The sequence below is a fragment of the Megalobrama amblycephala genome, linkage group LG10 (assembly GCF_018812025.1).
Source record: "Megalobrama amblycephala isolate DHTTF-2021 linkage group LG10, ASM1881202v1, whole genome shotgun sequence".
In the NCBI taxonomy this organism is placed as follows: Eukaryota; Metazoa; Chordata; class Actinopteri; order Cypriniformes; family Xenocyprididae; genus Megalobrama; species Megalobrama amblycephala.
In genome coordinates this window covers 24482400-24626578 of record NC_063053.1, presented here as the reverse complement: position 1 = coordinate 24626578, position 144179 = coordinate 24482400, and the positions used below count along the sequence as shown (strand labels likewise).

The 144179-nt window shown below is 37.8% G+C and overlaps 4 protein-coding genes across 22 annotated transcripts; 2 read left to right on the top strand and 2 right to left on the bottom strand.

Annotated features, from left to right (window-relative positions):
- Positions 1-13482: 13482 nt before the first annotated feature.
- On the top strand, positions 13483-54769 carry dlk2 (delta-like 2 homolog (Drosophila)). 2 transcript variants are annotated; one of them, XM_048205546.1, is made up of 6 exons: positions 13483-13664; positions 35811-35893; positions 44994-45090; positions 45259-45389; positions 45465-45609; positions 53164-54769. In XM_048205546.1, the coding sequence occupies exons 2-6, from the start codon at positions 35824-35826 to the stop codon at positions 53936-53938; spliced, it is 1218 nt and encodes a 405-aa protein (XP_048061503.1). In that variant the 5' UTR covers positions 13483-13664; positions 35811-35823; the 3' UTR covers positions 53939-54769. The 2 variants fall into 2 exon arrangements, with proteins under 2 accessions (XP_048061503.1, XP_048061502.1); XM_048205545.1 differs by lacking the exon at positions 13483-13664 and adding an exon at positions 26692-27205.
- A 2828-nt stretch (positions 54770-57597) lies between these two features.
- dnph1 (2'-deoxynucleoside 5'-phosphate N-hydrolase 1) lies at positions 57598-64325 on the bottom strand. The gene is made up of 4 exons (XM_048205544.1): positions 64032-64325; positions 63794-63865; positions 58022-58132; positions 57598-57917 (listed from the first exon to the last, which is right to left on the bottom strand). Exons 1-4 carry the CDS (start codon positions 64165-64167, stop codon positions 57799-57801), a joined length of 438 nt encoding a protein of 145 aa, XP_048061501.1. The 5' UTR covers positions 64168-64325; the 3' UTR covers positions 57598-57798.
- Positions 64326-65731: 1406 nt separating this feature from the next.
- mea1 (male-enhanced antigen 1) lies at positions 65732-70461 on the top strand. 5 transcript variants are annotated; one of them, XM_048205538.1, is made up of 4 exons: positions 65732-65870; positions 66097-66394; positions 66512-66617; positions 69670-70461. In XM_048205538.1, exons 2-4 carry the CDS (start codon positions 66107-66109, stop codon positions 69831-69833), a joined length of 558 nt encoding a protein of 185 aa, XP_048061495.1. In that variant the 5' UTR covers positions 65732-65870; positions 66097-66106; the 3' UTR covers positions 69834-70461. The 5 variants fall into 5 exon arrangements, with proteins under 5 accessions (XP_048061495.1, XP_048061496.1, XP_048061499.1 ...); XM_048205539.1 differs by having other exon boundaries at positions 65733-65870; positions 66100-66394; XM_048205542.1 differs by having other exon boundaries at positions 65783-65870; positions 66046-66394.
- A 2323-nt stretch (positions 70462-72784) lies between these two features.
- On the bottom strand, positions 72785-142609 carry LOC125277200 (serine/threonine-protein phosphatase 2A 56 kDa regulatory subunit delta isoform). 14 transcript variants are annotated; one of them, XM_048205534.1, is made up of 19 exons: positions 131719-131955; positions 123751-123823; positions 121498-121581; positions 114308-114479; positions 92960-93159; positions 88435-88545; positions 85292-85384; positions 83828-83958; positions 83577-83636; positions 83354-83462; positions 81476-81529; positions 81144-81314; positions 80273-80400; positions 80000-80101; positions 79809-79868; positions 79558-79630; positions 78308-78349; positions 74478-74588; positions 72785-73609 (listed from the first exon to the last, which is right to left on the bottom strand). In XM_048205534.1, exons 1-19 carry the CDS (start codon positions 131802-131804, stop codon positions 73472-73474), a joined length of 1998 nt encoding a protein of 665 aa, XP_048061491.1. In that variant the 5' UTR covers positions 131805-131955; the 3' UTR covers positions 72785-73471. The 14 variants fall into 14 exon arrangements, 7 of the variants coding, with proteins under 7 accessions (XP_048061491.1, XP_048061492.1, XP_048061493.1 ...); XM_048205535.1 differs by lacking the exon at positions 79809-79868; XM_048205536.1 differs by lacking the exons at positions 123751-123823; positions 131719-131955 and adding an exon at positions 122320-122510.
- Between the last annotated feature and the right edge of the window lie 1570 nt (positions 142610-144179).

The following is a 144179-nucleotide window of genomic DNA, read 5'->3' as shown; positions in this document are numbered from 1 at the left end:
GTTTATAATCAGAAGTAATGATGCCAGATTCACAAATGAATCACTCCTTTGATCTATTTGGTCAAACGAGATTGCGAAAAGGTCTGAAATTGCTTGATTCGGTTTGAATTGTTTTGATTCAAAGTTCACAGTTGCAGCAGTTCCTCTCTCCTAAGTAACTGGATACTTTATACAGAAAACAAAAATAATGCTGGATGACGTATACATTTACCTACAATACACTTAGGAAACAATACTAGCAAATGTCTTGGTTTGATAAGGTAAAGACAATTTCAATCCATATAGACCTTACATAGCTCCAGCCCTTTTCAGCGCTGCACTCGTTGTGTTCTGTCTTCCTGTTTGTATTTCCATAGCATGAAGGTAAGATCTTATGGATTTATAAAAGAACGGCTCATTTTAAAATCTTTCTTGTCTACTTACATTTCTATGACATTCACTTCAAACATTACAATGCTCATGATTACTTTCATTAACTTTACATTAAGAAAATCTTCTTAACCAGCTAATTACTCTTCGACAGCAATGACATAGAAATATACAGAGCTACCACAAATAACGGAAGTTCAAAGACAAATTTTAAGATGGCTGTGCATTCAGAAATTTGTGCTGCATCCCAATTCGCCTACTTATACTATTCCCTAAAAGTACTGTTTTTGTGAAGGAAAACTACATACTTGTGTGTAGCAGAAGAGTATGCATTAATACATTAATGAAATATAATGTGGATAACATTTAATAAATATCTTTTCATCAGGTTAGATACTGATTATTAACCACTCAAACCCATTTATCTTAACCACTCTGCTTAACCGTCGGTCTTGCACATGTGTCATGTTTGTAGCAGTTAGAGTGTGCACGGATATGCACTTCGGATTCTAACCGGAAAAAGTAGACTATCCGGGTATCTCTGGAATACTCATTTCAACATACTACGATTTGGGACACACTAATTCTAATTTCAAATACTATTTAGGATGGATAATATGCAAATTGGGACGCAGCACGTCTTAGACTTGGTACAGAATTTACTAGGGATTCAGATATTGGATTTGACATTGTATAGTTTCTTCAAAGAATACCATTGTATTGCCATGTATAACCGATCAGGCATAACATTATGACCACCTTCCTAATATTGTGTTGGTCCCCCTTTTACTGCCAAAACAGCCCTGACCCGTCGAGGCATGGACTCCACTAGACCCCTGAAGGTGTGCTGTGGTATCTGACACCAAGATGTCAAGCAGATCCTTCAAGTCCTGTAAGTTGAGAGGTGGAGCCTCCATGGATTGGACTTGTTTGTTCAGCACATCCCACAGATACTCGATTGGATTGAGATCTGGGGAATTTGGAGGCTAAGTCAACACCTCAAACTTGTTGTTGTGCTCCTCAAACCATTCCTGAACCATTTTTGCTTTTTTTGGCAGGACGCATTATCCTGCTGAAAGAGGCCACAGCCACCAGGGAATACCGTTTCCATGAAGGGGTGTACATGGTCTGCAAAAATGGTTAGGTAGGTGGTACGTGTCAAAGTAACATCCACATGGATGGCAGGACCCAAGGTTTCCCAGCAGAACATTGCCCAAAGCATCACACTGCTTCCACCGGCGTGACTTCTTCCCATAGGGCATCCTGGTGCCATGTGTTCCCCAGGTAAGCGACGCACACGCACACGGCCATCCACGTGATGTAAAAGAAAACATGGTTCATCAGACCAGGCCACCTTCTTCCTTTGCTCTGTGATCCAGTTCTGATGCTCACGTGTCCACTGTTGGCGCTTTCGGCGGTGGACAGGCGTCAGCATGGACACCCTGACTGGTCTGTGCCTATGCAGCGCCATATGCAACAAACTGTGATGCACTGTGTATTCTGACACCTTTCTATCAGAACCAGCATTAACTTCTTGAGCAGTTTGAGCTACAGTAGCTCATCTGTTGGATCGGACCACACAGGCCAGTCTTTGCTCCCCACATGCATCAATGATCTTGGCCACCCATGACCCTGTCGCCAGTTCACCACTGTTCCTTCCTTGGAGCACTTTTGATAGATACTGACCACTGCAGACTGGGAACATCCCACAAGAGCTGCAGTTTTGTAGATGCTCTGACCCAGTCGTCTAGCCATCACAATTTGGCCCTTGTCAAACTCATTCAAATCTTTGCGCTTGCCCATTTTTCCTGCTTCTAACACATCAACTTTGAGGACAAAATGTTCACTTGCTGCCTAATATATCCCATTCACTAACAGGTGCTGTGATGAAGAGATGATCAGTGTTATTCACTTCAGCTGTCAGTGGTCATAATGTTATGCCTGATCAGTGTATTATGTCAAAATATATGGTATTATTGTGGTACTTTTTTAGGGAAACAGAAGCAAAGAAGTCTTTAGAAGCTTAATTTCTCTTGAATAATTACTCCGCTTATTATCAGTGTTTCCTCTTATAACGCCCCATTTTGCCATACAAATAATCAGTGCAATGGCTCTTCGTAGTACTTACACAGGGGCTATTGATTATGCTACAAGATGGCAGACACTCATTAACTCTCATTACGCAAAACTGCCTGATATCAGACAGCAGCCATCAGTAATCAGGGAGCTGCTCCATTTTGTTCCTCCTTGTGCTGGTTGATCGCTACCCTGCAGTCGTGTAGGCAGCTGCTTTCTGAGGAATGATGTGGTTATTTTTACAAGCAACAATGACAGACAGGTCGATCTCGATAGGGACCTTAGAGACGGCCCCTCAGCATCAGCGTTCTCGCATTCCAACGGGTTGTAGCACAAGTGCAGCTTAATTCGTCATAGGGAAAGACAATACCCACATGAGCCATTTTGTTCAGAACAATGTATTGAAGAACGTCAATGGCGAGCATGACCATCACTTGCAGGGGACTTGCAGCTGCCATTCTCGCTCTGACCCTGGTCCCTCTGTTGCAGCCATCGGTGTTATTTTAGAAGGCCTGTGATATTGGTCTGTCCAAAGGTCCCATCTCTAATGGAACTCTCAGTTAGATTGTGCAGGTCAGCAGGACTGAGAGATAGGCTGCTCATCTTTCAATATATGGTTGTTGACAGATGACAGCATCGGTATAAAAGTAATCTTCTTGTACTTCAGACTTCAAAGGCCAAGAGCCCCATGTCAATCTTGAAATAGGACCTCATTTCATCACCTTCACTGCCACTGAGCAGCACACAAAGACCAGTTGCATTATGGGAACTCCATAAGGAGCAAAACAGGTGCTCAGGTGCAGCTGAATGAAGAAATAAACTTGCCTATAATGTTCAGTGTAAATGCTGAATTTTCCAGACACCAGTGGTGGCTAGACATTATCGTAGAATGTCACAAATGTGTACCTTTCATGTGCTCCCTCATTATATGCAGTTAAATTATGAGCAACTTTGTAATATTGTACATCACAAAAAAATTATACATTTGAAATATGGCAAAAATTGCCTTAGATGCTGGAGCAGGGCTATTCATTTCCGTTCCTGGAGGGCGACGACCAGCAGAGTTTAGTTCTAACTGCAGTCAAACACACCTGCCTGTAATTCTGAAGACCTTGATTAGCTTGTTATGAAGTTTAAACTGAACTTACACTGTACAGGTAGAGGCTATCCAGGAACTCCAGAAGTAGATGAAATTACAAAGGATAACTTAGAGGGTTAGTTCACCTATTAAAATAAAAATTCTGTCATTATTTATGACTTTTGCTGATCTTCGAAACACAAATCAAGATATTTTGAATGAAACCTGAGATACTTTTGTCCCTCCTTTGAAAGTCAATTCCACAAAAGCTTTGACACTTCAAAAAGTTAAAAAAAAAAAAAAAAAAGACATCATCTTTGCTTGACGAGCAAGAACCGGTTTGCGTGTCATGCAAGCACGTTTGAGCCTCCATAAGAACCAATGAGGTTTACGCATCAAGTAGAATTGAGCTTCGTTTACCATTTTTGATGTGCCCCATATGTACTGTATGTGCAGTGATCAATATTTATATGTGAATAAAAGCCTAAATTAATGTGATCGTGTCTCTTCAGAAGAATGGATTAAACTGTTCAGTTCATTTGGATTACTTTTTACAATGTCTTTCTAAACTTTTTGAAGACATCTTTCAGGACTTATTAAAAATATCTTCATTTTTGTTTTGAAGATGAATGAAAGTCTTACTGGTTTGGAATGACTTAAGTATGAGTAAAAGAGGACAGAATTTAAATTTAAATAATATTTGGGTAGGTAATCACTTCCATGGCTCAGTGGGAAGCACTGTTGCCTCACAGCAAGAAGATCCCTAGTTCGAGCCCCAGAGTTAGCAGGTTCTCCCCGTGTCAGCATGGGTTTCCTCTTGGTGCTCCAGTTTCCCCCACACAGTCCAAAGACATGCAGGTTCGGTGGATTGGACATGCCACATTGGCTGTAGGTGTGAATGCGTGTTTGTGTGAGTGAGTCCCAAGCTATGTAATGGGGACGTTTGGGGAAAAACCTAGCAACCTACCCCGGAAAAACAAAATTCATGGACAGTCTTTCGCAAATGGCAAGAGATGGCCATAGAATCACCAAGAGTCAAATCCGACTGAAATGGTAATGTATAGATCGAATCATTTCCATGCTGAAATATGGCCATAACGCCTTCTTGTGAGTTTAACTTGACATTATCATAGAATGTCAAGTTGCCAGCCAGCGCCAGCATTTTGATTATTTTCACAAAACTTTCATGACCCCCAGAAAATTTTCTCAGAAATCGCGTCCATCAACAACCCCAAAGCTTCACAGTCCTGTATCTCTTTATGGGTTCGATATTTCATTTGGTAACCTTAGGTTAGTTTTGATTTATATGCTGTTCAATGTTTGATGTTATCTTACATGAGCATAAGCAATGGTTCTATCAATTTTTTTCTGCTTCTTCTTTGTCTGTGTTTTGATCCAGAGATTCTGCACTCTTTCAGAAGATGTGTAACGGCGCCCCCTACCGTATAACTACCATATAACGGTGAAAACATGGATTGCTGGAAAAATCTATCAATGGTGTGGAAGCATTGTGTCATAAATGATGGAAAATAGTTAATATTAAAGGTGCAGTGTGTAAACTTTAGTGGCATCTAGCGAACTGCAACCAACGGCAGCTCACCCCTTCCTTTTGCAAAAGAGAGGAGCTACGGTGGCCGTCTGGCCGACACAAGTCAAAGATGTCGTCATCTGAGACAGCAGCCAGTCAATCAGTGAGGTTTCTTCCTACTTCTAACAAAGAAGGGTCTCTGCTTCTAATAAACCAGACGACTGCTACTTCTTCTACTACTACTTTGTGCGTATTCAACGTAGTGACGATGCAAGCTGCCTCTAAAAACATGAACGATTTAGAAGAAGAACAGCATAGTGATGAAACGCGCTCTGTAGAGTGTTTGTCCGTTTAGGGCTGCTGTAGAAACATACCGGCGCATGGAGGGGGGATCTGCGGTGTATGAGATAGAAATGATTCATTCTAAAGTAATAAAAACATAATGGTTCATTATGTAAGGTCTTTATACACCACTGAAAACATAGTTATGTATATTATATTGCATTTCTGTCAATAGATCCTCTCAAATTTTACACATTGCACCATGTTAGAACCAATATTGTCTGTTCATTTGTTCGAATCGGTTGAATAAATGATTCAGTGACTTATGTCACTTGGGCTGCATCTGAAATCACAGTCTCTGATTAATTACTTCTTTTGAGTACTTACTTTACGACTCTATATATGAATGTGTGTAGTCAGTCACTTCAGGATTTCATGATTTTGTGATCACAGAATTTAATGCAAAATCTATCAAACTGCACATTATTTGTGGCAGCTTGCATTTTTTATTTCCACATTTTTTTTCCACAAGAAAACCTGAGAGGGCAGGAAACAATGTTAGCTAACTAATAAAAATCCATAATTTACAGTCCAATCTAATTAATCAATACATGTTCAAGTGTCCTGCCTCTCTTTGCATTGCAGTAAATTCCAATGTAAAGTCAGCTGAGATGGACTGACCATACTGAGCACTGGGAAAGCTGGATATATTTATATTTAAAGGAAAGACATGAGGCCTATTTGAATGACAGATAGGGTAATATTTAATATTTCCAAGTGATCTCTCCCAATCATTATCTTTTCTTGTTGCATACCAAAAGGCGTGAGAGGCAGCACAAGCTGTCCAACACTTTGTTTATATTTATGAGAAGCATGTGGGATGATAGTGATACTTTTAAGATACTGTATGTAGTACTAACCCTAATGTATACTGGGGCAAATATCTGCTAGTCACCATAATGCCTGATTTCACCAGTAGTCTAAATTAGATTTAAATAAGTACATAATGTTACTGGATATGCTTTTTTTTTTTTAAATATTTCTAGTCAATGAAATCACTGATAATACTGTTATAAATTGGAAAAAATCAGAAAAAAATATTACAACAATAAATTATATCATTGTTAAATTGTAAAAACATGAAAAAATAATTTATAACATTTAAAATATATAGTATAAATCAGTGTCATTATATACTGATTTAGCAACAAAGTGCAAGGTATTGTGTGTCTAACACAATTCTGTATTTTCAGCAAAACAGAATTATGAGTATTTCTATGGTAGTGTCACAATTGCCATGTGTGTGGGGGAGAAGGCAATTTCAGTAATTATGCTCAAAAGTATTGCAAATGCTGCAAATAACACAACAATTTTTGAGAAAAACCGCAGCAAATTTAGTTATTTTAGGCTGCAAAAATCAGAAAAAGAAAAAACAGTGAAATCCCGGTGGGAATGTGTAATATGAATGTAATCTGGGCATCCTTTTAAGTAGATTCATACTGTCTTCGTTACGTTAAGTACTGTATTATAGTTTCTTTTAGATTGACAGGAACGTTTTGTTTACCTGCTTGACTAGTTTCGGGTACTTCCTGTAGCCTTCGTCAGAAGCGTCACGTGATGTTGCTGTGACGTGTCTTGTAGGCTGCTTGCGCCCCCTACTGTCTGACGCCTTCTCCAGGACCACATCCCAGGTGTGGGATAAGGTGTAGGCTCCCTCGTCCCGGTTCATGGTCCCACCAGACAAACGAGAGCAACAAAAGAGCAAGCAGAACAGGTAAATCTCAAATCGGCCATATCAGATCATTGCAAGAGGGAAAATCATATCATGGACTGGGATAATGCCAGGGTCATCCGGGCTGAAAGTAACAAGTATCACCGCTGGATTAGGGAGGCCATTGAAATTAGGAAACATGCACCACGGACCATGAACCGGGACGAGGGAGCCTACACCTTATCCCACACCTGGGATGTGGTCCTGGAGAAGGCGTCAGACAGTAGGGAGAGCTTGCGCAAAACAACATAAGCAGCCTACAGGCAAAACAACATAAGCAGCCTACAAGACACGTCACAGCAACATCACGTGACGCTTCTGACGAAGGTTACAGGAAGTAGCCGAAACTAGTCAAGCCAGTAAACAAAACATTCTTGTCTATCTAAAAGAAACTATAATACAGTAATCTGGACATACTACATTCGTCATGTTGTTACTCACATGATTCACTGCCATTCACAACCCCTCTCCCGTGGCCTCGTGGGATAGTAAAGTGTCCATTGGATGTACACTTACATAAGAAACTCGCCGGAAGTAGTAGGTCATCCAGGTAATTTTTGTCTACTTTTTTATGAATACTGTGAATTTGAACATACTACTCTTTTTTCACATACTGTTTTTCACATACTGTATACAGTGCAGGGGAAGTAACTGATTACATGTAATCTGGATTACGTGATCAGATTCCAAAAATTAAGTACTTGTAATTGGATTATATTACATTTTAAAATACTCATAATCAGACTACATATTTAATCAGCTCCTGACAAACACATTAATTATTATTTGAATTATCACTCAGTGAGTCTCTTAGCCATGTACAGTATATTGTCTTTGGAAGGCTTTTGTCTTTCAAACACATTAAAATTCAAACAAATTCATGTCATTTCATTTTTACATGCAATGCAGGAATTCCCCAACTTTTTTGTCAGCTGAACCTCTCTTAACCTAATACATTTACTTTAAGTACCCCCTGAGATTTAAGTTATTAAGTTAGGTCAATAATCAAATTACTACTAATAATAATAAATAATCAAATTATGTTCACGTTTCTGTTATGTCGGGTAAACAATGCAGGTAAACAATTTTATCTTTTATTATTATTTAATTACTGAATAGCTTTTCATTAAACTCATGAACCCCCTGCAGTTCCTTCACGAACCCCAGTCTGGGAAACCTGACATAATATAATATTTAATGCACTTCATGTTGTTGATAACAAAGAATGGAATATTTTTTCTTTATCTTTGTATTTTATATCAATATAGTACAAGGTTAACCTATTCAAATCAATGTGGTAAATGAGTTAATCAAAACGTAGTCAGATTTTATTACATTAAATGTGTAATGTAATGAATTACGTTACTAACTACAATTTTTGTCACGTAATTTGGAATCAGTAACCAACTACAATTAGTAAGTAATCTATCCAGTAGTTAGATTACTAACTATCCATTAGTAATCTAATCTATCCACTGACTATATAGTTGGCATGTTTAGATACAGTCTTTTGTTCCTCAATGAATCAGTGTTTTTGAACAAATTGGTTGAGTGAATGATTCAAATAGTTCACTTATAAAGACAGACACTTGTTGTCATAACAATGTAACATGCAGAAAGAGTAAGGAATGCTACTGGGAATGCAGCACTCGGACTAACTGTTGTGTAAATATTTATATATAATGCACTGGGACATAATGGCAATTGACCCTTCGCAAAGACCCCCTTCCCTTAGTTACTGTTGCTTTGTCCGGCAAGCCATAGTGCTGTCACGCCACACAGAGTGAAAAATACATAACGGAGCAAAGAGGACACTGACAACATGTCGACAGACAAGACAGAGCAGGTTACTTATGATATTAAACAAAGTCCCAGCTTTCAAATTCGAAAAGGAAAAAGTTTTGTGGCTCTTTAATGTGTCGTGACAGATCGCAGTAGTGCCTCAGCTTAAGCAGCTCGTGAACCGATCATCTCTTCCTACTAGTTCATTTATAGCATCAAATAAACATGAATGAACATGAGAAGGAATGTTGTTTAAAATATGGAAAGACGTCAGTGCACAACATTTTTCAAGTTCAAGCCCACTGAGGTTAATCTTCTAACTCCTGACTGCTTTGTCGGACAAAATGGCGGATTCAGTGTTATGATTGGTTAGATCGCTTGTAAATCAAACTCCTGGCGAAGGGTCAATTACGCAGATCTCCATTACAGCAAAATTGACTACATTATGGTAATGAGAATTGTTACAGTAACGAGCATATTGTTTACTATAGCTTGTTTTCCAATAACCTTATATTGGTAATCTTGGTAGGGAAATATATTAAACTGAATGTTTTCTGAAATTTATAGATGGTTTAGAGTCCTTTTGTGTTCACACTTTCTCAGCCGCATCTGTCTTCACATGACAAGCTCCCTCCCATCGCCCTGCCCTTAGTTGTCACCTTTTCTGTCTGTATGATTGATTCACAATGTCTTACGAGGCATCTTCACCCCCATCTTCAGTAGTCAGGGATCAGGTGTCTAGTTATTATAAGCGTCTAATGGTGACGCAGACTGCTCTGGGCGTCACAGGGGGAAACACACATGTGAGACTTTCTTCTCTCCTTTGAGTCCAAATCTTGCACTTTTCCAAAATAGCCTGAGGGCGTATTTATACGGGTGTACATCAGAGGCCTGGACGTGTGAACTTGCTGACAACTGCATCTCTGTGAGAAATGGTCTGAGACAGAGGTATGAGGTAATAGCCAGGGCTTGAACATGATGGTGGTGCTCAGTATCTAGTCCTCTATGCTGAAGACTCCTTCTTGGAATCAGACTTCAAATGATTTAAAGCAGACAGATGGTGTGTGCATACATTATCTGTACTTATATCAACAGTTTCATTTAACACTATAACACTAAATCAATCTAAGCTATCTCTATTCACTGCCAAACATGGAAAATAAACTGTGGGAAACAGTCAGTGGGGAGTCAAAAATGGGTCAAACAGACCCAATAGAAAGTTGCAAACTTTTTATTCTCCTGTTCACATAATGTAGTTTTCTCAAAGAGTTGCCTTAAAGGATTAGTTCACTTTTAAATAAACTTTTCCTGATAATTTACTCACCCCCATGTCATCCAAGATGTTCATGTCTTTCTTTCTTCAGTCGAAAAGAAATTAAAGTTTTTGATGAAAACATTCCAGGATTATTCTCCTTATAGTAGACTTGAATGGGCACCAGACAGTTGAGGGTCAAAATTAGTTTCACTGCAGCTTCAAATTGTTCAAAACAATCCCAGATGAGAGGTAAGGGTCTTATCTAGTGAAACCATCGCTCATTTTCTGAAAAAAATTGGAAAAAATTATATAAGTTTTAACCAGAAATGCTCATCTTGAACTAGCTCTTCTTCTTCTTCTTCTTCTTCTCTATTTGAATTCCAGCAGTGTAGACACTGCTAAGCGTATTACTGACCTCCACAGGCCAAAGTTTGAAAATAATTTTCAATTTTTTTCAGAAAATGAGCACTGGTTGCACTAGATAAGACCCTTATTTCTCATCTGGGATCGTGTTGAACAATTTGAAGCTGCGGTGAAACTAATTATGACCTTCAACTGTTTGGTGCCCATTCAAGTCTACTATAAGGAGAAAAATCCTGGAATGTTTTCATCAAAAACTTTAATTTCTTTTCGACTGAAGAAAGAAAGACATGGACATCTTGGATGACATGGGGGTGAGTAAATTATCAGGAAAAATTTATTTAAAAGTGGACTAATCCTTTAACCATTAAAACTATATTTTTCAAGTATAATTTGTGATTATAGTATTATATATATATTAGGGGTGTAATGGTACACTTGCATGACAGTTCGGTACCACAAACCTCTGTATTGCAGTCACAGCTCGGTACGGGTTCGGTACAGCAAGGGGGAGAAAACTAAACGTAAAATTGCTTTTTTGTTTTATTAATCTGTGTTTTTTTTTTTTTTTAAACAAATGTGCCTCTGTGTTTAAATAAATTAAATTATAATTAAAATTGTCTTAAGGACAAAAAAAATCTATCTCTGCTAATGCTGGGAGCCCTTTCTTGCACATTACTATAATATTAAAGGTTACAATTAACAACAGAGCCCAAACTATTAAATTCAGTTGTTATTTATTTTTTTATATATAATAATAATCAACACTCAAATAAAAAAAACAAGTAAATTGCAAATAATGCATAATCAAATTATAAAGTTGATTTTCTACTCCAATTAATTTTTGAAATATTATCATTTATACAGTTACTGTCATAACTTGTTTTCATGACAAATTTATTTAAGCATACATTAAAGGTGCCCTAGAACCAGTTTTTACAAGATGTGTAAAAACTGGTTCTAGGGTTCTAAATGTGTCTGTGAAGTTTCAGCTCAAAATACCCCATAGATTTTTTTTTTTATTAATTTTTTTAACTGCCGATTTTGGGGCATCATTAACTATGCACCGATTCAGGCTGCGGCCCCTTTAAATTTCAATTTTTTATTCTAGGGCACCTTTAAATAATCAAGACATTAATAACAGGTAAAGTAAATATAAAATAAATATTTAAGCTAATATAGTGCATATATTTAGTGAAATGTTCATTTCTCTAGTGAACTAACATGCTGTGGACACTAAATGACTTGCCTGAGGTAAATGTAATTCTACGTGAGATATTATTCTCAAGGAGTTTTATCAATGTCTTTCCACAGTTGAAAGACTGGTAAACATATGCTGCGTCCCAATTCGCCTACTTATACTACGCCCTAAAAGTATGTACTCTTTCTGTGAACAAAAAGTACATACTTTTGAGTGTGTAGCAAAAGAGTAGACAAGCTTTGGGATATACTATCACATCATACAATCGCGTCTTTTCTCTCTGTCGCATCCTGTCACCGTAAACTGGCATGTCAATCATCTTACATCCTCCACATTTCATTTAGCTAATTTCCTACCGTATCGGAGAGAAATGCAGCACATTGATCTGCAGTGGAGATCAGATTGCAGTTCAGTTTCCATGTTATTGTTTTGGTCCGTTTACACAAAAATGCGAAAAACGGAGACTTTCGAAAATGCTGCAGAACCCATTTTGGTTTGAAAACTCTGTGGGGAGTAAACCGGAGTAGAGTAAATTACAGGTGTAACCGTTGCAAAAGTTATGCGTTTTAAAACGAAAGCGCACTACTATAAACACAGCCTAATATACATCGCTATGCTACATAAATAATGGAGAATATTAAGGGTAACCCATTACAAGAAACATGAGTTATGTAATCAGATTACTTTTTTAAAGTAACGAATAAAGTAATGTATTGCTTTTAAATGTACAACAAAGTATCTGAGTTTGTTTGAGCTGCGCCCTCTACTGTACAGGCGTGAATTCGCATTTCCTTCAGCCTGAGGCTTATTCACTTCACTTTTGATGTGAAAGGGCCTATGCATTTGTCAAAAATAGCTATAACTTGTTTAGTTATTAAACAACAAACAAGCAACACAGCCCAGATGAGAAAAGCAATGCAAAAGTAACTTAACGCATTACTTTCCATAAAAAGTAACTGAGCAACGCAATTAGACACGTTTTAGGGAGTAATGCAATAATGTAATACATTACTTCTAAAAGTAACTTTCCCCAACACTGAGAATGGATCCTTTTTGCCTGTGAAATTTCGTTAATGTGAACACACCTTAAGGCAAATTACGACTGGAACTTCACTTTTGTATGGCAAGAAATGGCTTGAATTTAACAGATCCCAAGATCATCAGAAGGAATAGTTATAGTAATAGTTAAAGAATAGTTAGTTAAATTCATAGATAAATTACTAGAATTATAAATAGATTAACTTTAGGGCATACATTGTAATGGCAAATTGATTACAATATTAGCAAAATAATAGTTTGAGATTACTGAGAGCAGTGTAACATTTAAATTGAATTCAAACTGTATTTAAACAGCTCTGGTCATGTGATCATTTACATCATCCATGTAAAATACGGTAGATCAACAACCACATTTGACTGGTGGGATTATTAACTCTAGCCTGGTTTTATCACTACCTGATTTCATTCACAGACGCATTTCAGATCCATAACTCCACCTTCATTTTCAGTGGCTGTCACTCAATAGTGTGTGAAATCAGAGATCTGATAGCCTATATATCTCCTTACACGTTCCCTTATATGACGATGAACTGCCTAAATCATGACTGCGTTCAGTGCGTGACTATAAGACTAATATTGTTCAGCTCTAAGCACATTTATCAGGCACACTGAGATCTATAAATGTTGGCCTTTACGTGTCTCACACATTGGCAATGTCACATCTGCATTATCATTTAATATCAGTGTGACGTTTGGAAGAGGATCGGCCAACAGACAGGTGGTTCTGAGCATACAGTTGCACTCGAGAGCAAGCTGAAGAAGCTGATATATTGCAGCAGGCAATAAACAGCCTCAGAGAGTTTTTGTTGCTGTCATAGAGGAGTGTGATGGTGATCTGGAGGACAAAGAGGATCTTTTGGGACTGCCGGGTTAAGGTTTCCCTCAATTTACACTCGAGTGCAGGTAAATGTTTTCGCTTTTTGAGCTTGTGGCATTTAAACATAATTGAACGCTTTAAAGCAAGCACAGACACGTGTGCTAAAGCAAAACTGTTTGGCGTATGATGAGAAGAAAGTAAAAAAGGCTTTCTTCATCACACTATTTTAGAAATGGATTCACCAGATATTTATTTATAAATCATTAAATGCTATGAAATGTTACTAATTGTTTGATCTCTTGAAAAAAAAAAAAATAATAATAATGACAGTGTTTAACATAAGCTAAAAGACAGGATACCAAACTCTGAGATGCAGATAAATGGTCTGAACATTACAGAGCTCACTTTAACCTGTGACAGTCTGGTCTAGTTTGGAAAACTAACCCATGTGACATTAAAAAACAATCAATTATAGTTTGTTTTGATGTGCTGTTTAAGGGTGAGTTTATCTGGAATAGTTGATAGTGTCAAAGTTTGACTTTTTATCATGTTAGTTGTGAATGAAAATAATGAAAAAGCATCTTTTTTGTGTGTGTACTTCTGGGGCTGTATGCGTCAGCCTAGCAACTGCTATTAAGATTGCTGTGGTCATGTGATTTGAGACTAAGCTGACCCTTTAACAAACCAGGAGTGTGTTTCCCAAAGCCAGCTATGGTCGCAAGTTCGGTTGAGTTATGTTGGTAATGATGGAACTTGCTGAGATATCATAATCAAAATGACTATTAAAGTAATACTGGGTTAAAAACAACATAAGTTGGGTTGAAAATGGACAAACCCAGAAATTGGGTTGTTTTAACCCAGCGAATGGGTTAAATGTTTGTCCAACCTGCTGGGTAGTTTTATTTAACGCAACTATTGTTTAAAAATGACTGTATTGCTCGCTTAAAATGAACCCAAAGTGTGTTGGAAATTAACATTTATTAATATATTTAATGCGTAATAATTAAACATTTATTAAATTGCTTATTAATAAATGTTTACCTCTTGATTATTATTGTTGCCTCTAGTAATTATGTGTCTGATTTTTAATTTTCAACCTATTTTAGGCCAGCCATACAGTATTTTTTAAACAATAGTTGGGTTAAATAAAACTACCCAGCAGACTGGGTGAACATTCAACCCAATCACTGGTTTAAAACAACCCAAATGCCGGGTTTGTCCATTTTCAACACAACTTGGGTTGTTTTTAACCCAACATTTTTTAGAGTGAAAGTTTTTAAGTTATATATATATATATATATATATATATATATATATATATTTATGTGTGTGTGTGTGTGTGTGTGTGTGTGTGTATACAGTCAAACCAAAAATTATTCAGACATTTTTGATATTTTTAATATATTTTTACTAGTGGGTGCAGGACAATATATTTCATTTATGTAAGTGAGGATAGCTAAATAAAGTAAACTGTGACATATTATAACCAAAAATTCTTCATACAGTGGACTGCCAGTAAAATTGATAAAAAATTTGGAAACAAAAATTATTCAGACACTTTGACCTGACCATGTTTTGCTTAAGTGTTATCTGACATAATTAAGACTATTTTTTTCTGACACAGTTTAACTCTGAGATCGTGTCATATTTTATGATCTTTTTTTAAGTGAATAAACTGTATTAATGAATGAAATGTTCAAAGTGTCTGAATAATATATATATATATATATATATATATACACATACGCCATATGTTCCTGCTGTACAAGAATGAATAATGTAGTCCATCTCACTGTGGAGGGAAAGATCAAATGTCAAAGGCTCCATAGATGTCGTGTATGCAGTACTTAGTACACACAGCATTCAGTCATATTTGATCAAGACAAGCTTTGAAAGTCTGTCTTATTCACTCTTCAGCATCGTTTAGCCTCAGAAGGGAAGAGGACATCGGTCAATACACTTAAATGTTCACATGGTTAGTAAGTATTGGTCAATGTCTCCTCACTGAATTGCTTCTGAAAGGGTTGAATTGATCTTTTAAAGAGCACTCTTAATGATTACATTAAAACTGATTTGTAGGCTTTAAGCGCACAGCACTATCCTGGGAAAATGAGTTTCAAGGGTACTCATAAAAAATTAAACCCTACCAAAAACAGTTTATTTTTCTCTATACAGTTTTGTTTTAGTCCTCAATTGAATCTGAACTGTCTAAGACTAGTACAGGCAGTCTGAGACACACAGTGGTGCTTGAATTGTAGCGCTGCCTAATGTCAACATTATTATACCCTCGCTTAAGGTTTGTTAGTTCAACTGTCGAAGTTCATGCACCGCATCACGCAACTGTCCTCGGAGACACTACAAGCTGGTTGGGGTGGAAAGGTCAAGTACATAGTAATCATAAATCAAAAACTCTGATGTTTCCAAGGAAAGGAAGCTCAAGTTACAGAGTAGGCTGTTTTGCTTGACACTCAGCTGTATCCAAGTGCACACATTATCACACGACCCAGTCAATGTCATTTAGTTGTCAATATTGAGCAATATTGCAAAGTGATGCAATTGCAATGACATATGAATTACATTTTGAATCCTACATCTTGAATTTTTTAAACGGTTCAATAACCATAAATTCATAAAATTTTGCTCATAAGCAGCGTAACATGGGTTCGTCCATTCAGTCATACATGTGTGCAGCGTTTGACATTTTCCTGCTAAAGTGAATGATGTAGAGTGTGTGACGACATAAAGTCCAAAGTATTCTTCAGTATTTTTTTTTTTTTTTTTTTTCTAGAGATTTTGGATTATTGCCATCACATTGTAAGAAAGCTCACCAAAACAAGCAAATCAAACTTTGTTGTGTTATACCAAAATACACAGAATATGTACAAAATTGCTTTCTCATACGCTTACTTTCCTGCTTGGTTCTTACTTTTTCATTGAAAAACGGTAACGTTTCGAGGCTGACCTTGTGATCTTGTGATATAAATATTTCACGATTATCGATATTACGCAAAAACTAATACTAGGTTAACTAATGTAAGAAAAAGGTCCTCAAAGACAAGTAAACAGTCAGCAATACATGACAAAAAATGACTGAGCTACACCTGTTTGAAGTCGATACAGTCAGCAAAGTCAATTTTGAGAAAAATCGAGTTAAAGTTTTCTGAAGATTCCAAAACAAAATCACCTAGCAACCATACCTTAAAATCCCTGGAAATACCATCAAATTTGGCACAAACCAAGTCAAAACCCATATCTATAGGAAAAAAATATTAATTCAACTTTTTTTTCTATGATTCCACAATTGTTTGATTAACATTAATGAAACAGACAGCCTATAGCCTATAGTTAAGACCTATTACACAGATCTTGTGATGTTACACATCAGATGTTTTTCCCCAACAATTAACCAAATGTTCACTTAAGACATAACATTTGCGTAAATACTCTCCAAGAATACTCTTCTGTGTATATATGTATATCGGTATCGCTCGCTGTCTGAGGCGTCTTTGTGTGCGCGCTTCGGATCTGTCAGTCAGCATGAGAAAGATCGTTTTGTTTACATCAGCATGAGTTTGAAAATCACATTTCATTGGTTCAGACTCATGTCAGCAAGAATGCATTGGAATGCTGCGCTTTAAAACGATACCAAACTTGTGCTGAGGGATGCAACAGTCGTCGAGAAGCGAGCAGAGAAAAACAGCATTTTTCATGATCAAAGGAAAGGTACTCCTCTCAGAAAACATACAAATAAAGATACTTTTAGATGTTTAATTGCTATTTGGAGCATTGGGATTGCTAGATGAGGGCTTAATGAACTCATTTTTGTGAAACCTCAATTTCGACTAAAACTGACATTTTTCACTTGTTTTGCCTGTAGCTCGAAATTAGCCAGTGCGCATTCTGACTCATTTTGCCAGCACGGGTCACAAATATAGATTAATCCTTATTAAAGCTACTTAAGTTATTCAGTCAAGATCAGTGAGTGATTTTCCTTTGTCATTTGTCGTTTGACTATATCATTAGTGACAGACTGCAGCAGGTTTATTAGGCTGCTGTCACTTTAAGAGCTAATGCACTGATCCAGTATACCATTACACACACGTTTTCTTTCTCAACTGTGTACATTTACTTGAGACATAACCCACTGTGTTTACATGAATACTCTCCAAAAAGGCATTTTGATATTGTGTGTACACATTTAGGCACGTATGTATCTCAAGCCCATCCGCGTTCGGTTCCGACTTGGAGCACGTGCGCAGAAAGCTGCCTGGGGGACAGTGTCTCTTTTGCGGCTTAATGCGCTTTTAATAACACCATTCAATATCAAACACATCCCGCGGTTTAGCAACAGTAGACTGCATTTTACAGCACTCACTTATTTGGCTGATTTGGATGTTAAGTTTGGGCTTTTAGGGAGGAACGAAAGTGCACCACTGTGAAGGAAGGTTTCCTTCACAATAGTCATTTTACCTTGATTATCTTGTTTTCATAATCATTGGAAACCAAAACCAAAGTTTGAAAATCAATTCCGATTAATCACACAGCCCTATACCAGGTGTAAACAGGTTCTGTTTTTGTCTTGCTCTTCATTTACCAATGGTTAAATAAGAAAAAACGCCTTTTAGAAAAGCAACAAATGCTGAACTACAATACTTTGAATGTTAGGAGGCCATCTGAATTCAGGACAAACAGATTACGAGGGCTGGGCTCATACATAACAGGCCACAAAAAAAGGGTGTGTGTATTCTTGTCATCCACGGACTTCAAGGTTTCAAATGCCCACTGGCCTTTGTATTCTTCTCTAGCCTCAGCTGCTCAAGGGTCAAGGCTGCCGCTAGTGTGGAATGTGTGTTGTTCTCTGTGCATCTCCATTCTCATCCCAGCATAAACAGGCATGCATTTTGTACCAGGTGGTTGGAGAAGCACCTCAGTACCACATTTCTAAGAGTCATTCAATACTAAAGCCATCAAGGTCTTAGCCTCCTGATGGATTGCTCTCAACCGTGCATTGTGTACAGATTACTAGCAGTTAGAGAAGAAGGCATCCCGCAGCTGCACTATACATCTAAATGTGCAACCTCTCAACCCCTCAACCGCCAGCTATTTCAGAGTCACCACCCATCCTGGTCAAAATTAGCTCAAGCCACCCTCTTTCCAGACGACACAATCTCCCAATATGCCTCTCCGCCTCCAGTTAATGTAACAATGAGCTCTAAGATTAGGTTACAACAATGGGGCCACATCCCTTGGGCCATGGACCAATCACAATGCAGACACGAGAAGAAGAAGTCCGAGGGCATTGACCATGGTGCAATAGGTGCTCCAATCACTATCCAGAAATGCGTGAGAGGAGCAGGGCATCCCAACTATGGAACGTTAATTCTCACCGCAAGAGTGTTGCACAGTGGAGGAAGGGTGCTAATGACCTGAGTGGGATCTTCTTACAAAACAAATATCTTTAAAGTGCGAAGAAAAACTTTAAACCTTTCATTGCTTTAGCACGGGGAGTGTCCAGTCCTGTTTCCAACAGTAATTAGCACTAGAGCAGGGGTGGCTAACGTCTGTCCTGGAGAGCCACAGTCCTGCAGAATTTTACCCCATCCCTAATCAAACACACCTGAACAAGCTTTTCTTAAGGGTTACTAGCCAGCTACTACAGGCAGGTGATATTTTATCAGGGTTGGAGCTAAACTCTGAAGGACTGTGGCTCTCCAGGACCGCCGTTGGCCACCCCTGTGCTAGAGTTAAAGCTGCATTCACGCCATGTCATAATTGCCGTAATTTCCCAATGACAACATTTAACATTCTATTTGGAGCTTTTCACATACTAGGACTGCAAATTATGCGTTTCTATGGCAATACTTTCAACACCTAAATAAATCTGCAGCAGTCACACTCCACACCTGTAAGACCTTCATTAATCTTTGGAACACAAATTAAGATATTTTTGACGAAATCCGAGAGGTTTCTGACTCCTCCATAGACAGCAATTTAATTACCACAGTCAAGGTCCAGAAAGGTACTAAAGACATCGTTAAAATCGTTCAACCTTAATTTTGTGAAGTGCTAAGAATACTTTTTGTGCGTAAAAACAAAAATAACAACTTCATTCAACAATATCTTCTCTTCTGCGTCATTCTCCTACGCTGTTTGGGTTCAGTGCTTCCAGGTTCTACATCAGAACGTCAGCTCAGTATTGGCTGGCATCTGCATCAGCATCACACACATGCCTCATGCTGATCATGTGACCAGCATCGGCCAATACTGAGTCGGCGTTCGGATGTAAACATGGAAGCCTTTCCTGTCTATTCAATGTAAACAGCGTAGGAGACTGACGGGAGAGATGAAATTGTTGAATAAAGTAGTTATTTTTGTTTTGTTTTTGCGCACAAAAAGTATTCTCGTCATTTCATAACATTAGGGTTGAACCACTGTAGTCAAGTGGACTATTTTAACGATGTCTTTACTACTTTTCTGTACCTTGAAAGTGGTGGCTAAATTGCTGTCTATGGAGGAGTCAGAGAGCTCTCGGATTGCATCAAAAATATCTTCATTTGTGTTCCGAAGATGAACGAAGGTCTTACGGGTTTGGAACAACATGAGGGTGAGTAATTAATGACAGAAATTTCCTTTTTGGGTGAATTCAACCTTTAAGGTTGAACCACTGCAGTGACGTCGACTTGGCTCGGCTCGAGCCGAGCCGAGTCAACATCGGTGGTTCAACCTTAAAGGGTTAGTTCACCCAAAAAGGATCTGTACCATACAGTGGAAAAGTGCCATATGTTGCATTCTATGGGGGATAAAAAACCTCTCGGATTTAACAAAAATGTTGTGTTCCAAAGATGAACAAAGGTCTTATGGGTTTGGAACAACATGACAGATTTAATGAATTAATGACAGAAATTTCATTTTTGGGTGAACTAACCCTTTAAATTCTGTTAGAGCTAAACTTTAGCATCTCTAACTTCCAAGATCTAGGACGCTTTATGTCACTGTGCTTTCCTTTAAGTCTTTTTGATGATTGCACTTTATTTTACAATATGTACATTTACAGTGTACTCAGTAAAAGAAATTACTGAGTTATGTCAGGAATCAACATGGATTTAACATGGGTTAAAATTAGGTTTAGGGTTAGTACCTAGTTTTAACAGTTATTGTAATTACTATGTGCATATGTACATGCAAACATGACTGTAAAATGAAGTGCTACTTTTTCAGACTACTTCTATACCTGAGTGTTTGAGTCAACTGGGTGTCCAGTTGCCCAGGTCCAGTTGCTCTAACATTCTGTGTCGGGTTTCGGTCAGTGTAGCTTTATTGCTTCCACCTATCAAGGAGAGCTTACAAGGGATTGGGGCTCAGCACACAGTCAGATGTCAAGCGGATTAGGAGGGCTCTGAGACCTCGGGTCTTCATCATAAAAAAATGATCCTGTATGTCAAGACAAGGGAACCAGTTTACCTCTCACAGTGGACTGCTCTCGCCTCACAAAGGAGCCTTAGAGATTGAAATGAATTGCCAAGCTCGCTTCCATTTAATAAATTGAGTCTTTGAACACTTTGCCTTGAAGCCGGTGCTGGAAATACCTTGCAGCCTCAAGGGACTGTAGAAGATTAAGTTGGACTCTGGCTGCTATAAGACAACTACAGCACCCCTAGAGCGGAAAATCAATTTTTCAACTTATGGACTTCAGGAATAACATTAAATTGGTCAGGAAACAACCTGGATAGATTGAATTTGACCTGTGCAGGATGGCAAGTAAGGATGTGCACAAGGTTCTCAACATCTACAACAGGGATTAGGAACTTTATCTTTCAAATTCTTGTGTAACTCTCAGAGCAAAAATAGCCTTCTAGTTTGCCTGAGTGGAGAAAGGGCTATTTTATCAAGGGGTTCATTTAACACTGCTTCAATCTGACAACCGGACAACGTGCCTGGTGACAGAGTATACGAACGTGTGCCTCGGCTTTAAGTGAAGTCCTCTGGGGTGTGAGCTGCCCCGTGAGTCAGAGCCACAGGGCAGGGCGAGAGGCTGTGAAGTGCGTGGACGCGTGCGCCGCCTTGTTCTCCATCTGAGAGGGAGGTTTAGGGTGAAGGGAAGGTCAAGCAGCCCCTTCTTCATGCTGTCTGCAACTTAGACACATGCCGAAATAACTTCAAAGACAGACGCCCAGCATACACTAGATGAAGACAGGGGGACAAGCCTCACAGGCAGAAAAGATCAACACAGAGAGCCGTTCAGTGGATCTTAGCTCAGCCTGATACTCACATAAGAAGAAGCACCAGGCTCAGGCTATAAGAAAGGGTAGGTGAAAAAACATTTATTTGGGAATGTGTTTCTAATTATTTTTTCTCAATTGCTGTGGCTCAATTCTCAAATGAGACTTTTTTTACTCAAAACAATAAGTTCAGGTCTCTGAGCAATTAGTTTCTTGTTCACCTCAGATTTGAATTTTTTATTGATTTAAGCAATTTGCACATCTACAATTTCCACAATGACTAAACGCAAATGGCTTGTTGATCAAAACTAATGAGTTGATTCTCACACTCAAAAAAATGAATTGTTGGATTTACTTAAAAAAGCAGCGTCAAGTGGTTCCACGCAACTATATTGAATAATTTGTACAAATAACAATTTAGTTGTATGAACAAAAAAATTTCAAGTAAAATTTCTTTGAGTAAATACAAATCATTTGAATTTGTCACTGTTAAATAACATTTATATGTGCAATATGTGCAATATATATTTATATGTCAATACAATATGAATACAATAAGTATTATTTGATGAAGGTACATAATAGAAAAGAACACCTATTATAAAGTGTGACCAAAAGTGTACTACAGTTTTGACTTTTCCTAGTAATTTATTTTTATTTTTTTATTATTTTTACTGATGCTTGTTTAAAATCTTAAAAGTGCTTGATTCGATTCTTATTTTGTTTGAGTAATTGTGATGTTACTTGCCCTTGGTTAGTTTCTAAAAGAATTAGTTTAGCCAACCAGAATAAAAGTCCAATGTCAGTCCCAATGAAAGTTTTCATTTTGGTGGTTTTAATTTGTTTTTCACATGTGGCCTTGTATTGCTCACTAGCAACTCACTGTAAGCCTCTAATTCATAGGCAGATATATTACTGGTCCATATGGCGTGGGAAACATCACTGGGTTGTAAATAGAGTTCATAAATACCATCACTTCCTAATAAAACACTGACTCCATAATCTACTTTCTCTGGCACTCGCTGAGCTGTCTAGCATTAGAGCAGAGCCTGATAAAACACAAGTACAGAGTAGTAAGAGCAATTCTGAGATAGATAGATAGATAGATAGATAGATAGATAGATAGATAGATAGATAGATAGATAGATAGATAGATAGATAGATAGATAGATAGATAGATAGATAGATAGTTGTCACAACCCATTCTTGCTTCTTACACTGAAACTGCCATCTGAATCACGCCATATGCAGAGCGCTAAACCCATATGTTGGAAATAATAGGAAGGAAGCTCCAGCAGGCAATCTATCGCTGCTGTCTACATACAGAAGGCATCCTCTCTCTGTTGCTATAGTAACAGTGACCACCACGGACACACAAACCAGGATTATACTGTGATATTCATCCACTTTGCTTGAAATGTGAGTGGTCACTGATAGATGCTGTGTAAAAGGGATGCGTTGTATTTAAAGCCCATCTAACATGGTCCTTTGAAGATGCTTTTATCCCCCACTTCATGCTAGTATTTTAAAGTGGATCCAATCTTCATACGAAAAGCCCAGATATCAAAGGTGTAGCATTTACATTGGCTCAGTGTGTGAGTCCATGTTCTCGGAAGGACAAATGTATTTATCATCCAAGCTGCTCTGCTTTAAGCTCTGACTGTTAAACACCCACTTAGCTTCTCTATTCATGCCTTCCGAGTGTATGAGTCAGAGGACGGGATTCAGTACAGTTGTTTGTTGGCACAAACACATTGAAATACAGATTTCCAGGGCACAGTTTTACAAACTGGCGTTTCGTGTAATGCTGCCATCGTAATGACATATTACTGTTATTATGAGAAACGAATTAACTATAAAATGCGGATGTGAATTGTTGAGCAACTGTAGATATTGACGTTCTCAGTTCTTTTGTGAAACAAATACCGTGACTATCAAAGTTCCCATCTAAGCAGTGATGGGATTACCTTGGAAAAACTAGGAAAAAGTTCATCTTGTATTTCTGGAGTAATTTATTTTGGGGGAGGGGGAGGGAGAGGAGGCGTGTTTCTTGCTTGTAAATGGATGTTTTACAGTAAGATGATAATGTGACATATGAAATGGAAAATTCAGAACAACAACGAGAAAACATTTAAGGGAAGCAGTTGGGAAAAAATTCTAGGAAATGCAGATGCCTGAAACCTTGACCTATGATTCTATTCTAAATGGTATTACTGTATATATATGGATATATATATATATATTCATATTTTCATATTTAGAAAATAACATGGTCAAAGCTAAATAATTAAAAAAGAATTGTCGGTTTAGCTTAAAAAAATTAAGTTACCTGGTTGCCTTAAAATTTTAAGTTCAATGAAATTAAAAATTCGAGTTAATACAATGAAGGCGATTTATTTAATCAACAGAAACTCAAAATATTATGTTATCTGAACCACATTAATTAGGCCTATCTAAGTTGATTTGACAAAAGAAAAAAATGTGATAAATCATGAAAATATTTTCATGAATATTTTTTACAGTGTGTAAAGACCCTTTTCTGCAATGAAAATGTTCATTGAATGTTAAAGGTTCACTTTAAAAAATCTTCGGTTATTTTTTGGGACATTTTTGGGGGTTATTTTGCCAGTGTTTGGGTAGTTTTTGTTTTACCCAGATCAGTGTTGCCAAGTCAGTTTCCCCGCCAAACACAAGCCATCTCCGGAGATTCAGCGTCGTTATGGTGGAAACAGCACAACAGAGACTGGTCGATTACTCTTTAATTTCTTCTAAATGTTAAATTTTTACTCCTAATATTTGTTAAATGAGCTTAAATGTAGGTAATATGTTTTAAAAACTATATAAAATATGTAAATAACTATACAAAAATAAAGGAATTATCATGCAAACTAGTGGTTGTGTGGAGTATTTAAAAAAAGTTTAGTAGAGGATTAGATCAGCGTTGCCAAGTCTGCGTTTTTCCCGCGGATTGGGCTACTTTTACTCTGTTGCCACAGGTTGTTTTTCATGTCCGCGGGTTGAATTGGCCCCAAATAACGTGATATTTAGCCCTTGAATGCGAATTTTACCAGGGAAGCCCTGCCAAAAATGGATTTTACCCCCCAGAATGCGATTTTTACCGTCGGACCCCCCTGAAATGCGATTGGGCTAGTTTTGGGAGGAGCAATTTGTTGTGAAAACCTGGCAACCCTGACCCAAATCCTGGGTCAGACATAACAACCCAAGGGTTGAGTTATTTATAGCGGGCTTTTTGCAACATCTTCAGGAGAGAGCAGCACAGCTCTGTCAAATTCATGCATGTCTAAAATACAGTGTTGTGTACATTTTGTTTTATCTAAAATTCGTTATTCTGTATATCGATCAATTTTATGCAAAGAAACATACAAGGGCGCGATGTGAGTCACCTAAACGAGCATCGCATATAGGTCTTTCCGCGTGATGCCTTGCATAAAATGTTATTATTTCATTCAAAAAGATACAAAATATAAATACTTAGGATGTTAAAATATGTTCTCAGAATTGTACACTGATTATTTATGGACGGGTTATGGAGCCACTCACAGCATTTTTTCGGCTACGACTCAGTTATCAGTTTCCCCGCCATACGCGAGCCAATTATTACTCTTTAATTTCTTCTAAATGTTACATTTGTACTCCTAATATTTGTTAAATGAGCTTAAATGTAGGTAATATGTTTTAAAAACTATATAAAATATGCTATACTACTATAAAATATGATCGAAAATAAAGGAATTATCATGCAAACTAGTGGTTGTGTGGAGTATTATAAAAAAGTTTGGAGGATTTAAGTTAATCTGTAAAAAAATAAGCTGTATTATAGTAAAAATGAATCAACCCATTATGCTAGGTTAAATAAACAGCCCAATTTTCTGGGTAAAATTAACCCAACATGTGTTCTGTGCTATATTTACCCAGCCCTTGAGCTGATGACAACCCAAATTGGGTTGTTTTTAACCCAGTGTTTTTTAGAGTGTTTCATGCAACCACAGATGCCAGTAAAGAACCTTTACTTTTATTTCTTTTCCATTTTACAGAAGGTTCTTCATAGTGGTGTAAAAAAAAGTTCTTTCGATTATTAAAATGTTCTTCACACTAAGAAAAAAGGGTTATTTTTTCTGTTCACTGAAATGTTCTTCTATGGCGTCGCAGCAAAAAAAAAACTTTTGGAACCTTTATTTTTAAGAGTGTAAGCTAAAACTGCATGTGAAATCACCCTAATTATTGTAGTGCCATTTTCAGTACAAACATGATAATGAGGCCACAGCAGGACAGACATACAAATGTGTGCTTAAAATCGAGAAGCTGAATGGCTGTAATCACGGGCACGCCATTATCTCAATATAAACACGAGGCGAACAACCAAAACAAATGAGCTTTGAGTGCTTTCCTATTCATCTGTTCCTCGCAGACAATCAGGATAAGCCCTCAGGAGCCCGATAAACGCGTCTACCTGTTCTGCTTTCGATAGTAGTGATTCAGCTTTCTAAAAAGAAAACACCAGCGGAGAGACAGTCGCTACATGTCTGCCTTTACAAACGCCCTCATTTATAGTAATATATTTGTACGGCACTAAGTGTGTGCAAATATACAGTAGGTGCGTGCGTGTGTCTCCCATCACGGTGGTGTGGACATGTAGATGCCTGTTTTCAAATGCTCCACAGGCCTGATATTGTTGAGATAATCTGCTGAAAACCGATCCTCTCCACACTATCGCCTGCAGAGGAACGTGTGGGCACATCAGCCCCCAACATCAGGAGTCTTGTCTGTCGCTACAGCAACAGCAAAAAGCCTCCCATTACCGCTACAGCAATCGCAAGAGTTTCTGCCAGACTGCGTTTCTAAACAAGCCGGAAAAATGTGCACAATGCCTTCTCTATCAGCGTCCATCTGCGCAAAAGAATGTTTACATGGAGGGTATGAAACAACAAGACTTGCCATGCGTTTGTGAAACTTAAAATACCAAAAAGAGGCTGAGGGTTTGAAAATGAAAATACAAAGCAAAAAAAACACATGGTGTCTATAGTGTACATCTTTTAATCACTCGACCGTGATGTAGTGTTCTTTGAGCTGTGTGAGAGTATTGAGGGAAGCCTGTCTCTTTAAGAGCCAGTCCTTAGGCAGGTTGGCTTGTTGAGTGGGGAGGTGGAACCTTGTCTGCTTCTAAACAAGCATTTCTATCAACAAAACGTGTCTCACTTGCGGCTGATCTCGTAGGGTGTGCATATATATACGAGACTGAATAGTGAAGTTGTGCTTTATTTTATTTTTTTCATGACTTCCTCAAGGTGTATGTATGATATGTGAGTCCTGTTTCATCAGCACCTGAGGTTTGCAACACTCTGCTGGAGGGGCCACCAACAGCTCAGGTGTGGAACATCTATTTGCGAGTAAGTGTGTTTATCTTTTTTTTGTCATTAAACAGAGTTGAATTGTTATGCAGCATTTAAAATGATGGCATTTTTGAAAGAGCTGGGTTATGCAGGATCTTTTGAACTCTATAACTTTTTATAAACGAATATCCTTGTGTTGTAATTTAAGGAGGTATTTCTGTAAAAGACTATACTCAGACTTCAAGAAATATGCTCTGGTTGAGCTCAGGCACTTTTTACACAATGGCAAGAAAGTGTTTGCGTTCACACATCATTGGAGATGGAAATGGTGTAGGAATTGGTTATAGCTTCACTGTTATTCTGAGGTTGATGCTGGTTAAAGGAACCACGTGTCTATTAAGTTTCCATGGCAGCTTCCTAGTAAATAATATGTTTTAAAGTATTTATGCACAGAAAATCACAAAAATCGAAAGAAAAAAAAAATAGATTTTGTATGTATTGGTGTAACTTTGTATGTATTTTGTGCTCCACACTGTAAAAAAAGAATTGTTGGTTTAACTTAAAATTTTGAGTTCATTAAAATTAAAAATTTGAGTTAATACAATGAAGGCGATTGGTTTAATCAACAGAAACTCAAAATATTATGTTATCTGAACCACATTAATTAATTTGATTGGACAAAAGAAATCATGTTGTGATAACAAATCATGAAAATGCTTTATTACAGTGCAGGGTACATCCAAATAACCTTTAATAAATCTGTCACTAATTCTTCATTGCTTAAAACTTTTTCAAAAAAGTGTGGTTCATACAGTACAGGCACAAAATCTGGAAGGGCACATATATATACCTCTCTACAATGTGCTTTATTAAAGGGTTAGTTCACCCAAAAATGAAAATAATGTCATTTATTACTCACCCTCATGTCGTTCTATACCCGTAAGACCTTGGTTCATCTTCAGAACACAAATTAAGATATTTTTGATTAAATCCGATGGCTCAGCGAGGCCTGCATAGACTGCATAGAAAGGTACTAAAAACATATTTAAATCAGTTCATGTGAGTTCAGTGGTTCTACCTTAATATTATAATGCGATGAGAATATTTTTTAACACCTTTTTATACATTTTAACATTTTACTTTTATACATTTTATACTTTTTAACATTTTATAACACTGCTTCTTGAAGCTTCGGAGCTTTACGAATCAAATCAGTGGATCGGAGCGCCAAAGTCACGTGATTTCAGCAGTTTGGTGGTTTGACACGTGATCTGAAAAGATTCATAGCGCTCTGAAGCAGTGTTTTGAAATCGGCCATCACTAGATATTGTTAAAAAGTCGTTTTTGTTTTTTTGCCACACAAAAAATATTCCCGTCGCTTTATAATATTAAGATTGAAACACTGTACTCACATGAACTGATTTAAATATGTTTTTAGTACCTTGAGAGATCTTGAGAGAGGAAATGTCATTGCTGGCTATGAAGGCCTCACGGAGCCATCGGATTTAGTAATAAATGACATTATTTTCATTTTTGGGTGAACTAACCCTTTAATGTACAGTATCTGAGAACCTCACATTTCTAAGTAGCATTCACTCTTTAAAATAACAGTTCCAAAGGTGTGTTTTCGCAGCGATGCCATAGATAAACCATTTTTGAACCTTTCAGTGAACACTTAAATAACCATTTTTTTCTAGGAGTAATGCACATTTTAATAATCTAAAGAACCCTTTCCTACTAAAAGAACCTTTTTCATGGATGTTAAAGTTTCTTCATTGAATCACAGATGGCACACAGAAAGAACATTTGTTTTTTAATAGTGTATAGTTTTCCTCCGGGTAAATGTGTGTGTGTTCCTAGGAGGAAAAGGCCTGTTGGATAGATCTGACACTAAATTCTGATTTGATGAGCCACAGTATAAAATCTTGTTAGATTCACACCTGTGAGCGCACAATCTTTATTAAACTAATTTATTATGTTGCTTGCCAACAGAAAACAGCCTACAGTTGAAGTACTTGGAAGAAGAATAGTTCATTCTGCTTATTATCGGTAATACATTTAAAGGGGTCCTATAATGCGCCTTTTACAAGATGTCTCTTGTGTCCCCAGAATGTGTCTGTGAAGTTTCAGCTCAAAATCCCTCACAGATCATTTATTATAGCTTGTCAAATTTGCCCCTATTTGGGTTTGAGCAAAAACACAGTTTTTGTGTGTGTCCCTTTAAATGCAAATGAGCTGCTGCTCCCGTCCCCCTTTCCAGAAGAGGGCGGAGCTTTAACAGCTCGCGCTTCGGGTGCTCAACAACAACAAAGCTGGAGAATCTCACGCAGCCAAAATGAGGATTGTCAGTAACGGTGTTCAGCCTTACATTGTTCAAACCGGAGTCGACACTGATGGAGAGACTCAGGAAGAAGTTACAACTTTTAGAATGAAACTGGACATTTCTTAGTGGATAAATTTATGTAGTTGCTGTGGAGTTGATTCAACTCATTGACTAGTATGTGTCGTCATGTTAATCTTTTGTGCAAATCCAGTGTTGAATTGACCCTCGTTTGTGAATCAGTCCAGTGTAAAATGACGGCATTGTAACAACACTCTACTACAACAACTCTTCCTCTTCTCTAAAGCAGCCCAACATGACCTCACCCCCTTTGTTGTGTGTTCTCGGGGGGAAGGTTTATGTAAATTTTAGGGTTAGTGATGTCACTAACCTGGGAAGAAGCTTGTTGTAGTCCCTACCAGCTGTTTGTTGTAGGCCTTAAACAGAGAATTCTTTAAAACAAAATATCTCTCTTTGCATTGAACTTTGAGCATTGTAACTTTGCAGATGTTGTTTATGCTTAAACAGCAACATTACACACTAACTAAAGTTAAAAAAGTGAAATCATAATTAATGACCCCTTTAAAGGTTGAGTTAGTTGACTCAAAATAAATTTCTGCAATTATTTACTCACCCCATGTCATTACAAACTTGTTGCTGTTATTATTTCCATCAAACACTAAAGGAGAAATTCTGAAGAATCTTTATGCAGTTTCTTTTTATTCAACGAACATTTATTGTGACTATGTCTGTCAAGCTCCAAAATGACACCATAAAACAGGCCAAAATTTAGACCAGATCAGACCCTACCTGCAGATCTCTAGTCTCATTCTCCACATATTCCCAATATGATGCCATTTACTTAAAATTTTATGTTGTGTTAGACTACGAAACACATGAAAACAAATTTTGGGATCAATGATGTCAAATTTGGCCGTTTTTGTAGTCTAAAATTTAAAAGCTGTGTTGGGGTGGAAGTGAATAATGTTCCTCACACAAATCTGTCATTTGACCTCAGAAGACTTGGAATATTACAAGTAGTATGGATTACTCTTTGTGATATTTGTTTTTATTATTATTACAGTTTTTGGAATGTTTGGAGCTTGACAAAGTGCCACTAAAAGATGAAGAAAGTCATGAGGATGAGTAAATAATGACAGATTTTACATATTTCTGTTGCTGCCATTTTAAAAACAGTTTTGCATTTTGCATCATGCTGCAGAAAACCAATTACCTTAATCATGGTATGCAAGGCCACATGTGGCTTATTGCTTTAATTATTAATCAGAAGGAGAAAACACCTTCTTATCTGACGAACACAGGGGTCACACCTCAGTTGTTGTCTGGTGCCTTTCTTTATTTAGTAGATGTTATTTTAGTAGATGTTAATGTTAATAACACATGCTGACAAAATATGTAAATACCAGCTTTGCCTTAAAAACATATTAAATATTCCTCAAAATTATTACATTTAAACACTAAATATGCAATTATACTATTATACTAAATAATACAAATGCGCTTTATGCATTTAACCTCACTTTATTTAACAGCGTCATTGTTGCTGACTTTGGTGATCAAATACCTACAAATTACATCCTTGTACCATTTTTGTTGCCGCAATTCAGATGCTGAACATCTGAATGTTAAAATATGTTCTTATTACGAGGACATAATAATTTGTCTTGCTTTTTCACATCGTGTTCAGTGTGAAAGGGCCTTCAGTTGTAGGCTACATCTAAATCTATATCATTTATAATAAATTGCACTGGATGATTCATTACATTTTGATAATTTGTGAAAGATGGACCACAAAATTGATGACAACGTCCCTGGATAATGGCCAATGTGTCAAATGGCATAAAAGGCTTCTGACTGTATTTTTCACATCTGATGTGACACATATTAATTAAACACCGCTGGAAATAGCACCTTCCACAATCACAGAGTGAGCTGCTCAGGAAATAAAGTCATGTTCAAATATAGCTTGCTTGCTTTCACTGCCAGGTGTGTGCACATGAGACCGGCCAGAAAGCATAAGCGATAATTGACATGGAATCCCCAGCATCAAGGACTATGGATGGAGGCTTCCTATTGTGACATGCTAGAGAGCCTCCTATCATGGAAACTGGCCTATTCTGAGCTTTCACTTTCAAAGCATTTCCCAAATTCATTCCCATTAGTGGTTGTGAGAGCACTCCATTAGTTTACAATGGGAAGCAACAAAAACTGTGCAGAGAGACGGATGAAGCAGTTAGTTGCACCATCTACAAATGGAGAAAATGGAGAAGAATCCAGCCACGGCTATTGGCTTTCTAAGAGCTTAAGTGACACTTAAAGTGAAACATACCCAATTTTTAATCCACTTTGTATGCTTACAATGTTGGTAGTATATGTAAATGAACAAAGTTTGCTCTTTCTCTGTGTTACCTGGACTGAGAAATTCAAAACAAATCATTCAGCGGCCTTTTGACAGCTCCAGAGCCTAAAACTAATAGGCCTACCAAAGGCCGGTGACTTAAGAAAATGTACCAGCCATAAATGTTTTTTACCAGCCATGAAACATACATTAATACTTATTAAAGTTACAAAAGTTATTCAGTCGAGAGCAATTAGTGATTGTTCTTAGTCTTTTGTTGTTTTACATTAAAAACACAGACAGCAGCAGGTATATTAGGCTGCTGTCACTTTAAGAGCGAATGCACTGATCCAATATACTGATACACGTGCGTTTTCTTTCTCAACTGTTTACGTTCAGTTAAGACATACCTGACTATGTTTACAAGGATACTGGCAAAGACAGGCATTCTGACATAATTTTGTTTGAATATGTCTTTTTAAGCCCAAGAAGATGTGAAAGGGAGCTCAATTCAGTATTTGCAAGCTGTCTGCGACGTGGATTTCAAAGTGCAAACTTCGGATGTTTGCACACAGAAAACGTCCACACAGTGCACAAGTAACAAATTGAGTTCCCTTTCACGTCTTCTTGAGTTTAAATATTTGAATTGGCAAAGCTTAAAATTTTGTGACGAACATGCAACACTGATCCCTTTCAACTGTCCCGAGTGTCATTCACGTTTGTTCACGTTTATGTTCTCACAATTTTGCATGGTTAGAATTAAAAAAAAAAAAATTACCAGCCAACTAGCGATTGACACTGTTTCATATACAAACCAAAACACAGATTTTTACTCGCATTTGGCACTTGGCAAGTGTTAATTTTAGGCCCTGCTTCCACATGTTTGTATACGAGCCCACTGACAGTGGGATCGACAGAGGGTTATTAACAGAACAATTATTGTTCAGGTACATTTATCGCTGAAAATAGTCTCATACTGTGTCTACTCTTTAAACAGCATTATGGTAAAAATGGAACAATATGGCAACAGCTGTCTTACCTGTATGTGACAGTGTTTTGTGTTGAAGGCTGGGCAGAACTGAAGGAATGGGATTTTTTCAGTTTTTCCACTACGTTTGGCCTAAAACACAGAGACATTCTCTCTGGATTTATGATTTTTTTACTCTTTGAATTCTTGTACCCGGGAACAATACAAGTCGACACTATAATGACTAAAAGTTTGCTAAGAAGTATTTCCTACTAAAGCAAGTGCTATTTGACTCTGGTAAGCGTATTCAGAGCAGACTGGTGGGAATGGCCTTGGACAGCAACAAGCCCAGTGCATTATGGGAGGTACAGTATGCCCAGTGCATTATAGGTGTTGAACTAACCCTTTAATATTCAGTAATATTATCAATTTGACTGCAATGACACCACCAGATGAGAACAAAACTTGAACTGAATTGAGCAATATTGACAGTTATTGAACTGATTTGAATCAACATTGAACTGACTCAGGTTAAATAATGACACTATTGTCTATATTTGAATTGAACTAGTTTCATAATTCATTAAACTTTACACAATTATTGAACTGAATTGAGCTGAATAATGACACTGTATTGACTTATTTAGAGCTTTTACAGCAGATTTAGAATTTTTCTCATATTTGATGGTTTGCATCATTGATTCTGTTATTTCCGTTTATTACTGTGAAGCTGCTTTGAAACAATCTGTGTAAAGCGCTATAGAAATAAAGGTGACTTGACTTTACTTAAGAGCTGTAAAGGACATCATGCTGTTTCGCAGAGTTTTGAAAACAATAACGTAATATAGATGAGTGGGAACTGAACCCACTGAGGTTGTTTGCAAATCAGATATTACGAAACTGATCTCAATAATACATTACATGCTTGTTAATCTTAAACAGCACTGCTTAAGGAGGTGTGGAACATAGTGTAGGCCCAAGAGCAACAAATAGATGCAACATAGCGCTTTCTGTCAGCGCTCGTCTCAGCGAAGTTGTGTGTAAATAGACAAAGGAGTGGTGTGGTATTGTTGTAAATGTCCACTATAAAAGATTCACAATGTGGTTTTAATAATTAAGTATTAAGATGAATTATTTAGGGTGTCTGTTAGCTGGTCCATGGTCAGGTGTTGCTCTGATGTTTGGAGAGTGAAAGCGCTCTGAGCTCTTCATTCTGGGCTGTTGGGCCTCATGTTTTTGGTTTTGGGTGTTAAAGTTGGCCAACACCCAAGCATCCCTTGTTTTTAGTGCTTCATCTCTTTCTTTTTATATTTAGTAGGTATATATTCATAATATACAGGTGCTGGTCATATAATTAGAATAGCATCAAAAAGTTGATTTATTTCACTAATTCCATACAAAAAGTTAAACTTGTTTATTATATTCATTCATTACACACAGACTGGTATATTTCAAATGTTTATTTCTTTTAATTTTGATGATTATAACTAACAACTAAGGAAAATCCCAAATTCAGTATCTCAGAAAATTAGAATATTGTGAAAAGGTTCAATATTGAAGACATCTGGTGCCACACTCTAATCAGCTAATTAACTCAAAACATCTGCAAAGGCCTTTAAATGGTCTCTCAGTCTAGTTCTGTAGGCTACACAATCATGGGGAAGACTGCTGACTTGACAGTTGTCCAAAAGACGACCACTGACACCTTGCACAAGGAAGGCAAGACACAAAAGCTCATTGCAAAAGAGGCTGGCTGTTCACAGAGCTCTGTGTCCAAGCACATTAATAGAGAGGCGAAGGGAAGGAAAAGATGTGGTAGAAAAAAAGTGTACAAGCAATAGGGATAACCGCACCCTGGAGAGGATTGTGAAACAAAACCCATTCAAAAATGTGGGGGAGATGGACTGCAGCTGGAGTCAGTGCTTCAAGAACCACTACGCACAGACGTATGCAAGACATGGGTTTCAGCTGTCGCATTCCTTGTGTCAAGCCACTCTTGAAAAACAGACAGCGTCAGAAGCGTCTCGCCTGGGCTAAAGACAAAAAGGACAGGACTGCTGCTGAGTGGTCCAAAGATATGTTCTCTGATGAAAGTAAATTTTGCATTTCCTTTGGAAATCAGGGTCCCAGAGTCTGGAGGAAGAGAGGAAAGGCACACAATCCACGTTGCTTGAGGTCCAGTGTAAAGTTTCCACAGTCAGTGATGGTTTGGGGTGCCATGTCATCTGCTGGTGTTGGTCCACTGTGTTTTCTGAGGTCCAAGGTCAACACAGCCGTATACCAGGAAGTTTTAGAGCACTTCATGCTTCCTGCTGCTGACCAACTTTATGGAGATGCAGATTTCATTTTCCAACAGGACTTGGCACCTGCACACAGTGCCAAAGCTACCAGTACCTGGTTTAAGGACCATGTTATCCCTGTTCTTAATTGGCCAGCAAACTCGCCTGACCTTAACCCCATAGAAAATCTATGGGGTATTGTGAAGAGGAAGATGCGATATGCCAGACCCAACAATGCAGAAGAGCTGAAGGCCACTATCAGAGCAACCTGTGCTCTCATAACACCTGAGCAGTGCCACAGACTGATCGACTCCATGCCACGCCGCATTGCTGCAGTAATTCAGGCAAAAGGAGCCCCAACTAAGTATTGAGTGTTGTACATGCTCATACTTTTCATGTTCATACTTTTCAGTTGGCCAAGATTTCTAAAAATCCTTTCTTTGTATTGGTCTTAAGTAATATTCAAATTTTCTGAGATACTGAATTTGGGATTTTCCTTAGTTGTCAGATATAATCATCAAAATTAAAAGAAATAAACATTTGAAATATATCAGTCTGTGTGTAATGAATGAATATACAAGTTTCACTTTTTGAATGGAATTAGTGAAATAAATCAACTTTTTGATGATATTCTAATTATATGACCAGCACCTGTACTGTATGTACAGCAAAGTTAGTTATTAAATGAATGCATGCTAATTTCATGAATGTTAATGTGCTGATTCTCATCGTTTCAGATTGCCCTGCACCATGAAACTCACTGTAGTTCTTCTGCTCTCTGTCTGCTGTGTGCTATTTAAACACAACTGTGAAGCTCAAGGTAAATATATTTATTCCACCCCCAAAATACATTACACACAATGTCATTTTACTGTATATCCTTGTTTCCTTTAAATTTCAGCATGATTGTTAACAACTATTTTGCTGTCATTGAACTGTAATATGTATGCTATAGATATTGAAATCAGCAATGGCCACAATGTAGCTTGTTTGCCAAGTTAAAGTCAATTTTATTTATAAAGTGTGTTTCACAATACACAATGTTTGAAATTAGCTTTATAGAAAATCCTAATGTTAATGTTTATAATATCTTAATATATATATTTTTGCCTTACAGTCACATTTAGCAGACTAACTTTATGCATTTAGCTGGGTGATAATATAATTTAAGTTGTGCGACAATAAAAACAATCAAGCAGTTGAGATTTGTTATATGTACAATATTTTATAGTGGAATTATACATCCACTATATATAATATAATAATTCTTTAAAATATCACATATCTTTAGTATATACAAAAAGGAAAGTGGTTATATGACACTGGCAAAATATATGACAAGTTAAGACTAAAGCACACATCCAGCACAAGCAATTACAAAATATAATGTCAGAGCAAGTTAATTATGCATTTTTCCAAATGCAAATAAAAAATTGGCCATATAGGCTGTTCATTTCCTCAGTCAGTTCCTGCCAACTGTGCTGCAACAGGATCCTGTCGAGTAGATTACATAAAACTCAGTGTCAGAGGCCTTTGATGGTTCCTCTGTGGCCGATCCGTCTCTTGAGTATTCAGCTGTGAAATTCCAGTCTGGTTAGAGAATGTGACAAATCTGTGTCTCAGTTGTTGGGCACAAGATTTTGTGTCACACGCGTGTCGGGGTCAAAGGGCAATGCCCAGAGTCCTTCCTCTATGAGTCTAACCGAGCCAGAGTCAGTTGTACCCATTGGCCTGCAGTTGAAGATGGGGGAAAACCTGATCTGTTCATGTCTGCAAAGACGGATTACAGAACAGGCCAATGGGGCCAATGGGACCCCGGAGCCTCTGACTGTCAGGGGCTTCCAGTGAGGCTCAAACCTGGAAACAAGCCACTGCAATGCAAAACTGATACAGACAGACGGAAAAGCGCTTGAATGTGTGCCAGTGACTATTGCCATGACGTGAAATAAGAAATGGGAAATCATATCAGTTCCTGGAACCTGCTCAACAATATCAGTGCCTGCTGAACATTTTATAGCAGCTTTGATGTTTTATATTATGGGACCGTGGTTTTAAAGGGATAGTTCACCCATAAATGAAAATGATCATCACTTACTCACCCTCAAGTTGCTCCAAAAGAAAATATTTGAAGAATGTTGGTAATCAAACAGTTGACAGTAGCCATTGACTTCCATAGTAGGAAAAAAAAAAAAAAAAAACTATGGAAGTCAATGGCTACTGTCAACTGTTTGATTACCAACACTGAGGGTGAGTAAATGATGACAGAATTTTCTATCAATTTTTTGGAAACCCTAAACTTGGTTATTATCATTAGTGAAAAATCTATTAAAGGGGTGGTTCACCGAGCATGTGGGTAAACAACATAAAAGCCGTAATGAAACAATGCTGTACACAGATAACAAAAACGGCAACAAACACCAACAGAAGTTGGCTGGTGTGATTACATAGAAGTTTGTTGGTGTTTTTTGGCGTTTGTTGGAGAAGTATGAAATAGAATTTAGCTAACTGGCTAGTGAAGCCAAACCGCGTTGGTCTTTGTTTACGTCCCAGAAACTATATAACTTTATAAAAAAATAAAACATACTTACAGGTTGGGGCCCATAAACTTAAGCTTCTGCTTTTAAAGTGGGAACTGCTCCATCTTTCAGTAATAGCCTTTGTGCAAATCCAGCATTGAACTCGTGTAAATACTGGAATCTGTCTTCCATAAAATGTGCAGCACAGACAGCTAAATTAGCATTATAATCGTCAGGAACAGAATTAAACAAATTTTAAACATTGTTCCCGAAGTCCAGTGTCCTTATGAAGACAACTTGTATGGCCTCGCCCACTTTGTTGCGTGCTCCCGTGGGCAGTGTCTATGTTAACTGCAGGGTTTATGAGGTCACCAACCCGGGAAGAAGCTTGTTGTAGTCCAAACCGGTCGTTTTTGTAGCCATTAAACTGCCATAACTTTAAAAGACAATATCTCTGTTTGAGATATTTGAACTTTCAGCGCCATAACTTTGCAAATGTTGTTTATGCACAAGCAGCAACATTACACACTAACTAAAGTTAAAAAAGTGAAATTGCAATGAACCACCCCTTTAAAATATTTTTGCTATTTGAAATACAGCTGAAATAACATAAAATATGAATATTAGATGAAAAACATAACAATGAGAAATGTTGCCTTGGCAACTAACAACAAACAAAAACTACACTCTAAAAAATGCTGGGTTAAAAACAACCCAAGTTGGGTTAAAACTGGACAAACAACAACACTGGACTTCCAGATTTGGAATGACATTAAACTGAGAAAATGATGACAGCATTTTCTAACTATTTTCTATTCTAAACTATTCCTTTTAAGTGCATAGCACTAGCAGAGAATTCACCGAGAATGACTTTAGCCCAGCATTTATTATTTCTTCAAAATCAGATAACCAGACGCAAACATGGTTACTGGACATTACACCTCACAACAAAAACGTGCCTGTGGCAACATTTCTGCAAAATTATACTATGTTGCTTCTTGCACGTTTCGTGGCGGCCAGGTTAATCTCGTTTGAAAATAACCTACCACCTACACTAAACCCAACCATAAATCTAACTGTTAACACAAGCAAATGTTAGATAAAAATGCATTTTCTGAAGCAACCATGACATTGTTTCTTGCTTCTTTGAGCACCTGTACCAGGTGAGCTACCGAACAAACTTTACTAAATCAGAAAAGCCAAACATTTGGAGCTGATTATGTGATGCAAAACTTCAAAAGGTATTAGTTTACAAATTATGCAATACGCACAAAAACAAGTCTTTATTAATCAATCATCTGCCATTATTTTCACACAAATTATTACACATAATTTGTGTGAAGACAAATAAAAGTTGTCTTGTGTTTTACTGCCAATAGTGTTAATGACAGTTTTTTCTTTTTTGCAGTTTTTTTCTTCTTCTTTTTAGCTAGAAACTGCAATGAATTGTATGTATTAGGCACGTTTTTCCAATGAGCCTGACACCAACCCACGCTGGTGCTCCAGAGCCTCACTGGATCATAATCCGTCCTCGCTTGTCTGTCCTGGCAAAATGTTTTTCTAGCAGTGCAAACGGCTGAGTGGATACTGAGGCTGAATGATCCTTGGGTTCACATGGATCTAGTTACCTATTTCTCAGCTCCGTCCGGCCAGCCTTCTATTTCACTCCACCTGCTCCCCAATAAGATCTTAGACACACATGCGTACACTTGGCCCATCTGGGGTTTAAAACCAAAGGGAAACCCATACCTGCATGTTTCACTGGCACCAAGGCGCTGAGCATAGCCACAGGGGTTCTGGAGAGGTATATAGGGTTTCATGGTAGGAATAAATTTAGATCTCTCTGGTTTTCACATGCAGCAAGCCCACTCACTGTGGTGTCTTTTTGAGGACCCCCATGAGGTGAGCCACAGAGACCAGAGGATGGAGACAGTCACAACACCTGTCGCTCTCCGATCATAAAGCACTCAACCCCAGGAAGCGCAGCCATTGTTAACAACTGAAATGATCACTATGGCCCATTGGCAGATCATACATCCTTCTTTAGTATGAATCAATCAACAGTGAATCAGAACAAGACAGATCAAATCAGCAGGTGTCTGATGAAACCTGTCAAGAACATGTCCAGGTCATATTTCACCCCAATATTTAGATTAAAATTGTTTTTGCATTGTGATATTATTTTCATGACAGTTAAGCAGTTAGATTGAATTAGATTGACTTTTTACTGTATACTTTAGAATACTCTATTGATTTTGGGGTAAATTTCACCTCTTTTTTTTCCCCTAACCATTACAGAAGAAGCAAAACAAAGGAACCGTATAATTCAGCTGATCTTAATTACTCTAATAAAATTAAAAGTATTATGCATTAATTTCTTATGCAAAACGCAAATCTTGACCTAATGTCAATGGTGAAAACCCAAAAGATCCACACGTCTAAAAAGGTCTTGTAAGTAGAACTAAATTATTGATTTTTTGGTTTTGGTTCTGCACTTGTACCTATCTGATATGTGTGTCTCTGTCTTTTCTTTCTTTTTTTTGGATAGTTGTTAAAATTCACTAAATCAATTTACTAAAATGTGTCAGATTTTCCAATAAGAGAGGATATTTTAGGAGATGGTGTTTGTTTATCAGTTTTCTTAGCTGTACAGCTGCACATATAATGCGTGTGCGACAGTGATGCAGCATCTTGTCACACTGCACCACTACTCAATGGAGAAAAATTATAAAACAGATGAGCTGCTGTCACAATTCTGAATAATGTAATAAAGTTGGTAGCATGGCTTCTTTCAGAACTCCTGGAGTTTGTACAAGAGAAGGTTATCTGCACCACATCTGTCTGTCAGCACTCGAGATCATCTGATCTCTGTTTGCTGTCACACCAGCACTCGTTCTCTCTTTAAAACTCTTTAGTGTTTACTGTGTATGACGTATTCAGTATTCACTGTCCATCCTGGATTCAAACAACTCCCCAGTCCTTGTCATCCTTTGCATGTTTTGAACGTACTATCCAGCTAACAAATATATGTTCTATATTCATTGTGGGACCAGTGATTTGCAATGTTTCTAAAACATTAAAATGTCAATTTTTCTTGTCATAATTGGAATATTATTTAAAAAGGTTATGATAATGTTTGTACAACATTCTCCTAACCTTACTTGTCAATATTTTTTTGAACGTTTTTTTGGAATATTCCAAGAAGGTTAATGTTAAAATAACATCATAAAGATGTTCCAAGAACATGAGAACGCATATTAGTTATTAATAATGTTATTAGAATGTGTTTTATCTTAACATTTACATAAACTTTACATAATATTATTGAAAGTTGTGGGAATGTTCCCTGTTAACTGGGTAGTAAATGCAGAGAGCAAATGCACAACATACAGGAAGGAAAGAAAAAAGAAAATTACTTTAAATGTTAATACTGAACTATGCACAGCAAACGTTCCACTTCTCATGTTGCATATGTTGCGTATCTCCCATTTCTAAGCTTACCGCTCCTCACTTGGTCCCTTGCTCACTAGTGAGAGAAATTGTCTTAGGGTTACATACGTATCGGCACATCTGTTACTGACACTATGGGGACACGTCCTCGTGGAATCCAGTGTCTGAGGCAAGTGTAACTTCACACCAATATCATTGGTCGACACAGTACGATGACGTCACACGGAGCCCCCGAGCTTATAAATACGCAAACACCTCATCAGATTCATTTTGTCTGAAGGAAGACACACAAACATGTCTGAAGCATGGCATCGCAGCACAGCGTCTCGTTCCCCTTCTCAGGAAACCGGGTTACTTATGTAACCCTAAGACGTTCCCTTTCGAGAGGGCTCTACGGCGCGTCACTTACTGACACTATGAGGACGTTAATACCCACTATGCCATGCTGATCAATGTCTGGTTGTGTGCTGAAAAAGTTCTTACACAAGCACAATCCTGTTGTTTTCCTGGCCAATGAATGGCTCAACAGGCTCTGACCCAGAGCACACGTGCATCAGCAACCAAGCAGGCATATCCCGTAACATCACGTTGCTGCTCGCAACTAGCTCGGTGCTACAGGTGTTAAATAAAATTCCAGTCTCCATGTTCAACCGTTTCTGAAACAGGGACTCCTACACTAGATCTGCCTGAGCCTAGCCACCGGACAGCCCGAAGCCCCTAAGAACAGAGAAAACAGGGGATTTTCCATAGCACCACATCCACCAGCCTATTTTATTTATTTCTCCAGACAAGATGAAATATGCTGCCAGCAACTCTGCATATGATTTCCAGACCTAAGCACAAGAGAGCAGTGTACCGAAGGGAGCATGCAGAGGGAGAATTCCCAATTTCCAGACTAGTGATCTGGGGAGGCAACAGAGAATGGGTCTCCATTCTTACCGCGATCCAATCATTGCAACTGTCAAGCCCTGCTCCAACCTTCGAGTAGTCTGTTAGGATTGGGCCAATCTGTACACAAGGAGCATAATCCTGCTTCACTACCCAGATTGATAACTGGGGAGGATGAGTCCCACTCAATCTTAACCACCAAGCTTCAATTTATGCCAGCCCCTGCCAGGGAGCTCCACACTACTTCAATTCCCAGTCGATGAACTGGGGAGGGCAACAGATTATCTGTCAAGCACAACCTAAGGTGGATGTCTCTATCTTTGGTTAATGACCCCACCAAAGAGGATGGGGAAGGTGAGATAAGAAACTGGGCCACCACGGAGCTACACCCTACTTCAACACCCAGTTATGAAATGGGGAAGGTGACAGATTCCATCTGTCATACTTAATCCAGGGAGGATTAGGCCCTGGATGGAATTGGAAGAAATTGGGTCGCCAGGGAGCACAATTATATCTCGACTCCTAGAATAAATCTAGACAGGGCAACAACTTTTGATTTATTTATTTTTATATATATATATATATATATATATATATATATATATATATATATATATATATATATACACATCTGCTTAGCTCAACCTCGCAGCCAACTTTGGGAGTGCAGCCTTGCTTAAAACCCTCAGTCACAAAACTAGGGAAGGCGACAAATGGAAATAATTTTCAGTTCACCCAGGTTCCATCTGTCAGCTCTACCATTTCCTATTCAACCAAAGGACATAATCATTCTTTCCTGCCAAGCTCTACCTTACAGATCTAAAAAGAAGCATAGCTTTCTTCAACATCCATTCTGAAGAAGGCGACAGATTAGGGAGTTGCTTGCTTCACGACTCAACCACCTCAACCTTCATCCGTACAGCTCTACTTTTTTTTTTTTTTTTTACTTTTATTCTACCCATTGGGAAGGGAGCATAAGCCCTAACATAGCCCCTATACCACGAAATAGGAGGAGGGCAACAGGTGACAAAATCTATTTGACAATATCAACTGACAGTTCCACTCACTGGATATCTGTCGGAGAGCACAGCCCTGCCTATATCTTTTTACAATACAATGGGTGAGGGCGAGAGACTCCTCAGGCCTAATAAAGCAGTCTATTTCTTTTTACTCTGCTTTGATACCTGATGAAGGGCTAACATGGTGGAAAAATGGGCCAAACCGCAGTCTGGACCACATCAACATGCCTTGTCTATAATAAAGACCTAATAAAGACTGGAGAGGAAAGGCCTTGAGTGTCAAGCTTAACCCAACAAATATTCATGAGGAGCATATCCCTTCTTAGAATGGATCGATTGAACTGGCTGCTGACTGAACGGGCCTGCCTGTTTAATGGCTCGGAAGGCCAGATCTTTGTCCCTCATTCTGGGCAAGGTCTTTAAGTAGGCCTGCAGCACCACCATCGTTTGCAGGGCACCACCAGATTGACCTGCCGCAGCATATGACCAGCCTAGATGTTGTCAGGCACAGTTTGGATGGCAAAACGGGAGCCTTCAATGACGAAGATGTCATAAGCTCTCATAGCTCATCATAACTGAGGCTTTTATATGAGGGCAGTGTGTCAGACTTGGCTGTTATTTCTGACACTGATTCAATTTCTAGTTCCACTGAACCAGAAGCAAGCAAACTGCCCTCTTCCAACCGGGAAGAAGCCGCTACGTGGGCTTCCAGGCCAGCGAGAGCTGCGGAGCTAGCCGGAGAAGCGAGGGAGAGCATTTCAAGCTCCTCAGCTAGCTCCACCTTTTTCTAAAAATCATTCGTTTTTGAGGATTGAATTTGATTCAAAATCAAGCAAATCTTTCCACACTGATTAAATTACCAAATTACCATTAAATTACTAAAATTACCAGCAAGCAAAAGGGACAAAATTTCCATTCACTTCATATTGAGCTGTAGAACAGGAATTATTAAGGGAACACATTCTTTTGGTTTTAAATGTTAAACTAATCCTTCAGCTGTCTATGTTTAAGAGATTATGCTTCATATTGTTGTTTGGGCTGCTCTCTGTTATCAGTTTGTACTTTTCAGCTGTTGCACTGATAGCACAGGAAAGCCAGGCATGCATTGTTCAAAGCTCTGTGTTTCCAGGAATATAGGTCTTGGCCAGATTACATGGAAAATGCTTCCCATTCCAGTGGCAGTGAATGAATATGAGCTTACACATATATTATATCTCACATACCAGCTCTTATCCGAAATAGTTACACGATTAAGTGAGCATGTCAGATGGGGGGAAATGAAGTCCTCATAAGTGTACACGATTTGCATATTTATAATTGTTCAAAACTTCCTGGCTGTAGGGAATAACTTAGCATGTTTAGTGAAAAGGCACTATCCCTCTCTTCACAGGACATGTGATGTCAGAGGTGGTTTGAAGGCATGTAGGGGTTGGGCTCTGGGCGATGGTGAATTCTTGTGATGTTCGGGCAAAGCTCATACGGGCGGAGACATGAGCACATTCCTCTCCTCCCACCGCACACGCTCCCCTCGTGCCCATCACCACAGACACACGCGCTTGCTGGCCGTCCCCCAACACACACACACACACACACACACACCCTGCATTAACATCCATTCCACCGTAGTGCAAAACCCAATACTGGATAAGCACAGCCAAGAATGCTAAATCACTCAGTCGAGATGGTGATGATGGAGTTCAGGGGTGAATCATTTCCTGTACCATATTAAAAATCTTTTTATATAAAATGAAGTCTATTAACCATATAAAGCCTCCTGTATCATAATTGATACACACGTCTAAACTTTAGTTTTAAATTAATTTTTATTTCAGGTTTAGTTTGGCACTTCAATTTACACTTATTATACAGTATTTTAATTAGCTGCCAAGGAAACATTTCTAATTTCGAAGTTTTTTTAAATCTAATATTTCAGCATAATTTCAGTAAACAAAAAACATTTTTAATAGTTTTAGCTAACAATAAAAACACTGCTGCATAGTAAAAACAATAAAATATATGTAACAAACATGTATGCTTCTCTTCACAGTTTCATTTTCCTCGGTAGAAACATCTCCAACGCCCTCAGCCAGTAACTGCACATGTGAACTTGGCCACGGAAAATGTGCTGAAAACGGTGACTGCAGGTGAGTCGAATCATGAGGGTGAAATGTATGTGACTTTCAGGTGTCGTGTTGGTAAAGTATATTTGACCTGTGCAAGCTTGTGCCTGCTCACAACAGAAGAAGACTGTAAACAGATTAACGGTACAATGAACATGGTATGTAGGGTTAACTCTTGGCTCCGTGCGGCAGGTGTGATCCAGGGTGGGGTGGGCCGCGATGTGAAGACTGTGTGCGGATGCCCGGATGTGTCCATGGCACCTGCCATCAGCCCTGGCAGTGCACCTGCATGGACGGGTGGGCGGGGCGATTCTGCGACAAAGGTGATTAATTATTCATGACAGTAAGTGGCAAATGCTTTAACAGACTGACATGACAGCGGAGTCTTGTTTCCACAGATATTTATGTGTGCTCTAGAGAGGAGCCGTGTCAGAACGGGGCTACTTGCGTCTTGAATGATTCGGGGGATTATAGCTGCTTATGTCCTGAAGGCTTTCATGGGCGGGACTGTGAACTAAAAACCGGGCCTTGCCAAAAGACCAAGTGAGTGTTTTTTTTTTTTAAATATAAAATAAATGCATGCTCATGTTTTCAGATTCTCACCTGTTTTACATCACAAAGTTATGGAAGCTTGTTTCCACCACTGAATAACAATAAAAAAGGAATTTGAAACTTTTTATCTGACTTTTTTCCTTGCAATTGTGAGTTATAACTCGCAATTTGGACTTTTTTCTCAGAATTATAAGTTATAAAAAAATTATAAGTCCCCCTTTTTCCTCTCAGAATTGTCCTTTATAACTCGCAATTGACCATATGCACGGAACGTTCTTAAGAACTCCGCAATCAGAGGTGTAAAGTACTTGAGTAAATGTAATTAGTTACTGTACTTAAGTATCTTTTTGGCTACTTTGTAGTTGTACTGAGAATCAGAGATATTGGCAACTTTTACTCTCTATTTGATTACATTTTTGATTAAGTAAATGTACTTTTTACTCCAACACATTTGTGATGAGTAATGCAATTACACATTACATTTTGTATGGCACCTAACTTTTTCTGCAGCAGTTTATTTCTGCTATAAAGAAGCGATATCGCCATCTAAGGGCACTGAAGGTACTATATCTTGTGCATTTTGACTTTACTCACCCAAAACTTACGTGATACTTTACGTGAATGTGAGTGCATTAGCAGGTAGTTGCTGAATCACAGATGTTTTATTTATTAGATGAGGAAATGACTGCAGCTGGTGATGAGGCTCAAATAAGCACATACAGTAGACTTTGACTTTTTAATTTTACTTAACATTGTTTTATTTATCCGCTATATTGACAAGACCATTTTGAAGGATATTGGTTTACTTATGGCCTTTCTGTGCACTTGAGCTTTAGACGTTTAAAAGGTTGTTGTGTCGACCTTGATTTATTGCAACATTGAGGTGTTCAGCTTTATTTTGAATTTAGAAAATAATCTTGATTTCTCATCTTATAAATCAATTGTTTCTTATTTTCACTGGCATGTTTCTCAGGACTAGTGGATCTCTGAGCCTACATTCAGCATGAGTAAAATATTTAAGTACTGTTAAAATCAGATACTCTAAGACTTTTACTCAAGTCTTATTGGACTTGGTTACTTGTAACTTGTAGTGGAGTCATTTTCGATGTAAGGTATCAGTACTTTTACTCAAGTATGGTTTTCAGGGACTCTTTACACCTCTGTCCGCAATAATATAAGCCAGCTGTAAAACTTCCGGTGAAATGTCACTTGTTGGTGTGTCGATATCATCAATGTCCTGAGGTAGCTTTAACAGCATCAGTAGTGTAATACTTAGTTTATTGAGTCACTTAAACAGGCCTAGCGTTAATTTAGTTATTCAAACGTAAGATGACATAAAAAATGATGTGTCTCAGTGTTCTTCCTTGGCAAAATTCAATTTGACTATCAGTTTTCACACTTTCATGTGAAAAAAAGCATCAACACACTGTAAATTAAAGATTTATTATGCACTTTAGTTAGATTCATTGAATAAAATATGAGTTTTCACAAGTGTGCCAAAATCATTGAGCTTGCACTGCACTGACCCCTTGTTTATACTGCACACATTTGCGGCGCATTATAGCTCCGACGAGGTTTTGTTCAATCCTCTACGCGGTGTCAACTCACACCAGGAGCATTTCAGAAGCGAAGCGGCTGGATTCTTTAGACCACAAAATGTGCCTGTCCGACACGGTTTTCCTTGATTATTTTTTGTTTTTAATGGCTAAACGCTTATATTTTGTCCTGTTTAATTGTGTTTACCCTACTTTGTTTTGCTGTAGCCTAAAGACAAAGTTAATACACTTAAATGTCCAGTTATGGACGACAAGGATAAAAGATAGAAGTTTTTCAACTTTCTTTTTTTTCGTTGTCAATTTCTGGCCTCCAAGTGATGTGAAATATGAGCAGGAGTCTACACAGGGGGATTATTTTAACTATTTTGTATTTGAGCGGCGTCCGTCAAAAATAGACTTCGTGCCGATCTTTAGCCAAGCAGCAAGCCGCTTCTGAAACGTGCCGCAGCGTGGCTGGTGTTAACACAAGCAGTGTGGCAGCGATCAATTCTGGTGGCTGCGTCGGAGCCGTAATGTGCCTTAGGACCGGTCCCAAATGGCACCCTAAACCATCAGTCTTCCTCTGAGTCCGCACTTTTGTGACGTAATGCCCCTTTTACTGCTGGGTGGAAGTCTTCTGCGTAGCTCGCAGACTTGCGGGCTCAGCTGAAGTGTGCATCGAGGGCGCATAGCTCCTCTGCCACCATCTGCTGGTTATAGTGGCACTCTTTAAAAGAGTTTTAAAGGTCCCGTTTTTCGTGGTTTTGTGAAGCTTTGATTGTGTTTATAGTGTGCAATATAACATGTGTTCATGTTTCGCGTGTAAAAAAACATATTCACATAATTTACTTATCTGTATACCGCTGTTTCCACTGTCATAAAAACGGGCTGATGACTTCCTTGTTCTATGAAGTCCCTCCTTCAGAAATTCGTAACGAGTTCTGATTGTGCCAGCGGTTCCTGTGTTGTGATTCGACAGCAGCTTAGCGAACCTTGCCTGGAAAGGTCACGCCTCTTACCATAACGTGGAGATGCATGCGCTCAGTGTTATTGTAAACATGTCTTTAATTTTACCCTATCAATTTGAGCCGGAATCAGACCCGGTGATTGGACTGCGGGATGAAAATAACAGCGTTTCGACGACATGGCGACAAACACACTCTACAAACGCAACTCTTGTGTATTCCTGTGGGCGGAGGTTAGTCAAAAAACTGTTTTAGTGACGTCATTAAAGAAGGAAGTAGAGGGATGTAGTCCAAACTGGCTGTTCGATGTAGGCGACTTCTGTTAAATAAAATATCTCGCTTGGCATTGAACTTTGAGCTTTAAAAATTTACAGATTTTATTTATACTCTAACAACAACATTACACATTAACTAAAGTTTGAAACATGGGATCACGAAGAACGGGACCTTTAATATTGGATATATTGGATTTCCTACATCTTGAAATGTTCAGTTTTACAAATGGGGACAATCTCAGAAGGAGATCACATGAACAAATAATGTTTTTGGTCATCACAGTAAAAATAAGATTTGAATTGCTGGAAAAAGTGTTGCTTGTGCGTGTCTAATTATTGACACTGCGTTTCTTATTCAAACATTCCCATTAGCTTTGTCAATAAAACTGGTTTAATGGCAAATTTGACACATGTGACAACTGCATTAAAATATAAATACAACATTAAAAAGCTAGTACAGAATGACAGATAACAGTTCAACGGAAATGCCCAAGCTGGCTTAACGAAAACCAGGACGTAACCGTGCATATGGTCAATTGCCAGTTTATATCCCGCAATTCTGATTTTATAACTCACAATTCTGACTTTTTTTCTCGCAATTGCAAGTTTAGTTATATCTCGCAATTCTGACTTATCTCAGAAATGCATTATGTAAACTCGCAATTGCGAGAAAATAAGTAGGAATTGGGAGATAAAAAGTTGCAATTATCTTTTAAATAGTTTTTTCTGTGACGGAAACAAGCTTCCATATAAAGCTGCAGAAGTAGTTTTTAGTAGGACTTTCTGTTACAATGAACTCTTTTATGTGAGATCAGTGAATAGTGGACTGCTCATGATATAACCCCTTTGAATAAACATTTCGTTAAGCTGTGATCCTTAATCTATTAGCGCACAAGCCCAGACACACTGGCACAGGCAGCACAACAGCCTGGTCAATTTGCAGCCTCCAGAGTGCAATCATGTAATTCAATGGGCTCATTACTGGCCCTGTAAGAGACTGCTAACTCTGACACACTGCAGCTCGGCCCCTACTGTTCTTCCATGACGAACAAAACAAACTGACTGAGTGGTTTCCAGGGAAACGATGCTGCAGGACTGGACCAGTTGCTGTTCTAGAGACACCAATTACTATTTAAAAAGACATGTTTGATGGTTTAGATTGTGCACATGAATGATGTAGTAGGGACATGTGTAATATTTTTGATGGTACCTTCTCCTGTCAGAGTTTAATATGAAGAGTTTATTTGCAAAAACAGTTAACTCCATATTTATTAATTCTCACAAATCATGTTTTTTTATTGTGCATTCCAAGTAATATCAATCAAACTGCAGTTGGGTTGTTTTGATTAAGTAATAATAACTCTAAAAAATGCAGGTAAATTAAAAAATTAAAGTTAATTGAAAGTATGTTTTTTTTATATGAAAAGTTTTTTTTTTTTTTTGAAAAAGCAGATAACTCCAACAGTTGTTTTTTGGCAAAAGCAGATAACTCCACATTTCATGTTTCAGAGTTAAACAAAACCCAAGTAATTGCTTTGGAATTGCATTTAAAACACACTCAAACACATGTGCGCGCGCGCGCACACACACACACACACACACACACACACACACATCCACTCATTGTGCGCGCGCGCACACACACATATACATATATAGGCCTATATATCTATCTATATCTATATATATATATATATATATATATCTATATATCTATCTATATATCTATCTATATATATATATATATATATATATATATATATATCTCTCTCTCTCTCTCTCTCTATATATATATATATATATATATATATATATATATATATATATATATATATATATATATATATATATATATATCTATATATCTATCTATATATCTATCTATATATATATATATATATATATATATATATATCTCTCTCTCTCTCTCTCTCTCTATATATATATATATATATATATATATATATATATATATATATATATATATATATATATATATATATATATATATATATATATATATATATATATATATATATATATATATATATATATATATATATATATATATATATATATATATATATACATACATATATACATATACACACACACACACACACACACACACACACACACACGCACGCACGCAAAAGGACAACCAAGGTTTCAGCATGTAAAGTCGTGTATGGAGTACAAGGACTTACAGGAGTCGAAATTATAAATCCTCGATCACTTTTAGTCAGCTTTGACAAAACTTCCCTCAGCTAGCGCGTCGTTTTGAAGTGACTAGAAGGCTTGTCACCTGACCTTAATACTGTGCGCTGATTCGCTAAAACGGACTTATCGGTTTCTGTATACAAACAACAAGGGCGCTTGTCAGCTTCTGGTGTAAAACGTGAACTTGCGATGCCTGACTTTGGACAATAACGACTTTTCTGACAAAACGGATTTAGGGTACAGAACGTGCTATATGTGGAGAATAATGCACAACACTTAGTTCATTTTTTTTTAAAAAGTGGCGTTTATCGGTTTTTGCAAATTAACTCTTCATATGCAGAGATAACTATAAGTAATGCATGCATTGGCCAATTCCCCTCAAAAGTGTAAATCCTGTGACTCTTAAGCAGTCTTAAAGGGTTAGTTCACCCAAAAATGAAAATTCTGTCATTTATCACTTAACGTTACCCTCATGCCGTTCCAGACCCGTAAGACCTTCATTACTCTTCGGAACAAAAATTAAGATATTTTAGTTGAAATCCGATGGCTCAGTGAGGCCTTCATAGGGAGCAATGACACTTCCTCTCTCAAGATCCATAAAGATACTAAAAACATATTTAAATCAGTTCATGTGAGTACAGTGGTTCAATATTAATATTATAAAGCGCTGAGAATATTTTTGATGCGCCAAAAAAAACAAAATAACGACTTATTTAGTGATGGCCGATTTCAAAACACTGCTTCAGGAAGCATCGGAGCAAAAATGAATCAGTGTATCGAATCAGTGTATCGAATCATGATTCAGATCGGGTGTCAAACTGCCAACGGCTGAAATCACGTGACTTTGGCGCTCCGAACAGCAGATCCGATATACTGATTCATTTATGATCCGATGCTTCCTGAAGCAGTGTTTTGAAATCGGCCATCACTAAATAAGTTGTTATTTTGTTTTTTTGGCGCACCAAAAATATTCTCGTCGCTTTATAATATTAATATTGAACCACTGTACTCACATGAACTGATTTAAATATGTTTTTAGTACCTTTATGGATCTTGAGAGAGGAAATGTCATTGCTCCCTATGGAGGCCTCACTGAGCCATCTGATTTAATCAAAAATATCTTAATTTGTGTTCCGAAGATTAACGAAGGTCTTACGGGTGTGGAACGGCATGAGGGTGAGTAATAAATGACAGAATTTTCATTTTTGGGTGAACTAACCCTTTAAGGAATCAACACTGGTGCTGCAAGTGCTATGGTTCATTCTTTCAAGAATCAGACTACATTGGTCATGCATGTTTTTGATTCACTAAAAAGAACTGGCTCATCATTTATATTTACATTATTTGACAAAAGTAACTTACATTGCATTAATGGTGTCCATTTGATCAAATCATGCATTGCCTGGAAATCGACACGAGTGCTGCTATGCTCTACTGTGTGATCATCAGGAAGGTTAATTCATCCAGAAATCTGACTACACTGGTCATGCTACATTTTTGATTCACTAAAAAGAATGGACACATCATTTATATTTACATTATTTGGCCGAAGCAGCTTACATTGAATTCAAAGTGCCTATTTGATCAATTCATGTGCTGCCTGGGAATCGAACCTAAGACAGGAAGGTTTAAAATCTCAGGAATCAGACTGGTCATGTGGTATGTTTTGGATCCACTAAAAATATAACTGGCTTACAAGAATCATTTATTTGGGAATCTGACTACACTGGTTATGCTGATTTTATTTTAAGTGCAGTAAATGGTAAAACTATTTACGCTGTAAACCAATACATTTATTATGGAAGATTGTTTTCGCCACAGAATAAAACAATTTAAAAGATAATATAATTTTTTCTTACAATGGCAAGATTATCTTGCAATTCTGAATTTTTTCTTGCAATTGCGAATTTATATCAATTCTAACTTCTTTCTCGCAGTTCTTCTCGCAATTCTGACTTTTTTCTTTCAATTGCAAGTTTATATCTTGCAAATTCTGAATTTATAACTCGCAATTCTGAGAAATGTCAGAAATGCAAGATATAAACTCACAATTGCGAGAAAAAAGTCAGAATTGTGATACAAACTCAATTGCAAGAAAAGTCAGAATGGCGAGATATAAACTCACAATTCTGAATTATTTTCTCGCAATTTTCTCAGTTTTTTTTTACAATTGAAACTTTTTTCTCATAAATTGCAAGTTTATCAGAAGAATTATGAGATATAAACTCACAATTGTGTGAAAAAAAAGTCAGAATTGTGAAATAAAAATAAGTTTCCATAGTTTATTAATTATGATAATACATTAAAATAATATGGTAAGAAATACCAGTTTGTAAAATGAAGCTGAAAATAATGGCTGCATTGCTTGTACGGTTTTAATATATTTATTTTATAAGTTGTGAATGTAAATCGGTTCTCAGTTTTCAGAAAACAGCTATAACAATATGAATTCAGAAATCCCACACTTCACCTTTAAAAGATTGTGACAATAGCACAAAGGTTGTCACAAGCATAAGTGGCATATATTTTCAATTATGTTTCTTACTTCAGGTCTCCCTGCAAGAATGGCGGTCTATGTGAGGATCTGGGTGGTTACGCTCCAGAATTGTCTTGTCGATGCCTGGCTGGCTTCACGGGGCCCCGCTGCGAGACCAACATGGATGACTGCCTGATGCGCCCCTGTGCCAATGGCGCCACCTGTTTGGATGGCGTGAACCGTTTTTCCTGCCTGTGCCCTGTGGGTTTCACCGGCCGTTTCTGCACCATCAACCTGGATGACTGCGCCAGCCAGCCCTGCCTCAACGGAGGACGCTGCATAGATCGAGTCTCGACGTTCCAGTGCGTCTGCCCTCCAGGTTACACCGGAAGAACTTGTGAGATTCCCGCCTGGGAGTCGGGATCTCAAGCAGTGTCTCCGTTCAGGGGCGAAGGAGACAGAGTTACTCAGAGCAAGTCTGCTCCGGGCAATCACTCCCATTGGACCACTCCTAATGGGGATGAGAGACGTTCATTCAAAATTTCAGTGGTGACTCAGCATGGGGCGGAAGGGCTGTCAGAGTTGCAGCTCATCATCCTGCTGGTGTTGGGGGGCATGACTTTGGCCGTGGTGGCAGTAACAGCTGGTCTGGTGCTGCGTGGACATTGCCAGGACCGATCGGCTCGCTGCCAGTGTAGACCAGCCCCCACTCACCATCGCCCATTCCACCGATGTCGGACGCAGCGGCAGCACTCTGTGCCTGCGCAACAGGAATGCAAGATCAGTTTCCTCCAGTCTCCGGCTCCAGCCGAGCTTGAGAAGAAGAGGCTGAACACTGACATCATTTAGCCATAGAGATCGTGCAGCTGCTCTTGTTGAAGTAAACGGCCACTTCTGACCACTCAAAGGTACTGAATGCAGGTGGTCATTATCCAGAGTGATTACACGGAAATAAAGAACCAATTAGTAGTTTTATTTTAATAATCAATGCCACAAGTGGGGCATGTACTGCTGAGGGAACATTAGGTCAGTTAGAGTCAACATGAAATCAATTATGCTCAAACATGTCTTGGAACATTATTCCGAAGATAAGAAATGTTTGTTTATGTAATATTTTGTCAAAAATTTAACAACATGTTCTGCCTCTGAAAAACGTTTTGGCTGATCTCACCAAGCACTATTTTTGATGGAACCAAGAGGTGACTTAGTGCCTTTCTTAGTCCATTTCTTCCCCCAAAATGATCTTTTCTCTGAATTTTTTTTTTTTTTTTTTTTTACACAGAAAAAAATTGGTAACATTTTACATTAAGGTCAGTTAACATGAAAACTCTTTTATTTAATTAAAACAAGCATTTATTATTTAAAAGCATTTATTAATCTTAACATACATTCCAACATTTACTAATACATTATTAAAATAAAAAGTTGTATGTGTTGATATTATTTGGGGTAATACTTTATTTTAAGGTGACGTAGTTACACATTACTACATGTACTTACTATAGTAATAACAGTAAATTATGCATAGTTACAAGTAACTAACACTAAACCAAGCCCTAACCCTAACTGTAACTTTACAGTAAGTACATGTAGTTCATTACTCAGTACTTATTTGAGTAAGTACAATGTGACTACAATGTCTCCTTAAAATAAAGTAATCTTATTTGGTAACTTACAATAAGGTTTCATTCGTTAACATTAGTTAACTACTTTAACATGAAGAATGAACAATACTTCTACAGCATTTATTAATCTTAATTTCAACATTTACTAATGCACTGTGAACTAACATGAACAATGAACAGTTGTATTTGTATTAACTAACATTAACAAAGATTAATAAATACTGTAACAAATGTATTGCTTATTGTTAGTTAAAGGGTTTTGTTCACCCAAAAATGAAAATTCTGTCATTTATTACTCACCCTCATGTCGTTCCACACCCGTAAGACCTTCGTTCATGTTCAGAACATAAATTAAGATATTTTTGATAAAATCCGATGGGCTCAGCATTGCCAGCAAGATAATTTACACTTTCAATGCCCAGAAAGCGACTAAAAACATATTTAAAACAGTTCACGTGACTACAGTGGTTCAACCTTAATGTTATGAAGTGACGAGAATACTTTTTGTGTGCCAAAAATATAAAAATAACGACTTTATTCAACAATATCTAGTGATGGGCGATTTCGAAACACTGCTTCATGAAGCTTCGAAGCTTTACGAATCATTTGTTTCGAATCAGTGGTTCAGAGCGTGTATCAAACTAACAAAAAAACGTGAACTATTGAAGTTTCAAAACACTTATGACGTAACGAAGCCTCGTTTACTGAAATCAAATGATTTTGGCGCTCTGAACCACTGATTCGAAACAAAATATTCGTAAAGCTTCGAAGCTTCATGAAGCAGCTTTGAAATCGGCCATCACTAGATATTAATATATAATATTAAAGTTGAACCACTGTAGTCACATGAACTGTTTTAAATATGTTTTTAGTTGCTTTCTGTGCATTGAAAAAAGGAGTGTTATTGCTGTCAATAGAGGCCTCACTGAGCCATCGGATTTTATCAAAAATATCTTAATTTGTATTCTGAAGATGAACGTCTTACGGGTGTGAAACGACATGAGGGTGAGTAATAAATTACCGAATTTTCATTTTTGAGTGAGCTAACCCTTTAATACATTAACATATGAGACCTTATTCTAAAGTTTTACCTATTATTTAATGGGTCTGAGCTAACATGAACTAACAATGAACAGTTGTATTTTTTATCAACTAACATTAGCAAAGATTAATAAATATTGCAACAAATGTATTTCTCATTGTTTATGTTAGTTACTGCATTAACTAATGGGACCTTATTGTTAAGTGTTAGCAAAATAAAAATTAATTATTTAAGAGGAAGTAAAAAATGTTCACCTTTCGTAATTTGCAGAGACCATTTTCATGATCCAATCAGTTAAAAAATGATCAAAATGGATCACACCTTGCCCTTTTCTCCTTTTATATACTGTATCACCTGGTAATATGTCACATTATGAAGGTAAGGTGGATGCAGAAGCTGTTTCATGTTGACTTTAAGGTACACACATCCTGGAAATCTTGTTGATATGAGGTCTGTACTCGAAGAGTGTATGGGCTGCATGTAAAATAAAGGGAAGCACTGAACAACTCAAATATATCACAACATCCATCACGTGTTAAATTAGTGCTGTATGTGTACAATCTAGCTAGACAGATGTATGTGTACCCATTTTTGCCAAGTGTTCAAATCGTAAAATATGAGTGAGTATATGCTAAATTTTATTTTTTGAGAATATGGTTTGTTTTATGAACATACTTTTTTTGTAAATTAATATGTAACGTTCCCTTTAACATTATTGTGATGTTATTTTAAGCGGTTTAGATAGTAATATCAGTTTTATGGGAATGATTTTTGTGATATAAAATGATGCATAAACAGTATTAAGTGCAAATATTATTTATGTAATTTATTGGTGAAATGTATATTTGTTTTTTATTGTAATGTGCATTTTTATACAGAACTGTGTGTATTAAAGTTTTTAACTGTGTAATAGTTGAACTCCTTGTCTAAATCATTCAGACTCAAGTTCAACTACAAAAATGCCTTTAAATACCAGGAGCCAATCTTATCTATGCAATTATCTCATTTATATCTATGCTAAAAATTATTATTTTAATAATAGTCATTATAGTTAATAATTAGGTAATAATTAGAAATTAGTTGTATTAGCAACACTTCAGAGTTATGTTAAAATAACTTCCAACAGATATTCATTAATTTTTAATTCATTTTACTGATCACACTGCAAAAAAGTGATGTTCTTCCTCAGTATTTTTGTCTTGTTTTCTAAAGATTCTTAAATCAAAATGCATTATACTGGAGATACAAAATGATAGAATGTTTTATTTAAAAAACAAATATCTGCCAACTTAATTCAAAAGGAAACTCTTAGACAGATATTTATTCTTGTTTTAAGCATAAACTCACTTCATTTTGTTTTTCAAGACTTGATTTTAAATTTGCATACTAACTAAATATATCAAAGATGTTTCTATATTAGTAATGAAAAACAGGCCAATTACTGAGGAAGATATACACTTTTTTTGCAGTTCATGCTACATTTAATGCCAAAACTTCATGAATTTAAGACTTTCTGCTCTGATTTAAGACCTTCATTTGTGTAAGGGCGAAAGACTTTTTAAGGGTTAGGCCTGAAGCCTGAAAAATGATTAATTTATTCATCTTCTTTCTAATGTCCTAAAAAAGGCAACAAGTGACCCCTGGTGGACAATTTCAAAACATCTGCAAAACTGGTAAATGCATTACAGGATATGACCAAAGGTAAGTGGAAATCACCTTCTAATTGATCTGTCTGGTTATCTCAGTTATTTCTGAGGACAAACCCTAATGTTGCAGCAAACAATGATACCCTAGAGCTGTGGTTCTCATCCCTGTTCCTGGACACATCCAAGAGTATGATATTTATGTACCACCATTTATTTATATGATCCCAAGTAACAGATTTATTCACATGTACTAACAATACACTGCTTAATTTACATTTTCACTAAAAATGTGAAATGCTAAAATGCTTATGGCCACCAAAGGAAGACCGTCCTACCGAAATGAGAAGAGCAGCATAGAGTTGTGCTTATCTCTTATGATTCACTGAAATGTGTTCATCACTTCTTGGTGATACTATCAAAGTATTTCTCCAAGAAACTCTCGACTTCATCCTCTGTGTAGTCCTGTACATGGAAGAGGGAGTTTGTCGATGCTCCTCTGATCATGGCAGACAGCACTGGAGGGTGAGAGATGATACAAACGCACATATACAGTATACATATACATACGTAATAACCATGTAAACTGTTTCTGAGGAGAACTGGGAGAATGTCTTAATACCTTTTCCAGAAGAAGGTCTGAAGAGACAGAGAATCCTCTTGTTCATTGCCACAGCTCGACCAAGTTCATAACCAACTCCTAATGACGGCTGTGTCACCTCAGCTACTATCACTGATACAGAGACAGAAAACTGCACTGTAAAGAGAGTCCTGAATAACTGAGACTGAGCTACTGATACAGCATCACAGATGAATCAACACAGAGAACGTGGTTCTTGGAAGAGTTTAGTATGGTACTGGATGTGACAAGGTTAATGTATTTGCTCTTGGAATAGATCTGCTATGATGCTGCTGCTGCTGAAATTGATTATAGCTGCTGATGCTGCACAGACACACAGTACAGACACTTGCTACTGCCAATACGTAAATTATGGTCTGTTTCTCACACAATGTTTTTAGATGACCTACAACATAAGGGGCTCTCACACCGGAGCAACCTTTCCTTAGTTCCTTCCTAGAACTATTGGCTGAAGTATCCGGATTTTGCTGTGTTCACACCGCAGGAACTAGGAACGATTTTAGTTCTACAAACTAAATTAGCTCCTACTTCAGAGTCGGGTCTAAACCAGCACTCTATGAACTATCGGTGATGTAAGTGTACGTTGATTGGCCAAACGCACGTGAAACACTGGCACTCTGCTTTTTTAAAAAGCGGTGTAAACATATTTAGTTCACGAACATGGCAAACAGCAATAACAGCATTTACCTGTTATCTGCAGGGTTATGTTCTTTTCTCAGCCTCGATGAAATAACCATGCAAGTTGTCATATGACATTTCGTCTCTTAGCCCCTCTTTTTGCTCTTTCAGTCGGGTAATTTATGTGCTTACATTCCATCTCCATTATCACAAAACCCACGACACACAACAAACACACAGTGTCCTCCATTCAAGGTTTTTAACCTTTGCAAATGCCGTGATTAAAGACGCCACTGCCGGAGTTCCTATTAGGGATGGGCATTTTTTGCAATTTTTCATTTCGATCATCGATAGGTTTCAAAACAAGTAATCGAGTACTAGGGGGTGGGGCGTGTGTGGGGGGCGGGGCATGGCCGTCATGGATATAATGAAAATATCTGAAGACTGTTATGAAAATGAATGTTAAAGGTGCTACAGAGGATCTTTTCGTCGACTGAGAAACCAAAGACTGTTAGTGAGTTTTTGAAATGAGCGCATGCGTAAGAACAGCCCCCCTCCTTCACAGCTCGTTTCGAGGGAACGCCTCCCAAAACTCGTAAACACTCGTATTGGAACACGAGTGTTTACCACCGGCATTCGCTGTGTCTGTTAGTGGATTCATTATGTCGGACTCACCGCAGGTAACTCATAATCTGCAGTTGTTACTCCTGTCTCCTGACAAAAACATTGCATGCGGCGCCTGTGGAGTGTGGAAAGTTACTGGAGCGTGCAGCCGCGCTCGTCTCTCACAAGGAACGTCACGGCAGTGATTGACAAGCCAGAGGGCCAATCGTTTACGTGATGATCGCGTAAACGATTGGTTGATGTTTTTAAGGCCCTACCTCGTGCACAGATGATGTATATTAATATTATTCCTTTCAGTGCACCTAATAAATAGTCTTTTATCAGTTAGTAAAGACAGTTTCAAGTAATATTGCAAAAATGTATAAAACAAAACATCCTCTGTAGCACCTTTAAAAATAAAAATATGACATGAAAGCATGAAACATGTCTACGAAAACATGAACACGTGATTAGAACACTGTTAGTTTATGATTATGATGCAGCAATGTTGTTAAGAACGCAAATGTGACCTTGACGAAAGTGTAACTATTGCGTTTTAAAACGAAAGCCAACGAAACGAAGCACAACAAATTCACATTCTATTAGGCTACATTAGTGTCACCATTGTAATTTATTTATTCTAATATTTCAGCAATATTTTTTGATTCAATTTGATCTTTCTGATCAACCAAAATGTTATTTTACAGTATGAAAATCACTGATGATCATAGGCACCGATGTATGTTTCTGCAGGTGGGTGCCCGCTCTCCATGAGTATAAGCACATTGAGATTCGTGACAGGACAAAGTCTGAGTGTGTACAAAAAGAAATCCGCGTCCCAGCAGAGATTTGTGCTCGTGAATTACATGGATGAGCTCTCGCGTGCGTTACAAATGTGCTCTCAGCGTTAACGAAATAGAAACTGCCTCAAATGGACTATATATATATATATATTTAAAAAAAGCTGTGTCTGAAGGCTTCAATCGATTTTTATTGGTTGAAATGAAATGAGAATATCTTGTTTTCCGTGGGTGCTCAGGGGCTCAGTGCCTATTCTGATGATTATTGTTAAATTAATTATGAATATAATTTAAAGGATATTTTCAGCACAAGATAAAAGCTTAGCACTGCACAGCTTGCACTGAACTGTATTTTCATCTAGTCTTGTCAAAGTGAAGCCAGACATTTTCTCTCACATCTTTTGATGCATGCAATGCCAAGCTAAACAATCAGAGCTCAGGGCGCCGCCCAAAGTGCTGCTAACTAATCAGGAGAAGAAAAAAAAAAAAAAAAAACATTTCGGTCATCGTTTACATGATCGATCGTCGCTGTCACAGTAGAGTACTCAATCTCTGTTGCACATCCCTACTTCCGGCGTGATTCTGAAGTGCGTGTTCAATAAACATTTTACCATCCCGATATCTGTTTTGCATCGGATGATTCTTTGCCTCTACATCATGAATTAAAATCATTTAATGCACAGCTAGCCGTGGATTATCTCTTACATAAAGCCTACTGTATCTTTTTTTCTCATCTGTACATGGAACAAAAAAAAGGAAATTTCTGACTGTTCATACTTTTTAAGTAAATAAAAGGTCTTTAAGTATAATGGTAAAAGTGTCCATCTGTAAAATCTTTACTGATTTAAGTAAACGTAAGAATAGTGTTTCTGCCACTACAGGCACTTTTGACACTCCCAATTAAAAAAAAAAAAAAAAAAAAAAAATCAATCTCTATGAATTTCAATTTACACAAAATTGAATGTAGACGTTAAGATTTTAATCTGGAACATGTTTTTTTTTTTTTACGGTTTTCATCTCTTTTTCTTACAAAATGTCCTTACCACAACATTACAATAACGGTAATTTTATACACTTTTCTTTCTTAGTTTCTATTAAAATTTAATACAACAATACAATAATTTAAGATTAGGCGATTTTATGATGTTCTTTATGCTATGGAAAATTTTGACATTAACCTTAGATACCAATTGTTTTAATACACGCCAAAGATAAAATATTTCACTTTTTATGACAAATATTGTCATTTTAATGTGTAAATCATCTCTAGTGAAGGGTTAAAATAATTTTTGCAAACAACAGTCTGATTAATAATACTGGTCCGGAGATACGAAAAATTTTGGCTAATAACGTCTAAATGGTTTGTCCAAAAATCATAAATGTGGTCACGTCAGATTCGGGGCATCATGACGAGTCAAATGATAACCATTATTACCATATCAGCCATTTTGGTCGTCGACCATTTTGAATTTTGTGCTGAAATGCTGTATTTTATGAACGCATTAGCGTATCATCACAAAACTCAGCACAATGCCCTGAAGGTGCCTGAGAAGTTTCGGACCAGCGCCACCTAGTGGTAAAATCAAATATTCAAATGCTTATCACTTTGACTGTGGTCGACTTATTTTCAAAAGAGTCAAGTACTTAGCCTCCTGAATCCCTGCTGAGTCCAACAATACCAAACATGCTAGGTTTCGACTTATGGTTTGTCCGCCATGTCGAATTTTGCGAAAAACCTGCTTATTCGAACTCGTCCTAGACGCTTCATTTGATTGTCATGAAAATCAGATCAGATCATCTTCAGTCCATGCTGACAAAAAGTTATCAAAAGCTTTCTGATAAACTCAACCATTATCAAATAACACGCAAATTAATTTAACGTAGAGCACCCAATTTGGACTCATGGCTGTATCTCTGCAATGATTTATCACATTTAGACCAAACTTCATACATATCATCCCAAGCAAGACCAGAGCCTACATGCTGAGTTTCAGCACAGCGCCACCTACTAGTTAGATTATACAAAAAATGGCTATTTTTGCTTGTAGCTTCGGATAGGTTTGTCCAAAAATCAACTTTGGTCTTGTTAGATTCGGGGCATCATGCCGAGTCGAATGATATCCAGTTTTCCCATATCAGCCATTGTGGCAGTCGACCATTTTGAATTTTGTGCAAAAATGCTGTATTTTACGAACGCATTAGCGTATCGTTACGAAACTCGGTATGGGTCATCAGCACAATGCCCTGAAGGTACCTGAGAAGTTTCGAACCAGCGCCACCTAGTGTTTTTTTTCATATGCTTATAACTTTTGATCTAGTTGACTTATTTCCACGGGAGTCATATACTTAGCGAGTATCATTGTTACCTCACTCTGACCATATCACATTAATTTGGTCACAGCGCCACCTATTGGTCAAAAGTGATAAACCAGTATATCTTTATAATTGACTGTATGTATCATTTTTCAGCTCTTTTGCCTAAAATGATCTTAATAGGTCTTTAATTGCTCACTGTTGCAGCTGGTCTAATGCTCCCAGCCATGTTGGCTGGCTTGTTGTGCCGCTTTTTGCTTGGCCCCATAATTGCTGCTTGCAGCTATATTTATAAGATGTATTTGTGATAAAATCAACATTTTCCTATTAATCAGATGTTCCTCACACTAATTCAGTAATTGCAAATATAAAAGTTACAAAAAAATCTCACACTTTGCTATACTAAAGCCTGAAATGGGTGCTTTTTGTGACAGCAACCTCATCATTTTTGATCAAACTGCTAAAAGCAGTATTCTTATGATTGCTCTGAACATTTCAGACAGAGTTCAACAAACTTTAAATTACTTTTTCATAAACTTAACAAAAAATAAATAAATAAATAATAAAAATGTAGGTGTGACGTGGTTGTGATTTTTTTGGCCACTGCTCTAAACCTGGTGAATCAATGGAGAGCACATGGCATGCATGATATTAAGAAATCATGAATAATGTTGAAATAACAAAGATCATTTTCTCAAGTAATAGTTTTCTATCTTTAATTGATGTAACGGGGTTGAGTCGTTAAGCTTGACCAACACAATTTCACAACATAATTTAGTTATAATTATTAAAGAAGGTGGTAACTTGCCTGTGTCTGCTCACAATGTTGTTCAGAAGACTTCTATGATGTCACTTCCTATTAATGATGTCACATAAGTATCAGTTCATTATTTTTAATGGGGGAGAATGGTTTGTGTAACGGGGTTGAGGGGTTACCGAGGTACGGAACTAAATAATGTGATTTTAATCAATAATCATGAATTTAATTAGAAAAAAAACATTGCAGTAAAAAAGCATAGATGGATATTTATGGGAATGGCAACATGAATGGACTTTTTTTCTCATTTTATTATTCTTATCCCAGGTACACTTTCACAGAAGGCCTTGAGGGACATGACAAAATAGGTGGTGTCAACTGAAAAAAAACTAAATTTCTAATATGAAGATAAAATGTATGTCATGTTTTTAAACATTATTAAAGGAGACATTTCAATTAATACAAAAAGCTTTTAAAAATATATTTTGGTGACCCAATAGATAAAATACACTGAAAAAGGTCAGAGGGACTCAAATCGTACCGGTTTCGTGGAATAACTCATAAACAAATGGCACTTGGTTAGATTTTTTCGGGTCACTGTTGACTACACGTTTGAAGTACAATGATTAATGTCAAAATTACGAGCATGTCACTGTCTCTCACCATCAGACATCATCAGCCACTCCAGATCTCGATCATGAATCGCTTTATCTCCTTCCAAAGCTGCATCTTCACCTGGATCATGGACACATGTTTAGTGCTGCTGACCTGCAATCATCTCTGACTATGTGATTATCTGCAGCTGTTCACACACATAGGATTATCCTAATACAAAATGAAATGGATAAATAGATAAAGGCGGTTGTGCAACTATGAGAGAAAGAGAGTAAAAGTGAATCACCCTTTTCAGACAGACTGTCATAGCTGACATGCTCTGTTAAAACCTTGCCATGCTGCTGCAATTTCTTCACTATTCTCTGGTAGATATTCACGTCCTGTCTCCCTCCTCGGATGCTTCCACAAAAGTATATGTTCATACTTTGCAAATGTCCTCGTCCGTCGACAATAACAGAAGTGTGATTTTCTCGATAACAGCTCGCAGCGTTTTACAGCTTCACGGGAAGTTCAGGTCAATTATTTCCCGCTCGAACTCACGGAGAAGCGCCGCCCTGTGGCGACATTCACACATGCAGTCCGCGCGACGCTTCATGAGGCTTAATGAGGCAAGGGTTGTTCCTTCACCCAAAAATGAAAAAAAATATGTCATATAATATGATATGTCAGATATTTTTGTTGAAATCCGATGGCTCAGTGAAGCCTGCATAGCAATGACATTTCCTCTCTCAAGATCCATTAATGTACTAAAAACATTTGATCAGTTCATGTGAGTACAGTGGTTCAATAATATTATAAAGCGACGAGAATATTTTTGGTGCTCCAAAAAACAAAACAAAATAGCGACTTATTTAGTGATGGCCGATTTCAAAACAATGCTTCATGAAGCTTCGGAGCACAAATGAATCAGTGTGTCGAATCAGCGGTTCGGAGCGCCAGAGTCACGTGATTTCAGCAGTTTGGCGGTTTGACACGCGATCCGAATCATGATTCGACACAAAAGATTCATTATGCTCTGAAGCTTCCTGAAGCAGTGTTTTGAAATCAGCCATCACTAAATAAGTCGTTATTTTGTTTTTTTGGCGCACCAAAAATATTCTCGTCACTCTATAATATTAATATTGAACCACTGTACTCACATGAACTGATTTAAATATGTTTTTAGTACATTAATGGATCTTGAAAGAGGAAATGTCGCTGGCTATGCAGGCCTCACGGAGCCATCGGATTTCAACAAAAATATCTTAATTTGTTTTCCGAAGATTAACAAAGGTCTTACAGGTGTGGAACGCCATGAGGGTGAGTAATAAATGACAGAATTTTCATTTTTGGGTGAACTAACCCTTTCATTTTTTTCCTCATAGATGTATTTATTTACTTATTTATTAAACCATAAGAAACGTATACACCAAGAAATATAGGTTACATAATTATAATAATTTTTATAAAGAAATGAATAATAAACAAAGAAATAAATTCTTAATCTTTAGGATTTATAATTTTCCATATTTGTCAAAATAGTCTTATATAAAAAACCTAACAAAATAAGGTTTAAAAAAAATTCAAAAAACGACTTATAAACTTGAATTAAAAGGAATAACTACATATCTGCAATTAAATGTATTTAATTATTTAATCGAGATGCAAGCATATTAAAGAAACAGCACTAGATGGCAACAATATACAAAAGAGAGAGAGAGAGAAAAAAACATTAAAAGCAACGTAAGACAGTAATTCTTCATACAACTGAGTCTGGCAGGGTTTTCGTACTTAAATGATTTAATATATTTCTGTTATACATTTACATATTTATTTTTTATTTCAGAACATATACGGCAACAGAGAAAACATTCACATCTCGAATATGAAACACAACAACATTAGAACAAAGTATAATAAACATGGATTCACGTACACAAATATGAAGCATCAAAATAATAACAAAAACACAAAAATTTGGTATTTTAATGTACACTTTTATTTATTTTTAGTTACACATTTAACCGATGTATCGTGACGCAATCAATGCGCAGTTCTGCTTCTGCGCAGGACCGGAAGCAAATAATATCTCTCCAGATACATCTGCTCAAAACATTTGGATAAAAGAGTTCGTCAGAAGAAACAGGTAACAGAAAATGACCAGAGATCATTCGCTGCATATGCTGAACAGTCGCATTCATTAGTTAATACTCTGGAATTGTAAGTGTAAATGACCTAGCGCGATTTTATAGCCTAAGCTTACATTGGCAAGTGGATGTTTACTCCACACAACAATCATTTTCACTAACAAACGTGTCAAGGGACGGGCTGTGTGAAATGAACCCGTCTCGCATGCTTGCTGTGTCTGTTAGCAGCCAGTGAATGGAAGTGGCGAGGGCCCGAGAGATGGGTCCAGAGAGAATCTTACCGAACTCCGAGGAGGATGTGGTGCAGGACCGGCCTTTAGACACCGCTGTGCCGGAGGAGTGGAGCGGAGAGGACATGGAGGAGGAGGAGGAGGATGAAGGAGGCGCTGGAGACGAGGACAGTGCTGGATATTATTATCAGCCTCTGAATCAAGACCCAGACGGGATGAACAACTCACACACAGAGCCAGCGGATGAGGGAACCATCGCAGAGCAGCTCCAGGACGTCCAGGAGAGAATAGAGGTACAGGAAGTCTTTGGGGTGCCTGTTGCATCCTCAGCTTTCTGGTTAGCAAGTGTGTACTGGTGTGGTTTTATATCAACTAAATCTGATGCTGTCATCTTCATCAACATTTTGCAGGCCATGGGTCTGTTCCTGCCCCAGCCTCCACCTGACAGCGATGAAGAGGAGGATCCTGAAGGAGCTGCTGCCTGTAGAAGTCATGCGTCCATTCCCATGGATGCAGGTAAGCAAGAGAACAGACTTTACATTTGGGTCACAACACTGATATACTGTCATGACATTCATTGCTTCTCTGTCAGTGTGTTGGACTAAAATTTCATCACCCAAATCAATGCAATTGGCCTTAAAAATAAAGGAATGAAGTCATCCATAACGGTTATTATATTATGCATACATACAGTACACTCACATAACGCAGTATATACCAAGTACATTATCGCACAACTCTAATCTGCTAAATGTGACTAAGACAAGAATCCAAAGACTAAGAATTATAAACATTAACATTATGATTTTCTGTAAAGCTGCTTTGAAACAATGTAAATTGTTATAAATAATACAGTTTAATACTAGTAAATAAGAAAGTACACAAAACTGTTGAGTTTAACTTGAGGAATATTAGTAATGTTTAAAAAAAGAAAATGTGCACAATTGCAATTTTGGAATTAGCAGGTGGAATGATGATTAAACTTTGGTATGTGTTATTAGTAGTGGTGTAACAATATATCTTGTCAATATATCGCAATACAAAAATGCAACATTATGTATCATGGATAGTGCCAATTTGTCTTGTGTATAGTTCATCAAAAATGAAAATTACTGTGTGAGGAAAAATTTTTAGTTTTAATGTCAGTTCTACATTAAACTACTATATATATATATAATGTTGAATATAATGTATAATAATGCATATTTGTGGGTCCTGATAATGCCAAATGTCTTATGTTACCAGTAAAATGTGGCCTGCTTTATTTTAAATATATCTAGTAGGGCTGGGTAAAAAAATATTGATTTCTCGATTTTAATCGATTATCATTTTTACGAACCGATATCGATTCTTAAATCCCAAGAATCGATTAGTCTAGTCTGTTTTCAGTTGATGAATGAGCAGAATATGTAGCGCCTCCCATCCAATAAATCGCAATAATCTTTGTGCTTTGTTACTTTTGAAATGAAGCAAAGTCTCAGATTTCAAATGACGTCCATCTTATTATGAGATTCAAAACATAAATACCGTTTTGGTGCTGTTTAATGTGACGTGACAGATCGCTTTAGCGCCTCAGTTAAAGAGAAGCGGCAGCATGAAGCGCATGTGAACATGAAGTCATCCATAATGGTTATTATATTATGCACACATACAGTACACTCACATAACACAGTATACCATATAGTAAATCTCAACTGCATGATTACTTGTTTAATTACAAAATGTAATTACAATAATACAGTTCAATACTAGTAAATAAAGTACACAAAACTGTTGAGTTTAACTCAAGGAATATTAGTAATATTTTTAAAAAAGAAAATGTGCACAATTGCAAATTTTGGAATTGGCAGGTGGAATGATGATTAAACTTTGTATGATATATATATATATATATATATATATATATATATATATATATATATATATATATAAAAATATAGCAATTCAAAAATGAAATGAAAATTACTGAGAAAAAAATCTAGTTTACAGAGTTTTATTATCAGTTCTACATTAAACTTCTATATATTGTTGAATATAATGTACAATAATGCAGGGGGAATATTTGTGGGTCCTGATAATGCCAAATGTTTTATGTTACCAGAAAAAAGTGGCCTGCATTATTTTGAATGTATCTAGTCAGTGACAGAGTGCAAACATATTCATCTAAAATAAATCTGCTTCAGCTTTAGAATCATGAATATTTTTTTCTAGTGTCACTATTGTCCTGTGCATTGGGTTACCAGCATCAAGTCCAAGCCTTTTCATTTCCACTCCCAATATAATACCAAATTTAGCATTTTAATCAACAGTACATTTTTTGTTATCCTTGTACCATATGTCATGGAGTATCACAATAATATTGTATCGTGAGTTCAGTATTGCAATATGTATCGAATTGTGACGTGAGGATATTGTTACACCTCTAGTTTAGTCAAAAATACAGATTACTTATTGTTATTCCCTACAAGTATCCAATATTAAAATTCTATACTTTTTTGCTTAAATTTAATATAAAAGTGAATTTAGGTATCACAACATTATAATGTACATTATGAAAAATATTACTTTTTTTTTTTTTTACCAAAAATTATATTTGGGTGTTATTAAATTGTTAGTGTTTTAGAAGACTTAAAGGGTTAGTTCACCAAAAAATGAAAATTCTGTCATTAATTACTCACCCTTATGTCGTTCCACACCCGTAAGGCCTTCGTTAAATCTTCAGAACACAAATTAAGATATTTTTGATGTAATCCGAGAGGTATATGACTCGTCCATAGACAGCAATATAATCAACACTTTCAAGGTCCAGAAAGGTACTAAAGACATTGTTAAAACAGTCAGCGTGACTGCAGTGGTTTCAACCTTAATGTTAAGTGATGAGAATACTTTTTGTAAACAAAAACAAAACAAACGACTTTTAAACAATTTCTTCTTTTTCCTGTCAGATGTCCCTACATTGTTTACGTTCAGCACTTCCAGGTTCTACATCAGAACACCGACTCTGTGTCATCATCACACGCATGCGTTGGCAAATACCGAGCGTTCAGACGTAAACATGGAAGCGTTGTTTACTACATCAACTGCGCATGATAACGGTTCAAATTGTTAAATAAAGTTGTTATATTTGTTTTGTTTGTGCGCATAAAAAGTATCTCGTCACTTCATAACATTAAGGTTGAACCACTGCAGTCATGTTGACTATTTTAACCATGTCTTTAGTGCCTTTCTGTACTTTGAATGTGGTAATTATGTTGCTTTCTATGGGACATAAAAAAAAAAAAAAACACTTGGATTTCATCAAAAATATCTTAATTTGTCTTCTGAAGATGAACCTTCGAAGGTCTTGCGGGTGTGGAACGACATGAGGGTGAGTAATTAATGGCAAATTTCATTTTTGGGTGAACTAATCCTTTAAAAAGGATCATTAAATGATGGCAAAGGTAATCTAAATCCAATAATGAGTTTGCACAATAAAATATCCATCATCTTATATTAATATAGATAATTAAAATGTGCTAATGTCAACCAATGTAGGACCGATATATTTCGTATTTTCTTGTGTTCACAGATCACGTTGAGCTGGTGAAAAGGACCATGGCGGCTATTAATTTGCCGACACTGGGAATCCCTGCCTGGGCCCAGGAAATCTCTGACGACCAGTGGAAGGACATGGTGCAGCAGACGCTTCAGACCAGACAGAGCTCTGCGGGCCTGAGACTGGAACGCAAGTGAAGCCTCATCTCGCCCTCTACACATCTCACACTGCAGACACGCTAAACAGAGCTTCTGACATTTGCTCATCTCAAACAAACCAAAAGGCACATTTATCACCTTAGCTGTGGTTTATAACAACTGTGGACTGAAATTCTTAAAGTGGAAATGTAATGGTTTACCTTTTAATTGCTTTGAACTGTTGCTCATCAAGTGTCCCGATTATTCAGTTACAGAGTTGGTAAAAATAGTCCTGAAAAACCCTAGACATATTTCAGCCTTGTCCCAATGCAGTTGTGTTAATTATGCAGTATGGTTCTTTTGCTTAATTACTTTTTTTGTAAAGTGAAGTTTGGCAAGATTTAGTGGTTGCTTTTGTATGACGGTATAAACATGTAATGGTGCATCTCAGTTTTGTGCTGTTTAAATCACACAAAAAAATCCATTAATCTGATTGTTGACAATGTGCAATGAGTGATTGATCCTTTATGTATTTCACACGGCTTGAACAACACAGATGGCCGCCACGTCTTTTGTGTTTCTTTATTTTTGTTCTGTACATACATGAACATCTGTACAAAATATGACTTTCATACTATGTAATGCTCAACCTAATTAAAGTACAACATATGTACATATGACCTGGAAAGCAGCTTAAGATTAGTGTCAGACTTGGGAAGGAGGGCTGGGAGAAGGAGGGAAAGGGTGAGTGTGGAGAGACCCATACTTTCTTAATTTCCCTCTGTTTCTTGTTGCTGCCGGACAAGCTGAACACTGGCCCCATCCGCCCGTCAAGCTGCGTCGAGGAAAGAAGCATGCTGCGTTCAAGAGTGAAGTTGCCTCTGATTGTTTCTGGAATGTTTTGGTCTATTTAGAGGCAGCTAGGTTGGCAATTCATGCTCTTGATTGCATGGACAAGTCATTCCCGTACACTGATAGGCTGAGGTGATGTAACAACACTTCAAACGGCTAATGATTTAAAGACTTCACCTCAGCACTGCATACTATAGGCTGTAATAGCACGAGTCGAAACGTATGCCCACGTTTGGAGCGATGGAAAAAGTGTAGCAGCTTGAATTCACAAGGGGCAAAATGCAGAGCTGCACACTGGATAGCAAAGTGTTGTGTTGTCCAGCAGCCTGTAGGAGGAGTAAATGTTCCCTCACTATTGGAATGATCAAAGTGACACTTCACGGGACAGACCTTTACAACAGCGAGGGGACATCAAGCGTCAGAATGTGTCATACAAGCAAACAGAATTAAAGAAAAGATGAAGTTGGGGCAGAAAGAGGGAATATTGAAGGGCAAGGGCACAATTGTAAGCAATATACATGACAATATACACTACACAAGTAGTCGCAACGGCAATTGCAGGCTGTCGCTTTTCCATACATTAAGCCTGGACAGGTAAGCGAGTATCTTTTCTCTTTAAGTATATAGTCCTATTAGGAGGATTGTATAGCGCTTGATCATACACTAGACCAGTGGATGGTTTTCCTCATCGTTCTAATACCTGAAAAAAATATTGCTTAGGCGCTTTAAAGTGAAAACAACAACAAAAATAAGACATACAATCTCGGACAGGACGGTAGTTCCCGATCTTGAACGGGAGTTTGTTTTTCATTCTTGTCTAGTTTTTAATACATCACAGAAACCTATGAAGCAAAACGAGACAACTTACAAAAGCTATGAGGTGCGATTTCATGGGAATCTGTTCAAGAGGTATAAGTCTTAAAGGATTAGCTCACTTCAGAATTAAAATGTCCTCATAATTTACTCACCCCCATGTCATCCAAGATGTTTGTCTTTCTTCAGTCGAAAAGAAATTAAGGTTTTTGAGGAAAACATTTCAGAATTTTTCTCCATATAGTGGACTTCAACAGTTACCAACAGGTTGAAGATCCAAATCCAGCTTCAAAGGGCTCTACATGATCCCAGACAAGGAATAAGGGGCTTATCTGAAACAATCGGCCTATTTTCTAAATTTTTTTTTAAAAATGTATATACTTTTTAACCACAAATGCTCGTCTTGCACTGCTCTGCGATACGCCACCTTTTATATAATCATGTTGGAAAGGTCATACGTGACGTAGGCGGAAGGACCGAGCAAGTGTTTACAAAGCAACTGTGCAAAGACTAAATCAAATAGCCTTTGCAAAAAAGGTAAAACAAATGGAGTTTTTTACTCTACTGTGGTACTTCTGCCTACATCACGCGTGACCTTTCCAATGTTATTACGGAATGCGTGATGCATCACATGAGCATTTGTGGTTAAAAAGTACATAATTTTTATTTATTTTTTTAGAAAATGGCCAATCGTTTTACTAGATAAGACCCTTATTCCTTGTCTGGGATTGTGTAGAGCCCTTTGAAGCTGCAATTTGGACCTTCAACCTGTTGGTAACTGTTGAAGTCCACTATATAGAGAAAAATCCTGGAATGTTTTCCTCAAAAACCTTAATTTCTTTTCAACTGAAGAAAGACAAACATCTTGGATGACATAGGGGTGAGTAAACTATCAGGACATATTAATTTTGAAGTGAACTAATCCTTTAAAACTTAAATAAAACATTGATGCATACAAACATAAGTGGAGTGTGGATCAATAGGCCATTGGCGCATGCGTTTAGATCACATTCTTTTCTGCGACTGTAAACGGACTGGATACTACTTTTACAGCATTTTCATCAAGCGTTCTGCTGGTGGTGGATATAGAGGTGATTGCTTCCATAAAGCTCTCTTACTTTTTTGTTGTTGATCATGATCATTAACACAATCACGAGGAAAACAACAGATTAGGTTGATCTCCTCAGCCTCTGCCTCCTAATGTTTGGTCATGATCTCAAAAATGACTACCTGAAACATTTACAGCACCAGGTCGCTATGGAGAAGCAATTTCAGAATCCCGTCTCAGATGTACGAGCAGACCTGTCTAGGGAAGCATCTGAAATAGATTCACAATCCCATGCGAGTTGAAATCTCAAGCTTGCATGTTTAATTCATAAAGCTTGTTTTGTAGGAATCAAGTTTCACTAATTGGCTCTTTGTATGACATCAAGAATAACCCTGATCACTCCCGTATGGCTACCATCCCTACGCTCCGCCCACACAGGAGCCAGATGCAGAAAATCCAGTACAGGGTCTCCATATCTCCAGTAACATGATTCATTTAGTTATGTGTGGCCCCTTCATTGCAGACAGATTTATAGAGTCAGTGATTGGAATAAAGGAGAAGCTCTCAAGCAGCGGTAAAAATGGGATAGGGAACATGCGGAGAAATGGAGACAGCATAAAGTGGACAAAATAAAGTGTGGAGAGAAAAACAAAGCAACCACAACAAGAGCATACTTTGATTATTTGTAACCCACACGGCTTTCTACCAACCCAGCGGTCGCTTCTGTTCGGTGTGGGGATCAGCAGCTATGGATCTGAGAAGATTTTGGAAAGTTTGTGCACGCATGAGAGTTGGGGCAGAGTGCATGGGAGCTCTCCACTGCTCTGTGGACTGGATTTTTGCAGATGGGGCTCTCCAACAGTGAGGGAGGAAGGAGTATGGGATAGAGGCAGAGGAACAGAGAGGTGGGTTACAGCAGGCGACAATTTTGGACCAAGACGAGAGGAACAGTTTAGGCGCGGTGGAGGGTGGCGGTGCTCCCCCGTCAGAGGGCTTCCTGGTTGGCCGTCAGGTACTCCTCTGCTCGCTTGTGAGCTTCCAGGGCTTTTATAGTATAGACGTCCTGCGGCAGCTCAGACTTTCGCCTCATCAAAACCTTGTCTTTCTTGATGTCTTTCATTCCCTGAAAAGAAAAATTATATTCCTGAGACAGTGTAAGACTAATGCCCAAAGCATACATAAGTTTTGACACGGCGTACAGCTGAACGCATAGCCTTTTAAAGCAGACTCCATTTGATGTGTGTGCAAACACAGGGGCTCAAAATATGCACGCTAGTAAGTTACATATTTGTCCAGCGTTTGCTCCACTTTTCTCCAAACGTTATAACCAATAAAGATATGTTAACCCTCCCACATACCCTGACATATGTGTAAAAAAGTATACTTTGGGCTTGAGGAGGGGTGGGGAATATAAACAGGTAGAAATTTGGTAGAAATCAACAGTTAGTGATTTTGGATTATTGTCTGTTGCAGTAACACTCTTAATGCTGCATCTTCACGAAGGTTTATCATTTGCATACAAATGAAAAATATTGAATACCGTTTGTAGCTTTAATAAGTGTCTGTGTAAAGAATATGCAGTGTTTTTACATTTGATTACTTTATTTCTGTAATATTTCTTCTAACTAGACCTACCTAAAAATCTTCAAACACTGTTTATTTCATTTGTATCCAGGCTCTGTTGTATTCAGTGCTCGTAATGTTTTTTCTTTGTTTTTCTTTTATTACTGACTCTTCTTCAAGTTTGAGAACCTTTTACTTGCGTTAGTTAGGCAAGTATTGTTTTTTTGACACAAAAGTCGTCAAAATTGTGTACCTTATTAGCTCCAAAAAGCATGTATTGCTCTATCTAGCCTACACTGGAATTTAAGAAATGAGTTTGGCACTCATGCTCTAGAATCTAGATTAAACTCGCATGTCGATACCCACAAATCCACTGTACAGGCATCTTTTGTTCTTACGAAGATCTACAAGTGTTTGTTTGATTGTACCTGTGAGGCTTCTGATTCCACAGTCTTCTTCAGCAGCTGGATGTCCTCGGCTGTAGGGGTCTCCGTCTCCATTGAGTACAACGGCATCCCTCCTTCATTATACATCATGTACTGCACGTACACACAAACACATGTCATTTCACACATACATGAAGCTAGTTCACACCTAAACATAGATCTGCTCAGCTAGGAAAGACTGCTTTACATTATTTACATGGGAGAACAAGAAATCTATTCTTTAAGGGGTGTTGTCACAATGTTTTGTTTATCGCAACTTGCAGCATTAATACAGAATTCAAATGATGTTCAAAGGTGCGTGTTTATCAGCTCTTTTACAAAGAATTCAGAGTGTGAACTTAGTTTAAAAAAAAATCATGATTAGATGAGACGAAGCACCTGCTAAAGCATTTAATTTGAGAGGCTGCTCACTGCAGAGCCACAGCTCCCCGTTTTTAGACATAAAGGGTGGAGCTTGACGTCCAGTTCCCGTCTTTAGATATAATGGGTGGAGCTTGACGTCCAGCTCCCTGTCTTTAGACATAATGGGTGGAACTTTATCGTCCAGCTCCCGTCTTTAGATATAATGGGTGGAGCTTGATGTCCATAATGGGTGGAGCTCCCTGTCTTTAGACATAATGGGTGGAACTTTATCGTCCAGCTCCCGTCTTTAGATATAATAGGTGGAGCTTGACGTCCAGCTCCCTGTCTTTAGATATAATGGGTGGAGCTTGACGTCCAGCTCCCCGTCTTTAGACATAATGGGTGGAGCTTGAAGTCCAGCTCCCTGTATTTAGACATAATGGGTGGAACTTTATCGTCCAGCTCCCGTCTTTAGATATAATAGGTGGAGCTTGACGTCCAGCTCCCTGTCTTTAGATATAATAGGTGGAGCTTGACGTCCAGCTCCCCGTATTTAGATATAATGGGTGGAGCTTGACGTCCAGCTCCCCGTCTTTAGACATAATGGGTGGAGCTTGACGTCCAGCTCCCTGTCTTTAGACATAATGGGAGGAGCTTGATGTCCAGCTCCCTGTCTTTAGACATAATGGGTGGAGCTTGACATCCAGCTCCCCGTATTTAGATATAATGGGTGGAGCTTGATGTCCAGCTCCCTGTCTTTAGATATAATGGGTGGAGCTTGACGTCCAGCTCCCCGTATTTAGATATAATGGGTGGAGCTTGATGTCCAGCTCCCCGTATTTAGATATAATGGGTGGAGCTTGACGTCCAGCTCCCCGTATTTAGATATAATGGGTGGAGCTTGGTGTCCAGCTCCCCGTCTTTAGATATAATGGGTGGAGCTTGACGTCCAGCTCCCCGTCTTTAGATATAATGGGTGGAGCTTGACGTCCAGCTCCCCGTCTTTAGATATAATGGGTGGAGCTTGACGTCCAGCTCCCCGTCTTTAGATATAATGGGTGGAGCTTGACGTCCAGCTCCCCGTCTTTAGATATAATGGGTGGAGCTTGACGTCCAGCTCTCCGTATTTAGATATAATGGGTGGAGCTTGACGTCCAGCTCCCTGTCTTTAGATATAATGGGTGGAGCTTGACGTCCAGCTCCCTGTATTTAGATATAATGGGTGGAGCTTGACGTCCAGCTCCCCGTCTTTAGATATAATGGGTGGAACTTTATCGCCCAGCTCCCCGTATTTAGATATAATGGGTGGAGCTTGATGTCCAGCTCCCTGTCTTTAGACATAATGGGTGGAGCTTGACGTCCAGCTCCCCGTCTTTAGATATAATGGGTTGAGCTTGACGTCCAGCTCCCCGTATTTAGATATAATGGGTGGAGCTTGATGTCCAGCTCCCTGTCTTTAGACATAATGGGTGGAACTTTATCATCAAGTTCCCTGTATTTAGATATAATGAGTGGAGTTCGGTGTCCAGCTCCCCGTCTTTAGATATAATGGGTGGAACTTTATCGTCCAGCTCCCCGTCTTTAGACATAATGGGTGGAGCTTGATGTCCAGCTCCCTGTCTTTAGACATAATGGGTAGAATTTTATTGTCCAGCTCCCCGTCTTTAGACATAATGGGTGGAACTTTATCATCAAGTTCCCTGTATTTAGATATAATGAGTGGAGCTTGGTGTCCAGCTCCCCGTCTTTAGATATAATGGGTGGAGCTTGACGTCCAGCTCCCCATCTTTAGATATAATGGGTGGAACTTTATCGTCTAGCTCCCCGTATTTAGATATAATGGGTGGAGCTTGATGTCCAGCTCCCCATCTTTAGACAATAGGTGGAGCTTGATGTCCAGCTCCCTGTCTTTAGACATAATGGGTAGAATTTTATTGTCCAGCTCCCGTCTTTAGATATAATGGGTGGAGCTTGACGTCCAGCTCCCCGTATTAAGATATAACGGGTGGAGCTTGACGTCCAGCTCCCCGTATTTAGATATAATGGGTGGAGCTTGATGTCCAGCTCCCCGTATTTAGATATAATGGGTGGAGCTTGATGTCCAGCTCCCCGTATTTAGATATAATGGGTGGAGCTTGATGTCCAGCTCCCTGTCTTTAGACATAATGGGTGGAACTTTATCATCAAGTTCCCTGTATTTAGATATAATGATTGGAGCTTGGTGTCCAGCTCCCCGTATTTAGATATAATGGGTGGAGCTTGATGTCCAGCTCCCTGTCTTTAGATATAATGGGTGGAGCTTGACGTCCAGCTCCCCGTATTTAGATATAATGGGTGGAGCTTGGTGTCCAGCTCCCCGTCTTTAGATATAATGGGTGGAGCTTGACGTCCAGCTCCCCGTCTTTAGATATAATGGGTGGAGTTTGACGTCCAGCTCCCCGTCTTTAGATATAATGGGTGGAGCTTGACGTCCAGCTCCCCGTCTTTAGATATAATGGGTGGAGCTTGACGTCCAGCTCTCCGTCTTTAGATATAATGGGTGGAGCTTGACGTCCAGCTCCCCGTCTTTAGATATAATGGGTTGAGCTTGACGTCCAGCTCCCCGTATTTAGATATAATGGGTGGAGCTTGATGTCCAGCTCCCTGTCTTTAGACATAATGAACTTTATCGGTGGATGGGTGGACTTTATCATCAAGTTCCCTGTATTTAGATATAATGAGTGGAGTTCGGTGTCCAGCTCCCCGTCTTTAGATATAATGGGTTGAGCTTGACGTCCAGCTCCCCATCTTTAGATATAATGGGTGGAACTTTATCGTCTAGCTCCCCGTATTTAGATATAATGGGTGGAGCTTGATGTCCAGCTCCCCATCTTTAGACAATAGGTGGAGCTTGATGTCCAGCTCCCTGTCTTTAGACATAATGGGTAGAATTTTATTGTCCAGCTCCCGTCTTTAGATATAATGGGTGGAGCTTGACGTCCAGCTCCCCGTATTAAGATATAATGGGTGGAGCTTGATGTCCAGCTCCCTGTCTTTAGCCATAATAGGTGGAACTTTATCATCAAGTTCCCTGTATTTAGATATAATGAGTGGAGTTCGGTGTCCAGCTCCGCGTCTTTAGACATAATGGGTGGAACTTTATCGTCCAGCTCCCGTCTTTAGATATAATGGGTGGAGCTTGACGTCCAACTCCCCGTCTGTCAAGCTCCTTGACGTCATTTGGTTCTGCAGTAAGCATCACGTGTTTAATTTACTGGACTATGCAAAAATAGACATAACTGCGGGGTTATGAAAATATTAACCATTTTTGTTGAATTTCTAGCAAAAACTGTGATATTGAATTAGTCATATAGGATTTTTTTTTCATACCACCCACCCTACACCTAAACAAAACTTGGTAGGAAAGATGAAAATAACCCAAAGAGCAAGATGAATGCATAACTATTCTGTTACTGAAATAAATGACTCACCTCATCCTGAGCCAGACCGGGCCGCAGCTGAACCTTTGTACTCTGTGAAAATCCAAAACTTGGGGTTGACAAACACACATTCACAGGATCCCACATCACATCCTGATTAAACAGTGGGTTTTTTTGTGTTTGCCCTCAGAGCACAGAGAGAGATGTGTTGTGATAATTATACTCATCAGGAGTAGTTTTGAGTTGATTAATTCTAATTAGGATACATAAAAAATTAGCTGCACACAAAGCTTGTGCAACTGATCAAATGAATTTCTCAAGTAATTTTCACCTATAATATATGACTTCACTGGCTGTGTTTCCATCAACCTATTTGTATGTGCATTTTAGGATACTGCATAAAAAAAACTCTGCTGGATGGAAATGCTAAGATGCGCATAGAGGCTGCATAAAAAAACGTATGCACTCAATTGAGCATAAACTATGACGGAAACACATTTACCGAATATATTGCATGATGCGCATCAAAAAAGTCATGTGATTGTGCAAGGGGATGGCATAACTGGACTAGCCAGCGGAGCATCTGAAATGCTGTTTGGTCATTCTGAAATGCTTGAGCAAAGTCTGTCGTCAAAGTGGTTCGGTATAATTCCCTCCTAGAACTGTCTTGCAAGATTGCTTTCCCAAACAGCAGGCATCCTCCTCCGAAAGCAAGATAACATAACCGCATTTATTGTGCTTTATCTACGCGCTCTGAGGCGCAAGTAATTTATTATTTATGAAATTATTATAAACAGTGGCTTCTTCCAGCAACTTCCATTTTTTTAGTTATATTTAGCCAGAGAAGGTCTTACTGATTTAGCGCCACTTTGTAAGGAAGTGACGATTTTGTTCTCTTCGGCTCAGTGGATGGAAATAGTGCTTTATTCGCAAATGTTTTATGCGATGTACAAATTTTAAAGTTAAATTCGCAACTTGGGATGCAAACATAGCTACTGACAGTTTGATTGTGTCCTATTTGGTTGTATCTGTGTACACTACCATTCAAAAGTTTGGGTTCTGTAAGAATGCGAGTCTCTTTTGCTCACAAAGGCTGCATTAATCTGATAAAAATGCAGTAAAAACAGTTATATATTTTGAAATATTAACATTTAAAACAACTTATTTTAATATTTCTGTAATTTATTCCTGTAATGGCAAAGCTGAATTTACAGCAGTCATTATTCCAGTCTTCAGTGTTCCTTTATAAAATTATTTTAATATTATATTTAAAAGGTGTAAGAACAGCGGAGAGTGTTTACCTGAGGGTTCTGTTTTGCTAGTTCTTCAATTTTATGCCACATTTCTTCCCGTTCCTTAAGTTTGTACTTCTCTCTAGGGAAGAACAGGAAAAAAACAACAGAGTTTAGGATATGTCAGAGAAAATAACTCGTATGGATATGTGGAAAGATATGGTTGCCACAAGCTTAGCTCAACAAAACCAACTTGTTTAGTAATTCTGCTTAGAGAACAAAGACAGTCACTGGGTCTCAAAATCTAGAGAACTGCCTACCTAGACATCATCTCTGGGCATGTTCGATGCCCAAAATGCTGTCTCTCTCTTTGTAGTTCACTAGGATTTGAGACAGTAAATGACAACTGCTGACAAGACCTTCTCAAACTATTTATGTCAGAACAATCCTTTACAATCTTCACACCTTTGCCTTCCTTTATATTCTCTCTTTCTTCCCTTCGTTCACTTACTTCTGCTTCTCAGCCTTGTACTGCTGAGTGCAGTCATCAAACAGCTTCTGGTTCATCTCCATAAAGAGCTTTAGAGCATTGTAGATAAGCCCATGGATTGTCCTGCAGGGGGAAACAGAGCAATATTACCCCAGACATTTAAACAGAACGTTTCTTTCTTCAGCTGTTCATTCATCATAAGAAAGCTTTTTTGAAGAAGATATGTCTTAATGGAAACAAAACAAAAAACAAACAGATTGTGACTGTACACAATCTGTCAAAGTGTGGCTATACTTGTTCCAGTGGCTCTTGGAGTTCTTGTAGAGAGCGGGAAACATGATGGGGAGGATCTTAGCGGCATTGTCGCTGATCAGGCTCATGATGTACTCGTTGTTCCAGTAATACAATGCTCTTTCAGCAACCTGGAACACGCATGACATTACAGAGATCAATGACTATCACACTCCACATGCATATGCTAGTACTCTCTTTTTATATTATTGCATATTGTCGCTGTCGGGTGGAAACCTCGTTTCTCCAAAAATGTTACTTCAAGAAATGGAAGAAACGCTGTATTTTCTAAATAATTAAATACCGCATTGTCAAAGTTGATATTGTGTCTTTATTATGGGGTCAGACACTTGCATGCAGTGCATCGCATTACGTTTTCATCAACTTACAGGTTATGAAGTTTACTGTAGTGATGTAGTCATTTGGCCAAAATCTCATGTTAAAGACGAAGTGCTATGCACAGGATATTTGAGAGAGTATTGGCTGTGACTTAATGACAAATGCTAGAATAAGACACTCTTCTTCGCTCCTCAAATACATACAATATTAGCCTTTATATATAGTGTTTCGTTAGTAACAAAAACGCTTTACTTATTCGAACAACCAGTTCTTTTTTTACCCTTGCATTGCCAACAGACAGAAACAGTACTGCATGCAGCACTGAGGTGGGGTGGCGTTAAGAGGTTTGACCGACAGTTTGAGGATCCAGCCACAAGCTCTTAATACTTTTCATTGGTTAAATATGTGCAAAAGGATGACCAATAGTAATGATTTATGAACAAAATTAATAAGACAAAATATGGAGACGATATGCAAAAGACGATGTAAATGATGCCCAGTGTTCAGTGATAGAACGAGATCAGTGCTGTCATACCTGGAAGTGTGGACTTGATACACACTTGGCCAGCTGTCTAAACAGAGGCTCCATGACTTTAACAAACTCTGAGGGCTCGATGACATCCAAGATTTCCTCCAGCTCATTCAGAAACATCACCTCCTTAGGACTGTGGGTCTTGGGCCAGAACTTCAGCAGGCCCATAATCACCTAAAGCAGAAGAGGAAGGCAAATAGCTGAAAAAGCCATCTTGGCACTATTTGTTATGCTCAAGTTCAACATGAATTAAGAATTCATACAGAAAAAAACTTGAAAGAAATGTTAATAATAGTGACAGGAAAGGGTGCAGTTGCCAAGGCTGTAAATCTTACAGGTTCAGTGAGGCTGCTGTCCTTTTCCAAAAACTGCACCACACAGTAGGCCAGCTGAAAGTACAGGAAATTATTTTTTTTTTCCAAAAAGAACACAATAGGATGACTAACATTGAGACACTGCTATTCCTCATTCTATTAATACAATGTGCAAAACATCATAACCTCTAATACTTAATCCATAAAGTATAGACTGGATACAGTGAGGCAGTGGTGGGCGATATGCTGGATAAAGCACTAAACCGGTAAATATGAATTCTTTCAAATGTGGTTATGCAAAATTTATGGGCGTTTGACCATTTTCAAATATCACTGTGAAGGAGAAAATGCAGGAGCTTGTTAGAAAAAAAAAAAGGTGCATCCTCGTGGTGTGGAACTGAACCAAAGCCCCCTTAGTTACTGTTGATAATGCTGTAAAGCTTTGAATAGGTTTGAAGGTCCAAACTGCAGTTTCAATGCAGCTTCAGAGGGCTCTATACGAGACTTTCAGTGGAGTGTACTCATTTTTGCATCGCCCTAATTTGAGTAAAGCTGAAAATTTTGTTCTCTATATTATTAACCTTACTTTCATGTAAACATTAAACATTATTAATCATTAAATTATTAATTATTAATCATTAAACAGATGTTATATTAAACTTGTCAACATTTTGCAAATTGTTTTGAGATATTGTTTAAAATGTTACTTTTCAAAGGGGGTCATTTTTGCTGAGCACTGTACGTGACTTTTCCAGCATGATTACGTAATGCATAGTGCATCGCAGAGCAGTGCAAGATGAGCATTTGTGGTTAAAAAGTATATACATTTTTATTTTAGTTTTTTAGAAAATGACCAGTCGTTTCACTAGATAATAGCGAAATATGGAGAAAAATCCTGTAATGTTTTCCTCAAAAACTTTAATTTCTTTTTGACTGAAGAAAGAAAGACATAAACATCTTGGATGAAATGGGGGTGAGCAAATTATCAGGAGATTTTAATTCTGAAGTGAACTAATCCTTTAAAGGGGACATCGGATGCCAATTTTCCACAAGTTAGTATGATTCATTAGGGTCTTCATGAAAAGACTATAACATACTTTGATAAAAAATTTCTTAATGGTTGTGTAAAAAACACTCTTTTTATCTTGTCAAAAACAGGTCTGTTCACAGCGAGCTGTTTTGGTGCATGTCCCTTTAAATGATAATGAGCTACTGTTCACCCCACTCCTATTTTCCATGGGTGGGCTGTACACACTATTTGGCAGTTATTGCATTGAACTCACCATTCTTATTTATGTAGTTATAAATGCTCAAAAACTATTAAAATACATTTGAAAATTACTTGTTAGTCATTAACTAACACCTTTATAAACCTTATTGTAGTATAACCATATTATATTTACATAAAATGTACACTGCGCGGTGTCGGACTGTCTGTTTACAGCTCACTCAGGGAGGGTCTATGCTAAAACGGCAGTATCCGTCAAGAGTCGTGGGAGGGGCCTGTGCAAATTTACGTCACTTTGCCAAGAATCTGTGAACGGCTTGATCTGACAAAATGCTTATGATTTGTGGGGATTAGAAAAAAAGCACTGGGTGTATTTTCATCATTATAAGGTGGTTGTGTACGCACACTGCCAACACACATTTATGTCCAAACACCATGTAAAAGTGAATTTTGCATCTCCCCTGATGTCCCCTTTAATAATACAGAAGCTTTTTTTGGTTCTGATTTTTTTTCTTATTGTTTCCCCCAAATGCAAGCAAATACAATTGGATTTTTAATTATTATTTGTTTTAAATCACACAAGCAAGAGTGCTGTTCAGCCACAGGTAATCAGCGTATTCAGTACTACAGCATAATTCAGTACTTCAGAAAAAAGATCTCCGTAAGCGTACCTGTGGGTGATAGACGCTGAGAGACTTGACTTTGTGTAAAGGCAGTAGCACTCTGATGAGGAACATTTTGTGCTCCTCTTTCAGTGGCAGGGCAAAGCCATTAATTATGCTGTGGGAAGAACATGAGATTGGTCATGTGACAGACAGATTCTTTCAGGTCAGCAAAGAGAGAAAGACCTCCTCTCAGATTTGTCATGGCAACACTGATAGTAGTCACACTCACCTTCCTAAGATTTCTAAGAGCTCTGCAATTCCATTGTGATGCTCCGTCTCGTATATAAACCTGCAGTGAGAGATCAAGGACATTGACTCAATGGGTGAATTCTGGAAGAGCTGTCCATCTCACCTTTTCTCACAAACGCAAAACTCGTTTGATTCAAAGACGCAGTTTCTGCATCTACTGTTACAAAGTTTATGAATGAGAACATTTTGATAAACGTATGCAGAGGTGGATTAGTTAGACGGACAGCTTGCCTGTAGAATATATTGTTGATCTGCCGACGGATGTATGCTCTCAGCCCCAGGAACTTTCCATAGATCCTGTGCAGGATAGTTTTTAGGAAGTCCCGCTCTCTGGGGTCTTCACTGTCAAAAAGCTCCAGAAGCTGAAAAGAAATAAGGTGAACTGAATCCATCAGCACAATCATTAGATGTGCTCTGAGAACCAATCCCAGTAGCTATGTTTACATGCCTCCAAATAATCAGATTGATAGCTCAACTGGACTGACAACACTTGTAAACACTCAGGTGGTGTAGACCTGAAATAATGTGATCAAAAGGAAAAATTTAAAACAACAAAACAACTGAAATGACTACTTTCGCAATCAGATTAACAGTGTTGTCATAATGCGTATGTTTACAAATGTTTTATGTCATACAAACTTGCGTATATTTATTTACATCTTGCATCTTACAAACTGGTCAGAAGATGAGACTAAACATTTACTAAATATTTGCTTGTGACGAATCTCAGCTTTCTTTTTAGGCCCTGTTTACACCTAAGATGCATTTTGGCCAATCGGATCACAAGTTGATTATGCTAAATACAGGTGTAAACGGGGTGTAAAGCATTTTGAGTTTGTCCACTTTCGACCAGATTGCTTTCGTAGTGTAGACGCTCATGTGGTCGAATGTGTTCGAACAGCCACTAAAGGCTGTCTACTCTCCGCCTACTGACTTAATGCGTAAACATTATGGGAAGCATGCTAGCTAGATGGGATTTAAACTTTATCAGCTAAAGTTTGGTTTGAAGGCGAAAAATGTCCCAAGCACAATGTTCTCTCACTATTCCTGATTTATAACGCACAATCACAGTGTTCGGACGGTCTTGTGGCTGTCAGAGCAGAAACTGCAATGTTTAGGGTTCACATAAACAGTTCTTTCAGGATCTGAAATCGGACTGGAGTTATTTGAAAAATAGTGCATGTAAACATTTCTAGTGAGTTGTACTCCACAGTGCACTCTTAAAACACTGCAAGGTCAATACAATTCTAGGCCCAGAATCATGTTCTCCAAATATCAGTATTAAATTTTAAAAAATAAATAAAAAATCTGTTGACCAAAGTGTGCAAAGTAGGGATGTCCTGAGCTGATCTCAAGCTGAAACTGTAAAAAACTTTTTACAGTTGATACAAGTATCAATCAGACTCAGAATCATTGAATACTCGGTATTCAATGACTCTGTTCGGAGGGATAAAAACTTGATTGGGACATTCCTAGCACAAAGAGATGTTGGCATGGTGATATACCCTTGCTTTAAACTTGACTTAGTATTCTACACAGGCAAGTGCTGATCACTTCACTGTAACATGCATATAAAACCTGTAACAGCAGCTAGCTTCAGTTTTCCTTACTGCCAATCACAACAGAGGGAGTATTTATCTTCCTCTGATTGTGTGCTGATGAGGACAAACCATGAAACCATGAAAGGACACTCACCGAAAGTACAAACTTTTGGTCGATGTATTTTTTGGCAACATTGGGCTGGAAGTCAGGTGACTCCAGGAATCTTAAGAAGAATTCATAAACCAGCTGAAGATGAGAGAAAGAGGGGGAGAGAATGAGAGATATAATAAAGATTAATACATGATGAATGTATCTGTCAGGTCCCTTTTGCCACCAAAACAATAAAATGTTGTCAGTTCTTGCACAAATGGACTTTTTAATAATTTGAGACAGACGCTGTGTTCCAAAACCTAGTGAGCAGCCTCGATGAAATCAAGCCGGCAGCGAACCTCAGAAGTGACTGGAATACAACACTCTACATAGACAGCAACTCTGTGACCCACACAAATAGTGCTCTGCACTTGATTTTGACATTAGCATAGTGCTAAAGATAACAAATTCAAACTTGAGAACCATATAAATGTGACCAGTCACGGAAAGTAGGGACACAAGTCGGTTTTGGGGCATTTTGAGTTATTCACAGATTCTGAAAGTGCAGTCTCCAAGCTTTCCAACGATGTGTGACACATGGAAATCTGATAATATTTGGAGAAGTTGTGGCCATTTGAAGGTAGGCAATCAAGAAAGCTCAAGAGGGAGAAAAACCCCTTTAAAGTTTGTGCAGTTCTCACCTGTTCTCACCTGCTGGGAGTGACAATAGGGCTCATTTACATCTCATTTAGATAAGCCATACCCCCTGTAAAGCTGCATGGACCGCATACTATTAATAATAAAGGTTAATGTGCATTGTAAATGTCAGTAATTTTTTTTTTTTTACTTTTATAAAAATGATTTAGAGGCTGAAATATGTGACTTTTTTGTCAAAACTCTATTTGAACTTGTGCATTGTAGATAACATGTAGACACTCCTTTAAAATCTGCCCATCATTTTTAATGTTATTATTTTAATGTTTATGTAAAGAAAAAGTACATATTGATGCTAATTTTATTTTTTATTTGCTGGTTTTCCACATAAAACTTGGTGAATTGACTTTTTGAACAGGATTCTGTGATAACCGTGATCATTTTGGTCACTAATCATGAAATGAAATGTTCTCACCTGAGAAGCCTGTTAAAGAAGAATAGGCAATCCAGGAAATAACTGGACTAACAGAGGCCAGAGATCGCTAACTATGGCTATTCAAAACACTTTTCAAGACAATAAATACACGATTGAGGCGATGAATGCATGTATTGACTGAATTTGCGTCTGAATAGCGCTGGCTCCGTGGGCGTGGCCGCATTAGCGGATAATGAGCTGAATCACGGACTTCTGACATGGCTCTCTTTTCATACAGATTACATAAACACAGAAGGTTTGTTTTCGATTTGACTTACACATTTTAAAACTTGACATTTCAACGTTTTTTCAGACATAAGTATAATTTTTTTATGATTAGTATTCACTAAGTTACAGTTCATTTTCTGAGAACTATCAGATTGGACTTCGTTCAGAGGGAGATGAGAGATCACGCATGTTAGTTTTCTTTATTTTTCAAAAAGCACAACATTTTGTTTTTACTCTGAGTGTACACAAATAAAAGAAGACATTCTATAGTTTCAATTGATATATATTACTTATGTCTCTATGACAAAATATGGAGTATTTTAAGTCTGTTTTGCTGCAATGTGAAAAAAAACCTGCAAAACGCGCCGGCGCGTTACCCGACTCCAGAGAGGTAATGTCTTATTATGCCGCTTTCATCGTCGCTCAGATCGTCTTCAGAATCAGTGAGCGCTTGTTCATAAGCATCCGGCTTGTCGAAGAAGTACTTCAAAACATTTTCGGTGTAACGGCCACGGTTCTTCATTGAATTTTTATATCAGCTAGAGCCGGCCAGAGCGCTGCATAATAAGTAGCCACGCTTCCCAGTATGGAAATACACACAGACAATGACACGCCCCTACTGCGTGCTAGAATCTCCGAAAAACAAGCCGATTTCGACCTCAAAATGTACGCTTTTAAATATACCAATACTGCTATCTCAAACACGGAAAGGCTTCTTCATGATCTCAACTAACAGATTCTGCAAAAAAACTAAAATCACCAATTTTGAAAAAAAATGCTTCTTTCTCATTTTGCTCGAGAGTTGTGCTGCCGACTTGTGTCCCTGGATTCCGTGACGGGTCACAAATGATAAAAATGAACACGCTAATATAAAATGAACACATTAATATAAAGTAAATTTTAATTTGACTGAACTACTTTTATCCACACTACTTTTGGACCAAATAATATTTTTTTTATTCCACATTCTCTTGCTTTGTGTATCTAGGTAGGATATGCATTGCACTGAGATCAAGGAAAAATAAGGACATGTGATGCTGCTTTTGAATTTGGCCAAAGTTCTGTACCCTCATGGCTTGCAAAGCACTTTTCAGGCCTTAAATTTGCACAGCATAACGCCAAAAGGCACATAAAAGTGCAACCACCAAGAACAACTACCATCATTTAACATACACTATAGGGCTGCATGATTAGTCGTATTTTGATGTTGATAACGATATCTGCCTCTCTTGATTAATTAAAAATAATCGTTGCGACATTGGCCCACTGGTTATTTGTCCTGAGAATATTTTAACAATTTGACAATTCCATTATCTTGCATTGGCAATAAGCCTCCACTATCTTTCCTGCTTGGGATTGCCAGATGTCAAGAGCATAAATCCCCCAAATTGAGCTTTTCTCTTAAAAGAATATGTGTGCTCTCCAAAGTTTTAATAATATTTATTAAGTATTATTAATATTCCCAACCTGGCAACCATGCGCAAATGCTCTTTCTGGACTGCAAAAGAGCGCTGAAAACACAGACAAACAATGGACATTTAGCGATGTCTATTGTAAAATTCAGCATCATACAGCCAGTCTGTGTTCCTTCATTTGCAGCTACTGTGTGTGTGTTGGGGGGGGGGGGGGGTGTCTTAGAAACTTATCTTTCTCTGGTTTATCTGGATATTAATCGTGATTATAGTTTTTGAGCAAAATAATTGTGATTATCAGTTTAACCATTATTGTGCAGCCCTAATACACTAAAGATTTTGATAAATATGACTGGGCTTTTAGAGCTGATATTACAAAATAAATGATGGGCTGGGTTGACAATTAGTTATATGATAATATAAAGCTCCACACACACCTGCAGGTGGGGCCAAGCGGCCTCCAGAGTGGGTTCATCCTCTTCAGGGTCAAATTCTGCTCCCGTGGGATTGGAAGAGGGTGGCAGAGTCCTGAACAAGTTTACAGAAAACTGAAAAGAAACACACATTATCTGTCATTACATGAACAGAGAAACTGCCTATTCTAAGAATATGCTAAAAGTACTATAATAAACCAATAAAATATGTGCCTATTCAGTATATCTCAAAGGAACAGGCATTAAAGACATTTTTAGTTACAGGTAAACAATTTACAGGTAAAATAATTGGGTTGTCACAATACATTTTTTGTAAAAGTATCACAATAACGAGTAGCATTAGTACCAAGCAAGCAGTAGTATTATTGTGTGGATGCATCGTTAACATCTTTTCTTTTGTATTACTTATATACAGTTTACAAAAAAATATTATTATTGCTACACTGGAATTTTGTTATCCAAATTATAATATTTTTGAATGTATGTTTTAATTTCTTCACATAGAAAACTGACTTGTAAAGCCAAAATTTACATTTTGAAGTTTAATTTATAATTGTTTTCAACAAGCATTTTAAATGTTTCCAAACCTCTCTAAAGTCCACCAAACTCACTATCGGAAGCACTCGTGTTGTTGATTTTGCTGTTATGTTCCACATGCACCATTTTTAATTGTTGGCTCATGTAGAGATGTGTCAGATGGACTTTTTTGATTGTCAAATGTCTGTTTTCGCTTTATAGGACACTGTATAATGAAAAATTGAATTCGTGTGTTGTGTTTCATTTTTACGCGCTCTGTCTTGCATTCTATGTGAACGTCACCAGAAATAAAACATGCCAATGCTGAGTCTGAGCCACAAGCTCAAAATAAATAGTTACTTTTACTTATGCTAATTAATAATCAGAATTAATGAAAGCCTGTATCTGCCACTGAAAATAAAAAAGGTAATTGCAACTTCTCACAATTCTTAATTTTTTTCCCCTCGCAATTGCGAGTTTCCAACTCCACTGACTTTATAACTTGCGATCGCGAGTTTATGTCTCGCAATTGTGAGAAAAAAGGTCAGAATTGTGAGATAAAAATTTGCAATTATCTTTTAAATTGTTTTATTCTGTGGCAGAAACAAGCTTCCATAAAGAATAATACATTTCTCCACGAAATGATACATAGATCATTAGTTTAGCCAAACAATTGGCAAGTAATTTGGTGCATTTTACAGTGGCTTTGAACATTACCTGTCCAATCAGAGTTTAGAGTCAGAAGCAGAGTCAGAACTATCCATCAATTTAATAACTACCCATAATGTCTGCACTAAAATTCAGCTTTAAAAACCTACTGAATGTGTCTTCCTTCTTTAGCTCTCATTATGAATCCAAGGCATTAAATATGTAAGACCTTAAATATCAACTTCCTCTTAAATGACAAGTGGTAAGATACTGTTTAATACTCATGTCCCAAAATGGCTGAGAAGAAGGACAGGAGAGTTACTACTGCAGAGGGGCGGCACAGCTTTCTCTGTCAAGATGACGCAATGTTTCGACCACAGCCTCAGACTAGAGTCGACTCAGACCTCCAGACAGGAGAGGGAGGGGCGAGACATTCTCACTGACACCTCACACTGAGACGGGAGAGTGGGACATGAGAGTCTAATGAGTAAATGAGAGGATAGGGAACGTGAAGGGACAATGTGCATCTGAAAGCTAAGAGGCTTGAGATTTATGATTGCGATTTTCTTACAATTCAGTTGCAAGAAATAGGGTTGCTAATATATTAAATGTTCTCAGTATATACACCAGATAATTTTATTATATCACAGTGTATTACAGTGACTTCAATGCACTTTTATTTGGCATTAAAAGGATAGTTCACCCAAAAATGAAAATTATCCCATGATTTACTTACCCTCAAGCCATCCTAGGTGTATATGACTAAATTCTTTCAGACAAACACAATCGGAGATATATTTAAAAATATTCTTAAATATAATAATAATAATAATAATAATAATAATAAAAATAAATAAATAAATAAATAAATAAAAATCAATTTTCTTTTATTTCAGAGCAAATACATAAATATTTGTATATTAAATTGCTGGAAAATATAATTTTGTATTGCTGAGCCCTATTTAGGACACAGCAGATCTCTTCTCCGAATTATGAATGTCTGAAAGGAAACGCAGGTGTCTGGGCCTTGATTTATGGCAGCTAATTACCCATAATTCCCTGGTGTACATTTACACTTGAGCAGATTTTATCCTGGGCCTGGCTAGTAATCGCCTCTGCATTGTTCAGGCAAAGCCACTTCTGTCAACTGGTCACATGATAGGCAGAGGTGTGTACTTTCAACATGTTTGTCCTATTATCTTCTGACCAGATGAGAATCAGCTAACCAACATATATGTGAGGTTAGAAGGAAAGAAATACTAAGAAAAAGGTAGTGGAAGTGTGTTTGACATGCATGTGTATAAAAAACGTCAAGCAACTGGTGATACAAAATTGCTTGTGTTGACACTCAGGTGTCAAATGAAGATTTATAAAATTGTTTTTTAGATTATAGGTTGCCTCGTAGATTTAATATACAATATCTCCAAATCCTCCATGCCACTTGTCACTCTGAATGAGTTCTTGTGACTCATGTGAAAGGTGAGTCACACGATACAGTGCAGATGAGGCATCACCTTAGTGTGTTTGCAATTCTGAGGGATCTCAGAATGGTAGGAGAGGATTAATGTTGCCATGGAAACTGAATTAGAGGGGCAATTTTCTATTTTAAAAATGATTATTACATTTGAGAAAACTGCCAAGTGATTTTTGAAATGCAGTACTTTATTTGGCTTTAGTTTTGGCCACTCAAGAGAGGTAAGGTGGTGTGAACTAAGCCTCACATTAGTTGTGTCCCAAATGACACACTATACACTATGCACTTATACACTATGTACTTGTGCACTACGCACTCATCCATGTAGCGCGTGAATTGTATAAGATTATTCTGTCATTTAACAACGGAGTCCGATCCTCCCTTCCCCTCCACTATATAATTAAAGCTGCGACAGTTGAGTGCACGAAGTGTCCAACATTCCACACTTCGTTTTTTCCATTAATTTAGTGCATCATCCGGGTATTTAAAGTGTACTTTTGCTTTTTGGAACTTTCAGCGTGAATGCACTACTCGTACTATTTATACTTAAAAACGTCATAGAATAGTGCATAAGTACGCGAATTGGGACGCACCTACTGTTTATATGCACAGGAACCATGCATAAAAGGTAATGGGGATATAGCTGTGCGATTAATCACATTTTAGTTTCCATTTTGACTTCCAACAATTATGAAAAGACAACAGTTGAGAACAATTGTGGCGCATTCCATTCCTTTAGAGTGGTGACCGCTCTCAATGTTTAGATGGTGCCTGGTAGGCTCAATGTTTATACTTTTGGGGGAGATACCCATGAATGGCAAACTAATAGTCAAAGAACAATAAACTGGGTTAAGAAAATGTATTTAATTTTTAGCAAAAAAAAAAAAAAAATCATACATGCTTCACCTTTAAAAGGCAAATCAGTCAAATCATACTTGGCTGTTGTAAAATGCAGTCTACTGCAGGAAGTGCTTGATATCAAACATTTTTAAAATCATATTAAGCTGTGAAAAAGAACTCATGGTGTTCCTCAAATGGCTTTCTGTCAACACGGACAAGCAAATTATACTTTGGGTTTCGGGTGTGAGCCTTAATGTGTCAAAATGCCAGGCTTGGCAAGTATTCATGTAAACACAGTTGGTTATGTCTTAAATGAACGTAAAAAGTTGTAAGAATCAGATGTGTGTCAGTATATTAGATCCATGGATTCAGTCTTAAAGTGACGGCACCCTATTAAACCTGCTGCTGTGTCATTAATGTTAATCAAACAACAAAAGACAAAGAGGACAAACACTCAATGCTCTTGACTGAATAACTTTTGTAGGTTTAATAAGAATTTAACTAAGTTTAATTAATACAGTGAAGACTACACAGTGTTTTATTTTTACATTTGATTACTATATTCAGTTTTTGTAGTTGGCTATTACCTGAATATTATACTTTTAGACTTGCATGAAAAACAAGCATTTTTTTTGTATGATTTTTCTATTGTATTTGTCCTATTGTTTGCAATTTAGCTTCTTTTGTTTTTATTGTATTACTTACTGTTTACTTTTGACTTCATTATTTACATACATTACTTAGCCTAGTATTAGTTCATATCAAGAATTGTGACATTTTACTGTTATCTAAAAGGTTGATATCACAGCAACCGTATTTCCAGCAAAATATACTTGATATATAGCTATAGTGAAGAAAATAAATGCTTAAACGATTTTGGTAATACTGCTCACCCCAATCGTCTTAATTAATCGTGATTACAATATTGACTAAAAGTAACAGTGACAGATTTTTTTTTAATATGATTTTTGCCAAAATCAAGGATAATCGCATCACCCAAATGGGATTCATTGATGTATGTCTGCTTAGGGGATATTTGCACCCTCTCACCATGATGACAGCTTCAGGGTAGATGGACTCTGTGACCACGTCGCGGTTGTGTGTGATGTACTCCACCATTTCATTAAGGCCGGCTCTCTTCACCTCCTTGTACTTGAGATCACTTAGTGGATCAGTCACGAAGTCAAAAAGCACACAGCACTGCCGCAGTTTCTGGACAAACAGTTCTTCTCGATCAATGGGTGGGGCATCTAGAATAGAAGACACAATAAACAAAACAGCATGAGTGACACCTGTCAGGCAGGAGATAGGCAGCAGGCAAAATAGTCAATCAAACCAACCGGCAAACCTCCCAGGGAAGATTTCTAATACCTCTTACTGTGCTGTTTCACACCAACGCACCATTTAAACAGAGTTCCTATTTAGGAGGCTCTCTGGTCCACCAGAGTCTCATTTACACCCTCCTCTCACCTTGACCATGAACCTCATGTCTGTCTGTGTGTTGTGAACTGTGTGTCCCTGCATGAGCTTGTAGAAAATAGCACAGTTCTGCCAAAACAGCACACTGCTGCAATTATAAGACCATAATGGCTGAACTGGAATCAGATGACCAAGTACTAGGGATGGGCAATATAACATTTTATAAAATATTTTAAAATGTAATTTATTTCTGCAACGGCAAAACTGAATTTTCAGCATCATTACTCCAGTCTCATGATCCTTCAGAAATCATTCTAATATGCTGATTTGGTTCCTTAAGAAACATTTCTTATTATTATCAAAGTTGAAGACAATTGTTCTGCTTAATATTATTGTGTATTTTTCAAGATTTCTTTACTACCACTTTTGGTAAATTATTAACCCCCTGGAGTCTGAGGCTGATTTGGGGCTTGGAGAAGTTTTGACATGCCCTGACATTTGTGCTTTTTTCAGTTGTTCATAAACATATAAATGACAAAAGTGTCATTACACTGTATTCAGCACAAACTAGACTACAATAATATGTGAGGAACATGTATGTACATGTTTGTATTTTTGAAGGAATAATGTTTATGCGTGGTTATTGAAAAAACAAAAAAACTTAAGGTCACTGAAATAAGGCCAAAAATATTAAATCTGTGTTCACAAGACTTCTGGGTATTGGAGGTTGTAGACTAGAGTTTTTGCTTCAAAATTATGTAAAAATTATGCTTCCTACTCCTTCATATAAAACAATATATTGATTTAGTTTTTGTAAGACACTTTTTGTCAAGAAACACGGTATGCGTGGAGGCATGAATCATCATGAATAATGGGTCATTTACATCTGAGAGGACAAAAGAATCACATAATAATGACCTGAAATGACTTGCATATTAATGAGGCCTTTCAGTCAGGTAGGCTGTGAAAAAAACCCTCTGTAATAATGTCTCAGCTCATCATAAACAGCAATACTGTGAAATATTATTACAATTTAAAATAATGGTATTCTATTATATTCTTTAAAATATAATGTATTTCTGTGATGCAAAGTGTCTGAACAATTATGTTACCTCTATGGCATTTCATATAGCCTTTTAGCTTAAAAGCATGCACATTTGGAGAAATATTGATGGATTCTTATATATTTATGTCAATTTTCTATACTGAGAAGTAATATTTATTGTCATCACTATGAAAGCTGGATACTGTGTTTTCAATTCATACTTGCAGCCGGAGGGCGCTCTGTACACCTTTAGGCCACAAATTCATATAAAGAAGAAAAGGAACTAGGAACTAACGGCATGTCTTCTAGAGATCGCTAACCATGGCTTTAACATCCAAATAAACACTTTTCAAGACAATAAATACACGATTGAGACGATGAATGCATGTATTGCCTCAGAATTTGCGTCTGAATAGCGCTGGCTCCGTGGGCGTGGCCGCATTAGCGGGTAATGAGCTGAATCAGACTTCTGACATGGCTCTCTTTTCATGCAGATTACATAAACACAGAATGTTTGTTTTCGATTTGACTTGCACGATTTAAAACCTGACATTTCAACGTTTCTTTAGAAGTAGGTGTCATTTTTTTGTCATTAGTATTCATAAGTTACAGTTCATTTTCTGAGAACTATCAGATTGGACTTCACGCATCAGAGGAGAGATCACGCATCATGTTAGTTTTCACAATTTGAGTGTACACAAATAAAAGAAGACATTCTATAGTTTCAATTGATATATTACTTATGTCTCTATGACAAGAAATGACGGAGTATTTTAAAGGTCCCGTTTTTCGTGGTTTTTTGAAGCTTTGATTGTGTTTATAGTGTGCAATATAACATGTGTTCATGTTTCGCGTGTAAAAAAAACATAGTATTTTTCACATAATTTACTTATCTGTATACCGCTGTTTCCACGGTCATAAAAACGGGCTGATGACTTCCTTGTTCTATGAAGTCCCTCCTTCAGAAATACGTAACGAGTTCTGATTGTGCCAGCGGTTCCTGTGTTGTGATTCGACAGCAGTTTAGCGCAACGTGCCCGGAAAGGTCACGCCTCTTACCATAACGTGGAGATGCACGCGCTCAGTGTTATTGTAAACCATAGTTGTAAAAAATGTCTTTAATTTTACCCTATCAATTTGAGCCGGAATCAGACCCGGTGATTGGACTGCGGGATGAAAATAACAGCGTTTCGACGACATGGCGACAAACACACTCTACAAACGCAACTCTTGTGTATTCCTGTGGGTGGAGGTTAGTCAAAAAACTGTTTTAGTGACGTCATTAAAGGAGGAAGTAGAGGGATGTAGTCCAAACTGGCCGTTCGATGTAGGCGACTTCTGTTAAATAAAATATCTCGCTTGGCATTGAACTTTGAGCTTTAAAATTTTACAGATTTTATTTATACTCTAACAACAACATTACACACTAACTAAAGTTTGAAACATGGGATCACGAAGAACGGGACCTTTAAGTCTGTTTTGCTGCAATGTGAAAAAAATCCTGCAAAACGCGCCGGCGCGTTTTCGGACCTCAGGGAGTTAAAACTGCAATTTATACAATTACAAATAAAACTTCAGTGATTAATTAGCATCATAAAGTCCCCATGTGGCATTTTTCCACATATTAAAATGTTTTAGAAAAAATATATTCAAGTTTTTTGGAAATATTTAAGTATATTTTATTACTATGTATTGTTATTTTGGTAAATATTAGGTCAATGAGAAGTGGCTTAGTCAACCAAAATTTTATTAGTCGCAAGAAAAAAAAGGAAGTGGCGAAGTCACAGATTGTGACAGACAGATCATTAACAGCTGGTCTAAGTGGTAAATACAGTACGTCGGGCAGGACATCCAAACGCTCATTCATCGACCTCAAATATGGCTTATCATATGAAACATATGTAAGCAGTAGCAACTTTACATGGCCACTCACTTTAACATTAACATAGATAAATGTGGGCTATTCAAGTGTTTGTGCGGAGTGTGAAAGCTGAATAGTAGCGCACTTACTGCATGACAGCTAACATGGAGGCGCCGGTGCGATCACTTGCACTTAAAATACTCCATTTTTGGTCATACAGATAAGAGTAATACATCTTTTGAATCTGTGAAAAGTCTACTTTTATTTGTGTACACTCACAATAACAACAAAATGTTGTGCACTTGCAAAATAATGAAAGCAAACGGGGTGCACTTTCTGCCATCTCTCACCAAAAAAAAAAAAAAAAAAACTAGATGTAAACTTGCCTCACAGACATGAACAATATATCTATAGAAAGCGAAATGTCTACTTTTAATGAACCAATTGAAATGGAAAACAAATATTCTCAGGTTATGTAATCCATATGAAACGTGCATATAGGCACGTCCACTACTGCAGAGATGAGTCAACATCGTCAACTTCATCACTGCAGCCAAAAAATACAGAAAACTTTATCAAATAATTATTAAAATGTCAAAGCAATCTCCTTGCTGTTTTTCCCCGACGCATTCATAATCATTACTTCTGCCAGTGCGCTATGGCAAGCTTTATGTGTGCGTTTGAATTGGCTATGTAGGCAATAAAGGCTTTTTATTTTGATTTATATGGTTTATTAATAAACGTGCGATTAGTTGACTATTCGCTTAAAATGAACAACTACTAGTCGACCAGAAAAATCTTTAGTCAAGGACAGCCCTAGAACATATAAATTAAAATTTAAATATTATATATCATGAAAGTTAAATATTCTTGTGTTTATTTAATGAACACAAGAATATTTAACTATTTTTATTTTACTTCTTGCTTTAAATATTTTCATTTTACTTCTTGCTTTAAATATTCGCAACAAATGGCTATTGTGGGTTTATTCTCCCATCAAGCTATTTCAGACCAAATATACAAATTGAAATATATTGATATAGGAGAATGTAAAATTGAAGATATAATTGTACTACACGTATGTTTCACTATTACCACAAAGAAAAAAAAACAAAAAACAAATATTCAGTCAGCAAATGTTATGTAACTTGAACATGCATCAGGCTAACTCAAGTTGCAGTGATTCTGAAATTTTTAAAATCAGTTAAAGAGCTGCAATTTGTCATTTAAAAATCACACAGAAAAGGTATTAGATCTGACGGTGTTTTGTGTTAAACAGACCCTGTCCATCGAGATGGACGGCGCAGGGTAACGAGGAGGGGATGGGGGATTGATCTACTTTTGAGCAGTGTGGGGGACAGAATAAAAACGCAGAACTAAAATCTGGGGCACAGATGACAGCTTCAATGAATCTATATTAAACGGGATCCACAGAGAGCTGCACTGCAGCAGCTCAATCAGAACATTCCAACTTCCCGTTTCACATGTCACCAAACACAAATGGTACAATGCCTGAAATGTAATTGCAGAAGAACAAACAGCTCAAACAAACAGCTTTTATTGTGAGATTTTCATTCATTATTTTTTCATTAATCAATCTCTTTGAGAGGTGGGTCTTGGTGTCGTACATCATGATTGTGCGCAAGTACGAAATATATGTGCCATATCTTTAACCCTGCTGATACAAGTGAATTCTTTCAACAGTGCTTTATGCTGGTGGAGGATAGCAGGATTTCCAGAATAGCTGCAGGCCATGAACCTCAACATCCTGTACCAGCCCAGCAGTCTGAAGTAGGAGTGTGTGATTCGGAGATCTTATGCAATGCCAGAGGAGAAGGTCTGGGAGTGATGAGAGGAGGAGGACGTAATGAAGGAAGAGGATGGCCTGCTGCCAGCAGGTTTTCTGCTGATGAATGCACAGGATGGCTTTCATATTGATCTAATCAAATCAAATATGCACTAGTATATACATATAAAAGCATGAAACAAAATAATCAGAGTCAGAAGTCAATGATAAATGGTGGGGGTGCACCCATTAGGAAATTTGAGACAGATACGGATGGCTAATAATTTATTTTACCACTTTTATGTATTGGGGTGACAATATACCGGATGAAACAACAGATGTGGGCGATAAAAATGATTTCAACAACAGTGGTATAAATTTGTTAACCGTTCCAAATTAATTCAAATGTGTAATGCATTAGATATTAAGTCAAAAGGACTTTTGTTTATTTTATTACTTAAAAATGTGTACATTGGTCATATATATATATATATATATATATATATATATATATATATATATATATATATATATATATATATATATATATATATATATATATATATATACACACACACAGGGCTTGACATTAACTTTTTTGCTCACCAGCCACTGTGGCTAGTGGTTTTCCAAAGTTACTAGCCACTCAGCATTTTCACTGGCCACAATTTTGATGTTGGTAAATTCTATGATTAAAGTTGACTTTGTTATGCTTAAACTTTATTTTGAGTCATTTTACTTGATTCAATAGATTTAAAACCCTTTCAAACTTTTAAATGCAGACTGACCACCCAAATCAACATTGTACAGTATATCAGCTGGTACAGGTGGGCAAGAGGTGGACAATATAAGCATGGGCTAATATGAGAAATTGTATAAGTTATTTGTGTTAAGCTATATAAAAGAACAAAGAAGCAAATTACAAAAACAATAGTAAATTAAAATTATATTTTTTTTCAGATACAGTAGGTTTATTTAACACATAGCCTACATTTATTTAACATCTTTTGTTGTTTGATTAACATTAATGACAGACAGGTAGGCCTATTTAATTGGGCTGTTGAATGCATGGTCGTAATATACTGACGCATATTCAGTTATTACCCACCTGTTTACGTCCACTTAAGCCATAACCGACTGTATTCACGCAAGATACTCCACACGATGGACATCTAGACATCTGTGTGCACGTGTATTTGACTACTCAGGCGCGAGGAGAACTGATCGCTTGCGCGACAGAGCGCTTCTGTTGTGTGTCATTCAGCGCAATTCTGCCTATCCCTCCTTCACTAACTGCACGTAAATAACGAATTGTATGATTGGATTGTAATTTTGTGCTATGACGATCTTTGACGATCATTTGGCTGTAAACTGAAATTATATTCAACCCGCCAAAGTAGCTAGTTGGAGAAGCTGTCTTCCCCGCCACAGCTGAAATCTACCCGCATTTGGCGGGTTGGCGGGTGTTAATGTCAAGCCCTGTATATATATATATATATATATATATATATATATATATATATATATATATATATATATATATATATATATATATATATATATATATATACACACACACACACACACACACACACACACACACACACACACACACACACACACACAGTGCTCAGCGTAATTGAGTACACCCCCTTTGAAAAGTAACTTTTTAAACAATATCTCAATGAACAACACCAATTTCCAAAATGTTGAGAACACTAAGTTTTATGTAACATCTGTTCAACTTATAACATGAAAGTAATGTTAATAATATAACTTAGATTACAAATTTTTCAGTTTCACTTAAATTAGGGTGATTGGACTCATTAGGACCTAAGATGACTCTCTTCAGGGTTGTGTTTAGATTAAGTAATGTAAATCACTAATAATTAGGCATCTGCAAGGAGACATCTCAGCGCCATTACACTAATTGCAAGATAAACTGTTATTACTATTATCACAGGGGGAACATATCTCTGGTGAGTGTTTGAATTGGATTTGTCACAGACTAGCGCTGTGACGAGTTACTGAGAGTGTGCATGTGCAGACAAACCATTTGCAGACTCCAGCACTCATGTTAAGTCAAGTATACTCAGATCTGTATCATCATTTCTTTTGTCAAACATTTTAGCGTATACACAGTATGTATAAATGTGTATTTCAGTATGTCCCTTCTGAATTGTAAAATTTCATTTACACTCCCTCAGATATGAGGTCATTATATCCCCTTATTTTATTTCTATTGGCCAGTCAGAACACATATATTAAAGTAAGGCTCTTATGCAATATCTTTACACTAAATCTAGCAACAATTTGCACCCCTACGCTTATGCTAAAAAACAAAAAGAGGGTATGTATCAATGTTTACTTCTATCTGCCCTGAATTAGGCCACAGGTTTAATACAAATATTGTTATTTGTCGATAACGACAGTTAGGCAACCAATTATAAAGGCTGAATGGATGGTACAAAACAGAGCAAGAAAACATTAGAACAGCATAAAAAGGACTGCGACAAATTGGGCTGGGCGATATCTCCAAATGAAATCATAGCCTATATCAGTATTTTTTGGCTGAATGGCGATATAAAGTATATTTTGCTGCATTTTATACTTTTTCTATTTGGATTAAAAAAAAAAAAATCCTGCCCAATGTCCTACAAAAATGTTCATATTTAAGAATATGAAAACAAATATAGCAAATGTAACCATCTAGGCTATGCTATATGTGCAAAAAAGGGTTTAAAAAAAAAAAAAAAACACATTGTCCAATCCCAGGGTTTTTCCTACATTTTCTTACCCCATTTAGCAAGAGTGGCTAGCAAGATTTAGCATAAATAATCCACAGTATTTTCAGGTTATTTATATGACAATGTGTAGTAAATTTACTTTAGGCCTAAAATCAGTAAGTTTAGACTGGAGTGATGTGAAACCAGAACAAAGCAAGTTGTTGTTAGCTAGGTGCATTCAATTAAGGTAGAAAATTAGACTAATAGTTAAAATAAACTTTTTAATGCTACTTTTTAATATTGATTATTAATTATTATTATTAATATAAGTACCAAAATAATTATCAGGTCTAGCAAAGAAGCATCTTTTCTTCTTACAAAGCTATGAAAATCACAGATTTTTTTGCAAAGAGGGCAAGAAAGGATTACAGTAAGAGTGGCAGGTAATTTATCGTCACTACTGGGCTTACAGATCACATGGGTAGGGTACTTTTTACTGTTTGTGTGGATGACCATGTCTGTCAGCCACCACCGAAGACCATTTTTGACCCAGGAAAAACCCCGACTCCTGAGAGCAAAATGGAAATATTTGCATGACATTAAAAAAAATGTACAGACAATACACCTGTGAAATGTGCAAATTGAATTATGCACTTTCCACGCAGCAGCTCACCTGTCCTCCGCTATTTTTCAGATGCGCTTGTAATATCAAATTATTGCATATCAATATAAATAGTATTGCCTCATCCTTTATGGTTTATTAAAATACATATAGATATATTGTACAAACTCAATATACCAAGCCCTACGACAAGACACTGCCACAGCCCACAGAAAGCAGACACTTTAGCAGCACACGGTCAAATGTCTCACAGATGACCTATTTGATTATCCCAAAGTTGTCGCAACTCCTGCAAAGCAAACCGGTATGTGACTGCGACACTGGAGCCGCAGAACCCGCAGGGAAGCATTTATCTTTCTCTCGGTCTCTTATGCACACAAACAAATGACACAGAATAGAGCTTCAGCTTGCCATTTAGTCCGCAGTGATTATTGCGTAATGAGCCGTGCTTTTCCTTGAGTCCTCCAGATGGAAAGCAGGGCTGAGCACTGGAAGGAAAGCCCTTATGAATGTGGGATTACTAGACCTCTGGCAGGAACATAAGTTGCCTACTGCTAGAACCACAATTCTCTTAAACCTTTATTTTTAAGGCTGGGGGAAATAACATTAATTCTTGTGAATAATATTTGCTGTTTAAGACATATATATAAACTAAGGTTTGTGCCACTGATACAGACTACCGATTTCTTGTCCTCATTTTTTTGTACTTGTGCACAAAAAGTATTCTCGTCGCTTCATAACATTAAGGTTGAACCACTGTAGTCATGTTGACTATTTTAATGATGCCTTTACTACTTTTCTGGACCTTGAATGTGGTAATTACATTGCTTTCTATGGGAAATAAAAAACCTCTCAGATTTCATCAAAAATATCTTATTTTGTATTCCAAAGATGAACAAAAGTCTTACGGGTTTGGAATGACATGAGGGTGAGTAATTAATGACAGAAATTTCATTTTTGGATGAACTAACCCTTAAAAAAAAAAAAAAATACTCAAGGTGTCATCAAGTACATGTTCTCATTTGATAGAAAACCTTTAAAATTGCAAAGAAAATAGATTTTGATCATGTTTGGATATTCGTATGTTAAAACACTGCTGAGAAAACCCCAGAAAAAGTGATGCAATTTATTGATTTCTTTTGTTATTCGTGCTTGACATGATTACGATTAGAAATATATGACAGGTCATAAATTCAAGTTAGGTTTAGTTTTTAAGGATGTTTCAGCACTGTTTCAGCTGTGCGCTCCTATTCTATGGCTCATGGTAAATCAAGATCCATCAATCTGAGCGATCAATCCAATCCAAGCACACTCCAACTGTACAACAGTGTCCGATTGGTCTCCACATATTGTCCCTACCCACCAAACCCGAGATCCAGTTTCCATTGGTTGAACTTTCAAATGAAAACACTGTGTCATGACACAGCGACATATGCAATCGGATCACGGAAGTCCGATAGCTTTAGCTATTCAGCATGTCATGTCACTCTGTGAGGATTTTCTCAAGATCTACGCATCATGTTATGTTAAGTGTGGGCTCGTTTAAATCAACTTGCTCTAAATAAAGCTGCAAGATTTATTATGGTCTACTAATGTTTTGCGAAGTTACAAAGCAGAACGTGGAACAAACATCTGGAAATAACATCGTGGAACATCTGTATACTGTTTACATGCGAGTTGGTTTTACCTCATCAAATAGGGCATATGTCAAACGTCACATGACCAAACCGGAAAACTAGTCTCACTGCATCCGCTTGTCAGAGAAAGTGTTAACAGCAGTATGAACTGACGGCATATCTATGGACTTTTAAGGTGATCAGCAAAACGTTAGTGTGAAGAAGAAAAATGAAAAAAACTTTTAAATATCAATCTAACTATGCAGGGGATATCAGTTATGCTCATTTTAGCTCGCTCCTTTTAAGTTATCTTGAATAAAACAGCTAATTTTTTCATGAAGCACATACAGAAGACCTAAACCGGAAGCGATCTGATCTGCTTTACAGAATACAGAAGTTAGATTGCGCATAACCCCTATCGTGATCGGTTCGTGAGATTGTCTCCCCAATTGAATCATGTGATTATTGGGCGATACAGGGCTGAGGCGGATCAATCGAAGCACTAATATGAACTATATAAAATGCACAGCTAAATGATATTTATTAGAAATTAAATTAGAAGTTTTTTTTATTAAAAGTTGTTATATTTTTTAATATTCTGTAATTGTAAATAAATGACAAATAAGAACAATATGATAATTAGGTGTTTATGCCTGGCTTTCAATTCTATTGTTGTGTTGAATGGCTATAGTTACTTATTTTTAGCCCAGAAATAATAATAAAATCCATCCAGTACTTAGAAAAATATAAATAATAAAATTACAGGAACTGTATTTTAAAAAGAGAGGAAACAAACAGGCATTTATGTAATCCGGGAATTTTTATTTTTCATTCTAAAATGTATAATGATTGTTGCCCAGCACTTATAAATGAGACCTCAGCACATGACCAAAACGGCTATGTTAAAATAGACTAATGTGATGGCACAAGAAATCTACAGTGTCCTACATTTAGTTCTGTCAACACAACACATAAAATACTGTCTTTATGTTGTTTCCACATTTATTTGGATATTCAATGTTAGGTTTGCTTAAATCACAATTAATTACAGAAACCTGTGTGATTAAATATTTTTTAGCAATTCACAGCATTTCGTATTGTGTCATTTGTTTTAGTTTTTTTCGTAATATAAACACATCTAAGTAAGACCTCATCACACAGCCAAAACAGTAATGGTAACATACACATTACTGTGATGGCACAAGAAATCTACATGTCTTTAGCCAACATAAAACAGATGAACTAGGTCAATAAGTACAAACAACAAATAATATTCAAAAATAACAACAAACATCTCCAGAGGCATCTCCATAGCAAGATTATAATGTGACTATTGTGGGCCAATTCACAGAAAACACCCAGCGCTTTTGAAGAGCACATGCAATAACCTCAGGGCCCTTAGACAGATGACAAGAAAGAGGGAGGAGCAGTTGTACATGGCTCTTGGAGCAAGCGGATTTAAATAGTCTTTTAAATGATCAATGGTCACTAGTTGTGCGCTGTGATGATCGTACACTCTCAAAAAACCTAGAGAAGCTATTAATGTTAACATTTGACCTCTTGACATGCTCTATAGCTGCACCTACAGTAACCACTACACAAGACATGAAACACTCCAACAAGATACTGGGCTGCGTTCAGTGTTTAGGGTCACACGAGACTGTTTTCATAGTGGACCTTGAGCTAAACATAACCCAGGCTAATTATCCAAATTACGGCTCAATGACCTGCATGTGCTGGCAAACCAAACAGGACTGACTGCACGGTCTTTATTCAAGGCATAAGGTCAGGGGGTAAAGCTCCCATTTCACATATGATACTGCAAGGCTCGACAATAAGGATTGCCCAATGACCTGGGGCGAGCATGAAAGACGCTCTGGACAGCTGACGGAACGGTCACTGTCCCAATCGGGCCAGTGCTGTATTATCATGAAAGTTTATCAATTACAGATGTTTTTAAGCATTGCCAATTACAATATTCTAGCGCAAGAAGATGCGAAAGAATATGATACGGCTCAATTCGGTATTTGTGTGCCGTGTGAGAAGTTTTGTGTGCACACATTGGAAAGCCGGGTCTCAGACAGCGCACGAATACGCTTGAACGGACAAATTCACACAATTTTTTTTTTTTTAAATTTAAATCGTGGCTGTCATAACTGTTTTATTCAAACATGCATTAAATAATGAAGAACATTATAATGAATATGTAACGGTGCATAGCTATAATTATCAGAATGCTGCTTTCTAGAGTTCACTTTTCTAGCTGACTAATGAGTTTGTGGTCACTGAATGTGTTTTTCTGAGGTGAATGTGACGTTACGTGGGGCCTCAGTGATCCTCCAGGTGGGCCACGAGATAAATTAAAATTAATTTAAATATATTAATATAATTCCTTAATTTAATTATTCATACATTACATTTAATAAATTAAATTAAATTAATTAAAAAATACATCTAAAACAAGGCAACACCTCTCTCGTACGTATTCTGTGATTGTTTCGGTTCAGCCCAGGCTGTTTCTCATCGTGCTGCTGTGAAATACAGACTGAACGGTGGCTCAAAACGTAAACTCTCTCAGTTGGAAAAAAAAAACCTGTGTTGCTAAAAAGGTTTTGATGGATGACGATAGTAATGAAGGTAAAGACGATTACAGTGACATACAGCAGTCGTACATTAGGTATGCGCGAGTCCGCAATTATTGATGCGCAAACAAACCGTGCATGCTCGCTCTCGACTCACTGATCGCTATAACATCGTATTTCTGCATGAACACAGTTCAATATATTCGCTGTTGTAAAAATGTATGTACTGTGAATAAGAATAATAATTATAATAATAATAATAATAATTCCTTACAATTATATAGCGCTTTTCTGGGCACTCAAAGTGATGAAGCCAGTCAGTTTATGGGGATGATTAGAAGGCCATGATGGACAGAGGCCAATGGGCAAATTTGGCCAGGATGTCGGGGTTACACCCCTACTCTTTTTGAAGGACTGTGAGTGTTTTATAACAGATGCTCACCGAACAAGCGTGTTTTGGAGAAGTTTGAGAGGATCAGTGATGTTATATGTGTTAAACGTAAATTTTGAATGGCTCCGCATAGTTTTTAAATTCAGTCCTTTGATATCTCCCTGTGGTCTTATTTGGTATGGCAGGTTCACTTGTGCTTATTTAAGTTACTGTATTACTGAGCAAAGTAAGTACTTTTAAGTTGTAAAGAATGTCTGCAAAGTATAATTGCAAAAATAAAGGTTTAAATCTATCTTGATTTTCTTCTTTAAAGAAATAATAATATGGGGTTGAAAAGTAATAACACTAAAATACAAATGTTTTTGTGAATTAAAAACAAATTGGGTTTAGGTGGGCCGTGCCGTGTTGATTTAGAAAGGAGGTGGGCCTTGGCGTAAAAAAGGTTGGGAACCACTGGACTAGACTAATCGATTCTTAAGATTTAAGAATCGATATTGGTTCGTATAAATAAGAATCTATTAAAATCGAGAAATCAATATTGTTTACCCAGCCCTAGTTTTAATGTAAATCAAAGTACAATAAATAAATAAATAAATAAATAAATAAATAAAATCACTCACTGCTCTTGACTGAATAACTTTTGTAACTTTAATAAGGATTAAGTTTAGGGATGTCCCTAGCCGATCTCAAGGATCTGTATAGGGGCTGATTAAAATTTTTTTCATTGATCGGTATCGGCTATCATAATCTTTTATTTTACGTTAGCTGTCATGTAGGTGTCGTGCAGTAGGTGGTGGTAAGGTTTGCAAACCATCATTAAAAGGAAAAGAAGCAGCTCAAATGTGCCTGTGTGACACCTGAGGTCTGTTCTAGCGAGTCACAAACACACATGCGTTCGAGCTTCCGTGTTTAGCATATTTGATGAAACTTTTTGAAAGGAATCACCTAAAAAGTCATTTATTCACTGTTTATTTTATCGCACTCATTGAAGCAAAGCATGAGAGATCACTTCCGTCATCAGAATGCGTTTTTTGACCTCAATAACAGGATGTGCAGGGCAGTTGGACATAGTGGTGTTTTAGAGGTAAAAAATGATATAAACACTGTTCGGTTTGTCACACAAACCGATCGTTTCGTGTCTTAGGACATCAATGTGTCGTCACAAGCCACAGGGTTTAATTTGGATTTGTCTGTGCATGTTTTTTTTACTCTTAAAGATGAAGTTCACACTGACACGCATTATTCGACTGACAGACGGCAACGGTTGGAGTTAAAAATCATCATTTGTGTTCTACTGAAGAAACAAAGTCACCTACATCTTGGATGCCCTGGGGGTAAGCAGATAAACATCAAATTTACATTTTTGGGTGAACTATCCCTTTAAATCCTTCATTTTGTTGCAATTATTCTGCTTATTATACATTTAAAATACAAGAAGTTTATATCACTAGTCCCATTTTCTTAATTGTAACTAAAAATATAAACGTCCACCATATGTGTAGGACTTAACCCCTACCGCCTCAGTGGAAATCTCATCACATCATGATGTGGTTACCTTGCCCTTTAGCTGCACAGCACAAACAGACAGTCATAAGACTGAAAATTAACCTCCACAGGCAAATCACTGACCCTAGAGCAGGACATCTTTATCTCAGTTTTCTTTCAGACACACTAGACCACAGCCAGACCAAAATGTATTTTTATATTATACATTTTATTTGAACAGTACACCATTTGAGTGCACAAAAAAATTGACTCTAATTGGATGCGCTACATTTGAAACCATTGTAAAATTGAAGCCAACCTCCCATCATTTTATAAAAGCAACATGCCACATGAGGCTGTCTGTTACAGTAAATTTACCAAGCATTAAAGTGTTGGTTCACCTAAAAATTAAATTTCTGTCATTAATTACTCACCCTCATGTCGTTTCAATCCTGTAAGACCTTCGTTCATATTCAGGACACAAATTAAGATATTTTTGATGAAATCCAAGAACTGTCCGACTCCTCCATAGACAGCAATGTAATTATCACTTTCAATGCCCAGAAAGGTAGTAAAGACATTGTTAAAATAGTCCACGTGACTACAGTGGTTCAACCTTTGAAAGTCAAAAGCAAAAGACGTCGGACTGCGGAGTGGCTACATAAGTTGAAATCTACAGGTAATGCTAATACACACTTAATACATGTAGTCAATGCTGATGTTGTTAACATTGAACAATTTGAGAACAAAGTATAACAGTAATAATAATTTACAGGGTTTGGCATGATCCGAGCTAGTGATCGTTAGATTTAATCACCGTTGTCAACGTGATTTATTGAAGGCCTAATGCTTTTTTTCCTCACTTACTTACTTGTTCAGATTACATTTTTCAGTGAAAATTCTTTTTTTTTAACCTAATGCAATTATAATTACATTAAAAAAAATCTATTATATTTAAGAAAGGTATGCAGCTGAAATAAAGGAGTTGAAATGCAGTTTGATCACTGCACACCAAAACTGCAATAAGCATTTGATAAATACTGTGCATTTCATAAGTTATCGTAACTATAAAATCTTCAGCAGTCAGAATGATGGTTCAGTGACAGTCCTGTAAGCCCCACACAATGAGCAGTCTTTCTGCTGCCAGGACATCTGTATGGTATACTGAGATCACGCTGCTGCAGGCAACCACCGCGTGATACACAATGTTCTTCACAAAACTGTGAAAATATACTCATTCGAAAGCCTGTTCAAATATGCCATCTCGAAACTTACGTAATCCACTTATGTTGAAAAACAGAGAGCAGAGCTAACCAAGAAACGATCTACTTGCGCACACTGCCACAATACATGCACAAATCAATTATGCAAGTATGCATGGTGTCGTCTGCATTCGGTCTCTTCCTCTATCAACTTTTAGTCCACTGATGTATTTCTAATCATTAAGTATTTCATTCTCATTCATAATGAATATTACTTCTGCCTACACGCCCATTTAAAACACTAGTAATGTTAACAGAACTGGTACTTCAGGTATAGTCAATACTATAATCTGGAGCACAGAAGACACACATTTTTGCCATTCAAACTGGCATCATGGCAAATACTGAAGTAAAAATCACTTGCTTTAATGGAATTCCTAGACAAACACTGAGCTAGTTTGGCTTAGTTCTCCCACAAAGACAGGAAAAGGGAGATCTACATGCTTCCTCTGTTTGTTTGCCATGTGGACATCCAGAGACAGAGCCAGACTACTAGAAGCAGTGTTGCCTGGGCCAGAAACAAACACACAGAGACACTGTTCTGATGTATACATGTGTTTGGCACCCCACACAGAAAGGTGAATACGTGTATTGGTCAAGGCTCCACAAGAATGCTCATGACGCATTATGCAACTCAGAGTATTTTAAGATACAGTGTGGTTCATCGAGACCAGTGCTGTAGCGTGTGGATGCACAACTCCAAAACTAAAACACATTGCAACAATCACTGCAGTAATTATTTTACCACAAGGGAAAACATTTCAAAGCAAACTGGTGTTTTACATTATAGTAACAATAGTAGCAGTAAAGAGCAACTCTTCTCAAAACGGAGAATCATTCTTCTTCCAGTTATGAAATCACAGGCACTGACAAGAGTTAACTGCCTTCCTCAGGGTATTCCAGCTAGGCAAGTGCAGAGTTTAGGTGCAGGTCGAGAGGTCACACAATTTTTCTGAATGTGCTTATCGTGTGTGGAAAATGGCTCGTTCAGCTCTAGGGTCTTCGACTTCTACCACAACAGCTCAAAACCACTGATGTGCATCACAGATGGCCCATTCTACACTTGGTCTGTAGAAAAACAGCTTTTAAAGGACTGAAAATGCATCACCTTCATGTGAACACATCACATTATATTCATCACATCAAATGCTAAAGTGTCTTGTCCCAGACAAGAGCGAAGAATTACCTAAATCACCTCAACAGCATTTCACTCACATTTGTGACTAAAAATAGAGGTGTGCAAACTGTAAAATGTACTTAGGAGCATGTGTACGAATAATTTGTGAAATGTAAGGTCATAAAAAGTCTTGAATATCTTATATGGTAATATGAAATATCTATCATTTTCAGAGGTCTTAAATTTGAGGAAAGAAGAACAGGAATCGCGATGCAGCCTAATCACGTTACAATCACGTTAAACTTCAAGAGGGCTATGATTTCAATAAATAAATATTAGCGTTCACTTTGGAGCTGTTGCACATTCTACAAGCTTGCGGTTTTAGAGTTCACAATCAATGAATATCGTGCATAGATAGTTTATCCGGCGTAAAACCTGTGCCAAATCCAATGTCTGTGTGCGGATAATTCAGATAAAGTGGACCCTGCAAATGAGCGGAAGTAACACTAGGGGGAAAATAAATGTATATTATATATATATATATATATATATATATATATATATATATATATATATATATATATATATATATATATATATATATATATATATATATATATATATATATATATATATATATACACACACACACACACACACACACACACACACACATATGCGACAATAGATTGCTTATGATCTACTGTTCTTTTGGTGTGTATATTGTTATATTTTGTATATGGTCGTAAGAGTGCATATTTTATCTCTCTATTTTCCAGCCACTTTATAATATACACCTTGCTAGTACTGGGTTAGACCCCCTTTTTGCATTCAGAACTGTCTTAATTCTTTGTGTCATAGATACAACAAGGTGCTGGAAACATTCTTTAGAGATTTTGATCCATATTGACATGACATGTCGCAGTTGCTGCAGATTTCTCGGCTGCACAGCCATGATGCGAATCTTGCGTTCCAAATATAAAACTTGTTGAAATGTTTTCAGTGTATTCTTTTTGAACATATTTAACTCATTTTAACAAAACCGTGATAATGATAATCGTGATAATTTTGATCACTATAATTGTGATATGGAATTTTCATACCGTTTTATCCCTAATGAACCCACTCACTGTCATGTTCATACACAGGACAAATCAAAACATTATCCTGAATGTGTGTGAAAACATGTAAATGTACTGAAATGTGTCTGTGCATAAATACAATGTGCAATCAGTGCATCTAGAGCGCTCATACATGATTTGTTTGCACATCAATATAACGGACTCACGCGTGCTTAACGTACGACTCCTGTACATCACCGCAATCGTCTTTACTTTGCTTGCAGCTCTCATCCATCAAAACTTTACTAGCAACACGCTGGTTTGCTTTATCCAGCCAAGAAACAGTTTGCATATCATCTGGCCATACAGCGGTGGGATGTTTCGACGTTCCGTTCAGACAGGTACAGCGTGATGCGGAAGGGCTCATGCTCTTCAGATACAATGACAGAATATGACAGAGAGTTTGTGTTTTAAAGCAAAACACTGGAATGAATCATTCTCTCTGCCATCTCTGATAAAATCAGCATGGACTTTTAAGATCATCTAACTGTGTGACGTAAATTACGTTAATGAAAGACAACTCATTTCAGCATATGTGCACGTTCTCTGAGAGACTGTTTCTCAGCGCTGTCTGAGAGATACGCAACATGAAGCCTCTGCTCATAGAGCGCATGAGGACTGAACTGAGTGCTTTTTGCCACCTAATTGGGCTTGAACAGTTAAACAGACATAACTGTGTGTCAAAGTGACCATGTATTTACAAGAAAACAGAGCAATTTATGTCTTAAGTGAAGGTACAGTTGAGAAAGACAAGGCTAGAGTATAATGGGTTGGTGCAGTCTTAAAGGGACAGCATCCAAATTTACCTACTCCATTATTAACGTTATTAAAGGGGACATCGGATACAAAATTCACTTTTACATGGTGTTTGGACATAAATGTGTGTTGGCAGTGTGCGTACACAACCACCCTATAATGATAAAAATACACCCAGTTTTTTTTTTTTTTTGAATCCCCACAAATCATAAGCACTTTGTCAGATCAAGCCGTTCTCAGATTCTTGGCAAAGTGACGTAAATTTGCACAGGCCCCTCCCACGACTCTTGACGGACACTGCCGTTTTAGCATAGACCCGCCCTGAGTGAGCTGTAAACAGACCGTGCAGGTGTAGACAAGAATGACTTCCTAAGCAACTGAGGTGTTTTGTTATTGGATATAAGAATGAACATAGCAGTCGTCCTTTACTCTCGACATCTGAGCCGCTGAAGACGCAGTGGATTAATTTTGTTTTTGAAGGGAATGCGACCCTGGATCTACCTATATGCGTTTATGTCTGCACTAAAAAGTTTATGTTTTACTAAAAAGTTCCTGAAGGATGGATAAGTACCTCCAGAAGAGGTGAGTAACGTTATAGATTTTTTTTATGAATCTTTGCAAATCGCCTTTCCTAATTATGTGCTAGTTAGCAAGTTCCATGATGAGTGCAGCTAAAGTTAAAGGCCAGTTCACACCGCACAGATAAACGCCAACAAACACGTCTGTTGGAGTTTGTTGGATCAGGACGCAGCCTCCAAAATGAGACACAGCTAGTGTGATACCCCTGTCGGCATCTGTTGCCGTTGGTCAGAGTTGTTTTAACCCGACTGAACATGTTTAACTGCGTTTGTTGGGTCGTGGAATGTCTGAGCACTGTGGTGATTTTCCAACAAATGACAACAAACTCTTACGTAATCTGACCTGGCCACGAACCGTTGCCATGATAATGAGGCAAGTCCCTTGCAAAGACTGCTGTTTGATCGCGCCGGCGCCTCACGCACACACAACAAAGCAAACGTGACATCGCAACTTGTTCATTATCAAAATAATACAGTCGAACAAACATATGTCGTATTTCTATTTAGAACCTTCTCACTGTAATTCACAACTGCATGTTTATAATGAACAATGCATTAAGGCAATTGTCTGAATGAATGGGGAGTTCAATGCAATACCTGCCAAATAGTGTTTACAGCCCCCTCACGGAAGATAGGAGTGGGGTGAACAGTAGCGCATTATCATTTAAAGGGACATGCACCAAAACAGCTCGCTGTGAACAAAGCTGTTTTTGACAAGGTAAAAAGAGTGGGTTTTTTTTGTTTTGTTTTTTTACACAAAAATTCTGAAATTTTAATCAAAGTATGTTATAGACTTTTCATGAAGACCCTAAAGAATAATACTAACTTGTGGAAAATTGGCATCCGGTGTCCCCTTTAAATGATATGAAATTCTGAAAATTATGAAAAAATTTGATATCATAAAAACCTTATTTAAAGCAAAAATAACTATCGTGATCGTGATATATATTGTTATCACGATATAAAATTACTTATATCATGATATACGATTTTGGTCATATATTTTTATTGCGCCCCTAAAGTTATAAAAGTTGAATTTTTCAACTTAGGAGCACGTGCTCATTAGGAAAAATGTCAGCATCAAACCCTGCCTGTCATTCAATCACAACAGAAGTTTTCAGCTACATTTGTAAGCATTAACCGGTCAACTTTTTGGGACTACCAACATGCAGTAACACAACGACGCAGTAAATGATGTATGCAGTAACAAAATCAGAGACTGTCCCTTCATTGAAATTTGATCACAAGTGGTCATAAGAAGCATTTGAAATGCATTACAAATGGCTCTCTCTCGGCTGACCACTTGTGATCAGATGACCAAACGAGATAGACAAGTTCAGGACAAAAAGGACCTAATATAATGAAAACGTCACATTAGCTGACGACGTAGTGCTGAATAAATTAAACCACTCACTTTCTAAGAATAATCCACATCAGATTCTAAGAAACGAACTGCAAGTAACAAGCTTAATTAGATTGAAGATTAGAGTGTAACTCTCTAAATTGTGAGCTGTGGCAAGGTTTCACTGTCCTACTTAGTGCAGACACTTGCACTGCTGATCCAATTACAGTCTACGAGCTGTCATGTGCTTAAACTCCCTGCGTGGCCAGACAGGAAGGACTCTCCCTGACTGAGACTACGACAGAACAATGCAAACAGGAGAACAAAAGACAGAAAGATTAAGAAAGAAGTTCCAAAGATGAGAAACAATAATCATCAACAATGAAAGATCTCTATATACATTCTAAATGTATTACCAAATTTGCAGGAATAAAATACTTTTGATGGAACTGGAGTCTGCAATAAACAATCCAAGTCACACTTCAAAAACAGCTCCATCTGGCACAGTATCAGGCTAAAAAAAATAATTCAGGGGACATGCGAGGCTGCCCTCCAACAGTTAACACAATTAGCACCATTCACTGTGATATGTACACAACAACAGATCATTTGATAATTTCCAAGAAATCTTCAACAAAGAAAGAAGAAAGATGGCTGTTCGGCTATGTTCTGTTTGGAGTCGTTTCTACCTTTGAGGGCGGGAAGCTTCTGCAGTTCCCGGTTCTTGCTGAGGTTGAATCGTGATGAACTCTGTCGACGCTCCTTCTTTACAATCTGTGGCCCACCTGAGTACTTAATTTTGTTGAGCTGAGTGGGAGGTGGAGTGCTGTTGCTCGGACGCTTGCTGGCTGTCTGCTGTGCCTGGGAAAAAACACAATGTTCAGAATCAAAATGGGCACATTATATCATTCTATGCAATTACACCACTTTTGGTCACAGAAGGTCAGACTCCAGTGCCTCATGGCAAACACAATCGAAGAAACAAAATAATGCAACAAATAAGAAAAAAAAAAGAAAAGAAAAAAACCCCGCAATCCTGCATCCAGAGGCTGGGGAAATACTCATTCTGGAGAGCATTTTATTGGAGAAACATTTGGATACACCCTCAGTGCGTGCATCTTCTAAAAGTGAACGCCGACTTTAGAAGTACACTAACATAAATGACCTCAAAAATAACATTAACAACTCCAATTTAGACTTTAAAACAGCTGACTTCACTGTCAAGAAAGTGTACCTGTTAAGTTATATCTCTCTTGCCATTTCACTTGGTCAGCAGGTATTTCCTCTATACCTTCAATGACAGTTTTGTTTACACTTATATACATATTAAAACTTATTTATTTATACCTGCATTATATGTTATAACTGATTTACAATATTGTTAGGAAGTATCTACCAAACAATACAAATTTAAGTCAGCTAACTGCATCACACCTCAGTGGGAAGAAATTGACTGTAATGAGCTTCATCTGAATATATTTACAGAAATTACTGAGAAAAGCAGGGAGAAAATGAAATAAAATTAAAAATAACTAACACAAATAACTTAGATACTTCTGTTTCTGAATAAATAAAGCAGATACTGATGTCATAAATCACAAGCATGACACCTGTAAATTATTAATCTGTAATATAATTTTGTCAAATGGATGATGAAAATAACTTGAATCCAAGGAGCTCTAAAATATTTTTTTCTGAACCTAATGACAGAATCAACTGAAGTCCTGCCACCCGCACTTCATGTGTTGGCGACTCCATTGCTGTAGATCATCTACAAATGTTAAATCCAAAAATAAAATATTTAGGTTACAATTGCATTGGTCTCAAAAGAAAAAAAAAAAAAAGAGATTGACTTTCTTATTATCATCATTAAGACTGAATACATGGATTCAATATAATGATACACATCCAATTTCTTAAAGGGTTAGTTCACCCACTTAGTTCACCCGCTTTCTGTCCCTCCATTGAAAGTGTATGTACGGTGCACTGTCCATGTCCAGAAAGGTAATAAAAACATCATCAAAGTAGTCCATTTGACATCAGTGGGTTAGTTAGAAGTTTTTGAAGCATCTAAAATACATTTTGGTCCAAAAATAACAAAAACTATGACTTTATTCAGCATTGTCTTCTCTTCCGGGTCTGTGTATATCCAGTGACGTTGCTCCTTCTTCTTCTTCTACGGCGGTTGGCATCAAGCTTATTGGTGCATTACCGCCCCCTTCTGCTCCGGACAGTGATGCTGATGACGTGTTATGTAGTGCGCCTGAGCTTCGTTTACAGTCTGAGGGAGACACACGCTGTATTCAAGCTATTCTACATTGTTTGTATTTTGGTATTGCTATATTTTTTAAAATGGTGCGTAGGTGTGCATGTCGCGGATGTCCTAATCGCGTCACAGTCCGGAGCAGAAGGGGGCGGTAATGCACCAATAAGCTGGATGCCAACCGCTGTAGAAGATATATATCTTAAACTGTGTTCCGAAGATGAACGGAGGTCTTACGGGTTTGGAACGACATGAGGGTGAGTCCTTAATGACATAATTTTCATTTTTGGGTGAACTAACCCTTTAAGAAATTGGATGTGTATCATTATATTGAATCCATGTATTCAGTCTTAAAGTGATAGCAACCTATAAATAACTGCTGCTGACTAAGTCATTAATGTTAACCAAACAACAAAACACAGCTTTTACAAAGATTAATCGATATTTAATTTATACAGTGAGAACACTATAGTGTTATTTTACATTTAGGCCTATTTATTACATTTCTGTACCTGAATACACTACAGTTAGATCTACAGTTAGTCACTTTATTTGTAACTTTATTATATTGTATGTATCTATGCTTGTAATTAGTGTATTTGATTTTGACTGTTCACTTGCCTTTCAATAATGTTTGAAATTTATTAGTTAGGCTAGTAGTTTTTGCTGTGGTATTGAAGTACTTAAAGGGCCTGTTTACACCTGGTCACTTCATGTGTTTTTACTGATCACATAGCTATCAGATTTATCAAAATGATTCCACTTGGCTAAATAAATGTGTCTACGCAAAACGGATATAAATCCGATCTTCAATTCCAGCGCTATATGCAGATTCAATGAAGTTCACGTCACCAAAAGCAACAAATATGAGCCGCATTTTATTGATCATCAGCTCATTTCAAAATCAGAGACCGCAATAAGAGAAACGTTGGTTAATATCGACCAAAGACAACGCAGGGAGGAGAGCGGAGAAGCACCACCGTCATTGCCTTTACAGTCGGTTACATATGCAGCACGCGCTATTGTGCTTTCAGTGCGCAACTCATCCATGGCTGTGTATCACAAACACAACATTTACTTATTTTTATGTCAAATTCAGAAGTTGTTACTGAACATGGCCTGTCAGCATTGCGATTCTCTTTGTATACACTATATTTCATAGATGTCACATTTAAATGCACTACATTTAAATGTTTTATTCAATTCGTTACTTTATATTTATATAAAGTAATACTTTTTATATATTATGTTGCATTTTAAATTAAAACTTAAAATAGACAAAAACAGGTCTATTTTAGGTCTCATCTTTTCTTTCCTTTTAAATCTTTTTACAAGGAATCCCTCAGGTCATAAAGAACTTTGTAAAGCCACGTGTTGACTGTGTAACAGAAACTTTAAAATGCATCTATGGTGAAATTACTAGTTTTTCACGTCAATACATGTTTATTTTAATGCGAACAATGCGCTGTCGCTTTAATTTAGCGCTGTGCAGCACAGCAAAAATAGACTGTGCATAAATGATCGCTGCAAACGTAGGGAATGCACTGCCGGACTGCATCCGTGTACAGTGTGAACCCTCTAATCCGTTAATGTTGGCACAGAAAAAAAAAAAACGCACCGCATACGCACAAAGTTTGTATAATCACCTCTGAAGATAGTGGGGGTCGCGAGTCACTGGCATCATTATTTTGGGGGTCGTGGGCTGAAAAGTTTGGGAACAACTGTCCTAGACCACCTCCTGAAGTGGTTTGAGCGATCGGATTTATATCTTGAATGCGTTACAGAGGGCATTACACCTGGTCTTTTCCCGACCAGGTGAAAACGCATAAAGTGACCTGATGTAAACAGACCCAAAGTGTGCTTTAAGTAATAAATGGAAAGTAAAGTTGCATAAAAAAAAAGTAAATAAAGTTACCCAAAAAATATATATTATGATCTGAACCATGAATTTCGTGATTCATAGAACCACTAGTTTAGAGTAACTGAAGGTGGCTTTTTATCCACATTTACACTTCATTCTCCGGTTTAGTATATACACCTCATGTTGAACTAAAGTTTAAGTCTTTTCCTATGGCAAAACACTGCAGAACACCTATGCAACCACTGTTGTAACACAAAGTAACGCACCACATCAGTCAACAATCTGCAAGCAAACTGCCTCTCTAACCCGTGGGAGTTGAAGTCCACAACTAACCTAACCTACATACCTCCTTATTACCATATCTAGATTCAGCCCACATTAAACATTCATGAGTAGCCTGAGCTACACCATCAAATAAATATGTGTCTTCAATGCAAGATGAGCGTCACAGAAACCATTTCGACCATAGGTGAGGACTACAGTATTACAGCAGTGGGACTGTCCCCAAAACAAAACTGTGCAATTTTTCTGTCCTTTACGACCGTTGCTCGTCAAGCTGTACGATATGATCCCGGTGAGATTTTGTGTAAAAGCCAAGGCAGACTGTGCAACAACATCCGTCTTTTATGGCTATGTGATATAAATCTTAGCTAATACAATATTTCTGACACTGTCTGAACCTCGTGTGAGGCTAAGAATAATTGCAAAGGCAATTAATCGGCTGCCAGTGAGAATGTAACACCAAGATATCCAAGACTGCCAATTTTGCCCTACGACAAAATAAATATTTCACAATCCTCGAAATTAGTCTCAGGCAGCAAAATTGAGGCACAAATCACACAGTGCGCACAAGGCTTTTGATCAGAAGGGCATTGATTACAAAAACAAAGCTTATCTCTTGTTTATAGGAACACAGAATCAAAGCTAAACCACAATGTATTACTAGCACCATGGCTGAAGCAGTTCAGATAGCTGTAGAAATGAGCAACATGTAAGCGTGTGGCGTTTCCAAAACAATTTTGAGTGACCTCATGGAAAAATGCTTTACACACTGAACGATTTTAATGAAGAAAAAAAGAGACTGTCCAAGCAACAAGCGGTATGTGTGTGTGAATAGACTGCCGCTGTGAAACACATGTTGAGGCCTGCCCATAGCATTGCAGAGCTGGCCTCAGTCACAGGGGTTGCATGACTGAGCCTGACTTAAAATAGACCAAATCAATAAACTTCACCCGCTGCTACGTCACACTCTCTGCCAGTTGAGTCCAGGTCCAGCAGTCAGTATCACTTTGAACAACAATGATATATTTCAGTATCAAGAGGGTTTACAGAGACAAGCTATTATGTCAATACAACCGCACACTTAGAGGGATACAACTCAATACCTAAATGCATACAAATGTAATTATCTAGCAAATCACTACTGATGCAAAAAACCTTTCCTTCATCACAATGAATGCTTCTCTGATAGGGTCTAAAGAACAAGTCTGACTGGATACGGACGCCACAGCAACAATAACTCAAAATTCAAAAGGCAACTCTGCAGTACACAGAGTATGCAAGTCTACTTGCCTGGAACATTAACACATTAACTGAGCAGGACACTAATAAGTTGACGGGAGAAAAAAAGCATTTTTATTAACTTTTTTTATGCAGGCAAATCATGTAGAAATATTAACGTAGACTAGGGCTGACCCTGAACAGTCGACGATTCGGTGCATCGATAGGAGCCTGATTCGACTACCAATCTCACAGTCGAATCTTCGCAGAGGTGTTATGAGACCAGATATGGGGGTGCTCAATATGTGATTTTACATAGACGTACTGGTTTTCTCCCAATAGGTTAATATACAGCCTGTTATGATAATGCTATAAATAAAAATGTGAAAATAAAGAAGCTTTTAATAAATATTTTTAATGTGCGTGAATAAGTCCAACCACCCCTGTGACAGAGTTAAGTTTCACTTTCCATGATCTGTGACCGACAGAGGAGCATCTTGGCGGCAGGGATTAAATCTTTAACAATGTCTGGGATAAAAAAAATCTAAAGTGTAGAATTGGATGCACTTTGAAATGGTAAAAGATGATCCAAAAAAAGGAAGATGCAATTTGTGCCAAAAGCTCATGTCCTTCCGCTCAACAACAACAAACACTGCGGTGCGCTTCTGCCGACCAACGTTACCAGTTGGTGTTCCTCATGCACTATTTGAAAAGACTCAATCGGACACAGACAGATCGCGTGAAAGGTAGGGTATTCAAGGAAGTGATTTCAAAACATTTCAGCTGGTTCTAATTTGATTTTTGGATGCTGTGAACGTTTAGCTAAAAGACTGCTGCTCCAGTTTAGCATTTATTGTCTCTGCAGTTAAAAAGACAAAGTTGACAATTCTGGCTATAGGCTACTTTCGTTAATTTCTTTCATTTTAATTTATTTATTGATCACTCTGGGTTATCTTAATTGAACTATTTGTGTGTATTTAATATATGTGCCCCTGCACTTCAGGCATTTTGCACTTGTGATTTGATCATGACTATTTTTTTTATTAGAACGGTATATTCTGTTCTAATTCAATTCTGTAAATTATTTTTTTTATTGTTTTTTGGTGCATCGATTTTGCACTGTAGACTAGTTAAAGCATGCTCGTACAGGCAATTTAGCCGATTTAATATGATTTGCCGACGTGCGGTGTGGCCTTTCTGGAGTTATTTATATATTTTTTTATGTTTATTAATCCAAAATGTTTTAATTCATTTTCTACTATAGCTATCTTTGTGTGGTGTTCTGTACATCGTGGATGTGAATGTTTATCCACATTGCCTTTCATTTCAGTTTAAAAAAAGTTAAAAATCATTGTCAGTTTCATTTATCACTTGCAGGCAGTTTTTTTTTCTCTGTGCTGTGTGTGAAAGAAAAGGCACGGGTATAGGCCTTACTTCATTTTCCACATCCCGCTCCATCTCGTACACGCAAGCCTTTCAAAGTAGCCTATACTCCTTTGGCCTTGAGCGCACCATCCAGATTTTATAAAATTTTTGATTTAGATTTATCGGCCAATATATCGGTTATCGGTGCATCCCTAGTACTTATTCCAGTGGCTATATTAATATATTTTATGATGAAATATTGATTTGGGGCAACTGCAATTGAATGTTCAAATTTTGTGCAATGTGCAGTTGAAGCAATACAGTATCTTGCCATTTACTTCTATCACAAAATTAAGCTCGACTTGGAGACAGAGAAGGAAGGACAGAAAAATATATTTTAAGCTACTGCCATTAGATTTAATAACATACAGACAGGCCTACAGTCTAGACTCATTTTGAGAGGGGATTTGCATTGCTTTTCGTAGAAGAATAAAACACCGCTTAAAGAGACACTTCATAAATGGGGGTTGTCTGGAAGCAAGGGCATTACCTATCCTCAGCATAAAAGTATGCACTAACCTATTCCAGCGTGACAAGCCAAGCGTGCTATTGGAAAAATGTCTGTATGAAACATACAAAATAAACATCATCTGAGTTGCAAAAAACAAGCAGAATCAACAGGAAGTGCAGTGATTACTTCACATATTACTACGCAAAAATGTACGCTGAAATTGAATTTTAGTCTTCTTGTGCCCTGAGAATTGAAAAAGCCCAACTACAACACTTAGCAAGCAGATACTTGTGCCAAGTCCACCAGGCAGCCCTACAGTCAAACACAGTGGGAGCAATCGTTTTTAGAGCTGATGTGTTTTTAATACTGTCATCTTTACCTCTTCTGAATTTTCAGTTCCAGCATCCTTCCCGCCACCGGCGTTACTGTTCTTCGTGCTGCTTTTTGCAGATTTGGTTGGTTCCTGTAATGACCACAAAAAACACCAATTTATGAGTCATAAATGCAGCTCCTTCTGATTTTGATCAATCTTTATTATTTCTAAAAGGGGATGGTCTGCATGCAAGTCAAATCATGGGCAGGTCATGCTGCAGGGCTGGTATGACAGGTGGTGGCACCCAGAAATACATTTTGAATAAGGCAATGACATGCACAAAACATTGACTGCCATTCTGGGAATAATGCATGATTTCAGTTCACACTGTCCAGCATCATATACACAGTGCCAAACTTATATATCGAGCGTTTATATAACGATGCCCACAGCTTGTCAACTGAAACATTGACTCATGCAGGAGACATGTTTGCGTGTCCAGCTTATGCTGCAATCTGTCAACTAATACGCCTCTATTCACATATTAACGGCCGATCATAATCTCACTATAGAAAACTGATCTGTAAAGCAAACACCGGGTAAAACAGCTATCGAAGAGCATTTCCCCAAACATGCACGAGTCACATTTTAAATACACGTCACGATGAGCTAAAGAAAACGCTTTCTCGTTATTTAAAAATTCTTGTGAACATGTAACTGTCAGTGTTTTGACTTAAGATATGCAGGCACAAATGCGCCCTTTTAGCGGGCTAGCGCGGCCTTCACTCACAAAAAACAACGCCAGCAAATGCTGCATAGTAATTGTTGTAAACGGAATCCTCTTACGCATTAATTAGACATGTGTTATTATTGTAAGCTGTACTTTACCTTCTCTTTTTTAGTTTTATTCGGCATTTTGCAAATGTTGTCTTTAGCCGTGCCTCCGTGATAAGGCTTCCCTTGCACTCGGGCTCTCTCGCGCACACTGTAACCTCCAGCTCCCGCGCCCTCCCTTCACCAGCGACGATCTGATTGGTCGACAGAGCGCGGAACTAGCTAGCAACAGCACAGCGGAATTTTTCTATTGGCTGCTGCTCGAACCAGACGGTCTTGAGTTTCACAAACGGGGTCCTGGCTGCGACGAGGAAGGGGACTACAGCTGTTGTTGACGACTTGTCTATCTGGCGTGGAGGTGCAGATTGTCACAAGAGGAATTGATCGTGGGAGGGAGGCTTGTGCTGGTGACATTGACCGTTAACGTGTCAGAATAGGGTCATCCAGAGGGTATTTTGGTTGTATAGGGCAGAGGAGCTGAACCTGGTATGTTTTTATTTGTGCATTTTGATGCATTTGAGGTCATCTGGTTCAACTTGAGAGTTGTCATCAGATAGGCTTGTACTTTAATTTACTAGCATGCTTTATTCATTAAAATGCCCCTTACCTGCATAGAGGACATTCCACTGCAATTTTCTTATAAACACAGGGTTAAACTGATAGTTCACTAAATCATCTGGATCTTCTTTTCTAAAGAAATATAACTCTATTTAGCTTAGAACAAGGTATACACATCTTCATCTTTATTTCATATGATGGCTTATAAAGTTTCAGATCTATAACTAGATCTTTTTTTAGAACTAAACTACACATATCTTTCTTAAAGTCATATATAAAAGCAGTATTTATAACTATATAAACATGCATATTACACATTCAAAATACTTTATATTTTTCAAGAGTCCATCAAAAATGTCCATACAGACATCTAGTGCCATCTATTGGGGATATAGCCTATTTTTCAAATCCATTTCGACACAACACATTCAATTTAGAGTCCAACTACAAAAAACAGAAACATAATTTCATTCATTTCAAGCATTTATTTGAAACACAGAACACATAATTTTCATAATTTTTTGGGGTCCCAAACTCAAGTGTTGTACCTGTTAACTATTTTACATTCGTTAGTGAATACTGATTCTTTAAAGGATAGCTCACGTTCAAATGAAAAAAAAAAAAAAAAAAAAAATTATGCTGTCTTTCCAAAACTGTATGGGTTTCTTCTTCAGAACACAAAACATATTTTGAAAGCTGGGGTCCACATTGGACTCCACTGACAATCATAGTACGGAGATCCATATATCTCTTGTATTTCACAGAAGAAAGTTAGTGATGCAGAACTGTAGTATAGTGATTAAGTGACTTCATTTTTGGGTGAACTATCCTTTTAGGTTATTCTAAGAGTAAGTTTCCCCAATGTACATGAATCATATCGGTTAATGCACGTTAATTGACTAAAACCAGTCAAAGCAAGACACTTACCTCCATAGTAAGCAGCAGCTTCATTTTTGCTGTTATAGTTCCTCCCTGGTTGCAGATGTCAACTGTAATATTACTGTCATTAAAACACAATGTAAACAAGTCAACCTATATCTCTGTAAAATCCCAATTTCAACAGTGAGATTCCTAAATACCTTATTAAACTTCAGTTTTAATGATTCCTTTCTGTATTTATTAATATATGAGTAACTATTTGTATGCAAACACTGTACAATTACAAATACAAGTTCAGTAACCATGTTCAACGAAAGCAGTTGCAGCATATCAGCGTTATTTAATAAAAACTAGCATTTATATCTACATTTATATTTGACATGCAAATAACTAAATACAGAGCACAATGTGCCTCATTCAAAAAACAGGAGCAGAATGGATTTATGTGTGTAACGTTCATAAAACCATGCTTATGCAAATCTTTCATTAAATGTGGAAAATTACCTTAGAATAGTCTTATGAACCATTTACACATCTATTCTCCTGTTTCTTGAACAAAGGCCCAACGTGTGGACAAGGTTAAAAAAAAAGAAAGCACAAGTCTAACTGCAGCAATAAGCATATTAATAAGGAGCAAAGACAGAGAGGGTTGCTGTGATTTATTTGAGCTAGCACAGAACTTGTGCAATTACACCAACTATTTGTAGATGCTAAAGTAGCATGGAAGTAATGTGAACATTATAATAACACAACATTTGTTCTTTAAAAAAACTGAAACTGGAAAGAAAAGCCATTGATACACAGCACATGGTAATAAAAACTATTGAGGCCAAGCTTGAAATTTTCTGGCCAAAGCTGTGAATGCATGTCCTTGAAGCATGAACTCCACATCAATTCTCTTCTCTGAGCCTGGATCTTTGTGGCTCCTGTATTAAAATATCTTCATTGATTTAAATGGAACGAACAGAGGAAATGGATTTAGAGATGAGATGTTTAATACACATCATATTCATTATGTTTTACATTACCTTTGGGGAAAAAGGAATGATTTCTGCTGGAAACAAAACACGGAAACAAGTAGCTCAACACCAGGTGCTTTTGACAAGATAGCGAAACTATTACACATATATAGGTTTCATTACTTGTTGAAAGTTTTCATTCTCAGAGGGATTCCTTCCCCAGCACCCACTTCAGAATGAATGCTTTTCAGTCCACGCTTTCACTGGCATTACCTGCCAAAAGGTTAAGAATAGACATGAAACATTCTAACTGGATCAAGCAATTACAAAGAATACTTGAAAATCACTTATTTACATTCAGAGGTAACATATACATCCCTAAACCTACTCTTGGAAGGTCCTTTACAAAGGCTCAAAACTGAATTCAAATGTGTCCAAGTTCAGTTGCTCAGTAAAAGAACCAGGAAGGGGGGAGAATGTCATGGGTTCCTCAGATTCCAGAGGGTTTTCCTCTTCATTATTTGTCTGTATTGTGTCCACACTATTAACTTCCATCACAGTTACATCCCCCAAAGAGATTTCAATAGATTTAAGAACTTGTTGATCATCAAGACCTTCCTCTTTTGTGTTGTCCTCATTTTGAATGTCAGGGTTTAAGATTGCATCCTCAAATGCTTGTTCAAATTTTGAATCCATGTTCATGGAAGATTCTTCGCACTGTGCAACCTTCGAGTCTTCGTTTTTGGGAGATACTTCACTCTGAGCAACTCTTGAGAACCTGTTGGGGGGTTCTTCGCTCTGGGCAACTTCTGAGTCCTCATTTTTGGGGGGTTCTTCGCTCTGGGCAACTTCTGAGTCCTCATTCTCTGAGGGTTCTTCGCTCTGGGCAACTCTTGAGGACCTGTTGGGGGATTCTTCACTCTGTGCAACTTCTGAGTCCTCACTCTTGGGGGGTTCTTCGCTCTGGGCAACTTCTGAGTCCTCATTCTCTGAGGGTTCTTTGCTCTGGGTAACTCTTGAGGATCTGTTGGGGGGTTCTTCGCTCTGGGCAACTTCTGAGCCCTTGTACTTGAGGGGTTCTTCAATCTGGGCAACTCTTGAGGAACTGTTGGGGGATTGTTCGCTCTGGGCAACTTCCAAGTCCTCATTCTTGGAGCGTTCTTCTCTCTCAGCAGTTGAATCCATGTACTTGGGGGGTTCCACTTTCAGGGCAACTTCTGGGTGCTCGTTCTTAAAGGGTTCTTTGCTCCGGGCAACATCACTAGTGCCTTTGTCTTTTTTGGACTCTTTACAGCTTGAGTCACTGACTGGAGGTGTAAATCCAGAGTCTTGTTTGTCACAAACACTGGCACTGACAGAGCTTTTAACAGCAGCACTGCTACTGTAAAAAATGTCATACAAATCTTTTGCTTTTCCTGCGGCAAGAGTGGCCTTTGGCTTTACCATTTTGGGGGATGGGTCTCTGGCATTAGAAGGAAACTGAGGAGGACGACGAAGGATTACAGTGAGCTTTTGCTCCTCCTCAGGCACTCCGGGAGCAGCCACATCGGACTCGAGAGTAACAACACATTCACTGGGAGTAACAGGTTTCATCTGGGCAGCATTTACCACTTGTGGTGCTGCAACGGGAGTTGGAAGTGGTACGGATACATTGAAGATATCTACAGGGCTTGCGGAGGGCTTTGTGTGTTTTAATTGCACCTCTTCTCCACTAAATGCCTTGGATATGAGGTCTGCTGACAACGCTGGGCCCTTCTGAGTTCCTGGTACAGGTACAGCAGATTTGTCACTAACAGCAGGTGGTGTTGGTTTATTTTGCACACCAGTAAAAGACTTCCTAATGACCATAGGAGATGGGGGAGGTGGTAAATTAGGATTAATTTTATTTTCATTGTATGCTAGCCATTCACAAGAGGGAGGAAGCACAACCTTTCCTGACAATTTGATAGCAATGGATTTTGCAGCAGCTATAGACTTGGAAAAAGGATCTAGGTCAGCATCCTTGTTTTCTTCTATTTCAGTAGGCATCTCTTCGTCTTCCTTTAGGAATTGTGCTGCCATCTTCTCTGCCTCCTTCTCCAGTGCTGTCTTCTGTGGCTTTTTTCGACCGAACTTCCCAAAGCCAGGCCGACCAGAAGCTTCATCGTTCTTTTTGCGAAGTTTAGCAAGCAATGCAGGGCTTGGGCCACATAAGACTTTAGGAAGCTCACTGGCTTTCTTTGGCTCTGCTTTGACATCTTTAGCATTGAACTTCCCTGTGCTCTCCTCGTCATCTTTGAAATAACCAGCCTTGCCCTTCTGGTGCGGTGTTTTATCTTCCTTTTTTTCATATTTGCCATTACTTTCTTGGTCCTCATCCCATTTTGATTTCGGCCACTTCCCCCAGTCCTCATCTTTAAATTTTGATGACTTCTCCTCCGCCTCCCGACTGTATTTGTATTTCTTATCCTCCTCTCTACTATATCGGCCCCTGTCGTCATCCTTTCTAAATCTATATCTGTCGTCCTCTTCTCTATATCGATAATGTTCATCATCATCTCTGTTTCTAAACCTGTCTTCTTCATACCTGGATCTCTCTCCTTCTTCCTTCCTGTACCTGTGTGTGTATTCCTCTTCTTTCTTGAACCGGTTTCGCTCATCATCATCTTTTTTATACCTAGCTCTCTCTTCCTCTTTCATTTTGAATCTCTCATCATCCTCCTTGTATTTCAGTTTATCTATATCCTCTTTCTTGTATTTCTCCTTGAGTTTATTTTCATTCTCTTTGATATTCTTGTACTCCTCTTCCTTGCTGTACTGTGGTTTTGTCTCCACTTCATTACTTGACATTTTTCCTCCTTTGCTGTGTTTGGATTTCTTCATATCCTGATCATCATCTTCACGTTTTCGTTTGTGCTCTGAAGTCTTTTGGCTCTCTAAGCCAGCCTGACGGTCCAGGTTCCTCCTTTGTTCATAGAGGGGATTTTCATACATTTTTGTCTGTTGACAAAATCAAACACGCAAATTAACAATTTGCGTCATATCCCAACCCTATTCAAAGCTATTATGAATATCATATGTGATAGTTACCTTGTATCTCTCATTGTGAGAATGGCAGGTGACATGGGCCTCAGCACAAATGGGATCACCAAAAAACTCTTCACATAACTGGCAGAAGAATCCCCTCACAGGGATCAAGAACTCAGAGCCTAGAAGAGGGAATACAGCAATAATGAAACATTTACCAATAGTGTGTAATGATTTTTGTTGGCTGGTAATTTACCCATGCTCTGTTCCAATGATGAGGCACACTGCAAGAAAACTAGTTTGTATCACTGCAATAAACATGGCACCCATTAGGGAAAGGAATCATGAAGAACTTAGCGATTGTGGTTCACTGATCCTCAGATTCCACTTAATGATTTCAGTTCCTTAAAAGGTGCACATGTTGAACCAAATGCATCTCTTTAGCTTTAGCAAAATGAATGTGTTTTGTGACTAAAAATGGCATTTTATGAAGACGTTACCTTTGGCTGGCTTTGAAGTCCTCTTTCCAGATGGTTGTTTCTTTTCACTCTCTGACTTTGCCCAAGGTCTGTCATAAGGGTCTAGAGTCTATAAGAGAGCAAAACAATGGATGACTGAAGCAGAAACAAACACACCATTCACAATCAAACAAACAAAACATCTCATTATACATGTATTAGCACACATACCTTTCTATGGGTTTTGCTGTGCAAATGCATGAAATAATCAAACATTGAACCACTGGTAACATTGCAGTTTTTACACCAGTGGTTTCCTGCATCGTAGTACTCAAACTGCTCAGCAGCAGTGTCCAGGGAATGGCTGTTCAACGGAGGAGATGACTTGGTTTTTTCAGGAGAGGCTCTGGATTTTGAGGAGGCTACCTAGATTAGTTTAGGCAGTACAAAAAAAATGCATAAGTAAAAGTCACTAAGCAAGCAATAAAATAAAGAAAAAAATTAAACAAATACTCTTGAGGTACCTAAGTTTAAAAGAATGAGCAGAAGCTTTTCAAATAAATGAATATAACATCAAATCCTAATTGTCAATCATTTAAAGTTTGTCATAGGACACTTACCTTTTCAAAACAGGCCATCTGTTTCCAGTCGGGGAGAAGTTACCCATGGGTTTACTACTTGAATTTAATTGACTATTCGTGAAAATTAATGAAATGGCTTTTATATCATATATAAAAGCCTCTGAAATGGCTTTTATATCATATAACATACATTAAAGATTATAGGACACTTTTGGCATGAATATCTTTTTGATTTTTGAGCAACAAATTAACTAAATTAACAAAATAACATGTTTGTTGTAGCAGAAAAACAAAGATAAGGAAACTTTCTTTTTTTTTTTTTTTTAATCAAAATCAGTATTTGTGATCACTATTTTAAAGAATATTGGGAGTAGTTATAACTAGTTACATGCAAATTAAGAACAAATAATTATCAAACAGCTATGAGTAGACAAGTGTATTCTATATAAAAGCCCTAAAATTGATGCATATATTATAGATGATGTTGATGTCCTGTGTCAGAATTACAATCTTCCAGCTGCACCAATCTCCAAACAGTTATGCTTTAGACCAGTGTTATTTAGCAGGAGTTAAAAACATTGCGTCTTCCTTAGAGTAACCCCTCAGAATATATAAAGAAAGTAATATTTCAAAAAAAGGAACAACACAAATAGATGCTTTTCCCCCACACTAAAATGTTTGCAACATAAATGTGTCACAGATATGAACCAGGTAAATTACTGTACTGTAAGGACTAAAACAGTGGTTATCAAACTGTGATTATCAAACACAACTGTACGCTGTGATACCACCAGGGGTACACAAAGTGCCTCGGGTGGTACACAACTCTGTAAACTTACTATACTTAAACCAGGGATGTGCCCCGAAGCCGAATACTTTGTTCAGAAAGGAAATGACACATTATGCGAGCGTCTAAAGGGACATGGTGATGGGAAAAAATACGGGATGGGAGGAAAACAATATATTTCAATGCTTTTGTGTTCGCAATTATTTAATTGGGTAATTATAATTTGCGTGCATCAGAGAGCCACTATCAATATGCGGGGTATTAAAATCGCTTTTGAATGCACGCTCACTTTTTACTTTTCTTTGTTCACATGACAATGCTGTCAAAATGATTCCCATTCACACGGATCTGTGAAAACGGCTTAAAAAAAAAACAAAAAAAAAACCCAAACAAAAAAACGCTGTATTATGCATTCCAGGTCAGTAGTTGGCGATGTGACTTTGTAAAGAAAGACTACGAGCCTGTGCACATATGCATGCTTTTACAGAGCACTCATGCCAAATGCGTATGACAATAGACTAAACATGTAATACGCATGTGCATGCTGTCACCGTTTCTACAGATCCATGTTTTTGTAGCATACATGGAAGAGATAACTGTATCACTTTCAAAAACTTGCACTTTGAAACCGTTTTCAAAAGTTTGCATTTGCAAGCCCCCAAAATGCCACTGTCGTGTAAATGAACGGCCTAAATGCATAAAAAGTTTCTATTTTTTAGTTAATGGTGTTGTGTAAACAGCCCCTTAAGCCTGGGATACACTGCACGAGTTTAGTAATCCTATAAGATCATTACTTTATCACACTGTGCGACATGGATCTATTAAACTTGGGTATGACATGCATGTAGACTGTACGATGATGACACCTGTTGACTTGTAGGCTATGATGCAAGTTTCTATAGAAGAATAAAATATCATCAGCATGCGCTAGTGGTGAAGAAAAAGATCATGTTGAATCACACTTTGGCAGATGTAGTTTTTATGTGTGCTGAAAATAAAAAGGAAGCGGCGAAAGAAGAAGGGAAAAGAGCTTGAGGTAAGCAGTTTTACGTTTTACGCCGTGTCACGTTGATTTCATGTCGCATTTTATTGGCTGGTCAGTAGACGTGGGTCGTAGCAACAGATACACTGTGCGTTGATCATGCTGAATTTCTGACACTGTCAGAAAATGATTGTAGGTCATCTTTGATCGCAAGACCAGGAAAACGGCCGTCTTTGAACCTCTCACTGTGCGACATAGGACCACTGATTAAGAGCCACGATCACAGAAATCGCCACGATTGTTTCACGATGGCAGTCTATCGTCTGGGACAGCCAAAAATCGTGCAGTGTATCCCGGGCTTTAGACATCTCCCTTATCAAACACACCTGATTGAACTCATCAGCTTGTTAGTAAAGACTCCAAGACCTCAAATGTGATAAGACAGATAAAATAAGAGAGACATCAAAAATGTGCAGTGTTCGGGGTACTCCAGGACCAGGGATGGGAACCACTGCTTTAGCAGTAAAGCTTTTTAATGTGGAAAACTTTACTGAATGCACATATTATTCACAAATTGTCATCATTTACCCCTCAAGTTGTTCCAAACCTATATGAGTTTCTTTCTTCTGTTGAACACAGAAGATGATATTTTAAAGAATGTTGGTAATCAAACAGTTGACAGTAGCCACTGACTTCCATAGTAGGAAAAAATGACTATCGTCAACTGTTTGGTTACAAACATTCTTTACAACATTCTTCTTCAACAAAAGAAAGAAACTTGCACAGATTTGGAACAACTTGAGGGTAAGTAAAAGATGACAATTTTCATTTTGGGGTGAACTATCCCTTTAAAAATTGTTATTAAATGTCTTGTGGAATCAATGCCACGAGATCATTTTTGAAGTGGCAGTCTAATGGTGCGTTCAACTCCTGGGAAATTCGTATTTAAAAGTTGGGATTGGGAAGATGTGTTTATGAGCCAATGTAAACTTTATTGTTACATATTATATTGTTATATAACATATAACAATTGTGGTATCCAGCCTTATTTCTCACTGACATGCCCCAACTCAAAGATCGGGGCTCAAAAAAAATCCAGAGCTTCCCACTTGCATTTACGACTTTGTGGTGGCGTTCATGTGCATTCAACTTTCTGACATGACTTGAACACACTATAATACTTGACTATGAAAAAGCCAATTAAGTGCAACTACCTTTCCTGTAACAGAATTAGTAACTCTACCTTAGTGTATGAGGTGCTGGTTTTGGCCCCTGATTTCTCTGGGCTTCTGGTTGACTCCCTCTTACTCTGAGGGGGCTGCTGCTCATGGTCACCAGACATCTTCGAGTCTTTGTAGTCTATACCGAGAATAAGTGCCACTTTGACCAGCTCTTCATGTTTTTGATCTGCCTCTCTCTGTTCAGCACGCAATTTAGAGATTTGGGCCATTGCGTCCTCTTGGAGCTGACCGAGCTCTATGAGGAGAGGGTCCTTGTGTCCATCCTTCTCCCTTCGCTTCTTTCGAAGAAGCTCCCCTAAAAAGGATCAAAACAAACACTGTATAATACAACGAGCCCTTACATATTATAAAGAAAAAAGTTCTATTTTGCACTTAGAGGGAAATACCTTGCTGCTTTCTCAATGTCTCCACATCCTTTAAAAGATTTTCTTTTCTCTTCATTCGCATTACTTTTTCCTTTTTTAGCTTTTCAAGCTCTTCTGTGACCTAAGATAGAATTTTATTTGGAACTTAACTTTATTCATCGGCAAAAACAAAGATTCCAAAACCTGATTCCAAAAAAGTTGGGACACTGTACAAATTGTGAATAAAAAAGGAATGCAATAATTTACAAATCTCATAAACTTATATTTTATTCACAATAGAATATAGATAACATATCAAATGTTGAAAGTGAGACATTTTGAAATGTCATGCCAAATATTGGCTCATTTTGGATTTCATGAGAGCTACACATTCCAAAAAAGTTGGGACAGGTAGCAATAACAGGCCGGAAAAGTTAAATGTACATATAAGGAACAGCTGGAGGACCAATTTGCAACTTATTAGGTCAATTGGCAACATGACTGGGTATAAAAAGAGCCTCTCAGAGTGGCAGTGTCTCTCAGAAGTCAAGATGGGCAGAGGATCACCAATTCCCCCAATGCTGCGACGAAAAATAGTGGAGCAATATCAGAAAGGAGTTTCTCAGAGAAAAATTGCAAAGAGTTTGAAGTCATCATCATCAGTAGTGCATAATATCATCCAAAGAGTCAGAGAATCTGGAACAATCTCTGTGCGTAAGGGTCAAGGCCGGAAAACCATACTGGATGCCCGTGATCTTCGCGCTCTTAGACGGCACTGAGAGGAATGCTACTGTAATGGAAATCACAACATGGGTTCAGGAATACTTCCAGAAAACACTGTTGGTGAACAAGCGCAGGTGTTTTCTCTGGGCCAAGGCTCATTTAAAATGGACTGTGGCAAAGTGGAAAACTGTTCTGTGGTCAGACGAATCAAAATTTGAAGTTCTTTTTGGAAAACTGGGACGCCATGTCATCCGGACTAAAGAGGACAAGGACAACCCAAGTTGTTATCAGCGCTCAGTTCAGAAGTCTGCATCTCTGATGGTATGGGGTTGCATGAGTGTGTGTGGCATGGGCAGCTTACACATCTGGAAAGGCACCATCAATGCTGAAAGGTATATCCAAGTTCTAGAACAACATATGCTCCCATCCTGACGTCATCTCTTTCAGGGAAGACATACTGCACACCACATACTGCATCAATTACAACATCATGGCTGCGTAGGAGGAGGATCCGGATACTGAAATGGCCAGCCTGCGGTCCAGATCTCTCACCCATAGAAAACATTTGCCGCATCATAAAGAGGAAGATGCGACAAAGAAGACCTAAGACAGTTGAGCAACTAGAAGCCTGTATTAGACAAGAATGGGACAACATTCCTATTCCTAAACTTGAGCAACTTGTCTCCTCAGTCCCCAGACGTTTGCAGACTGTTATAAAAAGAAGAGGGGATGCCACACAGTGGTAAACATGGCCTTGTCCCAACTTTGAGATGTGTTGATGCCATGAAATTTAAAATCAACTTATTTTTCCCTTAAAATGATACATTTTCTCAGTTTAAACATTTGATATGTCATCTATGTTGTATTCTGAATAAAATATTGAAATTTGAAACTTCCACATCATTGCATTCTGTTTTTATTCACAATTTATACAGTGTCCCAACTTTTTTGGAATCGGGTTTGTAAATCATGAGGTATTTAACAATTCTACTTCTAATTAAAGAGAGTCAAAGAAAAAAAAAAAAAAAAAGTTCTTGATTCCCAACCCTACAAATGCAATAGTTCCTTCAAATTTCATGAAATTACCTTTTGTTTTTCGCTGGCGGTATTCTTATCTTCCATTTCTTTCCTTTGAATGCCAGTGATGATCGCTTTAGAGGCCACAGCATCCAATTTAGAAGGTGCTGAAAGGATCATCAAATCATGTTGGTTTAACTGTAATGCCCCAAGTCTAAATCACCCCAAAATCTCTCATCATTTACTCACCATCATGTCATTCTGGTTGTACAGAATTTATGACACTTTATTCAACAGGAAGAACAGTTCATTCCACACATTATATGTCATTGCGCTATTTCTACATCATTGCATGTGCAGTGCTCGCCCGTTTCGGTTTTCAATCCGATCAAGTGTTTACATGTCCTCTCGATCGGGTTACAAAAGGAACAAACCACCCCTTACAATCCGAATTAAATTTTAAATCAGATTTGGCCAATTCATTCCGATTGACGTGGTTATGTGTGACTTTTTTTTATTCTGATTGTGCTACTATTCTGATTGCAATTGGATTATTATTGGATTATCCATGTAAACGCAGTTAGTGTTGCGTGATCAAGATCGTCCCGCGAGTACCTGTTCTGAGCTTTGTGCTGCTCTGTCTATTATTGGTCTGAGCTGATAAATGGCCCGCGCTATGCAACTCAAAAGAGAAGTGCAGATTTGTTACGCTTTTATTTCGTTTTCCATTTCATTTTCGTTTGCCAGCTCTTAAGGCCCCGATATACTCCAAACGAAATCAAAGAATGAACTAATGTAACGTCATTTTGAACAAAATCAGGCCAAAACGAAGTTCGTTTTGTGTTCTTTTTGGAAGTTCAAAACAGCTTGCCAAAGCGAACTTTCAGGAAAAGTTCACTCCAGCTGCAAAACACCTTCGTACTACCATTGGTCCATGACGATAAAATAATAGGAGGTGTGCGCCGAGGCTCTGCCTTCATTCACTTGGAACTGTTCTCTGACTCATTTAGTCTGTAGAGTTTGATGAGGTAAGATCTCCGTGGGTGAAAACATGAACACACTGGATAGCCGCTTTATAGTACAAAATGAAGTTGTGCTTCTGATGAAATGAGGCACTGACACCATTTTTCGTGGTTGATACGGTAAAGCTGCTTGCTTTTAAGCAATCTATTGAATAAAGTGTTATATAAATAAACGTGACGTGACTGGAGTGCTAATTTGCAGAGCTCGTGCTAACATACCCATGTTGTTATGATCAGACACTTTTCTTATGCTTTCTATAAAAATGCTTGCAGTTTTCTCATTTTTGTTGTTTATTTTATTACTGAGAAGAAAGTGTACAGCACATATTTACATATTCATCTAACCGTCGCTCTCAGCAGTGTGGGCGGCGTCAGATGTTCGATTACAGTATATCACTGGTCACGCATTTCGAACTTCGTTTTACTCCTAAACGAAGAACGAAAAAGAACTTTGTATAGTATATCGGGGCCAGTATATTATATTGTATAGTATATTCTGCTTCCTCCCATATCAGTTGGGCAACGTGTGTTCGCACCACTGCGACCTCTAACAAAATTTACTCGCACTGTCAAGAAAAAGTCTTGAGCCCTGAACAATATACAGTTTGGAATGGCATGAAGGTGAGTACATAATGGCAGAATTTGAATTTTCCTGTCATTCAAGCAACTCCTTGAGAATGATAAATTAAGGTCACTAACCTTTTTTAGCGTCGGCTTTGCTCTCACTTGCCACAGTTTTAACTGCATTAAGAAAGGGTCGCTCAAAGTTAGGTAGGCTGTAGGGATCCATTGGATTGGGAGGAGGTACTTGCATACCTGGAGGTGGGTACATCGGCCATCCCGGGGGCATATATGGTACATAATTGCCATATGGATCGTAACCGCATGGAGGGAAGTCAGGTGGCATTACTCCACGTGGGGGTGGGTACGGGGGCACGGGATGTGCCGAGAGGCTGGTTTGGGAAGGATATGTCTGTGTCCCAGGACCCACAGTGGGTGTCGTAGGCCACCTGCTTTCTGTGATACCAGGTTGAGCCTCTTTCTTGTTCTGACTTTGTGAGTGTGGAGATCTTTTTTCTGGGGAGGATTGCTTTTTCTTGCCATGTCTTGAAGTGCGATCGAAACTCGTACTTCGGCTTCGACTTCCTCTGCTTCTACTTCGGCTGCTACTCCGGCTCCGACTGGAGCTCCTGCTGCTACTACTGCTGCTGTAACTCCTGCTGTGACTCCGGTGCTTTCTATCGGACTGCCGACAAGCAGGCGTCTTCTTCGCAGGGGCGTTACCATGGAGGCGCTCTTGCGTCCTAGCGGCCATCTTGCTTATTTCAGCCACACCCAAGTCTAGGCCAATTGTTTTCAGCAAATCTTGTATCTTTTCATATTCCTCTACCTCCTTCCTCACCTCGACATCCTGTGGCCCAACTCCAGGTAGGAAGTCATCAGGTTCTTCCTTGGCATGTACCTCAGGTGTGGCCGAGGAACGATGCCTGTCTGTCTGCCTGCTATCTCTCTGTGAATGGCTTGTGACATTTTCTGCAGTATGGCCAAAAGAGTATGGTGCAGTGCCATGTTCTCTTCTCTGAATATCACAAGACTGTGGGAAACTTGTGTCTGGAAAGCTGGAATCTGTTGGAACCTCCTTAGCAGGTGTCACTTCATCACCCTCTTCATCTCCATAGAGAAATTTCTCTTCATCTTCAATATCTGTAAGATTCTTTTTCACATTCTGAGGTACCTGTGCTATCATTCCAATCAACTCTGTGAGGTCTGACCTCTCATGTCGTCCTCTCTCGTGAGGGAGGTGCAAGTCACTTCCACCCTCTCTGGCTGTCTGGAGCTTGCCAATCAGCTCTTCGAGAACATTACCATCAGAGCTTTTCCCTAGTATGGATGAAAACATGTCTGGATCCATGGTTTTGGAAAGTGCACAGAGAAGCTGTTCTGCCTCATGTGAAAGACCACCGTCTTGATTTCGAGGGGAATCACTATTCTGAAATACATTGGTTAAACATGTTTTAGGCGCACTAGCATTATATACCTTTCTTTACTTTCAAAGAATAAAGCCAACTCAATGTCAACTAAAGCCACAGTCACACTGTCTACAGACACATCACAGTCTGTGGGCTTTTTAAAAACACAAGTCAGCATACATCCAAAACAAAAAAATATAAGCAATGAACTCCACTTTACTGCAACCCTGCAGATTTACTGTTTGCTTTCTTTTAATTCAGCTAATAGGTCAAGCTGCTGATGCATCAATCTTTTATTGGTCACACGTCTACACGATACAAATTTGCAGGGCAGTTCACCAAACTTTAAATTTGTAAGGCAGTGTTTCCTGTCTCCAGCTTTCACATACACAGAATTAGAAGTAAACGCAATGAAAAATGTAGTGTGACCGCCACTCAAGTCTGCAGGCCAACTAACACACTCAACGAAACATATCAAACTACAAATTAAAATGCAGCACGCACTTGCTATTGCTTTCATTAGCATAAATTGTTTTCTCTTTCAGGTCAACAACAGACATTTGAAGGTAACCAATACCACCTCCATTAGAAATTCTCCACAATATATTGGGACCGTACCATATCGGTTTCTTGTTTTAACAAGATTATCTTTGCCATCATTTAACGTTCACTTAAATAATTGAAAATAATTCTCCAATCGATTTCCAATTTTTATACTGCATGTTTTAATGTTGTGACCCCATGATTCACTTGTAACATTTAAAATGACTGCTTTTAGTTTTTAGTATTTATTTTTTTACTTTATTTAGATTCATTTTATTATTCTGAAGTATGTTTCTGTCATAAAATTCTGTCATCATTTACTTGATGTGAAGAATTAATATTAAACAATAACAGCTTTAGACTTGAGTGTGAGCTGTACATTTTGAATGTCAAATAATAATTTACCAAGAAGTAGTTACCTGCACTAGCAGGGGAGAATCAGTCTCGGAGGAATCCATTCTTTTCTTCAAAATTGACTTTGCTGGCTTCACAAGCATATCCTGAATTTCCTTGCGTCGCCGAGCCTTCTCAAGCTCAGTAAAGTCTTCCTCCCGCTCCCTAAAATTACCTGGTTTGACTCTCCTGTTGACACTGCCGTGTCGACTCCTACTGGAGCCGCTGCTACTACTGCTACCACTACGACTGACACTGCGGCTCCTAGCACGACTCCTTCCTCTGCTTCTCCCCCTGCTTCGACTCCTTTCTCGGCTGCGGCTCCGTGGCCGGCTCTTGCTCCTTGCCCTGCTCCTGGCCCTACTCTGTTTGCGACTACGACTTCCGCTTCTGCTTCGACTTCTACTTCTACTGTAGCTCCTCCCACGGGTTCTGCTCTTGCTACGTGCTCGGCTCTTGCTGCGTGCTCGGCTCTTTGCTCGTTCGGGACTCCTGCCGCGACTGTAGCTCCGACTCCTGCTGCGTGGTCGACTTTTGCTGCGTGCATAGCCAGGACTGCGACTCCGCCCCCTGCTCCTGCCACGACTAACGCTGCGCCTCCTCGAACCCCTATCACTGTGTCCATCATGGCTTGACCTCCGTGGAGAGTAATAGGGCTTATTATAGTGTGAATCTCCAGCACCATAATCTCTGTCAACAGAAATCATCACATTATAAGAGGCAACAGGCAAACAATTTCATATCTAGTGAGTCTTTGGGCTCAAGTTAAAATATTCCCCTAAGGCAGGGGTGGGCAACTCTGGCCCTCTAGATCCACTTTCCTGTAGAGTTTAGCTTTAGCCCTGATCAAACTCAACTGCCTGTAGCTTTCTAGCACGACCCGAAGACCTTGATTAGCTTGATCAGGTGTGTTTGTTTTAGGATCGGAGCTAAACTCTGCAGGAAAATGGATCTTAAGGGACAGAGTTGCCAAACAATGCACTAGAGTTCACGCTGCATCAAAGAATGCTGCCATTCTATCATGATGGGAACAAAAAGACTTGCATCAAAAACTTCTCAATTTGTATGCCGAATAGTGTTCTAATGGCCCGTATAAAGCAAATAAATACAACATACAATTTAATTGCTAATGAGACCTGCTGAAATTACATTTTATTACAATATTATTTACAAATATATGACAAAAAAAAAAAAAAGAAGTGCAACATGCATTGACGACCTTGTTGGTAAATTTCAAACACTTCTATTAAATCGGCATAGTTTTCATTCTCAAAACGGGCAAATAAAGGTTGGAATACACTACATAAATTTTGCCCAGGTTTTTTTTTCCTCCATTTGTTTTCTTGAGGAGACAACAGTAGTTGCTGGAAGCCAGAGTACATATAATGGCCAGTCTGACTTGATTGCATACTAGTGTATGAAGAGCACAGATTTAATTTAGCTTCAGACTATGATTCTATTCATTTGGAGAAAATCAAACTTGTTTGGTATTTTTTGCCTTTTTTTTTAATATATATTGTTTGTATTTGTCAATGCATGTTTCTGTGTGAGTTGTGTGTGTTTGGAATGACGTGCAAGTCTTTTAGTGTGTGATCGTTTTTTTAGTGAATAGTCATTTAGTGTACATTGCCCAGATTTAAAGTCAGCAAATGCCTAGTGTTTTAAAATCGATTTAGAATTTTTACAGTAATGTAGTTTATTCCAGCCTTAACAGTCAATATATTGTTCTATAACTTACCGGACATAGGGAGTATCTGTCCCTTTATAGCCTGATGGATGGGTCAGCTCATTGCCCACAGTTATGACCAGACTGTGATCAACAGGGAGGCCACCACGAGGAGGTGATGGACTGTACCTCTGTTTAGGAAAAATATAACATTAACTCATTCATGGAATAAATCAAATTAACAAAAAAAACACATTAGGGCTGGGCGAAAAAAAATATTTTTCGATTAATCGTTTTTTTTTTTTTTTGTGGTCGATCAAATCGAATGTGGTCGATTTGATATAGATTCTCAAAAGCCACATATCAAACTTTTTTCCGTTTTTATTTCTGCAAAGATTGAACATAATAGCTGACTGCCATCTTCTCCACTAGATGTCATCCTCTTATTTACCTAGTGTGAGGTTACAGCGGGGACCTTATCATTCATTCAGTGTTTAACATTGCAGGTGCAGGTGCGCCTTTCAGCGTGAAAGATGTTCAAGACATCCCACAGTTGAAGGAACTGTCAGTGTCCCGATCGGGCCAGTGCTGTATGGTCACGAAAGTTTATCATTTGCATGCAATTTCAAGCCTTGCCAATTTGATCATTCAAGTGCAAGAAGACGCAAAAGAACTTGTGCACAGTGCACACAGAAAGCTGACCGCCTCAAGGCTGATTTATACTCTAACTCTACGTGCCCATAAGTTCCCTTGGGTGTGTGCGGCGGTGTACGTGGCTTTTTTTGTAACTTTTCGTGTGGCTCCACTTCTGAAGATGCGCAACTTTTTTTTTTAAGCAAATTTGGCCAAGCATGTATGGCTGTACCAGCACCCAGATTGCACATGTAAATTCATTGCTTACATTTAAAAATGAGCCTACAATTGCAGAAATAAGCCCTTTTAATGAAAATAAAGGTCCATGTTTGATAAAAATGTTCACTAAATTAAATGAAAATGTCTAGTGAATTATTAAATATATCGTTGTTACATTTAGTTCTTTAATTTTGTTCTAATGTTTTGTTGTAATAATTATTCACAAGTAATAATCTCAAGATTTATTGTGTTTTACACAATTCTTTCATAGTGTGGTTGAGATGAAATGTACTAAAACAAACTAAAAGTTTGTCACGCATGTACCCTACTTCCCACCACTGATTCTTGATGGTTTAGAGGACTATTACTCAGAGATGCCCCCTGTTGTTTCAAAGAAAACTACAACGGCATGCACATCAAGTATAAACGCCTCGTCAGTTGAGGCTTGTGATGTGGAGCCAGCTGAAAGTATAAATCAGGCTTTAGACAGCATGCAAATAAAAAAATTAATTCTCTTTTACGTTTCCTTGCACTAGAACGGACAAATTCACACAAATTTATGTCCAAATGCCCATCTTGGAGAATATCCTAGTAAACATAGTTGGTTATGGCTTAAGTAAACATGAACAGCAGAGAAATAAAACATGTGCATCAGTGTATTGGATCTGTTCATTAGTCTTAAAGTGACAGAAGTCTTATAAACCTGCTGCTGTCTGTGTTTTTAATGTTAATCAAACAACAAAAGACAAAGAAATCACTCACTGCTCTTCACTGAATAAATTTTAAGATTAATCTTTATTTGATTTGTAGTGATATTGAGTGTTATTTTACATTTGATCCTTTGTTCAATTTCTGTACCTGAAAACTACTGTAAGACTTACCTGAAATCTTGTATATTTGTTCTATTGTATTTATTTATTTGTGCTATTTTATGTAGTTAGATTTTTTGTTCTTTTTTTTTTTTTATAAAAATGACTGCTCACTTTTCTTTAATAATTTTTGCATTTTATATTAGTAGTTTTAGTTGTGGTATCAAAAGTGGAATCGAGAATTGGTAAATTTCACTGGTATTTCGGTGTCACAACCTTATTTCAATACAAGGATACATGGATCAAAAAAAACATTTTATTCATTTATTACTTTTTTTTCCTGGTGGGCCTAGTAAAAATTGAATCATTGAATTCAATGGATCGAATCGAAAATTTCAAATCAAATTAAGATCTTGTAAACCGAATCGAGACATCTGTATCGATACCTAGCCCTACTGGATATAATTATTAAATAAATGGTAGGATCTGACTGCTAACAAGAAGCAATGCACACACGCACAGTTTTACCATGGTACACTACTGACATCACATGGCAATATCACAGTGGTTTAATAATATCATATAAATCAGGGGTGCCCAAACTCGGTCCTGGAGGGTCACTGTCCTACAAAGTTTAGCTTCAACTTGCCTCAACACACCTGACTGGAAGTTTCTAGTATGTGTAGTAGACCTTGATTAGCTGGTTCTGGTGTTTAGTTGTGGTTGTTGATGAACTCTGCAGGATGGTGGCCTTCCAAAAGCAGAATTGGACACCCCTGATATAGATGCACTATAGTGTTTATATGCCCCAGAAACAATGTCATCATGGTATTCTGTCTATAAACCCATGGCACCAACGTACTTTTTATTAGTGCACGTAACAACGTAACAAGTAGGTATTGTTATGAGATGGCACTACGATAGTACTTTATTACCAATTTTACAAACTATATATGGTATTTACGTGGTACTCCACGGAATATGATATAACCGTGGTGTACGTCCGGAAAAAAACATGGTAGGTGTGTTTTTTTTGTGTGTTGTCGGTGTAAAACTAGGCAGTACCACAGTGCATCACTGCAGTGCAGTGTTGTATGCAGCAGTGTTGTTGAGTTCACTTCATACCCCATATCCTCTTTGTGGTCTCCCTCCTCTGTATTCATCAGGCGGATCTCTTGCTCCAGGTGAGTATCTCCTCCGCGGGGACGGGCGGCGGTACGGGTCCGGAGGTGCATGGGGACCCCGGTCGGAAGGATGGCCTGGTCCAGGACGAGGCCCAAAACCTCGAGACGGCGGAGGATGATAGCCGCCTCTGTGCGGCCTAGAACCGCGATACATAACGACGCTTAACCGCTGTTTCTGCGTCGGACTCGAGTCCTTACTATCCCAGTTGCGGGATAGCGATTATCCCTGCAACAAGTAAATGCACATCCAACAAAAATCTCCCTCCTGAGAGAAAATATGAATGAGAGCGCATTCATTACACGGGAACAACGCTGTCTGTGGTCGCTTCCTGTGCCGCCATTGGTCCACACTCACAGGACATGACGTCAAACCAAGCTCGGCCAATCAAACGCAGCGGTGTAGCATCGTTTTGTTTATGGAGTCTCCTGAATAAAATAGGAAAAATAAAAAACAGTAATTGGAAGATTTGGGATTGTGAATGTGGTCTAGATAATTATTAATATTTGTAAATTACACAAACTGCAAAGTAATAATAATATGTAGTCCATACACAGGGTTTGGAAAATTACTATTAAAATGTATTTCACTACAGATTACAAAATACATGCTTTAAAAAGTCATTTGAAGAGTCAAAGGGTCCACCAAACATAGGAGTTTTCCACTGCATATTATTTTTTAACATCATCAGTTTTCCACGGTAATTCTTGAGGGAAATAATGCAGACAACCTTAAAAAAATTATTGATGCAACACAATGCATTAAGAGCTGGGGCCTGTAAACATTTTTTGAGTTGCATGAACAGAATCAATTGTAATTAGTTTGTCTTCTGGGAAACACGGAAGTATTAGCTTCTGAAGGGCAGTACTAAATGAAAAATAATATGATCTTTAAACAAAATTTACACATCATCATCATCCAGTTCAAAATGTACACCTCTGCTCTTAAAGCATTTTTTCCTTCTTGAGCATCAGTAAATGTTTTCACCTTTTGTAATAGTTGTATATGAGTCACTCAATTGTCCTTAGTGTGAAAAGAAGGATCTCAAAATTATACAGTCATTGTTGAAAAGGTGTCAAATATGCAGAAGATGCTGGAGAACTTGAGAATGTGCAGGACCTGGAGGATTTTCCCTGAAGAATAGCGGGCAGTTTAAAATTAATTAAAATTCAAAGTAATCACTTTGGTATCTAAAATACTTTTCGGACGTAACTGTAATTTTATTACCACCCATTTAAAAATGTAACTATAATGAAATACAGTTATTCATATATTGTATTTTAAATAAGTAACTAAGTTATATGTATTTCGTTACTCTCCAGCCCTGTCCATACAGATATGATTTTGAGAATCTTTGTGGAAGATCTTGACTGGCCTGTACAAAACTGATGCAATTTGGAGATCCAAGGTCAGATGATTAAGTTGGTTTTATTGCTTAATAAAATATAATCAGAAAGTAAATCATAGACATATTAATTTTGAATGATAAAAATGTACATTTAATAAATGACAATCATCATAACTAGGGATGGGTACCGAAACCCGGTATTAAATTGACCCCGGGGCTAAATTTTGAAAGACCGGTGTATCGATAAGCTCTGACGTTAACGGTTCTGCTATCGGTACTGGAGAAATTATGAAGAAAATACACGTGCATTTATTATTACTATATAGACATTATCTTGCAGATTCTATCTCGCCAGAGTCGCCAGCTGTTTCTATATGCAATAATATTAGGACATTTGTCTATGATGCATTTTTGCTTTCGCAAGAAGAGAGATCGCGCTCACGCAGAGGAGCTACAGCGCGCGCAGCCGCTCACATGAAAGCCCTATTTAATGGTGACGATTGAGGAGAGAACTGAAAAACTAAACGTCTGCATACACTTTAGGCCTGTGCTTTGATATTAAGCTAATTTCATTTTTTATTTTGATGTTGGCTT

Coding starts and splice junctions, on each gene's coding strand:
- dlk2 (XM_048205546.1), top strand. CDS start 35,824: ATGAAACTCACTGTAGTTCTTCTGCTCTCTGTCTGCTGTGTGCTATTT. Junction 35,894..44,993: donor ACACAACTGTGAAGCTCAAG/GTAAATATATTT, acceptor TTCTCTTCACAG/TTTCATTTTCCTCGGTAGAA. Junction 45,091..45,258: donor GCTGAAAACGGTGACTGCAG/GTGAGTCGAATC, acceptor TCCGTGCGGCAG/GTGTGATCCAGGGTGGGGTG.
- LOC125277200 (XM_048205530.1), bottom strand. CDS start 142,393: ATGTATCGCGGTTCTAGGCCGCACAGAGGCGGCTATCATCCTCCGCCG. Junction 133,968..135,521: donor CAAAGCCGACGCTAAAAAAG/GTTAGTGACCTT, acceptor TGATCCTTTCAG/CACCTTCTAAATTGGATGCT. Junction 127,641..127,730: donor CTCACAATGAGAGATACAAG/GTAACTATCACA, acceptor TTTTGTCAACAG/ACAAAAATGTATGAAAATCC.
- mea1 (XM_048205538.1), top strand. CDS start 66,107: ATGGAAGTGGCGAGGGCCCGAGAGATGGGTCCAGAGAGAATCTTACCG. Junction 66,395..66,511: donor ACGTCCAGGAGAGAATAGAG/GTACAGGAAGTC, acceptor AACATTTTGCAG/GCCATGGGTCTGTTCCTGCC. Junction 66,618..69,669: donor GTCCATTCCCATGGATGCAG/GTAAGCAAGAGA, acceptor TTGTGTTCACAG/ATCACGTTGAGCTGGTGAAA.
- dnph1 (XM_048205544.1), bottom strand. CDS start 64,167: ATGAACATATACTTTTGTGGAAGCATCCGAGGAGGGAGACAGGACGTG. Junction 58,133..63,793: donor GTGGCTGATGATGTCTGATG/GTGAGAGACAGT, acceptor TCTCTGTATCAG/TGATAGTAGCTGAGGTGACA. Junction 57,918..58,021: donor CAGACCTTCTTCTGGAAAAG/GTATTAAGACAT, acceptor CTCACCCTCCAG/TGCTGTCTGCCATGATCAGA.